The following is a 144179-nucleotide window of genomic DNA, read 5'->3' on the forward strand; positions in this document are numbered from 1 at the left end:
CCCAGAAGAGAGGCCTCTCTTTTACTTTTCCCCGGGGCTGAGCTGACTCCATCTGCAGAACCCATGGGTCTCCAGGACTGAGGACCCCCGGGGAAAGAGATGAGCAGAATAAATAAAAGAAGAGAAGTAACAAAGCGAAACAGAGGCACGGATCGAGCACAGTGGGAAATGTGGGTGGATGGATGGCAGATGCAGATCTGAGAGTGGCAGAGGTGGAGGGGATTTGAATGTTTTAGAGAGACGGGGAGAATTAGGGATGGGCGGGAGTGGCAGATAATGATTAGACCCAGGCCTCCATCTTAGCTTTTGCACCACCGAAACACATTACATGAGATTCTCAGACATATCAACATTGTGTTGAGTTAATGTTGACTAATGTTGATATGAATATTCTTGTTATTTATGATTTTTGTTAAATCCTCTATCACCAACATACGGATCGGCTCCCCTGAATAAACAGATACACTATGTGAGACATAGAAACCCATATCAACAGCACTCAATAACACTAACTCGTAACTTTAAGGGCTTTTCTACAAACACCTTCACAGTTGCTGCAGTGACCCAGTTTCTATACAGAAATCATTAAAGTTTCATGTGAATTCAGCGTACCGGGAATAAATACATAGCAATACTTTAGATTTTAACAGCGCATCAGTGGACCTAGAATAAAACATATTCTCGGTCCACGAGGGAAGTGAATCACAGAGGCCGGAGCATGTGTTAGTTTGTGTGTGTGTTGTATGACGGAGAGCTAAATTAGGATGTACTAACGAATATAATATAGTATCAAACGTGTATAAACATACGTGTATGACGAAATACTCAAACATTTTATGTTCCTAATGTAAAATCATATTTTCTTTTCATTTAAACATGTCATAGAAATAAGCTGGTGACGTTTTATTATTTTGTTGTCAGAAAATTCAACATGTCAGTCTGTCTCTCAATAAATCCCGACTTCTCTTTCTTCAACGTGTCCGTTTCTTTCATCATCAAGCCCCTTGGTTCCCTCTGAAGACTGAAATCTTTAAAAACAGCAGGCAAATGTATAGTTTTATTTTTTTCAAACGAGTATATCATGTATTTGTTGGGGACTATTTTCAGCTGCGGATTAATACACAAGTGGTGCTCCACTTAATATTTACGGCAGCAGGGATTGATTGAAATAAAATACAGTGTCCTTGTTCGTGGTAATGAAGAAACAAGGATGGCTCATTGAAGTATTTTTAATACTTTTCGGACAACAATGGATCTTTATGCTACACAGAGAATTTAATACTTGTTGTTGACAGTTGTTGTTTTTTTATTCTCAATGCACCAACTGTATGTTTGATATCATCTCCATTTCTCCTTGGTTCTATGTTAATTATGCAGTAACAGATGACACATGAGATGGTTTCGCTTGGCTCAGTTGCCTTTTGATTTATTGTTCCACCTCTCACCTCAGTGGCTGCTGGCACTGCTGGGAGTAAAGGTAAATGCTCAGAGCTACTGTATAGTCTTTGGACCTCGATACCTTTGTCAAGAGTGACATTCCAGTTAAACAGCCTCTGAATAAAGAAAACTTTATTACTCCTTTCAGCCTTGACAAGGGCAGCACAGACCCGATCCATGCCATCTGTTCTTACCTTTCAAAATAAAAGCCCTAAACATATAATATTCACAGGCAAGTATATCGCATTTTCGTGTTGCTATTAGTGGCGCTCGGTGAGGCCTCACAAACAGATACTCTTGCACACACACAAGGTCAGGCAATTTATTAAGGATTGCTCATAAACTAGCCATAAAAAGTGCAAGTTAAAAACATCAGAACTGACTTTCATGAGATCACAGCACGGCATCCTGTCTATCCAAGCTTGCAAATGTACATTAATAATTCAGCTGCAGTTTTGTTCAGTTGCTTGCTGTATGGTTCATCTGGCTTGAAGTCTTGTCTTCTACTTGCAACCATCTGAGGCATTTATTTCCGGTGCAGGAGCTAACTTTGGAGTATGTACTTGATAAAGTCATATAGATCAGTGTAACTTGAACATTTACAAGATACTGAATACCGAATGAAATCGCCCTTATGCGTATTTTATTTTCACCTATTTTAGTACCTCACTTCATTGAACGCTGAACACTTCAATTCCTAATAACAATCCCATTTAACCAAATCCAAAATAGATTAAAGGAGCAGTGTGTATGATTTAGTGGCATCTGGTGGTGATGTTGCTGATTGCATCCAAAATCCATGCTCTCGCCCCTCCCTTTCCAAGCGCGTGGGAGAACTACAGTGGCCTTGAGATAACTTAAAAACTCAAAAGGCTCTCTGTAGAGCCAGTGTGAAGTTTGTCCGTTCTGGGCTACTGTAGAAACATGGTGGTTAAACATGGCAGGTATAAAAGGCTCATTCTAAGTTAACCAATATTATAACTATTCTTAGTTACAGTTATACACATACACATACATACACTAATGAAAACAGTTATGAATATTATATTCCATCATTCTGGCCTTTATACTGGAACACAATTATCTTTTATGTGCAAAGTGAACATTTGCAGGAAACGGGTGGATGGAAACACTTGACTGCAGGTCAATACAACAAATAAAAAGCATCACTTTTTCCCTGCCAAAAGTTTGATGTCAACCAAATGTCCTGTTTCTCCATCAAGATCATTTCAATCCACATGATATTGTTTGTTGCTTTCTAACAGGGAACTGGTTAAGTTATCTCAAAAACTCAAATGCTCAGATTGATGATGACTTGAATGTATCCGACTCATTTCTTTTCAATTAACTCGGCTTGTAGTGACAACAATCTTTTGGAAGTGTTTTGTTATTGAAAATCCTGCTACCTGTAGTTTACAATAGCTGCTCCCGCTTTTATTCAGAGTGCAGACTTCCATTACAAGTTTTTCAATCGTTGAGTTTCCTCAGGAGAGCCAGAACACCACTAAACAAATTGCTCTTTTCAAACAAATGCATTTTCAGCCTTTGCCTCGCTGAGGATTAAACTATATGCTTCCTGGAAGTGTGGCTGTCGACGACCACACAAAACCTCGGCACATGGCCTAAGTCCAGATTCAGCAGCATTCTGTCAACCAAAATGAATGGGCCATTAGCTCAGTGCAACTTCTTCACCTCCCATGCGCTGCCACCACAGCAAAGTCTCAGGATACAAATCCCAAATCACCTCAGGTACATGGGCCTCTAGGCATGCCAAGAAACTCTAAGCCTTTCTCAGCTGAGGGTAGTGCTCTACTTCTAGTCCCCAAAGATGAGGATCGCATCAGAGATCGCACAGTGGGTAGCACAACTGTGAGAAGTAATACCCTGCATTCACAGAGAATACAGCAGAAAATACCGACAACAAAAACAGCTTGTTGTCTTCTCTGATATTTGTCGACTATCACAAGTCAGATCAAATAGTCGGTTGTCTTGTCCTAAACCTCCTTTTCAGAGAAGATTGTCATTTTATTCATATTACAGTAAGACACTTTTGGCAATATGAACAATGAATAATGTTTTAAAAGCTATGATGTCATTAACAGCCTGTATCTATCAATAGACTAATAAGTTATTCAAGACAGATACTAAACCTTGGAATGAAAAAGGATGCGCAAACATTTGAATCCTAACAGCAGGGCTATAATTTGGCACCATGTGATGATATTTGTCTGAGGATTTGTTTTGATTTATTTGTCTTATTATGAAATGTGTTTTGTTTGTGGTAGAGGCTCTTACTGTGGTGTTGTGTGGAACTTAGCATCGTGAAATTTGAAATTAAGTCCTCCCCTTGTATATCTTTTAGAGGAGATATTAAAGCTTTAGTAAACAGTTCTTTCGACTGCCTGGGTTAAGAAAGTACATTAAGTTTAGATATGTCGACTTATCAAGTTGTTAGGGCTACCATATAAGCAAACACAAAACACAAAACACATCCATGAATTGAATCACTGTGGTGTTGCATGGTGCCCTTTTTAAAGTTTCCTATTCCATCTTTTTTTTTAGTCGCACTTGTTGCTCTAGGGATGGCAATGTCAGGCGTTGCACCACTTTGATCCAGACTGAAATGTGTAAACCAGAACAAGATTACGCCATGACATTTTGTAAAGACCTTCATGTACTGAGTTTGGTAATCCTTTGGGTTTTTTTGCAGCGTCACCAGCAAGTTTTATTTATTTATATTGAAATACGTTTCCATATCTGATATATTGGCACCACGTTGTGTGCAGACATTCACGGTTCCCAGATGATGAACCTGATGAATGTGGTGTTTTCCTGACTTTTACTTTAGCACCACCATCAGGTTGATTTGTGTTGTTTATTAAAATAACTTAACCATTGAGGATTTACATTGATGTCCCCCTTAGAATATATTGTAATATTGGGGATCTAGTACCATCATCAAGTTGGAATTTTAATTTGTCTAATACTTGACTATGACTGTGACAAACTAACTTAAAAAAACTTCCGCCACAGCTGTAGGCCTACTGTGTTTAGTGCTAATAAGCAAATGTTAGCATGCTAACATTCTTCACTGAGATGGTGAAAAAAGTAACCAATACACCTCCTCGCATCAACATCAGCATTTCTGCGTTGTCATTGTGAGCATACTAGCATGCTCATGTTAGCGTTAAGCTCCAAGCACTGCTGTACCTAAATACAGCCGCACAGCTGCCAGCATGGCTGTAGGAGATGTGTTTTGTTACAGTTTGCATTCAGGTATAGTACGCATGAAAATGGTTTGCACCTTGTGGTAACTGGGATTACTTACAACTGAACTTTAAGAGTTTTAAAAGACTCGTGTTCGTTATAAATGTGCTCTTGTCTCAGTAAAATGAACCAAACTCCCTCTTCTCGTGCACTGTAGCCGCAGGCATGTCTGTTTTTTCCCCCCTTCAACTGAGATAGACGGCAGTCGGCAGATATAGGTAGGTGAGAGTTATTCTTCAAAGGAAATGACAGCCGACAGCAAAGAAAGGAACGTATTCCAATATTCAGGGCTATAGCAACATTTTAGAGGTAAATGGCTGCCTGGAATTTTCTCTTCTTTTCTTTCTTGTGTTGACACTAACTCTTACCACCAGTGAAGCTAGAAAGCTGTTACAACCAGGACACATCCAACCAATATTGCCATTTAGGAAGGTTGACTGCTGGAAAATGCCACATCTGATGGATAAAACATAAGGGATCGATCAGCAGTGTTGAAGTTAAAAGATGATGGATTGGGACAAGACGGGATGGTTTGTCATAAGCGTGATATGAATCTAGACCTCCATTTTTCTCCAAAAACTATTACTGGTCAATGTATTTTTTTATCAGATCAAATGACTAAATATACAGCTTGACAACTGTACTCGCTATACTATAGGAATATACCCAGTACCAGGATCATTGGTCTTTATAACCCTGGCTGTGCTTGTGTGCACACTCTGTTCCTCATTCAGTCCAGATTGTCAGACTCAAAAGCTGATATAAAACCAGATAATTACAGTGCTGGTTCACTCTGGGTCCTCGTTCCAGGCATGTTTGTCAGTTTGCAGAGCTGATATTAAATTGTACATCTGACGGTTCACACTGCATCTTTCTTCCAGGCATCTTTATTTTCTGAGGCTGGATAAACACTGGAAATGGGCTACCATGAACAAGGGCAGCATGGCATTGCCTTTGATGTATGTGTTGTGGGGGAAAACATGCATATGAAGAAGGTTTTATTTCTGCACAAGGCACATTAAATTATACCATTACTATGCAGCCATGCTTGTTAGCTGTCTGAAGTCAAAGAATGACTCCTAGCAATCAGGAAAGCGTCAAGTAAAAGACTTTACTGCTCCAATACATCATACTCAAGAATATATTTTTCAAGAGATCATGACCAAACGACATGTTCTTATGCATCCCATCATGGTTATATGCAGAGATGGTGTTGTCCATATTCTCTACTAGATGATGGTGTTCTCCATATTCTCTACTACATGATGGTGTTGTCCATTACCGTCTACTACATTAAACTTTAACCGACCAATCTGTAATTTAAACATACCAATTATTCATTATTTGCTTAAACCTTAAGCAAGGGGGGTTTCATGAGCACAAAAAGGCCTCCTGGGTAATGCCACTTTGTTCGAATTGGTGTTTGGAATGGGTCCTCTCCAATACACTGCCTGGCTTGTTTCCACACTTATGCTGTGGGAGCGTATAGTTTGAGTGGATAGACGGAAAATTGAAACATAACGAGCAGAAAGGCAAGGGGGAAAAGAACAATAAAGTTGCCAATGAATGAGTGCCAACAGGATATAGACCTTTACTGCCCCCCACTGGTGGAGATATACAAGTAATTTACAATCAAACACCGACAGACAGAAAGATAAACTTGGAAGATTTATTTTTTTAATCCCTGGATATGATCAAACAGTTTATGTAATCGTTATGTTCTCCAGTGTGGTTTCTAATCTTTCTGTTGCCATACCCCAAAAAGTTTCTGTTTAGACGACTGTAACGCTTTAATCCTTTAGTTGAACAATGTTTTTGCAACACATGCTTCAGTAGCGCACACCTGTGATAAACATCCTCACATGTTGGCAACGTTATCCCTTTGACTGGTTTATCGAAAATCCCTCCATCTTTGCAAACACATCTTTCTCACACTTCAGCTGAAAGAGTAGGGCACTGGAACATTACGCCATCTCTGAACACCTTTAGGCACCACGGTGTTGTCTCCTAGCAACCAACAAAAAGGGTTGGCAGTGCAGCGAGAGGTGACTTTATCCCAAACCCCACCATCCAGTGATCCCATCTGTATGGTGGAGTGCTTGCATGTCTGCTTTTTTATTAAAAGGAACATTAGGCCGAGGCCCACAGGGGCAGCCTTTTTTCTTTTTTTTTGTGTAACTGCAAGATCTGGCCAAAACAAAACAAAAAAACATCTTTCCAATCTGCTGCAGGGCTTTTATTTCTCAACTGTGATGCCAAAACAAATGTTGATAAACAGCTAGATTTAATGTTTGTTCCACCTGAACCCGACGGTGCATAATAGCTGATGTAATAAGCTTTTGTCATCTGAAGATAACGATTATAAATAGATGTCTCCTTTCAGTGGGATTGTATTTTCTCCTTCAATACCCAGAACGCAAAGAAGATAAACTGTTGGATGCTTTTATCCTGAAGCCGCACCAGATAATGTACATGGCCTGACATAGAAGCAGGGAAGGAGCACTCAGGAACAAATATTTTGTTACCTGCTACAGCAGCTGAATTTATATTTCATGCCAGCTGCATTGCTTTCTGTTTTGCCTTGTGTGAGGGTTGGAAACAATGGAGGGCAGCGTAACTCAGCTCCTGGGGGCTTCTGACTGCCAGGTGCTTCTCATCCAGGAACTCCAGCAAAGAGAGTCCAACGAGAGTTCGGTTTCCAGAGCCGCAGTTCTCTGTAGAGGTGAAGTTAAATGTGTATCACTCAGCGTCCTGCATTAGCTCTGAGGGGATATCCTATGTCCCGTCAGTCAGTTTCAATCCGGGGATCAATCAGTCGAGGCCCCACCTTCTCCTGTCATCTAATGCACTGGGCTCCTTCTTGAGGGTCACGAGTTCATGTTCATAGCTGGTGCCCTTGAACACAGAGCTCTCTGGGTCATGGAGGCAGCAGAGCCATTCACGATATTGTAGCACTTAGCACAGTATTTATGCACATTATCTGTATATATCAAAATGTAACTGTAAAGTCCATTTGACATTAAAGCTGTAATTTGGTTGACTTTCACCGCTCTCCAAGCTGCTGTTTTCAGCAAGTTAGCAAGTAGCTGTTGAACATAGGGGGACATTTTCAAACCCCCCAAAACCAGGAGCACAGGTATGAACTTATGCATGCACGATATGCAGTTTCATCAGGATGGGGGACAATTATTTCGGGGCATGTTTGACTGTCCCGATCTTTTATATCGGCATTTACGGCGTGCGAAAACGTAAATTTACTCTTGCATTTTATGCAGAAAAAAAGTAAGGCGTTAGCGTCGGCTACTGACAGAAAAAGAGCCACGAGCTTTGAAGCAGCAGCCTTGAGAACATATTATTTTACCTTTTTATTTTTATTGTGGTGAAAACCAGGACTATTTGGTAGCGAGTGTTGAAGTGACCAGGACACTTTACTGTTTTACAGATAATAGTTGGGACCACCCAGCTTGAAACAGGACAGCGGGACAGCAGACAGACCAGGGTGTCTAGTAGAGACGTATAGAGCCAGATACATCCCTCAGGGGTTGTTGGAGACCAAAACTAGAGCTCAAAGGAAAGTGATGGGGATTGGAATATTTATCAGGTCGCCAGAAACGCAACTCCAAATGAATGCTAATGATGCTATGTGTCTGCTGAATATCTAAATGAGCAACGGTTGGCTAAAAACGTTTTCCTAGTCCAATCAACTAAAAGGGAAAAAATTACTTTATATGGAAAAATATGTGTTGTGATTACAGACTGTTCTGCTGTCCCCATGAGTACAAATAGGTCTTAGCAGTTATTGCTTTAAATATGCATTGAAATTCACAGTCATGATTCAAGATCATTGTTAGGAAACATCATATAATTTACCATAAAAGCCAAACAGAAGGGAACTAAGAACTAGCTCTAAATAATGCAAAGTAAAGAAGCTGCAGTTGCTGCCTGGTTGAAAGAGACTTGGGGGCTTTTACATTCTGTTGTTTTGTAGTCGAAATGATATTGGAGGTTTGCATTTTCTTTTGAATTATGGTTATATTATGCAAAGAGCCACAGCATAAATCTACTCGCAGAATGTGAGTGTATTTTAAACTACACCTCCACACCTCTCCGGCTCTCAAGTAATCCCTGAGCACAGACACACACAGAGAGAAAAAAACACGAAAACACACACACACACTCACACTTACTCCACCACTAGCCCCCAGTGTGACATGCATATTTTATAGACAACCTTTCACTCCAATCCCAGTCGTGAACCCGGGGGAGCATTCTGGTTAAAAGTCACATCGACTAGGCAAACATTTACTTGCCGGTTGCCAAGAACTCAGCAGGACGTGTGATAACTTCCACCAGTGTTAATCTTGATGTCTCATTGGATCATACAGGATCTATGGAAGTGTTTCAGGCAATATTTTCACTCACATTGACAGTATGTTATAATAGAACAGTGTTAAAGCATCTGAGTTCTAATATAAGAGGTTAAGTCTGTGTATTGTCTATATTATGTTTAGTGATATTTCTATATTCTTTTACATCTTTATAATCTTTCAATGTAAATATAATTGTAGATTTTTCAATTTTAGGTTCATGTATATCTTTGAGTGATGACCAAATTAGCATCCTTCATTTAAATGATTCATTTAATTTGCGGATATGAAGACTCAACATAGCTTGCCAGCTTTGAGTTACACAATGGAGTCTTTCCATCAAAAGAGATGTGCATAGTGTGGCTATATGTGTTTATCAGGGATCCTAGCAGCACTGTTCCACGCTGGGCCTTCAGGGACAGAGCAAGGATTGCACATGATGTCATCCTTACTTATAATGAGGTTGGATGTGGTTATAAAAGCCCCAGAGGAGAGGTTACCAGAGAACACACAGGGATACCATCCCTTTAGGAGATGCATTGTTACAGTTTGAAATTCAAAAACACTCCCAAAGACACTAAAGGTGTCAACTGCTAAAAGCCCAGATGATCTAAAACTCAATTTTCACTTCAGGAACAAATACCCTTTCTGAGTAAAAAAGGTGAATGACTCTTATTTCCAACAACTAATGGTTTCTCATGTGACACCAGTTATATTACACACAATTATATCCCTTTGCTTCCGCGGCAAAAACAAAACAGTCCTCTCGATCTTGTCTGCCTGAATATAATGGCATTTTAATTTGACACTGATGAGTAGCCATGCCAACATATTGGTGTTGCAGAGGTTTTAAGAGTGGAGGTCCAGTTCTTTTGAATCCGTCAACTCCATTGTAACGAGTTGACAATTCCAGCTGATATCGGGTAAATAATGGAGCAGAGCCGAGACGTCGGGCAATACGGATGAGGCATGTGTTCTATGACTCACAAACCCCTAATGTTGATTGGATAATTGTCAGTCCCTCCCCGCTCATATGCTCGATAGTTTTTTGACAGAGAAAGCACTGTATCATCTCACGATGCCAGACGAATCAGGCAACCCTAACTCAATAGAGTGGGCAGATTCAAAGCTCCGGACCCGGGCAACTTTTAGTATTTGGACGCAACCGACTTTGCCTCAAGATACATCACTTGAGGCAATTCATCAGACCTCACAAAGCTCCTTCTGCAGCCACAAATAGCTTTATACAACATTTTAAACATGTGCGCTAGCACTCCCAAGACCTGTAAACAGACAATGACAAGGACATTTTATACACTCCCACTTTACAGTAAGAGATGCATCTTTCTCCACTCATTTATTTGGGGTTTTCCTTTTGATTTGTCACCCGTCTGTAAATGCATATAAAGATGCCAATAGATATGTCTATTTTAACACTCTAAATAATGTATTGATAACACGACACTGACTTTAATGCATACACATTTATATTTTTACTTTGTTACTACAAACACCAGGCGCCTGCTTTCTTGGGTAAAATGCAAAAGTATGCATTTCATTCTTTCTGCATGGAAAACACCTCGACAGGAGAGAGAGGATGCCATTGCATATTGTGGAAATGAATACCATTGCCTTTTGTACTTTTCTTTGATGCAACGTTTTGTTTGAGCTTTTGAAGTCATTGTGCAGAGGAGAAACTCTTCTAGCTCAATGCAGATGATCTACTATAAGCGCCATCCAACACCAAATATTAATCATATTCATATGACAGAATGAATGAGTCGTGGAAAAACTCCCAAGTGCATTACTGCCATGTGAATTCCATGACAGGAAGTCATCAAATCAGCATTCCCTATGAGTGGAGGTGTTGAAGGCACACATCTACTCTCTCTCTGTCTCTCTGTCTCTCTCGCTCTCTGTATCTCTATGTCTCTCTCTCTCTCTGTATCTCTATGTCTCTCTCTGTGTGTGTGTGTGTGTGTGTGTGTGTGTGTGTGTGTGTGTGTGTGTGTGTGTGTGTGTGTGTGTGTGTGTGTGTGTGTGTGTGTGTGTGTGTGTGTGTGTGTGTGTGTGTGTGTGTGTGTGTGTGTGTGTGTGTGTGTGTGTGGAATATTCTATTAAGCAGAGAAAAAGGGGTTGAAGGACAGCTGGGCTCAGCCAACCTGCTGAGAAAAATTGAATGTACTTTCTACACCAATCAATACCCCACTGTGTGGAGATGATAGAGAGTGGTTGGGGTTAGAAGAAGAGTGTTTATGTGGCATGGCATTGTCCTCACAGCTCTGAGGGTCATCCCGCACTCCGCATGTGCAAATTTTAGATATAAAGCATTAAATGTTTGGTAAATTAGCCTTTATCTTTTCATTCTCTGGGTGACCGACAACAAAGTATATCATTTATGAATCCTTAATATGATTATAAGCAGCCAAAAAATAGACTGAAAATGAAGTCTGATCCAAAAAGAGACAATGTAAACAAGTTTTTAAAAGGCTAATTGTGAGGAAAACACCAGTTTTGTTGCATAAAGACAAAGGCTGCCTCCAAGGTTGAGAGTGAAAAGTGGTTATGCAACATGGCCTCTGTGCGACATTGCAGAGCATCAGAATGCGCCAGCCAGCAAGGACGTAAACTTGAAATAATGAATAATCAGTGAAAGCAGGAAAGCCAAATACAACAGGACAACTGCTCATGTTCTCTTGTTGGTCAATAGCAAACATGGTGACAAACACTATTCCCCCTAAGTAGGATAGAACAAATTAAACACGGCACAAAACTCAGAGCTGAATTAAGCAGATTTCTCTCCATGATTATGTTGGCATTTTTACAAAGTCATTTGCAGAATGTCGCAAAATACTAACTGTGAATTTTACAAGTGCAAGTTTAATTTCCTGAGGTGACAGTAAGCCCCGACTCTGCCATCGGGTTCAAGTCTGCGCTGTGCATGTTCAGAAGCATTCACGTGAAGAGGATGTCAGAGATCAGTGAATCACTGAACCATCCTTACATGTCAGACCTGACAGGCAAAAGCATTGTTCACTTCACATTCGCTCTAAGAATAGAACACCAGGGGATAGAATAAGAGCTGCCAGGATGTAAATCACTCAGTAAACATCATTATGGGTTATGATTGACGCTTCGGGGAACTGCAAAAAGAGAATCTATATGGTCTTTAGGTATCTTTAATATGTATTAATGCGCCTGCATAAATTATAATTTTGGCCACCAGGCTATCAAAGTATTCTGCTTGAATATGTATTATGTTGGCTATTGAAATGCAACATACGCTCACAGGGTGTCACACATCTGCCAGTTAGCTGGAGAAGCCTGACTATCATCATCTCTGCTTGTTACAATGTTAGCTTTCTCAGTCGAGATATGGTGGCTAATTCTGGATATAATGCAAATGATTGTGATCGAGTTTGATGCCTCTGCTGTTTACACATGCGATATATGGTAAGAAGTACTCCTGGTGTATCTGCTTCGGCTTAAATATGCAGCTATTTCTTTACTTATTTAAACATAAACCATTGCTGGCCCACTGTGTTTGTGTGTGTGGGTGGACCTGCATATGTGCATACATATGTGCTGAGTGGGAGCAGGGGCACAGCTAGGGTCTTGGCTTTCTCTCTGAACACCATCTTCAAGCCTTTTCACATCTCATTGTGAAACCTCCGCTTTCCTTCTCTCTGCAGCATCGGGCTCAAGCATGATAAGTCCTTTTTTCCCTGTCCCCTTACTATTGTATACTGTATGTTGTTCGTGTCAGCAGATGTTCCCTCCCTCTCCCTCTGCCTTCTCTATTACTATTGCCTTTGGTATTGGCTCGGCCCAGCCCCATGAAGGAAACAGCATAAAATGACAGGTCTACTAACAAGCTCGAGCAGGTACCCGCACCCTCGTCTGAACGGTTCACCTTGCATAGAATGCCTGTCTGCCTGCATTTGAACTTGCAGAGTCTTCCTTTCCCAGACCACCAGCTCTGAATCCACACGCATGGCACCAAGATGTGTGCACTTTTGGTTATCCGACAGGCACATTAAGAAAAATAATGGCCCAGCGGATTGGCATTTCGAGCTGTGGATCAGTTTAATTGCGGTTAATAAACATCAGCCATCATATCAGGTTGTGAAGCTCCTCTGAGGAGATGATGCAGGATGAGAGCAGACAAATTAAGATTGAACTTTGTGTTGTAATTAAGCCTGTTACTTTACTACCTTTCTCCCATTAGAACACCACAAATACTGCCACGAAAGAAAAGCTGAAGCACCACAGTGGGCCTCTGCTGCCCCCTGTAGGAGCAACGCTAACATGTCTCTGAATGTCCCCCTTGAGAAATCCAACTTCATGTTTTTAAAGAAAACACTGAAGATGGGAATGTCTTTATGTAATAAAGAAACATTCTAATGACTACAGATGCTCTGATCAACTCTGTAGAACATGAAGAGCATACTGCTTTTTAGGTTTGGGGTACCAATGTGTTTTTATGCTCCTGCTCAGCCCAATGCATTATGACTGGCAAGAAGATGCAAAATCAAATGTTGTTGCTCAAAGAAGAATATAAAAATGAAATGTGAAGCATAGAAAAAGAAGACCCTTTTTTTTAAATAGGTATACGTTCACCAGCGCCCAGACTTATAGATATGTGACTCTAATCAATGAGTTATTCTTTGCTTTTGTAAGTAAGATTATTGTTTTGCATTTTGTATTTATGTTTTATTTGTTTCTGTCCATTTTATTTGACCTTTCCTCTTGCTGCCCACTGTGCTTATTCTCTGTGGCTGTGTAAAAACAACTAATATATAGAGGAAGTACATTGTTTTTGTTTTTGCAGGACTACACCGCCATCTGGTGGTATACATTGCAGGAACATGATGTAGTTATACTGTATTTGGTATGGATGGATGTCAACTTGAATTGCTTTATTATTTGATCGGGACCCAAATTTGGAAGACCTACAGAGTGGATGAGAAAACCTACTAATCAAACCTGTGTGTTTATGTAGAGAACTTAATGCAGACTGCGTCAGGTGTTTCTTAAGGTATTTCCCTGTTTTACTTTGTATAACATGGGAATTGGTACAGTTTTTACTCCTGAAATTACACAAAATGATGGCCTTAATTTGATCAAGCTTTTATGAGCACTCCCATGAGCCTCACTTGCTAATGAGCACACCGAGAGGTGGTCAGATTGATGTAGTTTAACTTTTGTGACGATTCCCCACTCAAGACTGAACTAATCTAATTATAATGTCAGTGTTAGAGCAGTTTGAACTATTCTAGTGTAATTGCTAACATTGCTTTTAATGTATGGTCCATCCAGGAAATCATCCAGGTTCTTGATTTTTTGACAGTTCCACCGTTTATTCATTAGATCAATATTAAACAGATTTCCAGCAGCAGTTGCCCCAACATATTTGCGAGGTGTTACGGATAGAAAAAAAAGTCTTCTGGTGGTAAAAGTTGAATTTAACAACTATGGTTGAATGTTAAATGTTCTCATATTCTTCCACTTCGATGCCGGTGTGAGCAGGGCTGCTGTCCATGGTGCTGAACCTCACTTTTCCCTTTGGTAACTTTTGTGCCTGCATGGCCGAGCTCCCGCAGCAGACGGCAAGTTTTTTGGAAAAGGAGCGGCAGGAGAGACATAGAGAGGCTGCTTTGTATTTCCATCATGCCTTCTGTTTTATTAGCAAATGAATGATGTCGGTCTGAGACCTAACGTGTGCCTCTGACGTCTCCTCAATTAAATGACACCAAGTACCAAGATCTGCAGCCCATCACCTCCTCGTTTGCATGCAAATGAAACACCAAAGGAACAAGGCAAAGGGCATTTCAAGGTCCTGAACATACCAGTGTGTTGTAGTGCTGCTTGTGTCAGTCTTTTCACCGCCATGAAAATGGAACCAATTTGTTCACATTTCCATCAGGGCAACTCAAATCACCTCATTTCTTGCAGTGAAACGGAACAGAGGATCCCACACAGTATGCATTTAGAACGGTGTAGTTACGCTATACTGCCTCCGTGTCCTCAATACTTTCTTATGGTCCCACAAATGTGTCTGAAGGGACAGACTGGTCAAAACACAATCTGAGCCGCATATTGAAATCCCTAAATGCCTCTAATATATTTATTTTTCCATGTCACATGTTGAAAGATTATAGGGAATAGTCGGAATTCTATTTTTCTATACTGAAACGCAACATCAATTTTGACGAAAAGTCCCATCCATTGATATCTCTAATGATGAAAACCACTAACCGAATATTGCACCTCACACAGGCCTCTTCTTTCAGTGATCTGTGACAGACTTTTAGTGTCCGTCCTCATCCATGTTTCCACCTGGCTGATTCTGCAGGAAGGTAAAAGAACCACCTGTGAAAAATTAACAAGTAAAAAAGATAAACCCCAGCTGTTACCTAGCTCTCACCTGAATGTCCACAGACAGCTTTTCACACTATTGTCAATATAATCTGAAATTCAGACGACATTAAAGTGACTAAGTCACTAAGTGGCTTTGTAAATTGAATATGGTAACTCTGAATGAAGTCTGATCATAATGAACCGGCACAGAGTCACACATTGGCAGCGTGTAGCACACCTGTTTAGTTGTTTCAGTATAATAAACTAAATTGTAAATGTCTGTTTTTTATTATATCATAACATCAGATCCAGGGAATTAATAAATGACATGTATTCCATTATTGACCTATCAGGTGTTTTTTTTAATCTCATTTCACCAGCTCTTAACTTTAGGAAAATAGATTCATATATTTGTGAAAGTGACAGAAAAAGAATGCATGAGCCGAGTCAGAAGTCAAGACACAGGATGAGGATGAGCAGAGAATGTTTAAACTGATGGATAGCAAAAAGTTGAAATCCATCCTGGAGAAGTGCAGTGAGATGTCAAAAGGTGAACTGAGACAGTTTAGAGCTGAGAATTGGGAGGATCGTTGCACAGCATGACAAGAGTCACAGTGGGAGTGTCACTCTGTTACTAGCTTGCTGTAGTTGATTCCTATACTGACGCAATCTACAGTTTTAGTAACAGGTGTCATTAACAGTAAATGAGCCAAGGACTGTATATTTTGTATATTCAAGTGTTTATAAAAGTGTATACTCTTGTAGCCTAGGTATTCATCATATTTGTCAAAATGAAGAGATGGGCAGAATTTGACAATACCTGCAGGTACTTTAAAACATGTAATGTTGACAAATCCTCTAGAGCTACAATTAATCTCCAACCAAATCGATAAACGGTCAATTCAGTAATGTTTCCAAGCAAAAATAGTAAAAAAAATCCCAAACATTCTCCGGTTTCTGTCTATCAAATGAGAGGATTTGCTGCTTTTTATTGTCAAAATGTATTCAAAACTGAGTGTTTTTAGATTTTGGACTTTTGTTCAAACAAAACAATACATTTGAAGACGTTACCTTTAGTTCTGAGAAGTTGTAATAGCTATTGTTTCACTGTTGTTTGACAGTTTATAGGTAATACGGTTAATCAGTTATTCAAATGAATCGATAATAAAAAACAACAGTTTGTTGAATTTGAATCAAAATATTAAGTACACTCCGCTGTATGACTAACAGCAAACAGAGGAGGCTTACAAACAGAAGGCAAACAGCCAGACACTTTGATGGATAAACAGCCTCTCGAGACACAGTGCTGCTTTTTAGGATCAGACGAACATCCCCGGAAAGAAACAAATCAAACTGTGGCACACTCTACACACTATGGCAACAGTCCCAAATCACAGATACATCATGAAAGTATAAAGTGAAGTACATCATGTCTGTTCTGTATTCTGAATCAACAATATTTAATACTGTCGCCCTTTTGTTGACTTCCTATTCTTTTTTCAATGATACACACTGTGTACAATACAATGGACAATACACTAAACAAAATCTGAAATGCATCCTGAATTTTATTCCCATATCCCAATATAGCATGTTTCAAAAGATTTCCAAAGCCTCTGACAAAGATCTAAAATATTTTTCCAATAAACAGGGTTACAAGTTAAGATATTGCACACAATGCAGTGCTTTAAATTGTAGTATTAGCTTCCATTCATTCAGGGTTAATGAGAAAAGACAGCGAGATGAGTCTCAATATGTTAGATGCAAGAAGTTGACATGTCCAACAGCACACAGGTGCTTAACCCCAATATGTAGAGCAACCTTCAGAAAAGAGTTGCATTGAGTTATGTGACTGACTCATGCGTCCTATCAGACACAACTCTTGAGGATTAATATTCCATAAAGTCAAAGTTACAAGAGAAACTTTTTTTTAAATACGCCTTTTAATTAAATATATTTGAACGACTAACAGACATGTGACTTAAATTTTCTCTAAGTTTAAGCTATATAGTCTGCTTTTATAAACCGTGCATAGATCACCAGTATCCATTTAGATTAAGTCACAGGGGCCGAACCCTAACTGAATGACAACACGATCTATTTTTCTGGATCTTGAATGATATTTCAATGTCTGCATGTCTGCAATTAAATAAAAAATTAGATTTACTCTCTTTGTTGAGTTGTTTGGATGGAACGCATTGGCACATCTGGCCTGTTTTAGAAGTATAATACAGATATTAAAGAAAAAACTTTTAATATACATTTATCAAGTAAATACTACTGAATAATGGTAGTAGTGGGATTGTATTCCAAAATAGTTGATATCTGTTATTGGGAGTTGTGTCAAACCACTCCCATATTGGATATAAAACTTCCTAATGATAAGACTTATCCAATCTTTAATTGTATAATCGTTCTGTCTCTGGGATACTATAAAACAAGTATTTTTAAGGTTTATTTGACACTTAATTGTTCTTGGAAAAACCTGTTTTCATTTATTAACGCAGCACTAACTTTTCTAATTTACATACATCGTTGTGTTTTTTTTATGTAAAACATGAAAATGTAAAGCGTGCATTTAAAAAATGCCGATGTCATATTTGAATGGCTCCATGCTTGGCTGGACCGAAGGGTTGGACTTTGGGTATAAGGAAGCTGCTGGCCCGCCCGGCAGTCGGAGCGGAGGGGGACTCGACGGCGAGGGCTGCAGGCGGTGTGTGTGAGCTGGCGACGGACACCGAAATATCTCCACGACGGCTTTCCTAACATCTCATATCAACGCAGCAATGAACCCACTATTTCTGTAGAGGTGGTTTTTGTCTCAGATATGGGTGAGTTAAACTTGTGCACTTGTGTTCTGTGGCTGTAGCGGTGTGGAAAAATAGCCGAGGGTAAGCTGTGGCTCAATACAAAGGCTTTCTTTGCCGGAGAAAATGCCGGGGCTGCAGCAGCCGAGAGGCCCGCCTGTGTCTTTCAAGTCACCGACTGCTAGCCACGGTTATCCCCCCGATGCTCCACACTACCTCATCCATTTCCACCACAAATGTAACCATATTGTTTTACGTACGAGTGTTTACGGACATTATTGACGTTCAGCGGTGTTAGCGACCGAATATCGAGGTTTTTTTGTTTTGACAACCATGGCCGGAACGGAGAAACATGGTTGCTCTGCGGAGTCTCCTAACGCTGCACGCCGGGCATCGATGCAGTCCGTGCCGCTAGAGGGTTACGAGGACAGCCGGGGTTTCAATCATGCGACCAGGAAAGCGTCCGGGGAGGGAAAATACGCGCAATTACACAGTTTGCTTATGTAATACAGAAAATGCCACACACTAATTTTGGCATGTGTGGTGAAACTTTCTTCGTACATATGATATGTCAAACAAAGTTGGCATACGACTACGTTATGCTACATTTGTAGCTCGGTTTATGCGCCTCTCGGCGGTTTTTTTTTCAGATGGGCGTCTCTTCGTGACCTCTCCTAGTTTCCTGCAGTTAGTCGCACTTTTATACCAGGTTTATCAGGGTTTAATCACTGAGGGGGACAATGATTAAGAGTTGGACATATTGTCTGTTGCTGTCTGTAGCCGGGTTGTCCATTCCCCTGCAGGGTGCATGTGGACCTGGAAGGGAGGATTTACGTTACATTTGGGGGTAGGTAGGCTAAGCAAAGGCTGTTGCATGGCGACTTTTCAACGGGTTTAATGTCCGACAGCATGGTTGTTCGTGGAGGTACTAACACCGGCTGTTAACACCGTTCATCTCTGGACAAGTATCGCTGTAGTATTAGGTTCAGGTGCGACATTAACATCCGATGTCGTCTGAGCCTGGCAGGTACCCGTAGTTTTCGATTTGGGCGCAACAGAAACTGCTTAACCAGTATAGATCTGGTTTTAAAAGACACAACGTGAAATCTATCCACCTATCTGTCCAAAAGCAAGATATATTAACCCCAGTGGTGGAAAGTATTACATTACACTTAGTCAAGTATCATAGAATTACAGTTTAAGATACTTTAAGTATTTATCTAAGTTTGGTGTTACCAGTTACTTTGCAGATTGATTAAAAAAATATATATATACATCTTGGATATGAAATACGTTAGATTGTTCCAAAAAATATACACATATAGGTTGGACGAGTATTTTTACTTTTTATGGTTGAAGTACAGTTTGCTGATGATACTTTCTTTAACACAATTTTCATATTGCAGCTATATTTGCATAAAGTATTTGAATACTTTTTCTTTTTTTTTCACAACCAGTGACTGTAGTCCAGCAGCCCAGCCTGCTCATGAAGTGACACCATTCCATATTTGTTCTGTATTGCATATTCATATCCGATGTTCTCAAATCAACACACAGGTCTGGGGATCTATAGGGGCTTTCTGGTGGGTTCCATGGAGCCCCCAGGGAAAAAGTGGTTTATTTAGCCACCTAAAAGTTAACATAAGGAGAGCATGTAAAATGCCTTTTATTTTTTTAGTTATTTGGATATGAATTGAGTTTGAAAGCAAATCTCAGTCACTGCAAGATTATTAAGTAAGCTGTACCAGAGTAGTCTGCTTTAAGCACTCACTATTACTGCCACAGTCAAATCATGAAATAGGAAAACAGAAAAACCACGCCCAAGTGTATACTGTGATTGTGTGTGCAAAGTCCTCACATATGAGGGAGGAATGGAATACCGTTTTATTTTTTGTATTATATGTGCTTTATTGAATGCATTTAACACTCCAATCACAGCTTGAGGACAGCCACAAGGCTGGATTACTAACTGGACAAATTGGGACAATTGCTGAAAGACCTGAGGTTATATCAGAGCCGTGATGATGGAGTCCATTCTTTCCCTCAGTGGGACAGAATGTACCTGAACACGTTCTTCAGCGATTTCACAGTCCTTTCACTTTTATTAGATTCCTAGTCTTGATCCTGTTCCATTTCGGTGAGAAATTACTTTTATGCACTTGACTTAGCCTACAGTTACTGACTTAGCAATTACGTGAGCTTTTTGATCAAGGGACCGAAACAGGACTAAGAGACTGACTAAAGCCAGCCACTTGAAGGCTTAAACTGTGAGGAAGCTGCAGACATCGTACATACTGTACACACAGCCATCTCTAGTCTCCCAAATATTCCTCAAATAACACACAAATACGCACTAAGTCAGATCTCCCAGAACCATGCAGCACCATTGCATTTAACATGATAACAACGTGCAGCCTTCAATAAAGTACTGCAGAATGGTCACATCGAGTTCCTCCACAGGATGGCAGCAGAGCACTTAAGCTGCTGATTCTGCTGCATATTCAGGATATGTAGCTGTGGATATGTATTGTGAGTGGGTGTCTCCATCAGTGTTGTCTACTCTGATAGGGTAAGTAAAGGAGAGGAAATTAAATCAACGGATAGTCATAGGTTTAGTGGAAGCTGACTATATTCATAAGTTTACTTATATATACTTGCATATAAAGTACTATAACTTGAAGTTATCATATGGGCATTTTTTTTCTGACATTTTACAAGTAATCAGTGACTGTAAGTGTAAACTGCAGCGTATTTCCTCTAAATGTGTGTTGGTGGTTGTGAGTAGTAGTTGTCAGCTCCCTGAAATGTCGCTAAAAATCTCTTGAAACATAAATCAATTGAAGATTTCTGTCAACAATTTGACAAAATGGAAATCTGGATGTCTTAGACACTTTACTTTTGTTGGCTCAGTTTACAATACTCCAGTGGCATAACCGACTTAATTCACAGCTCTTACAAAAGGATCCGACATGTGGACACAGTGAATAATAATGTTTTGTCATCCGAATAGTTTGATACATGATTCCCACACATTGGTCGTGGGACTTGCCTGTCACTGATTCTCTGTTTCTGTTTTCTTCTCAGATTGAACAATGTGAGTGTGATCGGAGGCAGCTGCACTCCAATGGTCGAGGACCTCACCTCACTTCATTAGAATGTACTTGATGAATGTACCTCCTGTCGCAGCGACGCCCACAAAATGGAGAACATGTGGCCCACCTGGAGGCTATAGCCTTCCAATCTGCTTCAATGACTCTGACACCGAGCTGTCCACCAGAGGCACACCTATCTCAGATAAGGTCCAGATGATCATAGAGAGCCTTAGGAGCACCCAGTCCTCACTCGAGATGGGCGACGAGATCGAGGAAAATGTGCCACCAGGACACGACGGTCATCCCCAACTCTGCAAGGTTGCAATGGGTTCTTATGTGGGCCAAAAGTCCAAAACTACAGGTTCCACCGAAAACCAACAGGCAGATGTTACCTCCCCAATCAACCATGAGAGCAGTGACTCTGACAGCGATGCTTCTGTGGACAGAGGAATTGAGGAGGCTATACTGGAATACCTGAAGGAAAAGGATGATCACAAACGCAAGGCGGAACCATGCTTAGCCTTTCTCCAATCATCCAAGATTCCCAGGACAAGCCCTCCTGTTCCTGAGGATTCCAACCAGATCTCTGACAGCAATACCTTTTTGATTGCCAGTAGCCAGTTTCCAAAAAGTATGGAAGCTGAGACTTCCACAGCACCAGCTGTTATACCTATAAAAAAGTATATCAAAAACAGGGACCTCCTAAATGACAACGTAGTTGAGAAATTGGATTCAAGTACAACTAATACAAGTCTAGTCTTGCCCAAAGAGCAGACAAAGCGGCTCTCTAAAACAATCGGCCTTTTCGACAAAGTAAAGTGCCCGGTCACACTTAAGGTAGACGAAGTGTCAAATGACTCCAGTAGTGACGACGGCATTGAGGAAGCCATTCAAAGATACCAGCTGGAGAAAAAAGAGCAGCAGAACAAAACGGAAACTTTCTCTCCGCCTGCATTCAGAGAAGAGTCTGACTCCACCAGTGATGATGGGATTGAGGAAGCTATTCGTTCCTACCAGCTTGAGCAACTCAGGGAGAAGAGTGTCCTGAAGCCATTCTTACACGAGCAGAAACCCTTTACCAAGTCATTGATGCATGCTGTTGGAAGTACAAGCACGGAAAACATGAAGAAACACAGACTGAGAAAGAAAAGGACCAGAGCAGAGAAAGAAGCCAAATCTGTTCAACTTCCTCCTCCTCCTGTTTTCATACCCAAGAGTACACTTTTAGAGCGCTCGAATGGTAAAGGAAATGGATTGCTTTTGTTTCAAGAAGATGGTTTTAAGGAGCAACCTAGCCCTGCCCCTCCAAAGGTTAATACAACTGTGGAGCTCATGTGTGCTGAGGCAATACTGGACATTTCAAAAACTGTCATGCCCGAGGCCTTCCATCCCAGTGTTGGCCTCAGCAGTAGCACTCCTACCGAATCTTCCTTGCAATCGTCACCCCCTGACAACTGCCCAGATGAAGACAGCGATGGCACTTCCATTGATAGTGAAGATGGGATAGAGCAAGAAATCAGGACATTTCTTGAGCAGAAGGCCCAAATGCACAAACAGCTGCCCGCTGCTGCGACTCAAGAGCCTCAGCGTAGAAATCAACCGGAGAAAGTGAAAGTTGCAACCCAAAAGAAACCTTCAAGATTGTCTTTGACACAGAGAAGAAAACAGAAAGAGGGAAGCTGTAGCATTTCCATCACGTCAGGGACAGATAACAACGTCAAAGAAACGTCCCCGAGACCTTCACCTGTGCATGGGCAAAAATCCCAGAGAAGTCAAACACACCCAATGGCTGGATTATGTAAGACGGAGCAGAGTGGAGACAAAAGCAGCTCACTTGACAGCGATGAGGACCTAGACAGCGCTATTAAAGACCTGCTCAAGACAAAAAAGAAGTCAAATAAAAAGACAAGAGACTTGAAGCGGAAACCAAGGCTGTGCCCCAACGATGAAGAACCACAGCTTGGAAATGCTTTTGAGACCAAAAAGTTGAAACCTGATCCTTTTTCCAAGCGCAGTCTTTTGAAAAACCTAGAAAAGAGTAAGAATGACATGAAAGACAAGGCTGGACTGAGTAAACAGAGCGTTTCACAACATACACTTCCTAATAAGAGTCAAGAGCACGATGATATATATGACGGTGAACCAGCATTTGGGGGTCAAGACACCCCGTTGCCGCACAATACTCAGACTACTCGTGAGGTAAAGGAAGACAGCAGTTCAGTAGACAGCGACGATGGCATTGAGCTAGAGATCCAAAGGTTTCTTGCTGAAAAGGCCAAAGTCTCCACCGCAGAGAAAAGTAAAGATGGAGATGTATCGAGGAATGGTACTGTCGAGGTTTGTACAACACTTCGAGGTGAAGACATCAAACAGGAAAATCAGCTGGCTGAGATTCCAATCATCAGTCCTCTCTCTGGACAATCTCCTCTGAGGAGTCGTCCTCTTCCAACGCCGCAAAGTTCGCCACCGGCGGACGTCTCCGCTGATGTTGCACAGTCACGCCTGCCATCGGTCCAGTCCTGCAGCCCCATCCTTTTGGAACCAGCGGACGGGGCGGGAGCCGCTAGAACCGAGCAATGGCGGCCTCTCTCTGGGAGAGGGGACGGCCAGGATGTCACCCCACAGATCGAGAGGGTTCGGCCCGGTGTGAGTTCGAACATTGCGGAGTCGATCAAGTGGCGCCAGAGCCTTGGACTCCCAGCGACTGACCCTAGGACTACCAGTCGAACTGCGTTCCATATCACTTCATCTAAAATCAGCGAGACTGCATCAGGAAGTTCATATCACAGCGGGGGGCACAAATCACAGACTGCAGTCCCTTTTTGGTCCTCCGCAAGAACCAGCAGAGCACCTTTCCCATGCTCTACAGAGACAAATGTGAATACCAAGTTCAGGTCCCCTGTTTTGAATCATTTGTCTACGGCCAGGCAGCATCCAAGGACGCCCTTTGCACGGAGCCCTGCGCCCGGCCACAGATCCCAGTGCCCTATAGAAGGAGAGACGGAGAGTATGGTGCACATGTCTAAGGACAAGAGTGTGTTTGTCGAACTGGAGTCTAATAGGACCAACCATGTCCAGGTTCGGAGCAGGGAAAGGAGCGAGGGAAAGGAGAAAGCAGACTTGCTAAGTGAGATAAAAAGAGAAGACGAGAGCGTGAAGATAGACGATAAACGAGTGCATCTAGAAAGATCACAGGAAGAGTTTATAGATGAGGCAGATTGTGAGTCAGGCAGCAGCAGAAATCCAGAGAAGAAGCAGGGCTTTCCCACATTGTAAGTATTTTCTTTGGCCTCTGTGTCCCATAGCATCATAAGCCAATTTTCTACGAGTTAATTTCTTGATTGCTGATATATATAATGTAGGTTATGATCAAGCTCATTCATTTATAGGCTGGAAGGGAATGTTTGTTTATACGATAAAACAGGCATTTTTTTAATGTGTTTGTACATTTATACGGCAATGTAACACAATAGCACCACCATGACAACAGTTTTGTGCTCTAAAGGTTCATTTATATCACCATCAAACCTTTGAAAAGCAATACAGCGACACAAGAGGCAGACTGCATGAGTAGTACCACCATCAACATGCAGAATATTTATTTGCAGAAAACGATATCGTCTTAAATATCTTTCAGATTTTATGTAAAAAAGAAGTGACCACGAGAAATAACCTCAATATGACAAAATAAAGATTCAAGGTTCAAACCAAATGCTCAAAATTTCGATGTATTGCTTGAATTTATCAACACAAATTAGCAATATTTATCAGAAACATACATGGTGTTATGACATATCTTACCTAATTTACCTGTGATATGTAGGTTCTTTATGTGCAAAGGTTAAAAAGTTGTTGTTGTTAAATGTGTCCATAACTGCCTTCATTAGGGCTATCTGAATAAAAGCCAGAAAACCAAATGTATAGTATATGATTTAGATCCTCTCATGTCCTGGTGTACATCGAATCTAAATGCTCGCAGAATGCAGCAATATGGCTAAAATGTTCTAATTACATTTTACATAACTTGCAATTACACATATCAAAATCTATGCCGATTCTCCTAAATGCTTATTAGTTGGATTTATAATTTTAAAAAAAGACCAGTCAGATGCTAACTCATCTAGCATAATACATATTACCATGACTTTACCTGGCTTCTGCCATGTATTAAAACATGTCTCTTCACTTCCCACCCTAACCTATGTCTTTATGTCATTGCCCCCACACTGCTAAAGCTCTACATCTGAGTTCCTCTCATGATGATAGTTCCAGAAAACAACAGGTTGAGGGAGTCCTTTCTAACTTCTTCACATAAAGAGAAAAGGCGTGGTACACTTTTCAAACGGATTATACCCTCGACCCTGAAAAGGCATCATTTTTAGAGCAGCTTCAGAACACCATTCGGTACGGGAACATATCCTTTCTAGACTACCGTGGAGATATCGTATCATTCTTCCCAACATTTGTTTTTCAAACACAGTGCTCTTGGTTTAAACTCGCAGATGGGAAGTTAAAGCTCCGTTGTTGACGAAAGCCACCACAACAATCTTGGACTTATTACTTCTATAACTCGAGTGCTCTAGATTCCACAGAAACCACATAGTTACTCCTCTCTGTCTCGATACGCTTGATATTTAGTGTGTTCATTTCTCTGTCATGTTGAAGTTTTCTTGAATTTCCTATGTGAAAAAAAAGCTATTTATTTTTTGTTTATCAAAAAAAAAAAGTTACCAAACATGCTGTGCATTGCCAGGTTTTGTAAATATTTTGTAAGAAGTGTTTCTTTTTTCTTTTACTCTTTCAGAAAAAAACAAAAAACTTTTGCTGTGTCTTTTAAGTGCATCTGTGTAATAAAGAGTGGAATCCAAGAGACAATGGGTCTCCCTCATCCTCATTAATGATGTATAATAAGAATGCTAATGGGATCGCAGTAACGCTCCCGGCTGATGGAACACCTCCCGTTTTTCATTTACAAGCTGCGTTCACTGGCTTTAAGACGGACTTTGGGATGAGTTAGTAGAGCACTAAGTCACCGCTCTGATGTGTGTCCTGCTTTGCCTTGCCCAGGTCTTTGTCCAGTGCCATTGACCCTGGCATCATCTTCAGACCTTGCATAGCTCTTACCACAGAGGACAGAAGCAGGATGTTCACCAGGAGTTACCAGGCTGCGAAATGCAAGAAGGTACAACTAGAGACGAGTTTCTGGTGCAGTTTACTCTGCTCCATTATTTGTATCCCTTTATGGTGAAACTAGATATTCAGTAGAAACCTCTTCAGCTCCACCAATGGCAAGGAACTTGTTCTGTTCCTCGCCATCTGGCTGTTTGTAAAAAGTTGTCCATTTCCAGAGAGTGTGAAACCTGTACTACACAATACTTGCAGGCGCTTCCTTCTCACGGTAGAGCTCCAGTGAAGAGAAAGGCTCTGCAACGTGTCAAAAGAAAGCTTCAGTTCATTCCAGTGAACAGGTATGTGTGCGTGGTTGGTCTCCACGTTGAGTGATCACAGTCGTATAAAATCCCTCATCCAAGTTCTTCATCTTTTTTTCAGGGAAAAATGAAGCACCCAGCCACCACAGCATAACGGAATAAAACTTAATACTGCATTTGATAGTGTTTGATATTACAGTATGTGGGTTGTTGAGTATTTAATGTAAAATAATAATTTTGCACTTCAAGAGTGTATGTTTATGTCAGGTTTCCCTTTGGATTTGATGTTGCAGGCTAGTGGTGTTGGATTTGCTTTTAGCATTTTGGGTTGGATTTTGAAAAAAGAACATTTCGCCCAGTTTGTAATGTTGCAGGTTCAATATTAAAGACATTCTTTAAAATACGTAACGCTAAATAAAAGTTCACTTGTTAATGTAGCAAATGAAGGGCATTTATTCTTTACATTTTTCATGCTGCTACTGAATAATTAGAGTTCACTGGTGGACGGGTATTAGTTAGTTGCTGTTTTATAAATATCATTGGGTTGTCCTGGTACAGATGCGGTGAATTCTTATATTCTCATGTTACAGCATTCATTTTTGTTAAGTGTCATTCGTTTCAAACACTTGTTCCATATCAGGAGTATCTATATAACTAAATAACACGAGAGTGTTGTGTATTTGTTTTTCAATAAAGTTGTGAAGTTAAAAAATAATGATCTGGCGTCATGGGTATTGTAGTCTATTATGCCAAACTGTCACGACAGAACCACAACTTTACGGCAGTCCCTGAACTACACACGCGCAGTCGCAGTGAGCTGACCTTCTGTGGTGCTCCTGAAGCAAGCATGGCTGCCCGGGCGCTAACGAAAGGTATCTGCACATAAGTATTTCTAATTGTCCGAATGTCACACAGTATTATATCTCTAGATTCAGTTGTGGTATTGTTCTGGTTGATGCTTATAATCCTGACAGTTCGGTTAGCAATATATTTGACAGCTAACGTGTGTAGCTAGCAGCTAGCAGTTACTGACTCGCTTGTTACAAGTTAATGTCCGATGTCTTGACTGCTGCCACTTTGTGTCTCATGTTCAGGGCTTTGGGGACTACGACCCTCTGGTGTGTACCCGTGTGCTGGACACCAGTACGCCACTGCAGCATCCATCAAACCGACCCAAGTCAAAGCTGACGATGTTTCAGGTGAGCTCACAACAAGCAGGCGTGTGTCATGTTGTTTTTAAACCAGACTTTTAGTAATGTTGCGTCTCCCTACACACAGACAAAGTGATAAGCCAGCCACTGGAGAAGCCGGACTTCTTCCGTGTGTCGGAGCTCTTCTCGTTGAAAGACCTGTTCGACGCCCGAGTGCATCTCGGCCATAAGAAAGGTTGCAGACACAGGTCGGTGTACATTTATACTCCAATTCAAAATGCATGATGTTGAAGCAATTCCATTGATTCGTTCCATTTGAGGGACATGGCTGCAAGAAAAGGTTATTTTCATTATCGAGAAATCTTTTCTCAAATAATAGATTCTTGTTTTAGTCTCTAAAATGTAAAAAAATACTGAAAGAATATATATTTTTATATCAACATTTCTGAAAGTGTGTTTTCAAGTTCTTTATTTCTCATATGCATAACAATTCCAGTCATGTTTTGCTCTTAGGCTTCCATCTATAAATCTATCTATAAAGAACTCGTTTTGTCCGACCAGCAGTCCAAAACCCAAAGATATTCAATTCAAGTCAATTTATTTTTGTATCGCCCAAAATCACAAATGTGCCTCAGGGGGCTTTACAATCTGTACACACATCCTCTGTCCCGGGACCCTCGCAACGGAACAGGAAGAACTCTCCCAAAAAAACCCTTTAACAGGGAGAAAAGAGGGAGAGACCTGTGGGAGAGCAACAGAGGAGGGATCCTCTACCAGGATGGACAGAAGTGTGTACAGAATGTACAACATAACAGTTACAACACAATTTACTATCGCATAAAAACTTATGTAAAGCAGCAAATCCACCAATAAAGTGTGGCATTTGTTGCTGGTTAATATTCTGTTGCACAACTAATCAATAAGTCAACAAATAGTTTCGGCTCTAGTGAAGGAAATGAAGATCTACCCGATAACACACACAGCAGTCTGTAATTGTTTGGACGTGACCTTCTGTTTTGATTCTGTGCTCCAACACATTGATTTTAAATGAAATCAATTACCTGACGCAATGCAGAGCAGTAAAGCTGTGAGTAATTCCAGTCTGCCAGACAGAGACACTAGAAACAGTGTTAATATCGGGCTACATAATGTCCCCATTACAGTACATTTATGACAACTGTGCTGTTTTAATGTGTAACCAGTGTTAACATTTTATTTATTTTTTTGTTTACGATCCAAAATGTCGCCGCTAAACTAAAAGGAAATGCGGTTGTTGCTGCAGTACCAGGACATAAATAAATAATAGGAGGTAGATAAAGTATTAATGGAATAAAATTAGAACTTCTACACGAGCATTTGGAGATTAATTATAAAGTTATGTGAGGTGTGCTGATAAAGAGACAGTGGTGGGATTCATAGCAGAGTCAAAAAGTCTGTTATACACTAAGGTAGTATCTGATATGATTGGTTCTCTTCCATTAAAGCACATAGAATACATCTTGAGTTGGTATTAATACTAGCTCTGTGTGGAACCACATCAGAGAAACAAAGCCGAACAGAAAATGGTTCGATAGAGTTGACCGCAGACAAATCAATCAGTCAATATTAAACTCGAGGGAGAGCTGTGACCCTGAAAATGGAAGCACAGTTGGCTGCAGTGACCTCTCTATTTTTAAACCTAAATCGAATTCTCTTTTTTTTTCCTAGGCTTATGGAGCCGTACCTCTATGGCTGCCGTTTGGACCAAGATATAATTGACCTCGACCAGACCGTGGAGCACCTCCAGCAAGCCCTGAACTTCACCGCCCACGTCGCGTACCGCGGCGGCGTCATACTGTTCGTCTCCCGCCAGCGTCAGTTCGTCCACCTGGTGGAGAGCGCCGCTGAGAGTTGCGGAGAGTACGCCCACACGCGGTACTGGCAGGGCGGCCTCCTCACCAACGCCCCCATCCAGTACGGCACGGGAGTCCGCTTACCGGACCTCATCATCTTCCTCTCCACGCTCAACAATGTGTTCCAGCCGCACGTAGGGATCAGAGACGCGGCCAAGATGAACATCCCCACGGTCGGCGTGGTGGACTCGAACTGCAACCCCAGCCTGGTGACCTACCCGGTGCCCGGGAACGACGACACTCCGGCTGCTGTGGAGACGTACTGTCGCTTATTCAAGATGACCATCAACCGCGCCAAGGATAAGAGGAGGCGGCTGGAGCTGCTGCACGGCCTGTCGGCACCGGCCACGCCAAACTCGTGACATGATATATTGTTAAATAAGAGACATTAAAAAAAGTACAAATCGTCTGCTGCTCCATTTCATCATGCCTCTGCATTTGGAAGAATAAATGTGATGCTCGTGTTCAGGGCTGACATGTTGTCTTGTGTTGAGACTGAGCTTCCGTGTATCTTACACTTTAATGAATCTAGTTTCTGTGACACGGTCGTCTTCTGGTTCTCATTTCATTTGTTTTATACCTCCATGCCGGTGACAGCCTTGGCCTGAGGCGTTGTGTTTCCGGTCTGTCTGTCCGTCCGTACGGTTCCTATGAAAGATATGTCTCGGGACACCCGGAGGGAACTTCACATCCATTTGTACTCGATAATGAACTGATTAGTATTTGGTGGTCAAGGTCTCTGGCCGCACAAAACAGGCCGCAAATCAAGAATTCATATGCTAATCATGACAATGTCACAGATATTTAATAGGCTAGACACCCGGGACTGATACCAATCGAACCGCAATGACCGCTTTAGTGGGGGTAGAGCCCACTCCCAAGGCTCTAGGACCTTCCTATCACCCTAACCCTTATTCTGTGCTTGGCCACGCCCACAGCCCAAAGCATTGGGAGTCTATGACCGCTATACCAAAGGAACAAGCTACAACCACCAAACTTGAAACAGAGGTGCTATGGAGTGCTAGTAATACACACAACATTTCAGGAGTCTAGCGCAAACCTTTAAAAAGTTCAAAATCAATTGTTTAGACCAACTAACGTTTATTTATGGTTTAAAAGTTAATTCAAGTTTAACATCTGATCATTTACAACTCTGTGCGGGTCGATTTGAATACATTAATGATATCAGATCAATACCAGGAGGGATATTTCGGTGCTACCGTATACACACATTACTCTATCCGTTATTTGTGTCTTACATGGAGATTCATTTACACACGGAACAAGAAAACTCCACCAATATTTACAGTTGTACAAAAATCGCACCGTGTCAAATTTGACATTCTGCCTCAATAGGGAAAGACAAGAGTTTAAAAACTAAAATGACTCAGATTATTTTACAGGTAAAGTTATAGGCAGTGCCCTGAGAACATTATGTCCAAACAGATAAATGTGCTTCTCAAAATAACGCATTAGAAAACAAAAGACAAAAAATAAAAGTCTTGTTCTTCAGCTGTTTCATATTGTATAATCAGTATTTCACAGTTTCCTGTTATTCACAGTCAATGTAGAGTTCAAAAATACACCAATAATCACCAGCCTCTAAAACATTTGGCAAAGCTTTGTGTCCATGTCATAGTTCACTCATTCTGTAGATGTACAGGTTCGGATAATCTCAACCGGTTTTCAAGAGTACTGTGTGTTTGAAATTTTCTTCCACAGTAACGTCTTGAGGTTGTTAAGGACTAGTGAGTGGTGCACCTCCATCTGGCTTGCCAGACCGCTGAGTGTCACACAGGTGCGCAGCTGCTTCTCCAGATCCCCACGGAGGTCTGAAGGTGCCCCAAAGAGCAGAAAGTCCTGCAAAAGCACACACACCTTTGCCAGATTGGGCTGCACAACCTCCGTGTTACACTGCTTCACCAGTCGATCACAGGTGGCCGTGCAGTCCCGGCCGAAGGTGCAGTCCGCGTTGGTCTCACACCGCCGACCTCTCAGATGTCCCCGCACAACTGTCTCAGATGCCACACTGCGCAGGTTGGCCATTTTGCAGTCATACTTTGCATTGTAGCCCACGTGGCGAGGACTGGCGTCGCATATTAGGAAGCTGCCGTAGGACCCGTGGAAGACCTCCTCCACAAACTCCAGCAGGCCGATGGTGATGCGAGCCCTTCGGGGCCAGGCCGGTGCGAGCCAGTGGTTCAGGCTGGAGCTCAGGGCCTCCGGGACCAGAGCCTCCAGGTAATGAGGCACCTCGAGCCTGTAGAGGGAGCTGTGGCCCACGTGTTCCGTCACGTACAAGTCTCCACAGAAGCCTAGCAGCTTGGGGGTGTGCTCCTTCTCCTGCAGCGCCACCATCAGAAGGAACTCGTTGATCTGGAGAAGAGCCCAGATAGACTTGGCCTCTGCTAGAGACACTTTGCCATCCTGGTTGACGTCAGCAAGGGTAATGACCCTGTCCACCAAGGTGCTCAGAGAGGGCTGCTCACCAAGGTTAGCCTGCAAAAAGGAGGTATTATGTGGTGACATATATTATTATTATATTAAAATGTGTAATTGCTGAAAAAAAAGACCTTGAGGAAACTGTGCAGCATTTCTTTGAATTCGTCCATTGAGGTTCCACGAGTGGGTTTGTCAAATAAGCTCATCTCCCGCCGCAGCACAGAGTCCGGAGCCCCGTCAATCTTCTCCGGATCCTCAATCCCACACTTGATCACAACGGCTCTCTCCTTCCACAGTCCGCCGTACACCTGCCAGTAAAATAAATAAGAGACGAAAGAATTATGTCTGTAATTTGATGTCATATTTTTCTGTTACTTTTGTGAATGCTTCAGTTGTGTTTGCATACAAAGTGTGCCTGGTTTGTAAGTGTTTTACTTATTCTGTGGGTGTGTCGACAGTGTGTGTTTATGTCACCTGGTGTGTAGAGGAAGTGGACCTGCAGTGCTGCAGAGTCAGAGTTCTCTGATCGCACAACGCCTTGCAGGACGAGCCTGATATTATGCCCCTTCTGTAGTGATCACACTGCAAAAGGAAACAGAAAGTTCACTACATAAAACACAGGAAATAGTTGGGTCGGCGCTAGATTCGTGAGTGCTTAAAATTCAAATTCTGTATTAGGTATAAGTCTATTAAAGGAGACATATCGTGCTCCTTTTCAGATTCATACTTGCATTCTGAGTTTCTACTAGAACATGTTTATATGCTTTAATGTTTAAAAAGAGGATTTCATTGACATGCACATGCAACAGGAAATAAAGTGGGACACATTTAGAGAGACTGTGAAATGGTCGATATATTGTTTAGTTGTTGCATCACAACTGTACAGACACACTGACGGATCGTTTGAAGGCACAGTTTCTGAATCAGTCCAACAAAGGAATTAATTGACTATACTCCTGTTGACCACAGTGTTGGAAAATGTCTCTCAAAGTGCCATCCTGGTTACAGAAGATCAATACCAGTCTCATGTCTGTGCTGTATGGTGAATAGGAAGGGGGAAACAGCTAGTCTGGCTCCGCCTTAAGATGACAACATCTTTCTACCAACACCTCTAAAGTGCACAATCTAACGTGTAAAAACAAATGTCGGCTTACAGCAGGTTATTTCTGCCGACACCCTCTCACACTCTCCTCCCTGTTCAGAGCGCTCGTGTTAATGACACGTCACCAAAATACAAAGCAGCCACAAGCAAATCAAATCCCATTGTGTTCCCATCAGCACTTATCCGGGCGACACGAAACGTTTCCGTGTAATCACATTAGCCTTTATTTATTACATTTTCTCCATTATTTAACAATGTCAAAACTGAGGCACAGAAACTGTTGTGAAGATCTGATTAGTTGTTATGATGAGGTTACATCATTGATCTTTCATCGCGCATCAATTCCTCTCGAGCAGTTATCCACTTAATCGCCATCGTGTTCCGCGGTGTCTCATCGAATGTCAGCGCCTGTTCTGTTCTCGACGGCCGGAAAGCTCAGAAAACAGCTGGGCACAGCAGGAGAGGAGTTTAGCTATAGGCTGTAACTTTGCTTAGCTTCAAAGGCCATGTATGACGGAGGAGGCCCAACTGTCCCTCCTCTTCCTCAAAAGACCTCCCATCCATTTGTCCTGCCATATTTCCCCTTGTTTTGAGTACTTGCGCGTTCATTTAGGAGTCTAAGCGGTTCACTGCGGCATTATTGTAGCCTGTATTCTTCTGTTTCTGCCTTACAACTATCTGCAGTTCATTTTCCACCCAGTAACTCATGAAACAGAGCCTTGCATCTTCTTTTTCTTGTCTAAAAACAAATCCAATCTCTATTGATTTGTACGTGTGCTTTCATAGCGTTACCCCATCTTGAATCTGTTGGAAAACGTTTATCTGCCGCTGCATCTACAACAACATTTTACAAACATCATATCTGTACTGCTTTGTGCAGCAAAATGTGAGTGTGTGTGTGTTGCTTCCCCGTAGCATCCGGACCACCATCACACTGATGAAGTTATGAACAGTGGCTGTCACTGCATTGAGAGATTAAACTTACAATGACCATATGGCAGACATGCCCGCGGCAGAGTTCAGAGTATGAGGCATACTGCATGTAGATGACCCAGCTGGCAATGAGGATGCCCAGCCATGCCAGGAGAAGGTACTTCACCTTAATGGCTGGGAGACGACTCTGTGGAGGGAGGAGAAAGGGAGGAAAGGATGGATTGGAAGGAGAAGAGAAACACAGTTAACCTGAGAAGACATGACAACTGATCATAAAAACAGGTTTACACCACAATGAATGAAAGAACAGCTGGTCACTTGACCTCAGGATAAAACCAACATCTCTGATATGCAGGGGTGACATACATGTTCAGGTCCTCCAGTAAAAGTAGCATCAATATAAGAAAGACTATATTACAAGTCAAAGCCCTCATTTCAAAATCCCACATACGTTAAAGTACAACACAATGTACTTAGAGAAGTAAAAGCACACGTGCTGCAAAAAAAGTACAAGTAGGCTTTACTTGTGTTTAGTAGCCTATCTCAATACATGTAGCCTGGGCTGAGGCCTGCACAACAAGATTCAGAATCAGCTTTATTGGCCATTATGCATAGGCCCCCACACACATCCAGGCAATCGGATTCCAGTTTCCGTGCAGGCTAAATGGATGCTGGCCACTTGATGTTAGAATAAAACAAAGATGATGTGTTGGTCTGCACCCTCTGATTCCCTTCTTTGCATTTTTTCACGACATTGTGTGATGTGCATGTGCACTGGACGCAGAATATATTGCCCTGGTAGTTTGACATGCATGTGGGTAATTTGCTGTTAATAGCAACCCCAAAAAAAAGCAGACCGGCATCATGCTGTCCACACATACCTGCAGACCTTTGGACAGAGGACAGAACAGCACCAGATGGACCAGTCTCCGCAGAGCCCTCGGCATTGTGAGCGACTCTGTTGGGAGGCAGCGCAGCGAGAAACCAGGGATCCCAATCTGATCACATCGTTACTGCAAACCTACGCCGCGCGTCGCAAATAACCAAACCCCGGAGTCTAATCATCATATACCATTATAATTCCTCCCGCTTGTCTTCAACTGCAAAAATGGCACGAGTCTCACACGACGTGGGATTTGACCCGATGGCTTCGTAATCCTATTTCTCAACATAAATCATTAGTCGGAGAAAAAAAAAAGGAGTGCGTCCTTGAAATTGAGCATTTTCACATTTCAGCTCCATATGCATTCCTGCATTAAGGACCTCCTCCTCAGGGTCAAATCAAGGTGAATCCCATTAGTAGCGATACAAATCTTCTTCTACCGTCTCATCAGATTAAAACCAGGACAGAAAGACACATAATGAATAGCCAGTGGGTCTCCCGATCAGGAGCACACGGCCGTTCTTACCCAGCGACTCATCACTGCGCTCATTTAAAGGGAAAGATGCGGGATCTCAGCTGTGAGATGTTTTTTATACCGCCGACATAATTCTCGCCCGTGCTTCCTGTCCGTCTGTGTGTGTGTGTGTGTGTGTGTGTGTGTGTGTGTGTGTGAGTGTGAGTGTGAGAGGGGAAACATGTCAGGGCTATTCAACTTAAATGTAATGTTGTCCAGTTAGCCTACTAAAGTTTTCCCCCAGGAAAGGTCCTTCTTAATATAAGTGTACACCAGTCCACTAACTCTCCTGTTCAAACCAATCACCTTAAATAAATAAAGCTGTGGTTGCATTGTACAATAAAGAAGTGTAATTCATTTGTATTGCTATGGCTGATCAGGCTACATCAGTGGTTTGTTTGTGGATAATTACAAAGTAGACGTTCCTTGATTGTGTTATTTGTTTAAATTATGTGATAGTCATAAAGGAAGGTGCTCTCCGCGCAAGTTGTTCCTGCCAGGATATTGAACTATTGTTGGCTCGAAAGGGGGACACAGCCCCTGATACATGGCATCCCCTTATTGCCTTCACGTGCTATCGGAAAAAATACTATTTCAAAGCAGATACCAATAGAAAGGGTAAATAGTACGGCTTCAGGAGATTATATTACTAATAATCAACCTGTAAAATCAACATATCAATACACACATATTGTTGAAGTCAGCTCTATGTAGTATTGGTTTGGTTTTCTATTTATAGTTAATGTGCGATAAGCATGGAGATGAAGTAATAGAGCCGACATGCCTTCGGAAAGCTGTTGTTTACGAGGGGCTCTAAACGCAGCATCAGCTGCTCTGCAGTCTGCTGCTGCTGAGCGGCTCTGCTGCTTGACAACACAGCGACGGTAACACACACAGAGAGCAGAGGACTGTGGCCGTCATTGCACCGCTGGTCAGCGCTAGGACAGTAGATAACCGTACGCGAAAGGTAAAGTCTGTCATGAGTTAAAGGTAGACCCATATGTCAGCTAACGTCAGGTTTAGCTAGCCTCAAGTAGCTAGGTTAGCTACAAGTGCTGCCACTAGCAGAGCTAGGTTAAGTCAACGCCAGCTTGTTATTGCTGCTTTTAATATAGCCATCTAAGCTAGCAATGCGTTCTGCATTGTTTCAGGATAACGTTAGCTCGGATTATTGCACTCAGTGGCACAACTGTGCCCTGTCCTGCAGCGCACACTCGTAGCGTTCCGCATAATGAGTGATCGTTATGTAAAAGTAGAGATCCAAGTGGAGGAAATGAAATCACTGGGCGAGGATGCAGAGAAGGAGGGTGTGGATGCTGAGCAGCAGGTGCCTGTGTGTTCTCCCCCTGCTTCTGCCTCGCCAGACCCTTCTAGCCTCACTGTAGCCGGCAGAGATGCGTCCAACACCTGCAAATATAGGGTTAAAAATCGAAGCAAGCTGGGAAAGGATGCCAAGAACTCCTGTGGTAAACACACCTCGGATGTGTCGCACGGGTCTGTAGTTTCTGCTCATGTTGGAAAAAACCTGAACAGAGTACTAGGACACGAGCGGACACTTCATGTCAAGGGGACTGGGAAAATACTGCAGGGCAAGTTGGAGACGAATGGGAATTACGCAAACATCCAACCACCCAAAAACAATCAAGAAACACGCCGCGAGGACGGATTTAAAATGGCAAAGAAGAGAAGACCAGTGACGGTGGACATCTCCAAAGCCAAAACTTCATTGGAGGCCCTCAAGTTAAGCGTGAAGCAGCTGAAGTGGAAAGAGGTGTGCTACATGCGTTTCTTTCTCCTTGTTTAATGTTGTTCGATGTTCTTTACAGGTTTTATTCCTATGGAACAAGGTGCTGGTTTAACTGGTGCAGCGCGCGGCTTGATCCGGAGATGATCTCTGACATCAGCTGCATTAGTGTTTCATTTGGATGACAACCAGCTTAGGCTTCGGTCACGAACGTGCACGGATGGACACCTCTGTCGTACTGCTCTCCAACTATGTGCCATTGAGAAGTAAATGTCTGCAGAGACGGGTCACGGGGATGCGATGAGCAAAGTGTCTCTGTGGGAAGAACTAGAAGAAAAGGCCAACAATGCACATTTCTTTTATCAATCTGCACAGCACATAACACGAGGCAACCTTTACTGGGCTTTAAACAGTTAGAGACAATAGAATCTTAGGTTAGGGTTAAAAGAGGCAGTGTCTCTGACAAAAAATACAAAGGGACTGAAATTTGAGTCTGTGCAGGAGGAATGTTATTTTTGCAAGAACGTTTGGCCCACTTTAACTTAACTTACCTAGTTATTTAATGCAAAATGTGCACTTGTGTGTGAAATTAAATAATGCAATCAAAGAAAACGGGTTATATATACTTTATTTTTTTTATCCGCAGTACTTTATGCACAGCTTTCCAGCTTTTAAACGTTTTCATGTACTTGTCATAAAATATATACACGAGTACACTACTGAAGGTGGCCAAACTGATCTGTCAGAAGGAGATTTGAAGAGGATAGGGTGAGGGAGTGTTGATGAACCTGTCCATCCATTGAAATAGTATGGACAGCTGACACTGGGCATTGGATCAGTGTGGTCACAGCTGTTTTTAGACGGAGTCTCGTCATATCTATTTTTGTTATTTCGATCTCGCACTCTAATCTCTGACACCAGATAAGTTAGTTTTTGGCCGATCATGTGGCAGGCTAAAAGTCAAGCTAATCACTGGCTAGGAAATTGTAAATGGAGTGATCTATTGAGAAAATAATCTTTAAATTATGGTTGCAGCTCTAATTCAGAGTATGACGACAGTATTTATTTCCTGTATCAATGATTGAAGAAGTTCTTAATGAACGGCGTTAAAACATTTATGAGACGGCTAATTCATCCAGTTCTTCTTTTCTCCGAGCCACAAACACCACCTGGTCCATTTGAATGAGATGCAGGTAATACCTGCTATCGGCTATCGTTAACATGGGCTCTATTATGCATGAGGAGTAAAGAAGGGCATCGCGGTGAAGTAAAGACTCTACGTATCACCCTTGACCAGGCAGTGACACTTAAACCCTTCCAGGTCCGGTATCGCTATCGGTAGACAGAAGGCCGATGCATTACCACGACAAAGTCAGGGGCGCTATGGATCCTGTGCTGCTTTTGAAAGTACCTGTCGACGTCTTTGAAGGGGTTGAAACTCCAGCAGCCCTGTCCGTCAATTATGAAATGGACACTGATTGGGAGGAATCCAAGTTGTAACTCAAAGCACTGATGTGGGATTATAAAATAGAATGCTGGATACAGTTCTGGAGATTTTATTAAGACACGTTAGTGACTGATAAGTTGCTCATTTGCATTTACATCCAAATGACTACGTCTCTACATCTGCAGTGTTTTCAGCTGTCAACTGACTTTCAACATATCCGGCCTACTCTCACACGGTGGAAAATGATTAGCCTTAAGCGCCCTCTAATCCAATAGACTTCCAGGCCTCCTCGAGGCAGAGAGAGAACGGCCGGCCTGAGGGTCTGAGTGACAACTTCAGAAAATGAGACCAATAACTGTGCCTCCGGTCGCTGGGCTCGGCATTTCCATTATTATTCTACAGACTGAGCGGACATTATAAAAGGCCTGCCACCTGGAGGCTCCCATATTTAGGACATAATAACCAACTGAGATTATGATGATATAATAAAACGGACCGGCCCACTCGTGAGTGTGTCCACAACAATGGGTGGAAAGCGTTCCTCTGTCTGTCTCTCCATACATAGTGAAGATGGCTGCTTTGGGCCCTGATTCGTAGAAGCTACTCGGGTTAATTGGACTTCCTTCTCTGATGCGATGACACAGTTATACGTTGGCATCTGCGTGGCAGTATTTATAGCAGGTGCTGGCTGTGGAGCAGGGTTTCCCTGTTGTCACACACTCTCACGCTAACTCGTTAGAGGCTCTGTCAGAGAGCGTTTGAGTGTAGAATCTAGTGGTGACCTTCCGATACAACTTGATATAGATTCATACCTTTAAAGACAGACTCCACGACTAAACTCGTCCCAGCTCAATTTTGAATGTTTTGAAGCTCAGACGTGAGCTGTGTCAAGTTCTGATAAATAATGAGCTGGCAGAAATCGTTTATTGTATTTCAATAGAATCCTGTGTGTGTGTGTAAATGCAGAATCAAGCCAGTTTGTTAAAAAAGCTGACACTTTAAATGGACATTTGTCAGAACTCTGGTAATAAAAGCACCCAGTAACAGACCTCAACAGCTGATCACTTTTGTATGAACGTGTTTAAAGGAATAAAGAGCGGATTGTGCGTTGATGCATAGGAGTGAGATGTAATAGTAGACGCTGTCTTAACAGGTGTTCATGCACAGGTCAGTCAGGGGTCCAAACACTTGCAGTGTGTGAGTGTGGAGCCAGAGCAGAGGCGTGGAGGAGAAACGCTGTGCCTTCTGCCAGCAGGATTTCCTCGCTCTCTAAACCCTTTTTACAGTATCGCCTCGTCTTCTTTCCCCAGCTCATCACAACAGAGCACGCACTAGTCCCATCTTTAGGCAAGATTATCCCTGCACTCTGGGATGACCAAGAGGAACCCCCCCCCCCCCCCCCCCCCTTTCTCTCATTTACAGATGCAAAAAGTGTTTTTTATTGTCTAAATAGATCTTTTATTCCCCCACTGTTCCTGTCCTCTCTCTCCCTGTCTTCAGTTTCCTCTGGGAAGACGAGCACCCTGTGACATCTACTGGCACGGCGTTTCCTTCCACGACAATGAAAACATCGTCTCGGGGCAGGTGAACAAGTTCCCAGGTATTCCGCCGCTCTCGTCTTCTTTTAACCTTTCCTATTGATTTAATTTAAGGCCACAGCGAGGCTTGTTGAACCGTAGGTGGAGAAGACGGCTTCATTTCATCTCGCAGTGCATTCAGCATTCTGTAACCACAGCGGGAGGGATTTAGTTAAACCCTCACTCATCCTCATTGCTCCAGCGCTAACCTTTTCATGCCGCTGCAATAATCATTACTTGAGAGACTCTGGAGATTATTGTATTAGTAACAGATGCACGTCACTTGAGTCTCCTGGCTTGCATTTATCTTGCACTATCAGTGCATTATATGATACTTGTGTCATATTGAGTTATATCTCCTTACAAGGTCATGTCTGTTGGCCTTCCTTCTAGTCCTTCTGCAGATTGTATTTGCTTTCCCGTAGCAGTATAACTTCCTTTGACGGCTGTCTCCCAAATGCGTTTTTTTATTGATGTCAGCCTCTTCCATTTATTGTATCTGAAACGGTGCGGTGTGCGTTGCAGGAATGATGGAAATGCTGAGGAAGATCAACCTGAGTCGGGCGGTGAGGACGATGCAGGAGTTGTTCCCAGAAGAGTACGACTTCTATCCCCGCTCCTGGATCCTGCCCGAGGAGTGCCAGCAGTTTTCCACCCAGGTATATCTGCACAACCAAAGCGTTCTGATAGTGGGCACGATACGTGGAGCTTTTCTTTGGATTAATCTCTGTATTTCTGTGCACCGTGCATACGACATTGGGTACCGTATGCTGTCCGAGTAGAAATGAAGCTGCTGCGTTGACTGTAGGTCATAAGAATAAGATGACAAAAGATTAGAATGGCCTTGAAAAAGGCCATTTAAAAAAAAAAAAGGGATAACAACATAAATGGTTTTAACCTTTATTTAACATGATAAAATGAGGTTGGATATCTCTTTCGCGAGGGACACTTGGCCAAGGCGGCAGCATATAAAGGTGCAGACAAAATAACACATAAATCATGCAACGGATAAAACAATACTACAAATAAAGATAAGAAGACACAGCAGCGTAAGACCAGGTGTTACTAATAACATTAACGAGGGCTACATTCCATTGAAGTGCCCCAATAGGCCATGCTAGTAAGTCAACATGCATTACCCAGATAAGGCTTTTTAAATACAAGACGCCTCTAAAAAGTAAAGCCAGGGTTTCTGTTTGCCATCTTGCTTCCTCTTAATTTTCAACACTTGGCACATTTTAGCAATAACTAATGCGTGTACTGTTATCTTTACAGTACCGGTGCTTCTGGTCTCTCTCTCTCTATAAATACTCACCATGCTACGCCGAGCAGTAGTGTTTTAAATGGTGTACTGTAACTTGTTATTCCTGTGACGTGTGCTCGCTTCATTGCTCACTCTCCTTGAGGGGGAAAAACAGACTGTACCGTATTCATGAATATTACCCTTCATGGTCATCTAACACTCCTTAACACATGGCTGAATCTAGTGGGATTATTCTGTAGAGAAACGAAACCATTGAGTGCAGAATAGTCTGCTGGGGAAGTAGAGCCGTGAAGAGACGAGGGGAAGAATTAGCTTCCCTCGTTGAAAGCACGTTACAGTCGGTTACCAAATGTGCCATTCACCACCAAGTCCTAAATGAACTGAGAATACACTAATCTGGATAAATGCTCTGTCAATCAATTAAGGAGGAAAGTTGATCTGACACTGTTTAAAATATTTGTTATTAATTTTGGCCGGGAGACAAATATTTCCCGTTTGTCATTGTCTTTTATTTGGAAAATGAAATCAACTCTTTGATGCAATGGAAAGGGCAGATGGTCAAAAATGTATATTTAAGTAAATCATATATGGCAACAATACATTCTGTCCAGCAGGGGGCACCAGAACATCACTGTTAACCCTCCGATCTAGTTCACAGCACACACAACTTCTGTATCGCAGTGTGAAGGAAAAGGCATTCGAACACAGATGAGTGTTACATCAAAGAAAATCTCAGTGAAACAGAATAATAAAGCTGTGATTTAACTTTGCATGTATAATATATGGTGTTGATTTGGTACACTTGACTCAAAGGTTTAGTTGAATGATGGATGACACATATTTTTAAGGACCTGTGATGATTTTTTTTAAAAGCTGGACTTGGCACTTTATTTGAGAAGCTTTTCTTTTTTTTTCTCACATTTGTTAAAATTCTCTTTGCATCCTGACGGCGATCAATAAATCGAATGCTGGCAGGCCTGTAATCATCCCGTCCAATCATTTCATTCAGCCCTCGTGAAATGATGGAATGGCCTTCCTGCCCGCGTTGTCATTGTGCGTGACCGGAGTCTATGAGGACTAACAACAGCCATGTTTGTTGTTTACAATCATGATAATGTTATTTTTTTTAGTGTATTTTTTTTAGGTTGGATATTTTCAAAATGCTGCTGGTTTCTCTAAAGTTGCGTGCCCCGGCTTTAACCTCTTTCAAAGCTCCATCAAACAGACTTCCCTCAAACTCGGGGATCTTTGTTTTGAAGGTTTGGCACAGTGTGTGAAACCTGTGGGATTCCAGTGTTCCCACAAGGCCTTTTTTGTTAACCTCGTCCTTTCTCGCTCCCACCCCCGCTGTAGATCCGCATGGTGAAGGAGAGCGATGCAACATTGAACCCCACCTTCATCGTCAAGCCGGATGGGGGCTCTCAGGGGGACGGCATCTACCTCATTCGTGACCCTAGTGACCTAAAGCTCATGGTGGGTACGCAGGCCAAACAGGCTGTAGTCCAGGAGTACATCCAGAAGCCGCTACTCATCGACAAGCTCAAGTTCGATATCCGCCTCTATGTGCTGTTAAAGTCTCTGGAGCCGTTGGAGATCTACATTGCCAAGGAAGGCCTGACGCGTTTTTGCACCGAGCCCTACCAGGTAGCTGTGACGATGCTGTCAATACTTTACTTTGAAGTAGTTTATTCACTTTGATACATATATTTAAGGCCACTCTTATTCTGACTGTGTAAAGGAACCAAGCCAGAAGAATCTGAGCCACGTCTTCATGCACCTGACAAACTACTCCCTCAACGTCCACAGTGGCAACTTTGTCCACTCGGACAGCCAGAGCACAGGCAGCAAGCGCACTCTCTCCAGCGTGCTGTACAGGCTGGCGGCTAAAGGCGTAGACATCAAGAAGGTGTGGTCGGACATCATCGCTCTGGTGATCAAGACCGCCATCGCCGTGGTGCCTGAACTCAGAGTCTACTATCAGTCCGATATACCGCCCGGAAAACCGGGACCCACTTGCTTCCAGGTGGGTGGCGGTGGGTAACGTTGTGTTAGGACTAGCATGTGTACAGTAGGATCAATATTCAGACATGCAGTGAGGTCCCTCCTAAATATCCTCTCATTTGTTTTCACCATTTGTTGCTCAATGCGTGAATCAAGCCTCACTGATCTTCCTGGCGCTGTGCGTGACTCGACAGTAGATGGGAATCTGATGAGTTGAAGTTAGGGACTGTCCCAAAAGTGCAGCCAATTGGGCCAAGTGAGCTTCTCTCAACAGCATTCTCTTTTTGTTTTCATGGTTATTTTTCATCTGGAGCTCCTCCTTCTGCATGTACAACCCCGTTTTTAAAAGAACAGCGTGTAGCATTCAGGGGGATCTATTGGCAGAAATGGAATATAATATCAATAACTATATTTTATTTTGTGTATAATCACCTGCAAATAAGAATCGTTGTGTCGCATTTCAGACTGCATTGATAAAACCAACCAGACCATTAACAGTTAAATGTATATTTATGTTAATAAATGAATGTCAAGAGAAAACAACTTAATGCAGAAAATAAAGCCGACTAGACGACCACTTTCTGCAGAAATCCGATTATACAATTATACAGATACAGATAATAGCTTGTTGTTACACAGTTACAGTCTGCTTTATCCTAAAATATAAATACAAATGATGTACTAAGGATGTGTTTGTGTCTTAGATATTAGGTTTTGACATCCTGCTGATGAAAAACCTGAAGCCAGTATTACTGGAGGTCAACTCCAACCCCAGTATGAGAATCGAACACGAACAAGAAGTAAGAGTGAACGTCAACATCAGTATCGTCATAGTATTATTATCGTTATCGTTCGCTGCTGAACTCTATATTTGTGTTTGTCTCAGGTGACACCAGGAGTTTTTGAATATGTTCCCAGTCCGGTCGACGAAGAGGTCAAAGTGGGCGTGATCAGGGACACTCTGCGCCTCATGGACCCGGGCCGCAAGAAACCTTCAATGTAAATACTCCCACTTTCTCACACACACACACACACACACACACACGTGCACTAAACACACCGTTTGAAGTTCTTCCGTCGTCCTCTCTTTGTCTGCTGGCCTTAAGAGTCCACTTTTAAGGACATGATACCTCACTCTGCCCATCCCCACTCAGAGCCCATCTTCTGCACCACTCAACAGCTCTCCATAAGCCTGTTAAATGGAAAAATTTAATTCAGCCGAGCCGAAGTGGAAATTCACACATTACTGTACGAGTCCGGTGGCTCGCTCTCTCTGGCCGACCGGCCCTGCGTGGTGCCTGACAATAAATCTCCTCTACCATTAGGGTTTGTGGGTTTTTTTTTTCCCCTTCTTAATCTGTTTTTCTTCTATGACAAGAGGATTTACTGTTTCTATTCCACCACCATCTCAATGCTTTCCTCCTCCCCCCCCCCTTTCCTCTCCTTCCCTCACTTCTTTCCTCTCCAGATTATCTTCTGTATCAGATATTTGATCTGCTTTGTTCTGCAAGTGACGGGGATATCTTCTCCGGGATAATACCCACTTAACTGTTTCATTCATGACCAGTAACACGTCGCTATAATGCGCCTATGATACCTTTAATCCCCGTCCCTCCCGCATTGCTATATTTTCATCCAGCTAGAATCAGCAGAACCACATCTTGTATTTGTCTGGGGATGAAATACAATACTGTATAATGTAGTGTGCACATTTAGAATTTTGAACACTAATTCCTACGTATGTGCTGTTAGAGATCCTTAATCCTTTAATCTAATGTCCCTCATACTTTTTATGTTTTATGTTTATGTTAGAACTCCGGGGATCACTGAAAGCCTTTATGCCTCAATATTTACATCACTGTGTTAGAGCTTGAACAATTAGTCGATTGACAGAACGGTAAGTTGCAAATGTTTTTTATAAATAGTTAACCAATTAGTCATTAGAGTCATTTTTCAATCACTCCAAAAAAATATACTGCTGCTGGGACAAAATATACTATTTTGAAGGTTTGTCAAAATTTGTGACGGGCATTTTTCAATAAAGATTACTGCTAGGACAATAAATCACCGTTGGCAATATTAGGATATTCCAGATATATAGGTATTAATGATATGTTGGCTTATAAATAACAAAAAAATCCAAACGATATGTTGAAACCGTGTCTCCATTAAAGAGATTGTTTCCAGAAAGCACGTAAAAGTACATTTTCAGTTCTTAAAGTCACATTTCTTTTACAAACATAATCAAAGGATCCTTTGTGTTATTGTATGGCCCGATTAATCATTTTCAATATCTATGTTTAGGCACAAAAATCCAGTATTAGTTGAGCTACAATGAAGTAACCGTTGGTTGTAGCCCGACACAATTTATATTATTTTAAGACCTATTTCATGTGATTTCTGAGCAGCATGTTATTCATTTAAGGAAGCAATGTTTGTGAAACATGTAGCTTTTAGTTAATTAGCTATTAGTCTTAACATTTCATATAGGAAGTTGTATTTATATACAATGATCTTTCAATGATGTATAACATGAAATCAGATTTTCCATATCATCTGCCATATTTCACTGCGTATTCATACCTCCATTTATTTCACTGTTCCTTCAAGACACACAGTCACACAATTTTAAAGCCTCCTAAAGTCAATTATGAAGTAGTGAAAGAATATCTTTACACCATATCTGTGTGACAGAGTATTTGCAATCAGCAGTCACGTGGTGAAAAGAGGCTGAAGTCCAGACACTCAGTCATCTTTAATGTGATGTAATTCAGTGTGTCTATAAGAGAACAGCACTGCTCATAATTATGATGTGACAATAATGTTTTGAATTAATTATTTAGTAAACAATAATAACCACAATTAGTGATAAGTGACATTATAATGAGATAGCACCAATAGTCTTGCAGGTGTGGTTAGAGATGCTGATGATAAGACTCTAATTAGGCGACTATTAAATAATATAAATCACTGATTAGTGAATGTTACTGCTAATCAATGACTGCAGATGGAAAGTCGACCCAGATTAGGCGTGAAACTAAATCAGCGGCTGTCTGATGAACTTCCTGGAGTACTTATCTTATCACAAATTAGTCCTGTAATATTGGAAAACAAACTAATTGGCCTCAGCATTTCAATACATTATCTTTGTACATGATAGAATCAAACTATGTGCCATATCCAAAATATGTGCAACCCCCACGCAAAGGTTTGGTATTCATGTCGGCTTGTGATTGAAAGAAGGAGTGCTGTCAGCGTTGAGACAGTGACCGAGTTCTGTGGTTTAGGGTCCCAACTAGCTAGTGCTAATATTGATTGAATTAGCCATTCGATTGGATACGCTCCAAAAAATCGAATCATCACTGACGCCACCGACGCTGGCACGGAATGAGATCTCGTTAATCATTCGGTCCCACAGTGTGTTCTCTGTCTGTTTACACGGGCACATTGTACATTCATGTTTGTCTGGTAGAAAGCACATTTTTGATTCACTCAATGCTATGTTGACTCCGATCCATTTTAAATCAAGCCATTTGTGTGTAACGATGTGGCACCAACACCGCAGTGTAATCATACTCCATTACAAGTCAAAGTCCTGCTGGGTAAATAAATCTTATATACTATTATTTATGACATTGTTAGATCAATTCTGATGATTCAAATTTCAGTAGATGAGTAAAAAATACAATATTTCCCTCTATGCAGTGGAGTAAAAGCACAAAGTCCCACAGAAATTGTAAAACTCAAGTACAAGTACAACAAACTGTACCTCCGTGTAGTACTTGTGTAAATGTACTCGGTTTCTTGCACAGCTAAGTCGAAGCTAAAAGTTTCAGCATCCAAGATCCTCGTAAAAATGTACAAAGTGAACAAAGCTCCGATTAACGCAAGCTTCTCCGAAAATATGCTTGCTGCTGAAAAAACAAACTCCAGCGGCTGATTAATGGAAATAAGCAAAGGAGACACAAACCAGGTCAGCATTTAGCATTAGAACCAGACGGAACCGGATCGGTTCCGTCTGGAGAACAGTTTGCTCCACTACTATACATCTCAGGGATTCATATGCATAGATTCACATTCAGGTCAGTTATATTTGAATGGGGACGGACTGATTCGACTTCCTGTTTCGTCAGAAAACCTTCACAATCATTAACAAGTAGTCGTTGGGAGCACAAACAAAATGTTCCCAACATGCTTACGGGAGGTTAAGTAATGAGTTTACTGAACAGATGGTGCAGCCGTAGGTAAATACACTTGTGTTGTGGTCTCTGACAGCTGCTCTGCAGCGGGATGGATGGATGGATGGATGGATGGATGGATGGATGGATGGATGGGATTCAGTCATTCAGAACACAAAAGTTTAAACTGAAGTCACCCGTGTGTGAATTTGACTTGTCAAGATAAAGTGAAGTGACCAGGCACACAACACAAAGGTGCCGTCGAGAAAGAAAAAAAGACGGAGTGAGAACTTATACAAGAGAGATAAGTAAAAACAAAATGGCAGAACACAATGGGGGGAAAAAGTGTCATTTTGGAGAACAGGGGGGGGGGGGGGGGGTAGAGGTAAATGAGGAACTGTGAGGAGGAGGAGGGTGTGATGTGAGGGACTCTCAGGCATGTACTCCTCACACCCAGCTCATTAATCCCGTGCATGAGGCCTCTGCGGGTGATTTATGAGCCATTATGAGAGGTGTGTGGGTGAGAACAAAAAGACGATACTCGTAGGCAACCGTTTCTTAAAAATAAGGTGCGAGGGAAACGATTACTAAAGCATCGTCTCCATAAAGACAATGATATATATGCTGAGGAGGATGAATTATGTGTCCAACATGTTAGTTTGTGTCACTGTGGAAGCTTTGATTAACACTCTTCAGGGCAGTAAATCAGTGACATGTCGCTATCTGCGCAAAGTGTTCTGACTCTTGTGGTTGCAAACAAGGGAGAAAAGGTGTAATGTTAGCTGTGGGAGACTCATTTGTTCTGTGTGTTTAGGTATGACTCTCGCTCGGGCACTAAATTCAGATTTCTGAAATGGAGATACGTGTGCAGACACATTTGATTTATTTTCATTGACACATCTGGCACCTCTTTAAGCCTTTCCGCGGTGCGTAAAAGCTTGGAAGATGTGTTCACCAGGAGGACAGAAATTGCATTTACGCCGAGTAATGACAGCTAAATTAGGCCTAACCCTCCTCACGTACGCTCAACTAACATTTGGCACCGGGCCTCTGTATGTCTTTTTAATAACCTGCCATTCTTCACCTTTTACCCCCTCGCCTCGCCAGCCATCATTCTCTTCTCTCTCCGTCTGCTGGGAATGTTTGTCGACGTTCCCCTTCGCTGTCGGCCTGGCTGTCAGCTGTCCGTTTTCAGCCTGAGCCGTTCCTGTCTAAATACATGTGGGTGGTGTCCTGCTGGCTGCTGGGGGATGATTGATTCTATTAAACATTCAGAAGTGCTCTCTCTCTCTCTCGCTCTCTCTCTCGGTGCCATTCACACCGCTTACTAATTCATGGAGAAAGAAGCTGCCTCATGAAAGTCTGCAGCACTGTATCCCCTCGACTTGACTTGGATGTACCGTTGTGTTTCTCTTTGTCATGCGTTGACCATGGGAGTCCCACACCGTTGTTTTCACTTACTCTCGCTGATGAGACTCTCTGCTCAGGTCGCTGTGCTGGGAATTATTTGAGGTCGCAGCACTCGGGGAAGTAATAGAAATGATAAAGGTGTAATTGGCACTGCCCTACAGTGTGTATTAAAGCTAGCAGGAGAGGGAGGGAGATGTCAGTCAAACACAGTGTGCACACGCCCACACAATCCTCAGGTTAAAAACACGCCTCCTCTTCATTTTCTTTTAAGTCTTTGAGACGTCTTAAAGGCACCCGTGTGTCTTTTGACCACCATGAAGCAGAGTGGCTCACTGTTTAGTTTGTATCTTGTGCACGAGGACACATGAGTACGAGTGTGGTGGTGGTGTCATATTCATTCCTACCAATGGTTTTACACTATTTCAGTCGTCGTCAGGTGGCGGTAACGAAGGCAAGACACGGAGCAATATGCCGGAAGAAGATGGCAAGTTAACAAAACGTGCATGTAAACAATGAGTTTCAAGTTGTTGTTTCTATTGTCTTTGCAAATATTTTATGAAGACTGAAACTCCTCGGGGTACCTCTTTAATATCTACTGACTGATTCAAATTCAGAAATTACAAAAAGTCACCTCAGGGTGTTTGCAATGCTCAGAAACTGTGTCATGGAAATATATTCATGTTTTTACAGCTGTTCCTTTTGTAACGATTGTGAATGAGGTAAAAGTACTTTTGTTCACATGTTTGACTATCTGCTACACCAGAACCGCCCACAGTCCAGCCCTGTCCCTGGGGGCGTGCTGTGCCTTTGCTTTGAATATAATGAAAGTTGAACTTTCATCTCTTGACCACCTTTGTGCCACAGGAGAGCGATGGCCTGAATTTATGGTCAATGGATTATTTTTATTTTTTTGGGCCAATTTAAGTACCTGATATAAGTGCTTTAATATTTCTGCCTCATCAGCATTCAAAGCATCAAACGTGAAGTCCATAATTAACCTCTAAAAGCACCATTTGTCCTCCATCAGCAGTTGCAATCAAATTTGCAACATTGGTCTTTTTTCCAAGTGCAGACTAATGTCCCATACAGAGTAAAACCCTCTGCAGAGATCTGCAGCATCTCCTGGATAGACAGTGTTTCATGAGTCACAGTGCTGCTCCAATTAAAAGTCCACTTCCTTTCTGGGCTTTGTTCTACTGTAAGATCTGGTCGGTAAGATCTCGGTGGATCTATTGGAAGAAACGGAATATCATATTAATAAGTATGTTTTCCTTAGTCTATAATACCCTGAAAATAAGAATTTTCTCCCCTTTTAGAATGAGACGTTTTGACGAGATAGACGAACCAAACACTGGCTCGAGAGAGGGCCATTTGTATTTTTGCTCACACGGGAGAAGTTTCAGTTGGTTGCAGTCTACAATCTCACCTCTAGATGCCAATAAATCCTAAACTCTGGACATTTAGTACATTTAGTATCTAAACTTGGTGAGAAGAATCAACTTTCTCTTCATAAGAATTTAAAACTGACATCTAAATTGTAAATTCAAAACCCACACCATGTAGCTCCATCATCCTACTAATGCATTTCATGATGTGGACGTAATGACAGACTGTAACAAGGCCGTGCGGAGGCTGTGGGAGGAGAGAGTGCAAAGAGAGTTATTTATCCTTCATACACCATTATTCTTCCACTTTCCCCTGCCAAGCCAGGCTGGAAGTGAAAATCCTGCTGCATTTATCCAGCCCGGGTGATCTGTGACTCAGCTGACGGCTGAGTCACAGATTTCAGCTTTCTGGGTTGGCCTTGTGTTCTTGTGCTTCAGTCCTGCAGGGCTTGAAGGCAGTCCGTCTGGAGTCTTTATACCTCCACCATCTGTCAACCTGCTCGTCATTTTAAAATGCCTGTCATTTAAATACAATGCAGTTCATAGTATGTTTGTTTGTTTTCTGTTATTATCTCTGTCCTATCATTTCACGGCCATAGTTCCCAACTGAGGCCCGGCGGGCTTGAACACGGAGAGGAGATTCCCATGGAGGCGGAGCCACAAGAGAGGAGCCCGGACGAAGGAGCTCTGCCGTCGCTGTGTCTGAAGCAGGTCTACCCCAAGTACACCAAGCAGTTCAACTACCTGCGGCTGGTGGAGCGAATCGCAGCTCTGTTCATACGCTTCCTCGGGGTCAAGGCCAACATGCGCATGGGCCCCACCGCCTTCCGCACCTTCATCAGGTACACATGATTTCATTATGTCCAAATATCTTTTATATACATGTAACAGACAATCACAGTTATGGAAAGTTAAAGTTACATTTCCTTCTAACAACTCCCGACATTCCTCCTCTACGTACAATTCCCGAGCCTCCGCTTCTACAACTTCACTCAGAGCAGCTGTCAATCACAGCTGTCAGTCATGACGTCTCATCCTCCTTTCACAGCGCCAAACAATGTATCGAAACCAGACTTATCAGAAGAATACATCCTTGTGATAACTACCTAAGATGAGAGGAACCATCTTTTGGGGAAATTGACTTGACATGTACTTTGATTTATTACTTCTGTGATGTTTTGGCTTTACTTTCGGGGAGCTGTCATGTGTAGTCTAAGGTTACAACATAGATATCTTCTCTGTGAATCACTTGGCCTGTGTTCTCCCTTGAGAAAAAAATCAAAAACCAAAATGGAGGAATTTATTTTTTATTTCCCGATGACGCCCCATATCTTTAATTTGACCAAATGCTCTCAACTTTTTTCCATACAGCCAATCAAATCTTTGCATAAGGCAATTCTAATGTTGCCCTAAAGACCTTTTCCTTCCTTTTGAGTAATAAAAATACAATAAAGAATCCTTAATACTTAAAAAACATGTTGACATTATTGTTGTTGACTGCAGTGGCGGATGACTGACATGATTTCCTGGTTGCTTTTAGGACCTGTAAGCTGAGCAACAGTATCTTCTCCATGGCTTCAGTGGACATCCTCTACATAGACATCACACGTCGTTGGGCAGGAACAATGCCCGATTCTAGAGAAGCAGGTAACACACACACACACACACACAGAAACTACATGTGGAGGACAGAGAGCCGGGTATCCTTGAGACTCGGAGCAAATGATGTGCTCGGAGATAATTGCTTGTCATTCTTTGTCAGATTCCCTCTGACACTGCGCCGCCGTAATTGAAATGAGCCGAGATCACAATGTGGCAGAGAAGGGACTATCCGACATGAATTATTCAGACCGCTGCACCTTGCAAGGAATGTTTGCGAGGTAAAGCGGATGGATGGAGATCACATGGACCGGGATGGAAGGGTCTGTGCAGAGGGAGATTGTGGGCTGAATTCAGAATGAGCTCATACGTATTCAGGGAGACTCTGGGAGAAGTGTCATGGTCTGTTATTTCTGTGTGTGTGCTTTGGAGGATTTGTGGGGACACAAGATGGGGAATAAAAGTTATCGTTCGTACTTACAAATCAGTTTTTATGGGCGGGAAGGCAACAAAGTTTTAAAAGGACACATGAGGCAATTTACGGAAATGCTTTCTTGCAACAGACTAACAATTTTGATAAGAGAAGATCGACTTTATTGTCCGTCACAATGCAACAGAATTCTTGTGAGGGCACAACATCAAACAAACCATGTATGTTTGAAACACACACACACACACACACACACACACACGTAGAAAAGGACTAACACTGTTAAACCTATGGTTGACAATTACAATACATTTGATAATAAGTCCATTATGAATTGGCATCTTTCTCCGTCTGTCTCTAGTTTTCATTATTCACTCTTTTTTCACTTATTTCACTCTTTGACCTTCAGTCACTCTGACCTTAGCCCCCTGTAGGCAAGATCTGAAAGTTATGAAATGAAGATAATAAAATGATGAAATCCTCTCATTCCCTCTTCTCTACTCTTCTATAGCAGCAGCAGTTCAATCGTTTAACGAGGTGTTTTCTCTGGAGGACACTGTTCTTCTCTTAGTGGCAAAAACATGCAGTTGATTCATATGTATATTTGCATATTAATATCTGAATTACCAATCTTCAAATGTTAATGTACAGCATCCCAAATGTGCTTTCAAGGACTAATGATGTTCAATTTACATTTCAGGCGAGACTCTGCTGCTTATGTATTTAAAGTTGTTTAGAAAACCACTGGAGCAACACCTAAAACGTGGTCATTATGGTAATGTGTGATAATAATGTTATTACAATGTCACACCACTACCACTATAGCACCATCCCGCAGTTAGCGCTGCCGCTTCACAGCATGAAGCGAGAGGGAGTTGGGTTCAAACCCTTCGGCCAGCTCGGGCCCTTCTTAGTGGAGTTTGTGTTTGTTCTCATGTTCTCCCTTTGTCACTGCTTCCTCTGGCTTCCTCCCACAGTTGGGTTCATTGGGGACATTGAGTTACCCGTAGATGTGAATGGGAGCATGAATGGTTGTCTGTCTCAATGTGTCAGCCCAGTGATTCACTGGCTACCAGTCCGGGGTGTACACCGCCTCTCGCCCAATGTCATCTGGGACCCCTGAGAACTTGTTTAGGAATAGCGGTTACAGATGGATGGAGGGATGGATAATGAGTGAGATGAGAATATCCATACCACTCTTATATTTGTCTGCTAAGTATAAGGCGACATCAGCAACCAGTTAGCCTGTTGTTTGACAAACTATTGTCGTTTAAATGTCCTTTTAACATTCCCTCTTTCGTGCTTCTCTGGCCTCACCTTAAACACGCTCTCTGTTTTTGAAGGTATGGGACTGCAAGCATTTGTGGAAGCCTTTTTCCATCTGGCAGGTCGCAGGTTCAAATCCCTGCCGCTGAGGGAGCAGGTAGCGTCCCTGCTGGAGCTGTGCGAGGCTCAGCTCGAGTCCCAGACGGGCGGCGAAGAGAGGCGCTCCGTGAGCTGCAGCAGGGCGATGCCGCGAGCCGTCAAGTCTCAGACGCTGGGCCACGCCAACCCTCTGCTCGACTCTCCGGCTCCCCTGCGAAGGGCGTCCAGCCAGGACTACCGGCTGCATCAAAGACTCAAGCCTCGCACGCTCAGGGCCAACGTGGAGAACTGACGAGAAAGGGCTCCAACTAGGCATCCAACACCCAAACACTGCCTTTAGCCTTCTCTACAGGAGCCGGGGGAATCAGATGTCCCTTTGCTCCTTTGCAGCTTCCACAACAGGAGGAAAATGGGAGAGAAGGAGGCGCTTGACCCCTGCTGGCTGACTTGCAGGAGGACTGTTCTCGGCCTGATTGCTTTTTCTTTAGAGGAGGAAGATGTCCACGGGGGGAGGGAGGGTTTGGGGAATAAATAGAACATGAACTATCAGGAGGTTGGTGTATTTCCTCCCCTCCTGGTGTGGTCTTATACGAACAGCGTGGTCCAGTCAGGAGGAAGATATGGCTGCTTTACTATACTTACTGATTCTTCAGGGCAGCTACTTGCTTCTCTTCACCTTTCTCTTCTCGGCGACACACTGAAACCCAACTTTCTTTTTTTCAGGAATAACACAAGAAGCCATCCGGCTTCCCATTCAATGCAGTTACACGCATCACGCATACATAATTGAGTGCAAGGGAGTGTCCTCAGTGTGTGTGTGTATTATATTCTTGAATTTGCACAACTCTTGGAACTATTGCACAGAAATGGATGTGAGGGTGACTGAGCGTTGTGTGGGGGCGTATCGTGTATGTCTGAGTGCGTGTGTACCGTACTGTATTTATTTGTGTTAAGCTCAATGGTGAAAGCCTATTTATAGCCAGCGGCTCAGCTGTGCGTCCCAGCTCCGTGAGCCTATTAGTGATGAGTTAAGTGAATAAGTATTCAAAGGGAAAAGGCCACTCGCACTCTTTCAGTTCAGTCAGGTTGCCACTCAGAACCTCCAGCTGTCACATTTTAGGACGATTACTTTGTAGCTACACAATTGTTGTTTTTAGATATTTACACTGCAGCTACTCGCTGAACGATGACTTTTACATTGTGTTGTTTGTTTCCTTTACACCAAGATTATTAAACTAATTTGTCACATGCAGACCAATAATCAAGTGCGGTGTGTGACACAAAAAAACAATCAAACTTATTACTTAACTGCAATGCAGCTCCATAACACTGAACTTATTAACATGTCGAAGATTTCTGCGATACGCACTGTCGGACTAGCTCAGTATGCGTTTGTTAACATGAAGTAGATTTACGAGGTTGTTAAGCTCGATCGTACATATGAATGAAATGTATTGACAGCACTGCAAAAAATAAAAGTCCTCTTTGAACTGAAGGTGTGTGTTGATGTGGTCACTGCTGTTGTGATATTGACCAGCAATTTTTTCAAATACGTTTAACTTTGGCTTTCTTCTTTTTTCATACACACGATATCTTCTTTAGTGTTCTCATTCACCAAATATATTTGAGCAAAGCCGCAAAGGCTGGATGAGCTTGTTGCTGTACAACCTGTGTGCACACTATTATTGTGCTACCTCTGAGTGAGATCCCCAATGGACTCATTAAAGGACACCATTTGTCACATCATTAGTGGAGTGTATGCTATAATGGCAGCTTGTGCTATTTCCATCTCTGTGTTGAACGAGGCAGACCGATGAGCGTTTTATTTTTCTGCATGTTGGTAGATTTTAGATAATGTTTCACAGCACAAACATCTGCCCACGTTTCCTCGACCTTCCGTTGCGGAGGCTGACGATGCCAGTTGATGCTGCACCTCTGGTTGGTTTTAGTCTTCATAGTTTTGTTGTTGTTGTTGTTGCCCTCTGGTTCAACAGCTGAGGTGTCCATCACCTGTCGGAAAGATTTATTTTACCTTTTAGCTTCCATTGAAATGTTGTGCCGGTTTGCACATCGGATACGAATTGAGCACCAAAAAACATTTAGTTTGGCGATGAACACTAAAAAGACAGTCAATAGTAGTGTAACGGATCTTTTTTGACATGCTATACTATGACTTTTTTTTCGACATGCTATACTATGACTTTTTTTTGACATGCTATACTATGACTTTTTTACGACATGCTATACTATGACTTTTTTACGACATGCTATACTATGACTTTTTTACGACATGCTATACTATGACTTTTTTACGACATGCTATACTATGACTTTTTTACGAGATGCTATACTATGACTTTTTTACGAGATGCTATACTATGACTTTTTTACGACATGCTATACTATGACTTTTTTACGACATGCTATACTATGACTTTTTTACGACATGCTATACTATGACTTTTTTACGACATGCTATACTATGACTTTTTTACGACATGCTATACTATGACTTTTTTACGACATGCTATACTATGACTTTTTTACGACATGCTATACTATGACTTTTTTACGACATGCTATACTATGACTTTTTTACGACATGCTATACTATGACTTTTTTACGACATGCTATACTATGACTTTTTTACGACATGCTATACTATGACTTTTTTACGACATGCTATACTATGACTTTTTTACGACATGCTATACTATGACTTTTTTACGACATGCTATACTATGACTTTTTTACGACATGCTATACTATGACTTTTTTACGAGATGCTATACTATGACTTTTTTACGAGATGCTATACTATGACTTTTTTACGACATGCTATACTATGACTTTTTTACGACATGCTATACTATGACTTTTTTACGACATGCTATACTATGACTTTTTTACGACATGCTATACTATGACTTTTTTCGACTGAAACATTCAAATCTCATTCCCATACCGGGAGTCGAATCCGGGCCGCCTGGGTGAAAACCTTTTCCCATTTGATCAAACTGTTTAATAATATAAGACTTTAATAAAGCATTTTTCCTGGCTTTGAGCTATATTTAAAAACAAAGTGTGAACATTTTTATATAACAATCAGCTCAATACAGCTATGTGAGAGAGACATTTTGCAACAGCCCCCCCCCCAGCCCATTTTCAGGCTTTCTCCTATACCCACTGTCGGGAATAACAATCAAGCAGTATGTAGGTCAGGCTCACTGAGGAGTAGGCACTGCTCAAACCGGTCTGTCACATCCCTCCATCACACCCTCCACTCTGCCTTTGGACCTGGAGTCTGAGCATATGGTGTCTCTAGCTGCTCGTCATCTATCTAGGCCTGTTGAGTATATAATGAACATGTGATTCATCTCGCACGCACTCAAATTAAGCTTCATTTACATTTGATAACAAAATGTCACGGAGAACAATGCGAGCGAGCCGACGAGAGACAGACAGGAGACGACAAGATTTTAAAATAGCTAAATAAAACTTTAATAGGTCTAGTTGCAAATGTACATAAATTGCACAGCCACATTTTGTCAACACAAATTCCTCTGTACATTATTGTTTTGTCACTGTCGTCAAAGGAAGCAGAATCCAGCAAATACTTTATACTTTCAACATACTTACAAAAGTATTTTCTACAAGATAATAGAAAACATACAACATCTTTTACTTTATTTATAGCTTTATATTTTTGACTGATCTTTTGTCTGACTGGCTTAACTGTTTGGAAAGTGAGCTCACGGTTTTCAGACTTGTAAAAAACGGAGGTGGGAACATGGATGGGATAAACCGACTGGGGGAGCCTCTTCCTCTTTACGTGTTGTCGGCCCTAGATGTGCACATACGCGACAGCCTCATCAGGTAACTTGTATCATTGTAGACTGCAGTTTAAAAGTAAGACGATGAAACTTTTGATGAATAACCGCCCATTGCTAAATGTTAAAACTGACAACAGTAGTTCACAAGAGCACAATAGCAAACAATAGCTTGGTAAAAGCTATTCTATTTAAAGAAATTAATGTATTATTTCTCTGTCAAAAGTTACATTGTCTCACTTGAATCCCTGCAGTTATACAATATTGTTTAAGGACCGGTATGATGAGGAGGAAAGTCCTACATCTCTCTTTTCTTTCTGCAACACGATTCTCCAGTCTGAGGCAGAGACCGTAGACAGTCTGTGGTCTGAGGCTATTCCTATCTATTCAAGCAGGAACAAGTTAAACAGTTCTGTTTATCCGACACAACCATTTGTGAAAGAGCAATACCAAAAGTCCCTTTCTTCGGTTTCGAACTTTGCCACATTTTTAAACACCTGAAACAGGTGCTGTGCTGAAAAGAAGAAGCTCATTATGAACACCAACCACTGAACGTAAAAGTGCAAAGAGCTAGACTGAAGGGAAACGCGGGGTTGTGTGGCCTCCTCCACAACTTCCCAACTCCTACTTAATCAGTTTTTTTTTGGCTCGTGATATTACACTCTAAACACAAAAACAATAGCGTTAACCGGGAGAACACTGAAAGGTTAATTTAATTGTATAGTTCTACCCAATGAGGACAGATGACTGACTGAGCTATTCTGTATTTACAATATCCATAATGATACAGCAGAGGTTGAGCACAAGATACATTTACAAAAAGCTCTGTTAACATTAGGTAAAAATAGTGTGAGCATTTTTATTTACACGTTCCCAGGCCGTCCAGCCTCTTGATGCACTCGGTTATCATATATTTACTGTATATGTCTGCAGCAAAGCATTCGTCATCGTCATCATCACCTTGGAATCGGAAACTAAAGAAAACAAATGGTGTTTAAAGACACGACCGTTGGGTCTAGAGGGAGGATGAAGCATGCAGAGCCTCACACTGGATGTGTACAGTCTGTTACAGGTAAGAAAAAAATGAATACAAAAATATACAAAATACAGATGCTGAGATGGTATGAGAGCAATGAGAGCGATGAGAGGGGAGAGTAGACGGACCAAACCCCATGTTAAGACCAACTGTGAGTCAGCAGCTTCACATTCGGGAAGAACGAGGGATGAAGGTGAGGAAAAGAAAAGAGAGGAGAGAGATGATGCCACTAGGATTAATAGAGTCACAGTTTGGATGCAGCATACTTCATTACCACTGACAAACAAAGCAGTTAAGAGAGAAAGTGTTGTAACGAAGGAGGCCATCTTTACAACGGCTCACCAGTCCAGTGTACAGGATGAGTGAGCGTGTCTGAACACATGTCTCTCAATAACTATTGTGCTACTAGAGTGAGAAGGTCACACACACACACACACACACACACACACACGACTCAAACTATAATTGTAAATCTGGGTTTGACTGATCTGTGTCTTTCGGGAGCAATGATAAGCACCAGAAGAAGAAGTGATCACTGTGCAAGCTATGCCGCAGCTGTTAGAACTACTGTACAGACATTTTCTCTCTAATGTAGTGCATACTGCATGTAAAGGGTTAAGCATGGTGGAGATTTGAAATGGGTGACTGAGGCGCTGGTGCTGATCACTGCTCGGTGCGATCGACTCCTCCAGGGCTCTAAAGCAAGCTACACACCACAGTCTTTCATCACGAGAGAAGAAAAATAAAACTAGATCTCACTCCTAAATAAAGGGCTGCTTTTATATTTGAGATTATCAAATATAGATATGTGTGTGTATACTCTATCGAAGAAAAGAAATGCATACATCTATATTAAATTTCATCAATATAGTATCACGTAGAATTCATTTACTTTAGTGTTCATAATACATTTATGTGTGTATAATTTTATGTTCGTATCCTTTACAAATCCACAGTTTAAGTTGTGCCTTTTTTATTTTTTTTTTGCAGAAATAGGGGAGCTGTGGGATAAAGTCGAGGTGTGTTCCTTACTTAAGGCGTTTCATGTACCAATAGCGTCTCACAAAGTGCACTACATAGGGGGGAGGGGGGGGGGGGGGGGGAGCTCATCGGGAACACACCCAAGGAGTCAAAAGGGACATAAAGATAATTTGGGACAAAAAATATCTATATTCTTTAGCTCCTATTTGGTTCTTTATAAACTATGACTTTGAAATAAAGCAAAGTAATCCTCTCAAGACCACTAGCCTGGTAATCCTCAATGCGCGTGATTGTTGTTTAAGTGGGTCCGCTTGGTCGTCGAGAGGGAGAAGAATAAAGTGAGAGAGGAGGAGAGGAGGGTTGCTAGAGTGACCGTGTCTGCCGGTCGTCACTGTGTGTGGTTATATAGTGGTTTGTCCCAGGCGTGGGCGGGGTCTTCAATTGTCCCAGCGACTGCATACATACACGGGCAAAGAGTATGACTGATGGACAGCTTTAAGTCTCATATGTACAAGCTCTGCCCCGCCTCCTCTGGCCGTCTCCCTTGCAACGAAGGCCGTCTGGTGATCTTGCTCTCTTGGGGGTGTTTCTGTCTGTCACGCTTAAGTCCCGCCTCTTCCGGTTGGCCCGCTCACTCCCGCACTGGTGTCCAAAAAGGTTGAAATGTCTTCCAAAAGTACTATGTTCGCTTTTTAAAAAGCGCACGCGCACCCTCGCGGTCTCTCAAACAGGCATGCAGCCGTGCATGCACGTGAACGTCCTCTCTCTGAATAACTGTACACACGCAGGCACTCAATCACTCGGGGGGGGGGGGGGGGGGGGCAGAGTAGCCGGTCCGTCTAACAATTGCTGCTGTTTCTGAACTCCCCGTTTTCGGTTATCTGCAGTTTGGTGGGGTTGGTGGGTGAGATGCCGTTGCGGGTCTGCATGCTGTAGCGCTCCTTCAGCTGGGTCAGAGCGCTCATCAGACGGGCGTTGGCTGCATCCAAAGATGCTATGCGCTTCTCCTGCACACACACACACACACACACATGAATACAGTCAGAGAAACGTAGTGCAGAATCTATATTTAGACGAGCCACAGTGATCTGTTTCTCTTCATCATGCAAGACCATATTTGTATTCTTATCCTAAAACCTCTCTTACTTTTTTTCAGTGAGGCTTGTTTGTACAAGTTGGATTTACAAAAAACATTTTAACTGCAAAAACTTGTTTTAAATTGCTTTTTTTCAACCTGAATTCCTCACCTGTTCTTGAGGAGAGGACTTAGCATTTCCATTAACATTGTCAACCCCCCGAATTACCATGTAAGGCTACGTGACATCATTCAAAAAAATGTTACCAAGAAGTAAAAAGAAGCATATCGCACCGCATAGCTTCAAGTCCTGCTGTCGGAAATCAGCAGATTAAACGGTACGAATTTATCAGTGTCGCTTTCCTGTTAAGGAACCCGCAAAATGAGAAAATATTATGCGATGACAATAGCGAAAAGGGAATGATTTGACATTAAGTTAGATGCCAAAAAGGTCCTGCGTAAGAAAAGACAACCATGATTTGAGTCTATATTATAGTACAATAGGTGACGTTATGTGTTCCTTGGACAGCAAAACCAAAGAAAAGAAAAAACCCCGATGCTGCTGGAAGACTAAGAAATGTCTATATAATACGTTTTCACACAAAAATACCAGTGGCAAAATATAGGAGATAAAAATTGCATGATGAAGAAAATCACACTGAAATTATGAACATTATTTTATTATTTCAATTAAACCTGGAACAGATTTACTATCCCTATTAACTCAGATGATTTTAATTCATAAGTCAAATAAGTGTTTTACGAAAGTCACCCGTACATGACTCGGCTGCTCCTAAATTTCCGTTCCAAAGAGAACATTCAAAGTGCGAGAAGTTGCAAGAAATTAACGGGCCATTTGAAATCTGTTTGTATGAATGCTTCTTGCACGAGGCTCACTGTGTTAATTATATAATGTTGGCAGCGCTGAGCAGCACAGAAGCAAACCTCCCTCCCCGTCTTCATAATGAGATTTCTGGTTTTTTCATTCTCTCTGCCTGTTTACTGAAAGCGACGAAGTATTGCCTGACTGTGGCGTGTTTGTTTGCAGATGCAAAGCCTCATTAATTAAGGCATGAGGGAGATTAATCACCTATGCATGTACATGCCTGGGTTTGTGCAAATGTCATGTTGCAGCATAGCTGTGTCCCCCCCCCCCCCCCCCCAATTCTGTTGTAAAATCACTTTGACATTAATCTCCAAAGACGCACACGGCGTCATTGTGTGTTCATCGTATGCATATAATGTACACTTTCTCCAGGCTATAGAAGAAATGGTATCCACAAATACTCACACACTCATTCTTTGCTTAATTTATAATTATTCTCAACATTCAGAATTCCTTGCAGGCGAGCCCTCTAAAGCAACAACTCTTTTCTTTTCTGAGACGGATTTTAAACAGTTTTATATGAAGAAGAACCACATGGATTATAGAAGAGCTGCATGTCAACAGAAAACTAGATAAGACATTTGCAAATGTATGTTTTATAAGAGAAAGAGTGGGAGGGAGCTGGGAAATTCTGCTCAGCCATTCAAGCTTGTCAATGCCAGAGCTGAGACTGCCATGAATTAAACATCTCTTTGACCCTTTGTTTCCTCAAGCAGAGGACGCAAGTGACAGCAAATACAAATTTGAAACGCACAGACAAAGAGCATCTACAGAACCGTACAAAAGGCACAGTGGGCGCTGGATATTTGCTGTAAATGTATTGTAAATGTGACAGAGCAAACTGACCTGTGCGTCAATGATCTTCTGTTTAGAGTCCACCACCGCCTGCATGTCTGAGTGATCCTTCTTAAGCTCCTCTTCCACCGACATCAACCTGCAAACAGGACCACTTTAATCAAAATCTGAAGAACAAGAGCACAAAGCTGACGTAACGGTTTCTTCTCCTTCCCCCTACCTGCTGATGATGCCCTTCATCTGGAGGTCCTTGTCGTCCTGCTGTCTGCGCAGGCGCTCCTCCGACTCCTCCAGCCTGGCCTGGTACTCCATCAGCACCTTCTGGGCCTGATCGTCCTGACCCTTCAGACGGCCCTCGTACTCTTCCAGCTTCTGCACCGACGACCGCAGCTTCTCCTGCAGCATTGCGATCTCCTGCTGATACTGAACAGGGAAGCAGAGAGATGAGGAGATTCTCATCGTCGCCGTTGTCGTTATCATCATGAACATCATAATCATCAACCCTATCAGCAGGGTCCCCTTCTTCATTACCGTCCCTGACAAGAACAGAAAAGAAATCTCTCAATCAGGCCTGAGATTAGGTCCTGTTGTTCCTGAGAGAGAATCATCTCGGTCTAGAATATAGAAGGGAATCACACGGTTCATTTACAAGCCATTTTCATCATTGCGCTTTCATACTAGACCTGTATAGCTGCCCTAAAAATAACATAATTTTTCTTTCCAATCAAACATTTCTACTAACAAGGTGAAGCTTTCATCAACACTAGCAACGCTTTCATTGCAAATCATGAATCGAAAACAGTGTCAGATTCAGATGTTTCCCGTGTCAGACCTCTGGCTTGGTTAAAAAAAAGGTTAAACTGGTAAAAAACAGAGGGAGAAAGAAAAGAGAGGAAGTTTAGAATGAAAGAGGAGGTGAGGAGGGAGGGATGTAACCAGTGAAGTCAGACTCTAATCTGTGAAATAAACCCTGAGAATCTCTCCCTGACCTCTCGCTGGACCGAAGAGAGGCTTTCGCAGGAGTTTTCTTCAGGCGTCGGGGGAAACTAATGTAGTAATCGAATCTCTTCTGGATAGAAAAACACAATTCTTATAGCGGTGAGGGATGCTGTGATCAGTCAGCGTGTCACTAGAAGACCATTGAGAACAGGAGCCTGCAGCCATGCTAGCAGCTCTGTGTGGCTGTGCTAAAGCAGAGTGGTGCTTTGTGCTAAATGCTAACAATCAGCATGCTCACAACGACAATGTTAACAATGTTCAGCACATTTTTGTTTCGTGTGAGCATGCTGATTAACACCAAATACAAAGTGCAGCTGAGTGTAATGCCGTTAGTTTTGCAGGACACAAAGTGTAGCATCAATTTGACCTGATGATGGCGCTTTTGAGAATGGCCAAAATCTCAAGGGGACGTCAATGGCTGTACTGACTTTCATGACATCACGCTGCTAGCATGACTAACAGGTGTAAACAGATCATTATCTTGTCTTCTCATTGTGCTTCATCCTGACTGATGTTTGTTGGTCTTTCTGGCTGATAATATCTAGTGGACCCTGTCAACAGCCTCCTTTATCAAAGCCCTAACACAAAGTATCAATCAGTAGTATTCACGTAACATTTTAGACCTAAGAATTACAGCCTAAATAAAAACAACAACAACAATAAATGAGCAGTTTATCTGTGTGATAAATCTGAACTGGGTCCAGCTTATTGTTCAGTGATGACTGATGGAGAACCCTGTGAAAGACAAACTATCAGAGCACCCCGAGTTATCAGATTCAATCACACACACAGCGAGGATGCTGCTGGGTTCATCCATCTTTCATTGTCACTCTCCTGCTCACCACGAGGACATTTTCCCCATCAGCCCGCTCTTCCCAGGAGGAATGGTGACCTCAAATAAATGTATTATCGGTTCTTCTACCCTTTTTCTTAACTCCTCTCTCCATCTCTAATAACGCCTCTTCTCTTGTCACTAGATCCCTGGAGAATTAAAGGACATCTAGTGTGTTCGGAACAGCCTTTGTCCTGCACCGCTTTCTCACAAACGCACAATACTGCTCTGTAACCCTGATATGTCTTTCCCTGTGCCAGATGGCGGCCTGCAGGACAAAAGTCGGCCCTCCAACATTCATAGTTCATATTAAAAACGATTCACTGTAGATCATTTAAATACAAGTCTAATTCAAAACCCCAACCCCAATGGCAGAACCCTGCTCTTTGTATACATTTGCAATAAAGAATGAAAAAAAAAAAAATCTCACATCCTTCCAGAAGAATGACATTAATAATCCTTGACTGGATGCAGAGTCAGACATCAAGATAAAAAATAAATAAATGCACGCCCCAACAATTTTGCCTTCCTGTGTTTCACATTCACTATGCAATGAAACACTTGCTCTGATTCATTCAGTGGCATCCAACTGGAAAATAACAAATAGGGTTTCTTGTTTTTATTCTCGTAAATGCAAATAGTATGATATATTATTGCACTTGTGTTCATCTAAATGAGCAAACAATTGGAATTTCGATTTAGCTTTCTGCTCCTCCTGCAAGACAAATGCCCTAGCATTTGAACATGGCTACAGATCACTGGATATATACAGTGTATGTAAATGGATGTGAAAGCTTAAAATGGCTACCGTATGGCCTGTGTTGGTAAGACTGTATGGACCATTAGCTGCAGCCTGTGTCTGAGCTGCTGTGCGAGATGTACTGTTTTCCAATCCTTCTCTTGTTGCTGCTCGGCTATTTTAGGGCGGCTGCTGGCTTCTTTGTTAAGACTGAAGTTATTGCCTTCTTTGGTTGCTCTCCCTGCCTGGGCTGCTGGCTTCCATAAAGTATGAGCTATGTTAGGATGACAGGTTTGTATTCATTATGGATGGGGAAAAAAAAAATATGGGGGAAGCATGTGGCAGCCAATCAAAGCATGGAAGCGAAGCTGAGGGTGAACGGTTGTAAAGGAGAAAAGAAGCAGGAACACAGGCAGAGGAAGCAGCAGAAGGAACTCTCTCTGTCTCCATCTCTCACATAGATGCAAGCGCACACAAGCTCCAACATGTCTGTGTGAATGTACTGCATGCGCATACACACACATACACACACCTGCTTTGGTCTTCAGGTTCATTCCAAAGATGGTAAGAAAGACGAGGGAACGTTGTGAGGGTTGAGAGTTGTTATTCAAGGCCCAGGGACATTTTTATATGAAGTAAAGAGGTTAAAGCTGGTCTCACTAAACTAAGTCTCACTGCGCACTATATTACCAGAGCTTGTGCTCTCATGTAGGAGAAAAGTGACAATACAGGAAGTGTATCGTTTGCTAAGTCGTGCATATGTAATGATTAGTGGATTAATTGATAGAGAGCTGCAATTATCGATATTTTTCATGTAAAAACATTCCAGCTCACGTGAGAATTGGATGCTTTTCATGTGATTTATGATACTACTTGGGGAAATAATGATGGGTATATATCGCAATGTTTCGGACATTCTATAGACCAATAGTTACCAAGAAAATAATCAGCAGATTAATCAATGATGAAAATGATCCTCGTCCTGATATTCAATATCGGCACCTGCTTACACCCACACTGGTATTCTTGCCAACTGTATGTATTCAGCAGTTATTTGAACTGTAATAGCTACTTTCTGCCATTATTGCTGTTGCTGTGACTTTGATGCAGTTGATAGCCACGACCGGGTTCACTGCAGGCTGTGAAAATGGCAAAAAAAAAATACACATCCTAGAAAAAAATAGCCTGAACATCACGGGAAAGCCAATTTCAGGAAAATTGATTGAGGCATTATGGGGTCACATGCAGAGCCAGACGGATGCACAATATATCCTATTTACCTCAATTTATGTTATAAATGTGGATATTATGACTTTAAGTGACAATTTGGGTATGTCTAAGGGACCTCGGGCTTAGAGGAAAGGCAGAGTGGGAATAAATCCAGCAGACAATTAAGTGTAGGAGGGGTGTTTGACGGAGGGAGGTGTATGCGGGAACCAGTGATGGGTAGAGAGAGGAAGGATAGTTAAGTGGGAGTATCAGGGCTGAAGGTTGAGGTGGATTGTGAAAGGAGGTGTTGGTAAAGGTCAGAGGTTGGATGAAGAGGCAGGTTACCTTCTCCACCTGAGTCAGATCCTCTCTGTTTCTCAGTGACTCGGGCTCCATCCCCTCATGGTCTAAATACTGCACATTCATATTCAATAGCCAGGCTGCTGTGCGGTCCAGCGCACTGGGGTTCACTGGGGAGGGGGCCTAGTGAACACAACACACACACACACACACACACAAACAAACACAAACACACACACACACACATGAGCCGAGTGCAAGTGGCAGGGAGGGGAAGGGGGGCAGGTTGCAATAACAGCACAGAAACAACAGAAATAAGCTTGAAATGCACCAAATCATCTGGACTGAAAGCAGCAGGTGGAATGGATACACACCCCTGTGTCTTCAAGCTCACACAGACACAGCAGAGCACACACCTCAAAGCACTGATTTAAACACGTGCGAGTGTGTACACCTACAGTGTCGCACTAGCACCACGGAAGGTAATTACGGTAAGATTGAATGGGAGGAATTGAAATTGGCCTGGAGGCACTTAAGGTGTGTGTGTGTGTGTGTGTGTGTGTATATGTGTGTGTGTGTGTGTTTCTATCTGCCAGTTATCTGATGGACAGATGAGTAGAGAGGGTGGCCGTGGGCTGTTACAGTACATGAGAGGAAATGTAGGACGCTTTTATAGTCCAGCACACTCATGAGCATTGAGGGCTTTTGGAAATCGCTGAAATATCAGAACATGAATATTTAAAAATAGAAAAAGTAAAAACATTTTGTGTCAGCCGACAGATGAGATGTATCAGAACTTGACTACGTTGTTGGCTTCATTGAATCCAGGCAGATTGAATGAAGATCTAACTCTACATTCACTTTTACTCAGTATCAATTATTTAATATTCTGTATATGTCACACATGAAGGAAATTCAACTTAAAGCCACTATGCAGGATTGAAAAATGTCAGACTTCTGGCATACTCCAGTTTAGCATGTAGCATGCTAAAATGAGCTAATTATCATTATATATATAATACACTGATGGGAATGTCCTTTTTGCAGGTATTTGGTCATGAATCAAAGTATTGGAGAAATTTACAAATTGACCCGATGATCTCGCTTGACCACCAGAGTTAAGAAATTTCACCACCGGGAACACAAATGTCTGTACAAGATTTCATGGCAATCCATTCATCAGCTGTCGAAACAAAACCACAGATTTCAACCTCACGGTGGCACAAGAGGCAAAGTCAGGGGATCACCAGAGTCAGCAGGATTCATCATCTGGAAACCATGAACGTTACCCAATCCATGTAGTACATGTCGACACATTTGACCTGCTGATGGTGCTGATGGGGAAGAAGTCACTGGATCACAAAAACTGTTTGGATGCATGTTGTGGGGACCATTCATGTGTAAAATCTCATGGCAATCCATTTAATAGTTTCATTTTGACCGACATTACCATCCAAAAGAATCATTTTAAAGATGAATCTACACATAGTGGCTTTAAGGTCCTGGAGGTTTGCTGCTTCAACCGCTGAAAATAAATGCGTGTGCCGAGTTCCCCCTAACAAGCAAATTAAATTAAGCTTTGGTTCTATCAGTAAGCCAGTCGATCTAAAAGCATTCCTGTAATATTCCACAGAGAGGAGAGCAAAGCATTGTGGTTAATATGCAGATATCCTGCCCTTCAGCCAGTTACCAAGGGCAACCATTCACCGGTGTTTTTAATCACAGCCTATATTCCTCACCTGCCAATGTTGAACATAGACTTACCAGCGAAGGCATTGAAGAAGTGGAAACTTCCCACTGTGACGACACGCTAACCGAGCAGTATACTGTATCTGTTTGTACCCGTGAGGTCTGAGTGTGATGTTTGTGTGAGCACAGACATCGCTAGTTAATAGGATGCTAATTGTGCCTCCACCACCCTCCTCCTCAGCCCATTAAACCTGACCAGTAAAACAGTGGTGAAGTGATCTGCTGCCTGTATGCAAATTGCTGTTATTACACGCACAGTGACTGTAGTTCATTAGGGCACAATGTGCCGGGTGTCAGTGCTGAGGCCACCCACAGCCTTTCTCAACATATGGGCGTTTTGTACAATGGCCTAATGAATATCATCCTCATTTATTCTACTGTGGGTTGAAAATGTGTACACTACAGAGTGAGTCCCGTACCTGTTTGTGCTGAGCCCTCTGCTTGGTCTCAGGACTGTCCCCTTTGGAGGAAGAGGACTGCTGTCGTAACCGCGCGCCGCTGCCAGGCCAGTCGGGTGACGATGTCATCATGTTGCCAGAGGAGGGTCGGGGGTAGGGTCCGCTGTTGAGCAGATTTGGGGGTGTGCGGCCCCGGGTAATGCTCTGAGGCGGAGGTTGGTCTATCCTCCGCTGGGGGCCGGCACTGTTCTGTCTGGGGACGGTGGGCTGGTGCTGTGTTTCTGTGAGGGACAGCTGCCGGCGGTTGAACTCCCCCGAACGCCTGGTGTACTCGTCCCCGCTGCTCCCGCCACCTCCGCCTCCGCCTCCTCCTCCTCCTCCTCCTCCGCCTCCTCCTCCTCCTCCGCCGTGGTTCAAGAAGGCATGCTTCCCTCCTGCTGGTCCATCCTCGTTGTTGCTATGGGAACTGACAGAACTGTGGCACTCCGAGCCTGAGTCGGTCATTCCGCGAGGGGACACGGGCAGGCAGGCCGCCATCTGGTAGACTGGGTTTTGGAAGGACAGGGGGGCTAGTAGCTGGGCGGGTCGGCCCGGGGTGCTGTCTGTGGTCAGGGTCGGAGGGGTCTGGCCTGGCCTCCTCAGAGTAGGACCTCCAGGGATGTTGCCCTGTGGGACTCTGGCTGACCACCCTCCCCCAAGGATTGGGCCTTCACCCAGGGTGTCTGAGGAGCTTGGACCCGGGCCACCTTCCAGACTGCGGGGGTCCTGGAGGTCCACCATGGACAGACTCTTGCTGCCATTGGCCATGCCCAGGTCAGGTTCATTGGTCTCAGAGTAACTTGAACTGCGTGCTGGGGAAGGCTGGATCCCTGAGCTCCTTGTCACAAAGAATAGGTCCTTATTTTCCGGGGTAGGGGAGGGCAACCTGGTGAAGTCAACTAACCTGAAAGAGACGGAACAAAAAATACGGTGAATCTGGCGTTCATTTTAAAACCTCAGCCAATTGAGATCAGTCACAATTGATAACTTTGAGCTGTGGACCCACAACAAGTGTTTTTCTGTAGATTATTACAGCTGCCGGTGGCATAACACATAACTATTTATTACTCTTGTTTTTTTGCCATTGTTTTGGAAAGGTGGTGGATTTCTTTTTTTTTTACAATCAGTAGTGGGTTTTGAGTTACAAAAGGTTGAGAACATCTACTTTAAACAGCACAACTGACTGTCAGCTAAACATTAGCCACCGTAAGCTACTGGTCACAACAGACCTTGTGATGCTGTATAGCAGCAAAACCTTAAGTTTAGCATTTAGCTCAAAGGCTAAGTTATTGCAACAGTAGCACAAGTGGATTACAGTCATCTGGCCGGTTTTTGAAGATGTGTGGCTTCTGCACTCGTTTGCTTTGTCCCTCGCCCCCTTACCTTCCCCTTCTTCCCTCCCTTCAGCCGGCAGATGGAGGCTTTATTGCCAGAAGACGATTACCTTGACAGACGTGATTTATCTTCCAATAATCTCTAACATTCACATCACGCTCATCTCCTCCCTCTTTCTGTGTCCTTCTCCCTTTGTTCCACTACCCTTCCTTCCCAACTTCGCCTTTTTTTTTTTTTTTTTTTCTGCTCAATTCCCTCTCTCTCATCCTTGGCACCGTCTCCTTTTCTTTCTCCTACTTTTCGTGTCACCGGTTGGTGGATGAGAAGCACTTAGGTGAGAACCGTGAGCTCATTCAAATGCTGTTACAGTCGCACAGTTTGCTGACGAGGGGCCACCACAGAAGCACATAAGTTAATACGTGAGCAAACAGTTACTGTGATAAAGTAGAGGGTAGGCTTTAACATCAGGTCATATAGGGACATCACTTCATTAGTTCTATTGATCCTTGGACCCTAATTACCATAATGATACCAGCTGTCTGACTCTCATCCTGTTCTGTATGATCTCATCTGCTCTGTTGTTGTGTTTGCTGGTGTTTGTGTCTGGCTATTACTCAAATATCTCTCCTCCTGTGGGTCCCTGTGCCTTCATGTTAATCTCTGTGAGTGTCACCTTGCCATTGTTGTGCCAGGGAGTAAGAGGACAGGAGATAAGCGCGATAAGGCGCAGTCAGAGTGTGTATTCATAGTAAACGAGGCTTCATCTGGCTGATATAAACAAGCAGGGGTGACACTCTCACCGTGTCACGGCCTCAGCTGCCAAACATTAACACTCAGACGAACTGGTAGTTTGAGAACACAATCTATTGTGGGGGGGCATGTTTTCACTTGGCACTGGGATTTATTGGTAACTGACCTTCTAAAAACTGGTGAGCCTGTTCCAAAGGTTGCAAGTTCATTAACTTTCGAAGAATAGCTGCCCTTTTTTTCATTTATTTGTTCAGGTATAGAAGCACTGCTGAATGCTTTTTCAAGTGCTTTGGTATAAATAAGGACTGCTTTCTGTTTGTACAAGGAGTCATTTATATCTATTGCACTTCAAAGACTTAAATGAGGCTTTATATATATATATATATATGTGCAGAGGAGGAGCAGAACCACAGAGTTTAAATATATTAATCCTCCTATATTTAGGGTTTGCGCAATTATGGCTTGATATCCATGCCAGCAGCTGCAGCACCAATATAAAATAGCTGTCAGTTGCCTTTTCTGTGCTACTCACCTTACTTTCCAATATAGATAAATAGAAAATAGTCAGCTCAATCTTTGACACCCCCAGAAAAGTTTCAATGTGGTCCTAGATGTTTATTAAAGGGGTCTAATTATTATCTTGGAATCTTCCGATTCCGAGATCTTGACCATCTCTTACCCTGATAGCTCATTGTCTATGACCATCTTCTGCAGGCCGGTGGAGATGCTGCAGCCCGCCTCAGCGGGAGGCGAGGCCATGTGCTCCGAGGACTGTCCGGGTGACATCGTGACGCAGGACGGGTTAGACAGAGCCGTGTTCACCTCCCGCAGGATCCTGGGCAGAGGACCCAGCTTGGAGGCTGCACTCTGCGAGGAAAAGAGACACAATTATGTTTTTAAGCCAAATCAAATGTTACTCTGGACCACTTCAGTCGGGGGCATTAATTGGAATGGTTTTGCAGAATTTGATATTTGCATATTTGTTAGACCTAGTTATTTTCCCTACGCCATGCAATCAACTCTCTTATTCAGACAACATGCTGAATAATGGATTAGGCCGGCCAGTCTGATGGACTCAACCAGACTCACTGTGATTCCTGAATTATTGAAAGACAAGGTTTCAGAGAACTGGATGCTCCTCAAATCTGCCCTTTATCTAATTATTACCAGCTTCCCATCTGCTACCAGAGCTAATGTAAACGTCCTTGTGAATCCATTAATATGCCTCACCCAGCCTCCGACTTCTCAGAGTTCTCCCCTTGTGCTCTATTTATGTAATGCAATCATGAATTATTGATTGATGTACGATAAACATCCTAATGTAGTCTAAGCATGATTCAAGTCCTCAAGCTTGTGATAGTGTATTGAAGACCTTTGGAACTTCTGTAAATTGAATCCAATAATTTATTTATGCAGAATATCTATATATCTCTATTTATTTAGAAACTAATGCATTATAATTTCCAGTATAATAATACGGAATGTGGAATAGTGTATCCTGCAAACCCTGGTGATGGCTTTGCTTTGTGCTGAAATGATAGAATAGTATTTTGCCATCTTCAGTACCTGGTCCATCTGGGACACCACCTCAGAGAGGAGGGAGTGCAGGGTGGAGAGTTCCCTGCCGAGGTCGATGTACCCCTCGAAGCCTGCCGTGTTGGAGATCGTCTCCGGGTTCGAGATTTCGAGCAGGAAGCGCTGCATATTGGTCCACTCGTGCTCCAGGAACTGGTTCATGAAGGACATGTACTCTTCCTTGTTACCAAATCTGACGGCAAACAGGGACAGGAAAGGGAAACCGGGACAAAGAGCAATGCGGAAATGTTATTTTAGTAAATTCCACAATCTTTCTGCTAAAAAGCTGGGCATATGTTCATGGTTCCTTCATCCAAACAAACTCCTTACAACACACACACACACACACACTCACTTGGTGAAGTTTGCCAGGTTCTGCGTGACTTTAGCGATGAGCGTGAGCGTGCGTGCCGTGCGGTCGTCTGGATACTCCTGCATCAAGTTGAAAAGCGAGGGGGACATGATGGCCGGACAGAGAAAGCGCAGGAACAAGGACGCGCTGATCAAACGCTCGCTGATGTCCGGTCGACCCCGGTTGCTGCATTCCTGCCGCCATGACGCAAAGACCTCTTTCAGTTCTCGTGGAAAGACGCTGTAGAGAAAGAGAGACAGAAGTCACGTTTAAAGAGCGGACTAAAAGTGATCTTTACTTCCACATGAATGAGTAGAAATCTAAGGTTCTTTAACAACGAGTAGAGAAAGGTGGGTCGTATTAATCAGTTTTTGGCACATTTCCTGTTCTCCTGTTTCACTTTCAGTCCTACTTCGAGACGTAAGAATAAAATTAATTCATCAAATTTTGCACGACTTAAAAAGGCTGTTAATTTCAGAGCGCTCAAGAGCTCTCCTCAGTTGGTTCAGGATATATCCTGGAGGACTGCAGTGCAGAAATAGAGATGCTGCTGTACCTTCTGAGTGAAGCTTTGAGAGTGATTGTAAAAAGACTGGTCATGATGAATAACATCACTCGCTGAAGCCATCAGCGTTTAGCATATTATTTGCATCTGATTTGAACATTTGATAGGACTTTTCTCTCTCTCTCTCTTGTTTTTTGTATTCGTCATGGGTGAGAACAGAACAACAAGAAGGAAGCTGTTACTGATTTGATTGCAATCACTTTCCATCCATCATGTGGCACTAAATTATCATTGTGCTGAATTTGTTTGCAACTCCTGTTTGGTTTCTTTTGTTTCCATTTCAGCATCATGTATCCCCATATATACACAAAACTGGAGATATTGAAGATTTTTAAACAAATGGAAGGAACTTCTTGACATTAAATCCTGGTCTCAGATTGGAGCGAACATGTGATCCCCTGAGAGCTGCTCTGAAAGGTTACTCCTACACTTTGCTGTAAGTAGGAGGAAGCTGCTGGATAAATGTGTCTTTTGTTTGACTTTTAGTGAAGTTTTACTGCAAAGTTGGCTCCGTAGAGCATATCTCACATATCCAAGTTTTGAACAACAGATGTCTTTGAAAACTGACAACTGCTGCGAACTGCCACGCAACCTGATGAAAGACCCCTTCGATGGCATTGTTTTATTGTTATCAAGTCTGTTTACAAGAGACAATTCATGGGATAAGGGATTTCTAAAATTAAACATGTAATAAAGCAGAATGCACATTCAATATGGTGAAGTATGGATATTGTTAAGAGGTACAGTGTGTGCCATTAGACACTCCTTGTCTTGAATAGTACGTGCTCCGGTATTCACCAGTACGAGTTGATGATTTTGCAGAAGGCCAGCTCACAGCACATCTTCAGGTTGCTCTGGTGTTCGTGCAGGTCACCTGAGGAGCACCTGGACGGATCCACCTCACAGTTCTCATCTGACTCGTACAGAGCCTTAATGAACTCACCTGAAATAAAAAATGAAAACACTTCAGGAAATGAAGGAACAAAGGGCTTCTGTAGACGTCTGTTATAGAGCTGCTGTGGGAGTAACTTGTCTTGTTTGCGCTGGTGATTTGAAGTGCTTTTTTTAGTACTGCTGAGCTGAGCAACAGGAGGAAGAATATGACGTCGAAGCTACAGGGAACAGAGTTTGGTATCGTCCTTGAGATTTTAGTAAGCTGAGCCATGAACTAAAACAATTAAGACAAAGACCGACAGACCTTGAAGAGTCATATAAGCCAAACAAGGTTACACTCACAAAAAAGAGGAATGAAAACATGTCCTTTTTGCTACCTCCTTTGGGATAAAAGACCATTAATGCTACGATCTTAATGAGTCAGCAGCTGTAAAAGAGAGCTCACGGGTGTACTTGTGTTATCCCAGTCTCAGTTTCAGGGATTTCATATGTTAAACAAAAAAAACTCTTTTCAAAAACAGTGATGCATAAGTTACCAGAACCCCAATATCTATCTGACTCAATCGACAGAGACATGCACGAGAACAGGCAGCATCCCTTGTTCCAAAGACATAAACACACACGTTGAGCATGAATATTAGCAGCATACAGGGAAAGATGTGACGAGTGGCAGGAAGGATGTGTGCCGGTTGTAGATTAAACTGCCAATGTGTACATATCGGAATCAGGGAGGGAGAAGAGCACACAGTGCATACAGAGTGCTTATTGTTGGTCTGCAGGCGGACAAACACACTTGATCTAACCTTGGACTGACATTGTAGAGAGACAAAATAATCACCCCATAATAATTTTTCCACTAAGCGGATCTTGTGAGTGGTTAAGAATTCCAAAAGCGTCTGTCAGAGGCAGACGCAGAAATGTTTCCTGTCACAGTCTGTATTGTGTGACGTCCAAGACGAGCTTCTGAAGCAACAAACTGAAACGCTTCAGCTGTCAAAAGGATTCGTGGGAGGAGAGGACCAACGCGTTCAATCTCTAAATGTCACTTTTGCTTCATTCTATTGTTCATTTAATTTTCTGACGCTCAACATCTCTGAGTTTAAGAGGTGGATGTGAAGACAAGAGACGATCAGGAACATGCAGCAGAAGAAACAGACAAACAGATGAAAACAGAACTACATGACGAGAACAGCTTTTCTTTTTGCTCTCAGAACTATTTCAGCCCTTTTCTCAGAGGAACGGCAGCAGATCACATCACTCTGCCTCCGCCCCCTTCCAGATCACTGCTCCACTCACCCAGGGCGTCCTGCAGGTACTTCTGCCCCACCAGTTTGAGGTATTCCTCGATGGCCTTCGTCGCCAGCGTGTTCTCTCTGAAGATGAGGTGCTCGTTCTCCCCGCAACGATCCACCTCTGACATCATCAGGTCTGTGAGGAAGTCCTGCAGGACAAAACAAGACAAGCAGAGGGTTAATGACTGCAAGTCATACAATCCTATGTGATTATCCACACTTAAAGTCCCCCTCCTTCGTTCCTACGGTTGGATGTTTGAGCCTCACTGCAGAATGACGTGCAGAGTTTGACACTAGAAGTCTTTGTTTCACGTCCGTGCGGGTGAAAGTTTTATTGTATTGCATTGAAAAATCAGTATCAGACACACGAAGAAGACTTTCTTGTACTCTTCCGCCATTTCAGACACTGTTATCGCTCCTGTTCAGCGGTCCTCTGTGTGCTTCCTGCCTGAACCAGTCACCTGACTAGTCTCCCGCTGGTGATCACTAATTAACCACAGCATGCACACACTCCCCATCCACTACCTGTTTACCAGATTGTCTTTAGTTGCCATGACTCTGCAAGCCTTCTCTTCTGTCTCGCCTGCAGCAGTTGTGTTTGTTGGTCCTTATGTGCCAGTTTATGTGTTCACAGTGGGGTGGTAGAGAATGGAAGCAATTAAATAACTGTAAAGCATATATAAATAACAGTGTGGATGAAAATAATGCACATGTGCACTGCTTAGTCTTCAACTATTTCCGCGACTATCTTCGTAAAAGGTTAGCAGTGTTGCTCACAAACTCCCCTTCATTAACCTGTGCTATCATTCGCACCTGTGTGCAAACGCTGTCTCTTAATTTACTACAGTGCAATGATTCAACAGGTTTTCAAATTACATTTTTATGACCAGTGAATGTGGAAAAAAAGCATAATCGTGTCATTATAATAAATGGAGGGGAAACAAAACGTCTTTGAATTTGACATATCCAGAGCTGAAACTTAGTATGCAGAAAGAAACACTATGTTTACCAGCTGATGAAACATAGTGACAGGACTCATATTTGTATATAATGGCAGCAAACATTTTCTTCACTTCCACTTAAATGCTCCGAGAGTGATTTTGACACCCGTAATGCTGTGCAATGAGTGAACGAAGACAGAAATAAATGCTCGTCTCTGTTTCCCAGGATGTGCATTATAGCCAGGGAGCAGCACGACCCAAGTTTCTACCAAAGTTATATATATATATATATGTAGAAGAGTATAAGTTATCTCCATAAAGGACTATATGGTATTCATCGGGTGAAGATAGAGGCATTAAAAGCTTCCAAAATTCAAAGTCTGAAAGGGAGAGAGGGAAATGGAGCCATCTGGGGATGAATCATCCTCTTGTTTAGATCCCTTCAACACATTTCTGGGTGTACTCTCATGTAAGTCCCCTGGCAGCTTGTTAAACCAGGGGAACCAGCGTGGCGGCGAGGGAGAAGAGAGGCAAGTGACAGATGTACAGAGGGAAATAGAGAAGGAGAGGAAGAAGAGACAGAGCGGCGTTCTTTAAAGAACAGAGGAGGAGGCGGAAAGAACGCGACGGAGCCTCTCAGACGGTTTCTATAGCTGCTGCAGAAAGCCTGTTATCCGGCTAATCAGAGGAACACCACAGGGAGCCAATCATCCACTGATGTGCAGCGAGAGGAGACTTTTTGGTTAATGTCATTCGCATATTCCACACATGCACCATACACATATATAATACACACACACACACACACACACACACACACACCTACTAAATCTCAACTTTTAATAAATGCGCATTCATTGTAACACAACATTACAATAATGTCTACAAAGCAATCTAAATAAAGTACAAATGTGTCTGCATTAGTATTTAAAGTACAAATACTAGTAGATACTAGTTAGTATCGTGGCGAAACCTTCACCATGGAGATTTGAGGGGCACTCAGAGCAACGGAAAAAAGGTAAATCAAAGTCAGGGTATGATACACTAAAGTCACTAAACATCTCTTTGAGTTCGGTTAAATGACGAGAATAAGAAATGGAAAGAGCTTTAAAAGAGTGACTGTGAGAAAGGCCAGGAAAAGGAAGCGAACTATGACGACTCTGAAGGAGTTCCAAGCTTCAGAGGCGGAGATTGGAGAGACGGCACATACAACAACACTTGGCCGGGCAGTTGACCAGACACGGCTTTATGAGGGGGAAGAGGAGAGAGAGGCCGTCCTAAACCAGGAAAAACCTCACATGACATCTCGGCTACAGTTTGCCAGAAGCCACGTGGGAGAGTCTACGGTCTGAGGACACCAACATTTAACGCTTTGGCCATTAGACTAACTACCATGTTGGATTACACATCATCATAAACACATTCCCCCCCCCCCCCCCCCCACAGTGAAGCACAGCGGTGGCAGCTTCCTGCTGTGGGGCTGCTTTTCTGCAACAAGCCCCAGAAAAATTCTGAGGGTAGAGGGCGAAATGAATTCAGGAATATAAAGGGAAATCCTGGGGGAAAAAATAATAATTATGCAGTTTGCAAGAAACATGCAACTTGGGAGGAGATTTGCTTTCCAGAAAGACAATGAAGCCAAAGCTACAGCGGCTTGAAGACAATATCTGTCCTGGAGAGGCTCAAGGATGTAATTGCTTCCAAAGGTGCGTCTAATAAAGCAAAGAGTCTCTGTCTGCCTGTCTGTCTGTCTGCCTGCCTGTCTGTCTGTCTGCCTGTCTGTCTGTCTGCCTGTCTGTCTGTCTGCCTGTCTGTCTGTCTGTCTGCCTGTCTGTCTGTCTGCCTGTCTGTCCTAGAACAGCTCAACTGATATACTTCACACTTGGCGGCTGTATCGCACTGGACCACTGGAGCGCTTTGTCTACTTTGGTGAAATTTTGACACTTTGAGTATTAATACATTTTGAATAAATGTCCTCAACAGGCAGACCTGCTCTACTTTATAAGCAGGGGTGATGTCAACGAAAGCTACTAGCGCGCCGATTTGGAAATGAACTCCACTGAGTGTATCTCATCAATGTTTCTGGCTGCGAGTAAGCTCAACTTGGGTGTGTTTGGTGTCTTTTTCATGGATTTGGTGATTTGGTGAAAAAGCCTGCTTGATTAACTTTTCACCCTCTCTCTTACTGGGAATGTTGTTTTTGGCAGTGTTAGCAGAACTAGGCCTACTAAAAACTTATATTCTGATGTCAAACTATTAACTATTAGTAAAACTATTAATACTGTCCAATAAAAGTCCCGTGAAGAGCGAAAGAGAGACATCAGCTAATAAAATAAATATAAAATACTTCATTTCTATAACAGTTTGATCACTTTGTAGAGAACCATTTCATGTTGACATGAAACTGTCTTTTTTTTCCTGTTGATTAGTCTCAAAAAAGCCAGATTAAAAATACTCTGATTCAAGGTTGTAAGACAAAACATGAACTTTAATCACTGAAAATCATCCCTACACTCCTGTTTCTAATGATATCTTCTAGTCCAGGAATCTCATTTATGCCGACAGCATTACAAATTAGGTTACACTTTATAGGAAGAAAATGTCATCCCAATTATGATCTTTCCTCTAACCTAGTCACCCCTCTTTGGCTCTCTCCCTCCCTCCTCTCTGCTCTCTGCCGAGGCGAGGCAAATGCAGGCCTGATTAGAGAGGACGGTTATATGAAATAGAGGAGGAGAGAGACTGAGACTGAAAAATGAAACTGAGAGAGAGAGAGAGAGATCACAAGAGAGACAGAATTATTCCTGCTAGCAGCCTAAAACAAAAATGAGATCCATCCACCGCTGATAATCTCTTACAGGGACATGCTACAAACACATTGTTGAGCCCAACACTGTAGAGGTGGAGGACACAGTTCAGCTGCGTCACAGTTAATCAAAACACATGGATACAACGCAAGCACAGGGACCATAACGGTGGATTTGCACACTATCTCGTCTCTGCATGAAGTACAAACTGCATACATAATGTCAGTGCATACCATATGTTCTTAAGATTGATTTTGGCACCTTGGCCATTTCATTGATTTATTTTGCAACAGCATGGTAATGCAAACTGTGACCACCATCCCTAATTTGAAAGTCTGCTGCATTGACATGCTTTTATGTAGGGAATTCAAACCAGGAAGATGTGAATTTGTGTTTAAAAAGTCACGTCAAGTTTATTCATACAGCCCAATGCAACAAGACCAAAAGTCTAACATCATGCTCGCGGCTCTGTGAGGCTGTACATAGCACTGCTTTGAGTTAAATGCTGATATCGGTATGCTAACCAGCTGATATTGGCGGTTTCCCAACACCAGGGACACCGACAAAACACAAGTTACACTTGAGACGAACTGCGAATGTCATAGTTTTGCAGGTATTTGGTCATAAACCAAGTACTGACCAAACAAAGATGTTGCCTAATCACACCAGGGGATCACCAAAGTCAGCAGGATTCATGCTCTGGGGACCATGAATGTCTGTAGCCTATAACATTTCATGCCAATGCCAAAACTTTGTTCACTAAAATGATTTACCTCCGATTGTTTATAATTTTCAAGTCTCTTCAAGTGGTATTTATACATTTTATCATTTTAATCTGTGGAAACCGATGTTAGCACAGTAATGTATGTCGGCAGTAATGTATTTATTATATATATATATATATATATATATATATATATATATATATATACACACCACCACCGTGTTATGAAAGTCTGAAATCACGCCCTAAAAAGAGACGGGAGCTCCGTTCTTTTCCCTCCCGTCATCCCTCAGCCTTTTCTCTGATGATGTCCTCAATCCTGCAGCCCCCCCCCCCCTTCCTTTCCCTCTGCCTCAGTGCTAATAAGGAGAAGTAGAACGCTCTCTGTATCGCTGCCACATCTCATCAGCCGAACCATGCCTCAAAGAGAAATCAACACACAGTGCACAGAGACAGGAGGGTGAAATGAAGATAGGGTCGGAGTGAAGGGTAGACGGCGGAGCCCGGCTGATCAGATCTAATAAATAGTCGGGAACAGGGTCCTGTTGGAAGAGATGAGAAGCTCCCTGTGGATGTAGATGGGTTTACTTGCCAGTAAAAACTCATAAAGTCTTGCGCTGATGTACACACAACGATGTAATCACCACTAGGCACAGCCCTGTGTGTGTGTGTGTGTGTGCACTGCTTACATCTCTTTTCGGCAATATTCCACTGCACAATTTGCAGGCAGCAAGTTTTGAAGCTGAAATATTGATTCACAGGCCTCGACTGAAGAGACAACACAGTCTGCAAGATCGTGGCCAAGACTCTCGCACAGACAAACCTGAACACAGAACACAGCGGTGTTTTAAATGACGTGCTTTGTAATTACCGCACCGTGCATAGCAAAGAACATCGAGGTTGGGAAAGAATAAAGAGAGAAAACGTTGACAAAAAGAGGGTCGGGTTTATACTTTGAACGCGCTCAGATGTTTAAAAAAAACGTGTTTCGATGGTAATACAAGAGTGAGAGCAATAAAAGGCCTTACAAGGAAAATACTGGAGCAGGAACAAGCCTGAGGTTAAGTTACAGAACATTGCCTTCTTAATTCAGCCTCTTTAAAACGGTCTGAACCTGAAGAGCATGCGAGCGTCTCACCCGAGTTCAAATATCACACACTGCTCACTTTACCCAGCTGTGTCACGTGAATGGGAATCAATGCAAACGGCTAAACGATGACGAGCTCATGTGATTTAAATGTATCTATAGCACCGCTTGCTTATTTTCAGGGTTTCCTGCTGTCGAACGAGTGTCTTAATGAAAGAAAAGCTTTTTTTTTGTGGCTGTATTCAATCCCGACGATGTCGAACGGAGCATAAATAGAGCGTAAAAGATTTCCATTTGGCATAGTGCTTATGCTTTGTTCATGTATTGTTTCTATCTTGTGAATGGATAAACAAACATCATTAATGGAGAAGTCATGGTTTGCGAAACGAATGGGATTCATTAGAAAAACAAAATGGAAATAACCTGTTGATGCTTCGAGAGCTGCTATTCAGGTAAGTGTGTTTATACACCAAAAGGCACAAATACAATTTTTTAGATAATTTGAAATGGGTTGAATCATTTCGGAAAAAAGAGTTGAATGTGAGGAGGAAATAGAAACCCAATAACATAAGCAATTTGACTGATCGATGGGTTCAGTTGTCCAGCCTGGGGGAAAGGGCTGATGAAACACCCAGGGGGAGAAAAACAGGAACCACTCCAGCCTCTCCATCCTTTCGCTCTCCTCATCTTTCCATCTCTTTCTGCCTCCCCTGGTTTCCCTCCCTGGAGACTGGTGGCTAGTATTACGGAGTCATAGCCTGCAGCTCTTCCTGTGAGGGTCACATTGGGTTGACTGAGAGGACTGGAGGCCGAAGGGAAATGAAAGCAGGTTCTTCCCGAAGGCTCGTTATTCAACACAAACACAGGAAGGGCTGCAGCTCTCCCAATTTAGCTGCTAAGTGCACGTGATCATTATGAAGCTGCGTTAGACTGGAGGGAGTCTTACAGCCAGTGTCATCAGCATACAAACGTCATGTCTGCTGGCTTACTCTGCATATTCTCCGTGTGTTCTACAGTATATGGCTGTCGATCTTGTGTTTCTATTAAGTGTTAAGTGCAATCCACGAAGCCCATACATGCATTTGATTATTAAATAGAAATGTTGCCCTCTATAACATGACATTTAGTCTCGTATTGAGTCTTAAAATCTTATTTAAAAAAATATATTTTTACAAGCGCCAACATTGTGAAACCAGGCAGAAAACGGTGAGACGAAAGTGACATTATCTCTGCTGTTCTTAGACACATCGACGCTTTGAAACAATACAAATATTTTATTTGTACGCCTTGCTGTGCACATGTATGTTTGTCATTTAAAACTACACGAAGGCAGATGAATCTCATAAAAATAGAGTGTCGAGGAGACTGAAAGTGAGAGGAGAGACAGAGTCTCTGTAATGTCAGCGCCGACAGAGACGTCAAGAAGCTTCCACATGTTTCTCTCTGCAGCTGTTTGGCTCCGCATCCATTTACTGCGTTGCTGCAATGCTCTTTCTCCCTCTTTCTCTCCTCCTTGTTGGTGCCTTCACCTTTCTCTGTTTCACCTCTCCTCCATCCCTCCACACTGTTAGGGGGTGATCAATAAAAAACACTCTGAAGATATGATGCATTGCCTTTGTAGTGCAAATTGTACAAAGAGGACTACATGAGGAGAGCAAGTGCATTGATGTGCTCTGTATTTATATCCTGATCTAATTAGAGCCTATACAGCAGATATGGCTCCATGACTAGCTAACATCTCCTGTTCTCAATGAGCCCTCTTTATCTCACTCGAGCACACTTCACAAGCTGTTACTCTGTCTCCTCCAACATCCATGTTAGTTCATCATAAGAGAGTTCACCACCGGCATGTATTGGAGAAGCAACTAAATATGTACAGGTTATTGTCTCAATAAAAAAATGATACTGACAACTTCCCTGGGGAGGGTATTGACAAGCGGCTCGCATGTTACGAAAGCTCGCCGACCCCCTCGGGGGACAGCTGATTCACTCAAAGCTGGTAAAACAAAAACAAAAGCCCAGCGGAAAACAGAAGTACCAGAGCCCTTCATGTCAAGCTACTAAACCATTTGTCACATCATATTATGTGCTTATGACAAACTGTCTCTGTGCGCCACAGCTGTGGTGATGAGCACCACTGCCCACTGTTGACAGCGCTGAATGCATTAAGAAGTGTGCTGAACGTAACTGTGCTGACGACAATTCACCACAGAGGGTGTAGAGAGGAGAGACTCGCATATGTTGCCCTCTTAAAAGCGGGGCTGTTAGTTTACCTTGAGGAGCAGTAAAATAAAAATGGCATAATAACCAGGACACCACCCTCGTCCGGCCAGTTATCATAAGCATAAATCCTCCTTATCGTCGCTTCCAACAGTCGGCACGGCCGAGAGGAGCGGCAACAAAATTAGAACATAATCTTCCCGAAGGGGGCGAGGCGTCGAGAAGACTAGATCAATAACGCTGAGGATTCGTGCCAGAAGTGGAGATATCTCCAGATGAAAGAAAGGTGAACGTCTCCGGGCAGTTCCGACACAGCAGAGGGTTGTGACCTTACAGCGCAGGCTCATTTTGATTGTGGCTGGGTTTAATAAAAATCTGTTTAAAGAGAAAGCAGACTATTCATTAGTGTTCCAACCTACAGCCACGGTGGACACCTCTGACCTTTCCCTATGCTATACAAAGCCACATATATCTTAATACAACTGCAGGCCTATTTGCTCATGCACAAAATTGAATAACTGACCTGCCACCACCTGCTAATGTCTTTGTGATTAATACGTAGGTGTGTGTGCGTATAAAGTTAGCGTCTGTGCCACGACGCAGGGCCTGCTCGTCATGCTCGGCAATGCATCCAGACATCAATACAGCGTCCACAATGACATCCCTCCAGAGAGCCTTGGCCTCAAGATGCAATGAAGCATGAAAGAGAGATGAAGCAAGACAAAGACGGAAAGTAGGGAGAGAACAAGAGGGAAGGAGCGAGTGTGTAACAGAGCACAACATTGGGCGGGGGGGGGGGGGGGGTAATTACCCGGTGATGGGTGATAAAATGACACAGGAAGAAACAGAAGTCTAGAAGGTGTTGCATGCTAATGCTTGTTACATCCTGCAATCTACATCTCGCAACAATGGGCGGCTGCGATTAAAAGCCGTTTTACCACCTGTGCACAGCCGATTAAACACAACTGCACATCAGCAGAACTTCAGAACTACAAAGTTACAGCCGCATTTCCCAAAAAAAAAGAAACGGTCACCTCTGCTGGGTGACAGAAAATGTGCTCGTGGTCGTTTGTCACTGCCTTAATGTGACAACAGTGCAACGATTCTGTCCGAACTACAGAAATCCAGTGTGGTGGTGACAGGATTAGATACTGACTCATGGATTTGACTCGAGTCTGAATAGTTGGAAGACGACACAACGATAAGAATGGGGGATGAATAAGCCAAAGGCTCTATTAAACATTTGCAGGAAAACAATAAAACCCAGCTGAGAGGAGTTTATCCTCGCACAAGAGAATGTGCTCGATTCCTAAATATAACCCACCAATGACAGCAAAGACCGCACCCAAGTTGACAGTAAATGAAAAATAGAACTTAACCGCTGTATTGTGAAGGAGTAAACAGCGCAACATAGGGCCAAGATATGTGTACATCAAGCATCCGTGCCGCAGCAGAGGATGTCCTAATTAGGCCTCAGCAATATTTTAGAATAAGTGGTTTCTTTGTGTGCTCGTTTGGCATCATGACATGGCCGCTTTATCCATCAGGGCTGAAGGGAAATGTACTCGAGTGTATGTGTACTGCCTAATGTCAGACCACTTCACCGCGTCTTGAACGATGAAAGTCTTTTCAGAATGGAAGCTGTCGCTAACAGCACTGACGCTTGACATTTTGAAGCAGCTTTCATTAATTCTTCCTGTTCACGTCAGTCCGAAAGCTTCTGTTTTGCCTGTTCTTCAAAAGGCAACAGCAGCTGTTTTTTCCCCGTCTATTTACAGCCCCGCAAAGATAAAAATGAAAAGGAATGTTTTCCTGTTTGCATTTGGTGAACACAGACTACCCACAGTAGTGCGGGTACATACGTATGTATGCGAGAGTCTCTTTAATGATGAGCAACCTTGAAGTATCTCTAGTGCTGTTTCACAAGCTGCTCATCCACCAGCAAGCAGAAAACCAGCCAAAAGAGAAGGAACGGGAGGTGAGAGAGAAGTAAAAGTGTTAGTGGGGATTAATTAATTGAAGATGATTAAGGATGTGGCTGTCTCTCCGGGGACCAGCAGAGGCCTTCTCTCCCATCCATCAGCGGCTCTCAGTCCCTAAACTGGCAGACTGGCGGTACAGTGTGGATGGACATCGCTTCTTAAGCACTGATCATTCATCACTCCGCTGAGATGCGATAAAGTCAAAGAAAGTTTCAAAGCTCTGCTGATGAGACACTGTCAGGAAAACTTAATTGAGGCGCGCGAGCGAACTGACGAGGCGGTGAAGAAAGCAGCCCGAAGCAACATTCCACTACAAGCAGACATTTATTTCAGACAGAACAACAAGATGCCTATTTCCTGACAATCATTAGAAATGCCTTGGAACGGAATTAGATTCATCAGTATTGTTAAACCTCTTTCATTATTAATGGGCGAATAGTTTTCTCAAATCATCAGTTAATCGTTTGGTCTATGAAGAGAAGGAAACAGTCAAAATAAATGCCTCGTGTGTCTTTTCAGAACACAATTGAATTCATTTAAACGTCTTGCTTTGTCCAGCCAACAGACCAAAACTTCAAAATATTCAACGACTAACTGTCTGCTGATTCAACTCTAAGCTCCTTTGCGTCCTCTTTTCATCAGCAGCCAATGAGATGGCTTTCCCTCCCATGTCTCGCTCTCTGATGTTATGTAGGTGAAAATGCCGACGTTTGTCTCACTGCACTGAAAAGACAAAACACTGTGCTGTCAAAGTAAAGTGAAATACAGACATTCCCGGGATGGATGGGAGATTATCTGAGTCCAACGGCCTGCTGTCATGGGAGACTTAGCTCCCACTGTGGTAGACTAATCTCCCCCGTGCTCGCAGTGCTACAGACAGCGGCGGATATATTGTGCTTCTGTCCTGCATCGGTATGCCGTGAAGCACTGCAGGGGATACATGGAAGGGATTAGCTTGAGTTAAAAATGTAATACAGGCTGGTGCGGCGAGAGGAAATCACCTCTCTGTCTGGTCTTTGTCTGCATCACAGCTGTGGGGGGGGGTCGACAGTTCATAGGAAGAGCAGGCAGCGGAGGTATAGTTAACCTCTGTGCGCTGCATAATGTCTCGTCAGTACCTCATGGCAAGATAATAGTTTGACACTCTGGTTTTGTTATCCATTATGTCTCCGTGGGGTGAGTGCAAACGTGGGGGAAATGGAAATAAATCATCATTACTGTTGGTACTAACCTTGGCCTTGCCGGTGCTCTGTAGAATGTGGACCAGCGCACACGCCATCTCCTCCTTGTTCTTGACGCTAATCCCGGGCTCGAGCACCGAGCAAAGCAGCATGTAGTTGTTGGTGGTGTACTCGGCAAACTCCTTGTACATCTCCATGGGAAGGATGTTCATACTCTGATAGCGTGCCTTGATCCTAATCATGGGCCCGGACATCTTGCCCTTCGGGGGGGTGGGCGTGCTGACGGGATACCACTTCTCCATAAACTGTCGTCCGGTAACCGTCGCGACGGGGATATTGACGAGTCCAATGTAATTGTTTTTATCTTTCTTCTTCTTCTTGTCCGTGTCTTTGTAGAGGTGGGCCGTGACGCTTTTGACAGCGGGCAGGTTGTTGAACTCAAAGTGCTCTCCCCAAAAGACATTGTCGGTCTTGAGTTTGCAGGTGGTGCGGGCGTAGAGCGAGTCATCCAGACAAAGCTCGCAGAAGTATTTCTTTTTGGCCGGCAGGTCCTTGGCCTCGATGATCCAGAGCCGCAGCAGGTTCTCCACCCGGCGACTGTTGTCCTGGAGAGGATGATGGGACGTGGTTTAGAAAGGTCAACAACATCCTCACTGGAAACTTTATAAGAACAAAATATATATACAGTAGTTCAAAATGATAGTTTCAGTGGGAAACTTATCTGGTAAACCAACAACCTAAATGAATGAAATGTCTCCAAATAAATGAGATTTAAACGAGAATCTGCCTCAAACCCTGGTTTTGAAGTTTCTCCATTTTAAATGACGTAAACAATTCATTAAGTACTTCAATCATTTCAATTGAAAAGCTTTTCTCTGCTGCGCTTGCGGTAGCTAAGAAACCTCACTCCTACATTATTATCCCACAAAGTGCTAACCCATTCTTATGTCATCATTTGATATTGCCAAGAGTCGGGTGTATTTTTGGCCCTTTTATTCAGATTGCCTTGACAACTACCTCTGAAGATGACAAGAGGAAACGAGGAGCAAATAATTAGATTATTAGAGAGAAGAGCCTCTCACAATCACAAGGAAGCAGTTGAATGTTTGAGATACCGGTAGCTGTGCTGGAGACAGCTCAACAGTGTCTGGATGCCTTTTATACGTAACATAATATAAAATCATTCTTCTGTGTGTGTGTGTATATTTCTGTGGTTCTACATTCATCACACTATCGGGTGTTTCTGAACTCTGAAATGTAATTTTGTCTTTAATGGTGTGTGTGTGTGTGTGTGTGTGTGTGTGTGTGTGGTTCACTTAGTATCTGCATCAAGTGGGAGCAAAATGTCGAGGCGATGTAATCAGTATTAATAACGCGTTGTCAGTTGTGTTATCAATTTTCCAAATTTCCCGCTGTTGGTTGCAACATAACTCCCTCCTCTAAATCAAGGTGCTCAATACCTTTAATTCGAAATTAAACTTTGCATTATGACACACGGAAATGTATTTATCCAGCCCTCAAAGATGATACCTCTGTAAATGGCCTATTATCATAATTACCCACAATTATAACTTCCACACGAGCTGAATTGTGCAGGTTTAGCATTTAGACTACCTCGTTTCATTTACATTGATTGCATATCTGGCAAATAGGCATTGAAAAATCGCTGAAAATATTTTCATTCCCTTTGTTATTTGATATTTCTAATATAATCATCGCCTCCTCCTCCCAAGCACCAGCGACAGAAAACAGAGACTCCAGGGCGAGGTAACAAATACCGACCTGTGAACCACAAAGTCAAACAGGTGGAGCCTTGCGTGTGTTCTGCCCTGTCAGTCTGTGTCCTCTGTCATTGGAGATCATTACAGATGTAATGTTCTCCAGGAGCAAAACATGTTGATCTATTTAACAGAACTCCAAAGACTTCATTATGTAGTTCCAAAGAATCAGGGTATCTCACTCCAGTTTTGATGTTTGCCAAAAAAAACATTGCGCCGCATCTAATCTCTCTAAATTATGGAATAATTAAAAAACGCAGCGCAAAGACGGAGCGAGACAGAAATAACACCTCCCTGCCAAAGAAAGCTGAGGAGAGGGAGGACTCCAACGTTACAAAGGAACTTTCTCTTATCCAAACTTGTAATTAGCGAGTCATTTTCTAAACAATGACAGATGAAGGAGCGATGAAGACGCCGTGAGACGGGGGACTAGTTTCTTGGCTTGGACGTGTTTGCCGCTCTGCCTCTGCCACAGCTGCGTTTTTGTGTTCGAGATTACAGATGGCATCATCGGTGCTCAAGAGAAAAGCACTTTGGGGCTCTTGGCGCTCCTCGCCGCAACCTCCGTGTCCTCTGTATCCTCTGCGCGGGACGGTGCACTGCCGGATGTGAACACGTCAGGTTGCATTTTGTTTGCGTGAAATTGCGACATAAATGTCAACACCATGTAGCTCAGCTGTCTTCATCATAATCAATGTTGCACAGTGTGGTTTGGAATTGTGACACTTGTACACAAGCGCCGATTGCTGCACACAGTCTCGTCCCACCTACTGCGTGTTTACCTTGTTGGGTTGTACCGCTCTCCTCAGATTCTCCATCCATTTGTCTCTCTCGGCTGACGAGCGGCACGAAAAACATTTGCTTCCTGTGGAGGTGGTGACCTACAGCCGCCACACAGAGGGAGAAGGAAACCGAAACGCTTTAAACATCAAACTCCGTGCATAACAATGACAGGGAATGAGCCGAACAGAATGTTTTGCTAAACTTAGTTCTAAAGTACCCTTTTGTGTCCGACAGCAAAGAAGCTTAGCAAACAATACAACACAAGGATATGAGGAGACTGAGGATGACTTGGCAGTGTGGAAGAATGACTGAGCGGTGAGAATGGACAGAGGAGAGAGAGAGATGGCTGCCCGGCAGGCTGGATGATGACTGGATAATTCAAAAATGCACAGTGGGAGAGAGAGAACAGAGAGAACAGAGAGAACAGAGACAAAGAAACAGAATGATGTAATGAGCAGGATAATAAAAAATGATTAGTGGAGTTTTTTGGTCTCTACGGTAAACAGTGGAGGATTGAGCAGTACGTTTCTGTCACCCTGAGTCTCCCTAGCTACAGCTACTAGCTACAGCTACTAGCTACAGCTACATGTATGCAAGTACGTGTTTGTGCACATTTGGCAATTTGTTGGAAATGACTCCAGTCCGGTGATGATCGTGCCTGAAACAAATTACCGCTGTGCTTCCGTTCCATTTTCTACAACCAGAGAAATATAACCACTATCGCTCGCTCCTGTGTTTCTTTAACACAGAACTGCAGTCTGCATCTGAACCTCTGGTTATAATTGGCCATCAGCAGCTAATCAAGAACAGGACTGTCAATAGAGATGTGAAGTGAGAGGAGCAGCTGGATCCGGATTGTTCCCAGCTGTTACTTCTTTTTATTATTGAAATGGTAATTCTGCACTATTTTATGACATTACATGCAGGAAATGAACAGAACTTTTACTTACGGATTGCCTGAAATAACTCCACACAGTAGCAACACCAGATCTATGGCTGTGCAGGGCCAGTAGTGGGAACGTTCTGGAGCATTTGTGTGTGTTTGTGCACTGTATGCGCGCATGTGTGCCTCCTCACCTCAAAGCAGTAGTCCTGCCCGAGGATGCTGCTGTGAACAGGCTTGATGACAACCTCGTCCTCCATACTTAGGTCCAGGGCTTCCACAGCGCTACTGGGGCTGAGCAATGACTCATGGGAGCGAGACTCCTTCAGCCTTGGCATCAGATGAGATCTAAAGAGTGTCAAAGGAGAGAAAGAGAGAGAGAGGAAAAGGGTGAGATCTGAGTCACCCTGCAGAGCCCGAGTAGAGGCAGTGAGAGAGCGGCAGCATATGCACGGCGTGTATTAGCGAGCGCTCATGGTGAGTGTGAAGGAAGAGAGTGAGAGAGATGATGAAGAGAGGATGCTCCACTTGCCTCAAAGTCAGCGAGTCCTCGGCGTGACGAGCTCTCGCACACGGTATCAACACATGTTCGTGCACCCACTTCTACGCTGACTCCCTGATGGATGCTTTGCGCCTTCTCATTTTCAACTTGAAACATGGATGAATGAAAAAAACGCCTGAAAGATTTGAGTCAAGCTGCGCTGCCAACCAATCGCAGACTGGAACCTGCTTTAAATAGGAGGCAATTCCTGCCATTGATTATCGTTAATGGTCGCGCTGTGAAAGTTTCCGTGATGTGATAATGCTTCACAGTGATGAACCGCTTGCTATCTCTTTTGTGGAGCCTCGTTTAACAACCACTCGCCAACTCACAACCCTGTCAACTCTTCTCCGTTGCACATTGACAGGAGCTCAGAGTGCACTTTTGCAAAGTGTTCAATATTCTGACAGAGACGACCCCGAAGCCTTATTCTTGGCAATTTTTTATAGCCAGGGAGGATTAGGAGACAAACATAAGAGCTTTCCACTGTTTGCTGTCGCCCTACTTTCTGTGTTTTCATAAGAGTTAGTTAGTGAATGGCTGTCACCGGGAAAGAGCAAACGTGTGTCTCCATGCGGTGTGTATATTTGCCCATTACCGCATTTGATCCACATTATTGAGCTTCATATTGAGCCCTCACGTTGAGCTCTTATTCAATAATAACCAATTATGTTGAAGTATGTTATTCTGCAACATGTCATGAAGTCAAGTAACCGTAAGAAATCATTAGAAACATACTTATGATGCGTTATAATATGCTTACACAATATTTCGGAGTGCTACAGCTCTTGGTGCTGTTGCGTTTCTACCAACCAGTCAGGCTCACAGTGAATAAAGCTAAATATGCTAGCGAGGGCTGTAAGCAGCGACACAAACATCAGCCCCTGAAACTGGCAGGACGAGGAAGACAGAGGGTCAATTGCTCGCGTAATGAGAGCGAACATTCTGTTAGTAGTGCCCTCTATGGACGGCTTACACACTAATCCCATGCATGTGAGTAGGCCAGTGTGTGTACTGTACATCTCTTCTGTTGCAGCCCTTTGTACAGTCAGCCAGCTTTGTTGTCGAATCCACTGTCCAGTGCGAAGTGGATAATGATCTGGACTCTCTCTCTCTCGCTCTCCTTTTTATCTCTATCATAACACACACATTTCATCATCTGAAATAAATGAGAAAAAAAATACACGTGCAAACGCCTCAAGGATAGCTTTGCATGTGAGAATCTAGTTTTTCAGGAGCTCCGAGCCTTTTCCAAAGCACAGCTGCAGAGGAAGTGTGTTTTGCACCTAGCCCTGCTTTGTGATTGGCTGACTGGGTACCGGGCAGAACACAGAGCGAGTCAAGTGAGCGGAGAGGAGGGGAAACAGAGGTTTTCTACGTGGGATGTGCTGTTAAGAGACAGGTAGACACAGTCCCTGAACCTGGCACGATGATGCTTCTATGACTCACAAAGAGACTCACTGAAAGGAGAAAAAAATGAATCTGGCAATGCTACACACACGGTCAAACATTTTAATGAACTGGTAGCATATATGTTTTCTATATTTAGAATATAAGGAGGCATGCCAGTGTTCTTCATGTGAAAATCAACTTGAACGTGCAGTCAGTGCAGCTCGCCAAAAGCAACATCCTCTGGAGTAATGTTCTACATGATCTGAAGATAAATTGCGGCTGAGAGAGGAATGCATCTTCTAAAAAAGGAATATACTTTGCTCCGCTATTATGGTTTTCTTTTTTCTCTCGGCATATCATATTAGCCCATTAGTGTCAGTGGGAATGGTGGGAGACTGTGAAAGTATGAATTGATGTATAATAACGCTGCCTGTCATCTGTACGGCGCTGTATTAAATTGTACTGTAACGTGTAATTTACAGCGTATTGTCAGCCACTTTGTATTAATGACAACGAAAAAAACTGTCTTGTCGTGTGAAATCTGCTCATAACTTCTACATCCCCCAGTTTGGCACACTGTTCATGTCGGTCGCTGCAAATAACAGCTGGTATTAAAAGCAGAGCATGCTGTCGTCGTCTCCTCGTCTCCTCACTTCTCCTCTCTTTTGGTTACCTTCCCCCAACGTCGTCTATTCTCAGCAAACGTCCTTCTACGTCCTTGATAATCCTCCATTACTCTGCCTCCATTTTTTATCCTGTCTGCCTCTCATTCAGAGTGTTTACCTGATGTGTGTGTGTGTGTGTGTGTGGGGGGGGGGGGGGGGGGGGGAGTATAGTTTATGTTTGGAGGATTCTTTCCCACCCTCTGGTACACATCGTTCCATCGCACTCTGTTCTTATTTCACTGTGATTATCTGCCTTCCCCTCTGTTGGCCACCAATCAATCTATCTCTTCCTCTTCTGGATGTCATGCTGGGCCACCTAAATATTTCAGAAACTATATCCAGGAGATACTCAAGGCTCTAATAGACCAGACACTTCCAGACACACAGACTCAACCACACAAAGCCCTGTAGTAAAATACATAATTGAACTTGCCTGATACGCCAACTGTTCCAGCTCAGCCGAGTTTAGAAACATTTCAGCAGAAATAATAGGATTTTCTGGCATTCACCCAAACGTTTTTATGCATAACTTTTAGTCCGAAACGAGAAGGCATGACCAATGACCTTGCATGAGTTAGTGTTGCCAAGTTACCGGTTACATTTAGATTTTTTTTATCACTCGAACGCCTTCTCTGGCTGGTGATGTAGGTATACGTTCAGTATTTACGAATTTATGTGCCTGCATCAGTCCAAATCCTATCATGCACTGTGCCCTGCTGGGGTTCAATGGAAACTCAGTTTGGAGTAACAGAGTAGGAGTAGAGCGGAGTAATGGATTGTGAGTGAGTCCGGGCTGCACCCAGCGCGCTCCGTCCCTGCATCCTGTAAAGAGAGTTGATCTGATAGCCTGTCTGGGATCTGAAACCTCGGGCCCATGTAGGCATCAGAGCACTTAGACTCCTAACACACTGACTTGATGGCGAGCCGGCTAAACCACAAGGGACTATATTTGTACTGATAGCTCAAGATAGGCTGGATTAATGTACTGCAAGTCCAAACAACGGCGCTTTGAAAAGTCCACACCTACTGGGTTCCTGCAAGCGTATGCATCATTTCACTACAATTACATGACACAACAGTTGGAGTGCACGTGAAGTGGTGTTAATCTTCACAGAAACATAATAACCTCTTTAAGTTTGTGCTTCCACTCATGTTACTAGAACAACCAACATGCAAAATTACCTTAAATGGCCAAATCTTAAGCTTCTGACATAACCAAAACAACAAATACTCCAGTTAATGCTATAGCATTAGGCAGCCTGATGTTAAGTCTCCTTGCTAATAGTGTTTTCTGTGGTAACTGCCCTGCACAGTGTTTACACAGCATTCTGCGGTGCTGCTAGACCAGCATTTAAACCAATCGATACGCCTTCCGCTGGCAGACTGGCACGGCAATTACTTGTTAATAATGCTCTCTACCAAACAAACACATGACCACTGTGTGCAAATAGGCATGCAGATCAACAAGCAGAGCCGGGCAAAGACATACAGGCAGGCAACTAATTGCACTCGCAAATTTGTCTCGTTCCTGCCGAGTAGGGGGTGTGTATTGATACACACGAGCGTCACGATGTCATGTTTTGTGATGCTGTATTGATTCTCAAAAACAATATGGATTTTTAATGAACAGGTTTCGTGCAAAGATTCGGGGCAGACAGCGGGAAGGATGAACTTATTGTAAGTGGCTTTAGTGTGAGCGCTCACTGAATGGTTTGAGTATGTAAATGAATATTTAGCACCAGTTTGTGCCTCTCGTGTATTACCACAAATATAAATGTAAAATAAATAACATGAGTACGGACACATGAAGTAGAACTGACAACGCTTGGCAACCCGACGAGGTTTGATAAGACCTGTAGCACAGCGGTTAGGCAAGTGGTTTTGCAATCGTGTGCTCGAGATGAGGTTGCAATACATTCGATACGTTTTCATCATATTCGTATCCCTGTAGAGTCTCAAAATTCATTAACTCCTCACAGCTGGCTTGGTTTGTAGATGGGGCTCAAATAAAAAAAAAGCTCTCGCAAGCCAGCAACACCAACCGCTCTGCAAGCACCTGGGCCCCTGAACTCAGACATCAAAGCAGGAAAAAAAAAAATCACAGTTAACAACGAAACATGTACCGCTCGCACACATCACACAGCGGTTGGCCGACCTCGATTATGAACCGCGTGCACTGCAGAGACAGGAAACCGGACAAATAAGCCATTATTCATGCGTCAAGCATCACGAAATACAGTGTCCATTATAGCTTTGGCGCTGAGTCAGAGGGAAGGACCACAGACTGCGATGAAACAACGGCGTGTCTGTCACACTGCAGAACACTCTGTCACGGGTCTGATCGCTCATTTGATCCAAGCAGATGTGGTAAGTCTTTCTCAGTGCTTGATGGGAATAATGAGCCACTGTCACCACAATCAGCGAGTGAATGTTCCTGCCGATTCATGTCTCTATTTCGCATTTTTATTCAGGCAATACGACGGCATTAGAGTTTTTGGGTAACACCGTGAAAATCGATGTTTCTGTGCATCAACCTGCCATCTGACGGTTGTCATCTGCACTGGAGTGAACAGTAGCGTGATGGGTAGCGGCAGAATATAGACAACCAAACAAACATCTGGCCCACAGCGAGAGGCAGAAAGAGGAGGGATCCTGTCAGACGCTGCCGGTGCAGAACGGCGAATGTGAGAGCTGAACCACTGACATGTGGCTACAGGCCTTGCAGCCCGAAAACACCAATCAGGGAGGCCAGAAGATCCAGTCAACACAACAGCAGAGAAAAAATGTCATTCACTGTCGAAGGCAGACAGAGAAAGAATGATCTCTGGGGGGATGAAGGCAGACGTTGAGGTTTGCGAGTGAGTGAAGTGAGCTTGGAGACGCAGCCGCTAATGTGACAGCTTTTAAGTTAAATTCCAATAACCCCTAAAGGGAAAATTGCCACACATCACACTCAGACACTCTGAATAAAAAAAATCCCCTCTCTGCTCATCCAAGCGCGACCTCTTTGAGTCCTGATTGGCTGCGTCGTACGGCCATGAAAGCGCTAACAATGAGAGCGAAAGGGAAAACATAAAAAAAAAAGTGCATTTAAAACAGATGGGTAATGTAGATGAGTGGGCGCAGTCTAGTCCACGTTGGTCCACATCCAGTGCATTAGTGCTTTGCGGCACCTGTGCTGGTCGACAGCGTCGGCTCTTTAGGCTTAGGCTCTTACAGTGCCAGCGGTCTAATGCACACAAGACAAAAGAGAGATTATGCTGGGAAGAGCGAAGAGGGAGACTGCCCCAGGCATCGCTGCACCAAACAAGGTGAAGCTATGGTGTGACCACCTTTGTGAAGAGAAACAAGAACCAGTTAGTGCCATAGATGGGAGCACACATTGGCCAAAAGTACAGGAGGACAAAGAGGGCCTTTCATTTACAGGGAGGAAGGAAGCTTTTAAAAGGCAAGAATGGGACACATGCAAACACACCCTTTTCACTAAACAAACACATAGGAAAGGAGGGTGTTAGCGTTAGCATCTCCTAAATGATCGGATCCTCTGGGAGTCTAGTTTTAGGAGTCTGAAGGGATGCCTGACTCAGAGCACTGGCAGACACACTAGATTGTGGGGAAGTTTGGCTGCTAACTGAGATCAGGTGGTTGGAGAACAACTGTTGGGAGAGCCAACGCAGCCACTGAGCCAGGCTGCAACGCGAACACGCAGATGCAACGGCTTGATTACAGCGAGAGTCCCCGCTAGGCTGGGAGGGTAATTCAGTGTAACATCTGCTAGGACACTCACTGCAGGAGACCAACACGGAGCGCAGAGGAGCTGCTCTGGAGCGGGACCGGCGTCGGCTCTGAAGTCATGTGCCGAGTGAAAAGAGAGCGGAACAGCTGGCCGCGAATACAACCACTGGACAGGGGAGATCACAGTAGCAGCTGCAGCACACAGCATGCCAATTACCTGTGATCATCTGCGAGGACTTTTTTTTTTACATTTGTGGTGATTTCCTGGCTGTGTTGGATTGGATACATGTAGTATATCCTTCTTATTCATATTTATTTCCCTTATCCCAGATGAGTTGAAAGAGCCAAAAGTGAAAAAAGGGTCATTAGAGGATATTGTGTAGCTTCTCCAGAACAATGGACTTCGTTTCGCCGAGAGCAATGTGTGTGGGTGAGTCCACAGCTCTACTCACTGTCACATCGGGGGGGTGAGTCGATCCAAATAGGATAGCCAGAACATCGCAGTGTAAAGAGAATGTATAATGAGGTCAAAGGTCGAACTAATGAGTAACTCCTTAAGTAGCAACTATGGTGAGACGGCAAAGGTCAACCGTCATGCTAATGACGGACGGCCATCTGGGACCTCACCAATGCAGTAGTATTGATATATTGATTTAATCAATGCCCTTTATGGGACACAAAGGGGGGGGGGGGGGGGGAGTCATCATGATCGAATATGACTGTACTGGAATACACACACATTTGTTCTTCAGTCAAGCGGCCTGGTGGAATACTCCGTCTCATGACTTCATGTCCCTGGCCTAGAGTGACTAGTCGCCCACACACATTCACACGCGAGTGGTATCCCCCCCCCCCCCCCCCCCCCCCCAAGCAGTAACCAACACTCGCCCACACAGAAGACGCTGCCGCAACTGAAACAGGGGAGTGAAATATGATCGTGGCAACAATGTCTTCTTTTAAAATGCCTTTGCCTTTCGTACAGAAATGCCTCACATGACGGATTCATAATCGGTTGCACTGAAATGTCATATACTGTGAGGTACTTGTGGGACAAAATATATTATTAATTTATCGCATTCTACTTTTGTTGACTTTTGCTGATCCATTATTTTTCTTTTACTCCGTCTCACATAATTCACTACAATTCACTTTTTCCCTCATTTGGACCAGTCCGTCAGCGCTCTATATATGTGTCGTATATTTTCAACAGACCAACAGCGCCAGAGTTTGGACAAAGTACAAAGCAACAGCACCATAAATGTTTTCGTTTAACTTACACGATCAATAGTATGAGGTCTGGTGAAGTCATGGGCTTGGAATTGATTATTTCCAAAACCAAGCAAAGCGAAATTAACTACAAGCAATATCATATATTACACTATTGATTTTTGCTTATGACTAGATATATTCTGTATTATTTATCATTAAAAGGTGTGCCACAAACTGCACTTCAGACTGCGCAGGAACAAAATGAATGCTGCACAAGATTTGAAAATAGGAATAATTAACTGTGAACAAATGTTGTTGTAGTCACGCCTGACTGTTATAACCGTTATAACAGTTATAACACCGTTATAACTCTGTAAAATCACAACATCTTTCATACTTTTCGCTTTGTAATTCAAATTACCTCTGACCACCATTTCCGCTCAGCACACTCATTAATTCTGCACTAAAATACCACAGCAGAGAGGAGATCAGGGCAGTGGTAGAAGACGGAGGCAGAGATAATAAAGTTATCATCATAAGACAGTGAAAACGCCAGCCTAATTGAGCCGATGTCTGCCCAATTAACGGACTTATCGTCTGGCTTCGGGCCAGCGAGCCTTAATGTTAAACCCTGTGGGCAGCGAGGTGTCAGGCTGTCCTTCGACAAGAGAATACGACTTGACTAGAGAAGAGAAACCATGATTTCCTGAATCAGAGACGCTGTTATACTCTAGATGTCATATTAATGATCCCCTCCCATAGCACGCACGCACACACACACACACATACAGACAAATACATGTTTTGCACTCAAGAGTCTAACATTTCCTATTTTTTTATTCCATCATTGATTTGTCATTTAATCGGAGCAATATAGGTATGCCTTAATCCCAAAGCTTCACAGCGACAATAATAGACGTTTAGAGGCAAGACAGCGGGTATGACTCAGCTGTGAGATTACTCAAGGCCCGCCAGGGTCACGGAGAGTGTGTGCATCTGTGATCATGTGTATATAGGCCAGACGAGAAGGATTGTAATTCTACTTTTTAGCACAAACTGAAGAAAATATAAATTAGTTACAAGCAAGAAAGCTTTTTTTTCCTCTTGAACTCTTGCATAACTGTTAAGTGCTTGGGGAACTGATAACAACATGGGCAAAGCAGTAGAAGAGATGAGGAAGTGTGCTTTTCACTCCTGACCCTGAATATTCAGACGCCCCTGTGGCATTGGACAAAGAACGCGGCAAACACTTAAGTTCACGCAGAGAAAGAGGGCAGAGACTTTTTTCCCACACAAAACATGGAAAAACAACATCAAAGCTGATCTCATGCAAACACTACTCTTCTTAAAATAGAATACACGTTTAGTCGTTACATTTTTATTATCACCAGATTTAGCCAGGTGAAATATCTTTAGCACATAATTGGTTCTAAATTGAGAAGCGTACTGTCAATACCGGGATCATAGTTGCGCACTAAGCCGTAGATTCACCTCTGGCACTGAATAGTTTTCATGTTCAAGTCTAAACGTGTCCTTGTTTTTCCCTCTGCGCCGTTCCTCTCCAACTATTCAGATGTACTTTGTCCTTTCTGCTTTTTAATCAGCTATCCTGACCTTTCTTTACAATCCTAATTCATACAGAAAAGTACTGTACGCCATTTGTGTGGCAAAGAAAAATAGTTAGATGAAGCCACAATGAACAGCCCTGAGTGAACCGTGGGTCGATGCAGAGACAGAGGAAAAACCACAGCGTGCAGCTGTGACCATCCACGGTGAATGAGGAATTTTAAAGAAAAAGACACTTACGATCTACTGAATATGTGAAACATGGTCCAGCAGCACCTCTCCAAGCTGGATTCCCCAAAACGCACAACTCCACTTCGGGTTGCATTCCTCACCGGCGGCTGGTCTCAGTGTTTTTTCCAGACTATTTTTGAGTCTCTGGGAACGTGGCTGGAGCCTCTGCCCTCTGAGCTAAACCACACCGCTCCCAAAGGATGTCTGTTGCTACTAACACACCCCTCTCCACATCCCATTTAAAAAGACAGCGCCGTTTTTTAAGGACAAGCCTGCCCATAGTCCAGAGGAACGTGACACAGTGAGGACGTTATGCATAAACACTATGCTCATGACATGGACTTATGAAGGTAAGAGTCAAGGGGCTGGATATGGAGCTTCAAAATAAAATACTTTATCAAATTCAAATAATACTACAATGTAAAGTCGACAAATTATCCTACAGAATATATCCTATAGCAAATAAGTGCTCAAATGTGCATTTATGGCACTAATGGTACTTTTTGGAAGGGCTTTTTTTTAACCTCCTTTGTCACCACGCTACTTTTATCTTCATGATTGTACATGACGCTTATAGTTTTGCTGTCGTATTTGTACAACAATGATCACAAAGTCATTTCCAGAGGAAAACATTGCAAAAACAAATGCTCACGACACATCTAATGTACAGTAAAGGACAGTGCTGACTCCTACTGTCTCCGTTCTTAGTAGGACAACAAAGAATTAGGCCAAAACAGCTGACAGCCTGATATGAAGTTATTTAGGTGCAACTGTCTGAGAAATATAGCAAATTCTATATTTTTTTTTTAGCTGAAGTCAGTCCCTAGGATGCGCAGCTCTTCTGTCATCATCAGATCTGTCTCCCCTGCTTTTTCTCACACTGACATAGACCCCGAGTTGGCAGCCAGGAAGTCAGCCTGCCTCCTCCTCCCACCATGTGTCCCCGTAGAGCAGGAAACAAAGGCTCAGCCTTCAGCACCGCACTCTGTGGGAAAATGCTGGGTCCTTGGCCGGAGAGATGGACTCCAGGAAAAGAAAAGGAAAAAAAAAGAAAAACCAGGGGAGGAGGGCACAAAAAAAACGGAAAAGAGGGAGCAAGAGAGAGAGAGGGAGAAAATGTGGCCGGCCATGGTTTAAGGAGGGAGCGCACTGCCAGATGTATTGTACGGTTGTTTTCGCATAGCTGGCGAAACAGTGAGTGAAGACTGATGTCACAGCTAAGACATGCTGTCAACAAACGCTTCCAAACTGATGTTTGAGCTGGTCACAGCTGGGCACGGAGCAGCTTCAGTACTTCCTATTAAAATGCTTTCTGAACGACAGGAGAATATTTCAGCTCAATCATTCACCAGAAATTGCATAGACGTCACAATGTGTATAAAGACTCAAGTGAAACTCTACAGGAGCCAGTGGACAATGGATTTCATTGTGCGCTATACAGTGGAGAGGTCTTTGCACCCCATTATAGACGGAGGGTTTTCTCCAGCTCCAAAACAATTTTAGTATCATTTGGGGAGGTGAAACCGGAGGAGGTTTAATGTACTTGTTCCCCCCCCCGATGCAGTGGATTAGAGTTGCTTGCTCTTATCACAAGTAAACAGACCTGCGTGCCTTGCTGTTCTGGAGAATGGCTGGGTAAAGGTTAACTACAAAGCCAAGGCCTGGAGACTAAACACTCAGGGGGGATTTCCTCATTCCTCTGGTCTGGGTCATGATAATATCATACCTCATAGGCTTGTTTGGAGTGCAACTGCGCCAAAATATAATGTAGGTGCACGCAAGGCTAATCTTTCTATGGGAGTTTATTTGTAATCACTGTGGCAGGAGAGGATAACAGAAAACTATCTCAATGTTTTCGTTTCCTGTGAATAACGAACAATAGCCTTCTGTACCGAATCACGTGGCAGCACGACTTTTACATCTCGCATGTGCATGTGAGCATTAGTTTGTGCAGATACGGTTTCCGTGCATGCGCACACGCACTCAAACAGAAAGTGTATTGGTAGAACGATGGGAATTTGTGAGAAAAAATCCATGTCAGGTGCGTACCAAGGTGTGTGTGTGTGTGTGGGCGGGGTATGCGCAAGATCATGAGCCAAGTGTACAGCAGACAGACAGCGTGGGTCATGAGAGAAGGTGGGAGAGACGGTCCCTGGAAGGCCTCGCCACTGAAAAGTTATTCCCCTGCCTATCCGCTCACCCGTTTAGAGGAGCACCACCTGCCTGCACCGAGGCACCGAGTGGGAGGAAGAGAGGGAGGGACGCGGAGGGAAATAGTCGGTGGATTTGGGCCGTTCCCGGCAGGCTTCAACAAGTCTGCATCGCAGAGTGGCAGGTGGCGAAATGGAGAGAGGGTGACACACGTTGGACAAGTAGGTGTTGATAGAGGGCCGGCAAGAACAGAGGGCAGAGGGAGAGGAAGATGAAGAGACTGACGGGATGGAGAGAAGAGCAAATTGAACTCGCATCAACGTTCCAGTGACTCAAGTAGAGAGGATATGGATATTACTGCAATCAGGAGGACGGCAAGATCGAGAATAATTTCTGTTACTGCAGTGAACGTGGGCTGTACGTGATAGTTTAATGAGATACTTCTGCTGTTAAATATGAAAGGTGATCCCTCCCATGAAGTGTATGGGCAATATGATGACATATACCGGTTTTGTCAAACGTCTATCCCTTTAAGATGTCTGGTTGTCTGAATCTAAAGACAGCGTCGCTCTGTCTCGAAGTGTAGGCACAGGAAGTGAAGTGAGAGGAAATGATACGCAAAGAGAAGCATTAGAGATCTTTCCCTCCATCACTCCATCCCTCCATCCCTCTATAGCCGGCCCTCCATTTCATTTTCGTAAAGCAGCTTACTGTAGAGAGACAGGCACGCAGATAAAACAGAGAGACGGGGCAGTGGCGTCAGCTCTTCTGCATGTTTGTGTAAAAGAAATATAAATATATATATAGACAGAGATAAAAGAGTACTGTATGAGAGCAGAAGGACAGAAAGAGACCTTTAGGACTGATGCTTGAGAGCTCTCCTCTCTTGTTGCTCCTATAGACTCTGCACTACGGCCTTCAGGGCAGGAAAGAGCGAGTGAGTGATTAAATTATTGACAACGTGCAACGCTGCCCTATCATGAGCATATGCTCGTCTTTCACCCGCTACCAGGCAGAGTTGAGGAGATCCAGAGCAACGTTGCTGAATGTCTTTGACGCAGCCTACTTACGACCGTCTTTCATTCACAACGGCGAGCTGGATTGAAGTCGATATTCTAACCTTCAATTTTGTCGACGGGCGCCACAACTTTCAAAGAATTAAAACTCACTGAATGCAAGGCCTTGGATATCGAGGCCCGTCCGTCTCTCTTCCTTTCATGCTGCAACTTCTTTTCAGATCGATCACTTTGACGAAAAAAAGTGCAGACGCTCAAATCAAGCATTTAAAGTGTGCTAAAAAAAATCACCAAATTTGGAGATACCTGGTATTCAGGACGGCAACAATACATTTGAAAATGTGCAAATTGCCTCAAAATAGATAACTATTTATAGACAACAAACAAGCAATGGTCCTGAACAAACACCCCTGCTTGCTTGGATGTTTGTATTTGTGTGGTCGTGAGTGAGTGTTGCTGATCGAGTGTTCCGACTGTGGCTGTTTCTCCGTCCCGTCCCCCCCCCTGTATGAACCCGCCAACGGTTCAGACCTATTGTCCCACGGTGGAGTGGCCCATGGGTGCGGCACTGACCCGCTCCTCCCTCCCTCCCCCCGTACGTGTGTCTGATCAAATGCTCTGCTCCACTTCACCAGCTCTCAGTAAATCAATGGACCTCACGGAGATGATCTATGACAGAGTAATTACACAGAGACGGAACAATGGAGAGACGGGGAGGAAGTAGCAGAAATATACTGTACAAAGCTCTGCATTGATTCTGGCCCTTCCCTGCAACACGGATATATCATGAATATTATAACACTATATTTCATGTCTTTATACATCAGTGTTGAATTTCATGAATTCAATTTTGTCCAGTGCATTACATAAGAACAGTCCAACAGCAGGATTTAAGGGCAAAGTCCTGGAAAAGGGAATAAATTCTGCATAAGAGGTTTAGTCCCCCAGAATAAACTAGTACACTAAATATTGGAAAATGACCAAGAGCAGACTGTCGGTCCCTTTTCGTTTCAGTCATCTTATGTGCTTTTCCCTTTCTCACAATGTTTGTCATCTCTCCATCTCACATTGGCTCTACCCATCTCCCCATCTTGTCCATGTTTAAGGCTGTGAAAATGACTAACGGCTCTATTTCTCGCTCTGCCATCCTTTCGTTCAGGCTTCTGGGATTGGAACATACTAAAACACGCGCTCGGGAACATATGCACATATCTGCATACAGCATGTGCACATGTACTAATGTGTGCAAAAACATTTGTTTGTACATGCAAACATATACAGAACCCCAGGCTGGGAGGTGGGGGGGGGCAGGAATCACACTGTTACTGCATATAAATACAGGCTGGCACAAATGCTTGGAGCGTAATATGTAGAAGTCAAGCTCGGTTTTTGTTCTTGAGGGCTCGACAGCACGCTACAATCAGGAGGACCACCGGCTGAGCTCTCACACTGAACCAGTTCTGCACACTGCAGTGAACAAGCTGCACAAAGCCATCAGACTGTCATCGATGTGTCTGCTAAACCAAAGATGGCTTTCTCCCGTGAAGCCATCACCGAGGAAAATACACGTTAGTGGGAATGCCGTTCTCCGGCAGAAACTGTTTAACTAAACTCTGCCTCCATTATGTGGCAGGGAGGTACGACTGCACCGAGCAGTTTGCTGAACGCCTCAGTGTTTCATCCGTTCTCTTAATGAGACACATTAAAAAACGGAATAACTCAACGAACTGGAATAACTTCATTATACTCGATGTGCGGTTGCTGACGAATTTCATGCATGTAAGTAGCATGTATAGTGAGATTCAAGTGTGAAACTGGGTACGGTGCGTTAACTGGGCCGCGGATGTTTGTGGGATAATCTAATCAGCGTCAGGAAATACATCGGAATAATCCATGCGTAAAGATGAAAATAACTCGCATGATAATGTGTACTGACTGACTTAATAGCGTCCCGTAAGATCACTTTGAATCTGAAATATAAACTCCCCGAGGCCTGGACGAAATGATGACTAACCGGCAAGATTATCCCGGAGACATTACAATGTATCGACGATGGAATGAGCTGTTGCTCTCCCAAACTCTCTATCCTCGAGACACACGGCTCTCTTTCTCTTTAGCCGCTGATAATTGCCTCCAACATACGGACCTCCACTGAGAATGACAGCCAAAAATCAGCCGGCTGACCTCAAAGCTTGGCCCAGTCATCTGATTTGTGTTAGCTGGCTGCCCTCCGTCACACAGGCCAGCTTTGTGTGATGTTGCTACATGTAGGTTATGGTCACCACTCGGAATCAAAACCCCATCTCTGTATTATCATCTCTGATGTTATATGTATAAACCCGATGTTATATATACACATCTATGTGTGTGTAATATATGCACCGCTCTGAATGAAAGCCCTTTGGGAGTTAAAAGCAATTATATAATAATGACTGAGTAACCTGGATGTACGCAGGGTGTAGTAGAGTGTGTGTGTGTGTGTGTGTGTGTGTGTGTGTGTGTGTGTGTGTGCGTTCAGGAGAGCAGTCTCCTTTACGTTGTCACTGATTGAGAGAAGCAAAGGAGGAGGACGGCACAGCTGAACAGCACACAGAGGCAGAGGAGCGTAAACAGCCTCAATGAAGCATCCTCTCGTCCACATTGCTATTCGCCGCCGCATGTAAGAACAGAAAAATATATACGACCTCCCGCCGCCTGAACCCAAGCAAAACCAACACACAAAGGACGGCGAGTGACATGTGAAAAGCAGCGTAACACTCACCAGGCATTGTCAGAATTCCACAGAACAATCAAAGGCAAGCGGAGAGAGAAACCGAGGCTGAGCCGGAATAAGAGAGGAGAAAAAAAGAAAAGAAAAAAAAGAGGCAGGGATGGATGAGGGCAGAGGCGATTTCAAAGCTCCATTTTTTTTTTTCCCCCCCTGCTGCCGATGCAGACCGCTGCTTCGCCTCTTTGCTTCCTTACTTGTGGTTCTCTTCCTCCTTCTCTCTCCTCCTGCTGCTGCTTTAAGACAAGGGGTGGAGAGTAAGCGCTACAATGCTCTCCCTCTCTTGCTGCTCCCTTTCCTCCTTTCGTTCTCCCACCCTCTCTTGGTCACCCAGTGCAGAGCGTGCCCTACTTCCTGTGTTGTCTCTGGAATGGGACACACTCTCTCCTCTCCGTTTTCTTTCATTCGGCATGAATGAATTTAAGGGTTCCCCGACACTCGACTCTTGATTTGGGAATGATGAAGATTGTTTCCCTTTTCTCCTCTGCTGTCTCTCCCCCCCCCCCCTCACACAAACTCCAGTTTATCCCACTCCCTTTCACTATCAGTGTTTGACTGCACCTCCCATCTCTGTCTCCTTGCGCAGGGAGGAGCCTGCATATGTTGTGCGAGGGTGTGTGTGTGTGTGTGTGGGGGGGGGATTACATGTTTGGGTGTGTGGCGCAGCCTAGCTTGGCCCTGCCCCCCTTCTTGTGTTGCTCCAGTGGGAGTGTGTGTGCTCTTTGTCCTGTCAACTCTTGTGCGAGGTGTGCTGCTTTCCCTGTCAGCCACTACTGCTGCTGCTGCTGCCGTCACCGCCTCCGCTTGGGACCGGGGGGGTTGCATGTGCTCTGAGCATGGACTCGGTTCAGCTGGGACACAAGGACTCATGCTGGGGGGCTCAGAAAGAAAATAAAACCCAAACAAAACAAAAAAACAGTGTACATATGAGGCTGGAGCTCAGCTTTGGCAAAGTGACTTGGCTGATGGGGCCAGCCAAAGGGTCGGTGGTGGTGGTGGTGGCTCCCATGTGTGTGGGAGGGTTTTGCCACGCTCAATTTGAGCCGTGATTGGTAGACTGGCAGAGCAGATATGGGATAGTTCGAGGCTATTTCTGGAGCTTACACCCTGATGGAGCTGGCACGAGGGGATAAAGGGCCGGGGCGGGCCGCACCGATAAGGGCAGGGCAGCTGTGGAGAGCTGTTTCAGAAGAGCCACGGCCACTAATCTGCACTCCCTGCACGTCTGCAGTGATGTCATCCAACATGACATCACCCTTAGCCCTTACTCTCCCAGACACATGACACAAACACACACACACACACACACACTTGTGCGCGTGTAAACCAAAAGGATCACACAATGGGATGTGGAGGAGGGTGAGCTCTGAGTTCACTCCATGCTTAACAAAAGGTCACACGCACATTGTTAGGTTCATAATGAGCAAATCATGGTACGTACTTCAGTAGCTTTCTGCTGGCCACCTGTTTCCTCCTGAAGCTGACCAAATAGTTTCGCCTAAAACCATTTCTAGTGGCTTCACTCTATTCAAGTCAGAATCTGTGAGGTTTATCTTCCCATTTTATGAGCCTAAAACAGGCTGTTCTTATACAGGGTGTGTAGCTATACCTACGAAAATGAATGCGCCTTAAATTGTAGATATCAAACAAAGTCAATTTGTATGGAATCCATGTAATTATGTACCAGGAAGTATAAAGAAGTCAACATTGATTTATTTGTGACGGAAGTAACGCCACTTTCGTAGTTATTTTAATCCAAATCAACATCTTTTCCTAAACCTACGCGAGTAATTGTGTAGTTTAAACCTGACTATGTTGTTTCCTTTGAAGAAGGAAGCGTATTGTTGAAGGATTGTATGCTATAACGATACAAATTGACACGTGTTGCTGGACTTTCCAAGTAAAACGCACGAAAAATGAGGAAAGTTACTTTTTGTAAGATATCATACGAACTGTTGTATAAGGAACTACTGTCTAAAACACTGAATATATGTATACAGTAAGAATGTGAAGAATACAGCATCATACAGTATATAAACCATGATTACAGGTTCATTAAAACCTGTAACCTGACATTACTTCAATCTCAGCATGACATGTTGTGAATTAAAGATTAATTATCTATTCTTACTGTGAGAGCACTGTCCGGTGCAATCCAGTGCAATTGCTCTGCGATAACTGGGGGGTGATAAAACAACATGGTACATTTTGATTGCAAACTGTATTGCAATTTAAAAAGGTTTTTCTTTGGTTAGTTTACTCCTTACCTGAACAGATAATTATTATATTATAGATACAAACCTGTCATGCAAAACACAGACGGGCTAGCTCAAAATAGCTGTTGCTAATAATGCATTTACCAGCTTGTATCAGCATGAAATGCAGCACAAAAAAAATTTGTATTTTCCCAACATCTTTGAAGGTAAAATGACTAAATTAAAGCCAGTCTAACGACACACTACTCTACTGCACAAGTGAAATTATTAATATGAAAGCATTCTTTGCACAAGCCGTGCAGTACTGTAAAGTGCATGAAATACATAAACAACGACGTGCTCAGAACTCTGTGACTGTATCATGCGTAAAGCACGCTGTGTTTTCTGATAGAAGGGGCACGAGTGCAGCCTGAGTGCAGCGAGCTATTCGAGAGGGTTTGTAAATGCACAATGAAAAGCTGAACGTCTGACCCAGACATAATCCAGCTAACAATGACAGCACTCAAAGAATACACTCATAGCGCTTTTTTTAAAAAGGGATACTGAGGTCTGTCCAGCTCCGTCTCATCTCTCCTTCACTTCAGTGCTTGTCCCTATATTTACAATTCTCTGTGTGGTGAGCATGCAATGCGGTGCGATGACAGCCATCAGTACAGAGTGCAACAGTGGGCGTCTAGACTCCAGCAATCAGTCAAATAGATTCTGACGAATTCCAGCGTGTTGCAAAAACAATGCTTTTTCACAAAGGCTGTTTTGTCGGTGTAAATGGGAACGACGGGAGAGCATCCTGTGGAATGTAATGTTCCTTTGGAGTTAGTGGCAGCCCATCCTTGGGCAAAACGGAGGAGACGGAGAGGAGAGGTAAACAGGCAGCTCGGCACCTTGGATCTTAAATGTTTGTTTCTAACTAGGTCAGACCGCAGCAGCGGCGCTGGGCTGCTGTTACGCCACATCTGCCAGTCTCTCTCTTCTCTTCTTCAGCTCGATTCAGTTCGAGCTATACCAGATAAATATTTGCCAGAAATACTATTTTATTAACAGAGCATACATACATACATTCATCAAAAAGAATGATACATTACAGCAACCACACTATTAAATGTTTATCTAATATATAGAGCCGCGATGTTGGCATCAATGCGCGGAGAAGAGGTTAAAGATTGGGCAACACTCGACCTGGCAATGATGACACTTATTCATGTTCAAACTTTTACATTTACAGCTCACTGTGGAATGAACTACTGATTTGAGGGAGCAGTGAATGAGTGAACGAGGGAGTCATTTTGGACACAGTTTAGTTGCTGGCGTTGCGAGCCAGCTGTAATGTGAATCAGTCCATGCAAAGTCAGAAGGACCAATCAACGTTTGGACGGAAGGCCAGCTCGACAGATCCCTGCTGGCTTGTATCACAAACAGCAACAGAAGTGAGAGCGATGCTGATCAGTCTGCAGAAACTTGAAAAGATGTTGCTTTCTGCAAATGATCGAAGCATACTGGATAGGCAGATGGTCACTGGCAGTGTAAAAACATTCAGGACATTAGGATGCAGCGCGTATTTCGCCTTTCTCGGGCTCCTCGTATCACGTGTTACCACATGCGCATGTCATCACACTACGTGGTTGTCAACACTCAGACCAGAGTACAAGTGAAGCTATACGTCTCCTATAGGCCGCCGCTGTAATATCTCCGTGAAGCGTCTGACCTCTTTTACGCATGCATGTGTGTGTGTGTGCGTTAACACTCAATATTATTATTATGCTTTTACATTTTCTTATTTTGTACATAGATTATTTCCGTTGAAAAGTGGAGGTTGAGGAGTCTGACACGCCAAACAAACAGACTAGAGAAATGACTTCCCTCATCGGATGTTATAGCTCCTGTATTCAATCCTGCTCTACAGAAAACTCTCGAGGTTTGGTACATTAATACATTATCGAGCTGGTGAAAAACACTGGTGTGTGACTCTTTACTCTTTTACCATACACTCTTCCTCTATTCCGTAAGTTATAGTAAAGTAAAAACATGTATTCCTTAAATGTAAACACTGTCAATGATGCTTCAAAAAGGCAAAACAATATATTCATAATATGAGTGCGTGACAAATCACTGATAAGCCTGTGTAACCGGGGTAGATTAAAGAGAGCCATGAATGAGTAAATGAGTGTTTGCATGCGTACTGAGCAGTCCTTTAAAAGGGATGCGCAGGGAGCCGCTTTGATGGGGCCCTCTGTATTCCTGTCACGCCCAAGGCCCTATCCATTACAGCTCATTACCCGGGGAGAGAATGAAAGAGAGGAGACCCTTGGCCACGCTCGCCCGGGCTCACAGAAGGCCCAGCAGGGTTAAACATCAACCCAGCCACCGAAACCTACCAGCTGGGCAGGTGTCAACACCGCTAGGATCGCTGAGGGGATGATGCTGCAACAAACTATGGAGAAAGTAAAGTGATCACAGAAGTAATATACAGCACAGCTCCCTGGAATATATTGAACGTAATTTGGTGCGATGTAAATCACGCACATTCTGTCGATTTGCTATCGGGATGAGGGAAAGGAAGTACGTAACAAGCGAAAGGTTTTCAAGCCGCGCCGAGCTGAGAAATAGAACGAACCGAGACCATTTGAAATCTAATTGCACATTAGCACATCATAATGGATCCTTCAATCGCGACGCTTTCTTCTTGTTTCAGGGACTGCACTTAATAGGTGTAAGCTGCATCTGAAAAGATCAGTATGTCTGTTGGAGGGCACAAATTGTGCATCACTTAATTTGTTCATTCTACAAATAGGACTGACTGAAGGTGTCAGCTTTTAAGTCACTGAATTCAATCTTTTTTTCACGGAACGAACACACTCAGTTTGGTTCTGGGATTGTAATTAAAAAGAAAGAAAACATACTCGGATGCTTGTACTGACATTTCCATGTGAACAACAAAACAGATTCAGTAATTGGGCGCTGGTGTTCTCTGTCTGTGAGAGTGTTTGGACATCCAACACCAGCAGTAAGAGAAACCCGTCTCATTCAGGGGAGCTTATCTTAGTTCATGTACTTAAGCTACTCCGGGGACTCTGAGTAACAGACGATACAACCTTGAAAATCTATAAAAAGTTATTTTGCCTGAATCTGGCGGAACATTGGAACAAAATATATAAATAAATCACACACTAAGCCGGGGCGCTGGAACTTCAAAACTGAATAGCCATCTCTGTCCTTGTTGCAAATGAAGAGCCCTCTGTTTATGAAAGCAGGTCAAATTAACCTTTTCAAAACACCCACCTCTGTCTAAGCGCCTAAACAACTACGCATTACTCTTGAATTAATAATGTGCTCGTTACAATCTCGGATCGAGAGGGGATAATGCCTTGAAGCCTTGAAAATCATCACCGAATTAAAGCCATTATGTTTTTAGATGCTTTTGCTCTCCTAGTCTGCATGGGGATGGAGCATAATAATGCACGGCGGTAGGGCAAACCTGCTCTGTACAACACATTATTACCCTGAGAGCTCCGTTTCATCTACGCCGAACCATGCTGATGCATTGCAAATGAGATGGCGAGAGGGGAAGGATGCCAAAGAGAGAAGGAGAACGATGCAGTCTTCCTCTGCCTAATTATCCTGCTGCAATGAACAGAATGAAAACACTGCTGTTGTTTTTCTTCTTATTGGCGGAAAAAAAATAAAAAAATCTGTAACCGGGCATTTGATTGTTGTCGCTACTTCGAGCATTACTTCAATGGACAGTGTCCACGCCCACATCCTTACTGTGTGTGCACGCCAGTAATCACCCCCTACAAATACTGAATCAACATCTGAGAAGACCGTGCAGTGAATGAAGAATAAGTGAATGAATGAATACGCTGATGCCAGGATGAATTTATAACAACATGGATCACTTATCTGACTGTAAGAAAAGGAGACAGTGTGTGTGTGTGTGTGTGTGTGTGTGTGTGTGTGTGTGTGTGTGTGTGTTGCTGTTGTGCACATGAGATCAACAAGCATGTGACCTTCAGCAACAGGGAAGTGGGATTGATGGAATGACTGGAGGGAAGAAGGAGGATGACGAGCTGGTAAAGGAGACATTTCCCCTACAATGAGGAGAGACAACAGGGTGGGGAGTATGCAAATGATGACAAATATGAACAAGAGGAGAGGCGAGGAGAGGAGAACATTGGTGCAGTGGCACGAAATGAGGACGAAGAGGGCAGAGAGAGAGGAGAGAAGAGGATCCGGGGACAAGTCTGTGAGCGCTGGATTGGGTTTAATGGAGCGGAAATCCACCAGCGAGCCGCGGCTCCGAACGCAGCTATTAGCATGAACGGAGCAAATAAGATGGGAGCAAAGTGACAAATGATAGCGAAGCAGGAATGGACACGGGAGACGGAAGAAATTAACACATGAGCGGGGGAGGCTCATAACATGAAGGGTTAACAGACGATGCTGGCAGAGCAAAAAAAGTGAATGTCAGTAAGTGAGTGAGATGTGGAGTGAGATGGGGAGAGGAAGAAGGAAGGGAGCAATAGAAAAGGTTGGATATTACAGTGGAACCACCTGGGGAATGTTTACAGAATTTAATAACTCTAAATGGCATCACTTTATTGGATTTATGGATGGATGTGTCTCTCACTCCCTCACTGCGCTGCTATGTTCTCACAGACACGCTCCCAACACCCCCACCTGCAACAATTACCGCGGTACCCCATTGGTGCAGCTTTATGAAAAATGACAGGGGGGGGGGGGGTGTTTGTATCGAGGGCTCTCGAATCCCGTTCAGAGCTTCGGGCTAAAGCTTCTTACAACACGGGTGCTGACACCACTGTTTCACTACCTTATATGGTCGGTGGAACTGTGACATCGTGCCTGTCATTTCAAAATAAGAGATATATATTAAGCCCAATATGTTTTTCTAAATCTGTTCACGATTCACAAGCACTCAATTCAACAAAAGTGGGTATGAGAAGAGTCTCCTTTCATCTCAAAAAGCCATTTAAATACTGTTTCAGGATAATCAGAATTGAGGTAAGACTAGCCGTTCAATTGTCAAGCGGATTTCAAGTGAACTTGTGAAATGTGGCTAAAAAGAGATGCAAGTTTAGACAAAGTCATGTTTATCTACTCATCTATACCTATTTGTCTTGATCAGGAGTCTCTCCCAGCATGCATCTCTATATGGTCGCTCAGTATACAGTATAGTATGCAATGCAAACAGAATTAAAGCATAAGCTGAGCAGATTGCCTGAGACGAGCGAGACGGGGAGAGACAGACAAAACAGGAAGAGAAAAACGAATGTAAAGAATTGCTTTGGCCATTTTCTCCATCTGCTAATATTCAGAGTCTGTGAGTGACGGCAAAAATAAGCTTCCCCGCTGTGTTAGAGACGCAGCGTTTCCATAAAAACACATGAGTCACACTGGTGCCCACAGTGCTGAGAACTTCAGCTCCCCAAACACACGCACCCATTAGATACGCATCTAATTACAGACACACAGTCACAACCATCCACAGACTGTAGGAACTATTTTCTCCCACGGAGAGATGGTAAACATCTCTAGGGCCGATATCGGCAAAACCTCGGCAACTCACACAAAAACAATGAGGATTGATAGACAGCACTACAGGTAGAGGATAGATATGTATTTGGGGTGAACTGTCCCTTCAAAAAGAAACGATTTCAGGTAGCTCCAACGTGTTTACATACATGAATAAAACTATGTCCTCCACATAAAGTGCAATATATGTAGATAAGACTAGCTTGCTGCACTGATGAATAATTATTGAAAAGTTCATATATGCGCGACGGTTCAACCAAAGCACTCTAGCTGCTGCCAAAGAATCTAAAAACCGACATGTTGCACCCACTGCGGTATTCATCAGTGTGTCCACGGAGTCCGGGAAAGGTTGGTGTGGATCAGACGAGGGCGCAGGAGCTAGTGAGGGTCAGAACATCTCTGATGCAAGTAAAACGTGCAGAGCGCAACAAGTGACACGGAGGGTACGGCAGCATCAGGTCAGCGCACAAAACCATCACAGACCATCGCATGGAGACGCTTGATTAGAAACAGCATATGGCAGAGCATAAAAACATGATTAGAGAAATATTGTGGTATTCAGTTAAACTCAAGTAAGTAGTCATGCCACAAAACACATAAAATATATATATATATATATAAATATTAAATTGCTTCCCTAAAAGTTTTGGAATTGCTTCCTTCTTTCTGTAGTGCCTTCTGTTCTATCAGTGCAGTTAAAGTTACTTCCATAATAATTACCTCGACTAAATCGTGCACCGTCTGTCACGGTGTCCAGATGATACATGACATGGGAAGAACCTGAAAAGAACAGCCTGTCTATATGCTGAAGAGTGTACTTCAGTATAAATAGATGTACTTCCTTAATCCAGTAATTAGCGTGTGCGTGTGTGTGTGTGTGTGTGTGAGTTTGCACAGGGCAGTCGTGATCGTCCACACATCGCTGTGTTTCTGCTTTAGCCAACGATAGGAGACTTCTGTGTCCAGCCTCTCATTAACACCGATTAATATTTCATTTTAGAAGTCCAGCTGCTCCTCATCTGCAGGTCGCTCTCCTGAGACCGACTCGGGCAACACGGCCTAACGATGTCGTCACAGCTGACACACACTCTGCAAATGTGTGTGTGTGTGTGTGTGTGTGTGTGTGTCTGCTCTCACGACACAATCTTAACAGAAATTCACGCAAATATGTGGCTGTGAAATGTAATAGGAGAATATACATTTTGATTACTGTTAAGTTAAGTAATCAAACTCGTATAAATGACTGAATTGTAGGTAGTTGTCTGGTGGTATGACGTTTGAGATGTACAGTGGATACTAAATGTTCCCCGCACGCGCCGCATCCCTCACATTCGAGGCTGCACATCTGCACACCAGGGAGTTTGCCAGGCTATAGGATTCCCTCCCTCCACCCTCCATCTCTCCTCCGTCTCATCATCTCTCTTCTGCCTTCTTCCGCAGTGTTTTCTGCCCTCGGGCTGCTCCCGTCAGTCTCCTTCCACTACACGAGGACATGTTTAGAGAGAGCTATCATTATATAGGAGTCAATGTGTGCATTTGCAAGAGTGATGCACGGGGCGTGCGCGCGCACGTGTTTCTGCGTTAAGTCAGGTGAGATAAGATACCTCCTGAACGTTCCAATTTCCCGTCCGATATTTGCTTTCTTCGCCGGGGCGCTTTATCATAAATGCTGATAGGCTAGGAAATCTCACTACTGTTTGAAGGGGGGGGGGGGGGGAGCGAGGATGAAATTGGAGAGTGATGAGTTTGAAATGGAGAGAAGGGAGCGAGGTTCGAAAAATAGACGGCATAACAGAATGAGTAGGAGTGGGAAAGAAAATGAGAAAACAGCGGGACAAAGGAAGGGTACATATACGAGCTCATTTCGTCCGACTGCACCGGGGGAACAGTTCACCATGTTCCACACTGAACAATTGCTAGTGTTCCCTTGTGATAGTTTGACAGTGATGTTAATGCCTCATTAAAAGTACGAAGAGAGGCAGCAGCTCGGCACAGAGTTTTTTCGAAACCGAGAGCTGTGGAACATCTCTTCAAAAGCAGCACCTCCGTTAATTAATCTCCACAGATGGACACCTTGGCTGCTTTCCAGACGCAGCAAACATAGGTGCTGGGAATTATAGCTAGTTACTTGTGCACGCGTGGAAAGGCCATCAAACGATCCGGAGCGCGATCGCAGGACAACACGGCCCCGTCCGGAATGGTTGTTGACGTCATTGGGGTCGGGGCACTTGTTTGCCAAGTGGCTGAACTCCTGAGGAAGTCAGAAACTGGCAATTATCACAGCCTGAAGCAAAACACCATAGCACGGGGTGGCACTGTGGACGGAAGGCTGTACATAGATCTGTAGAGTTTAGACTCTGACGCCAGAGATGGACTGATATAAACGGTATGCGGGGCAGCTTGGGTTAGCGAGGCGGGGAAATACAGCAAAAACATCTCAGTCGATACCAACATATAAATGAAGTCGCTAGTTCTGACGTGACATATTTTCTAAAGCTTAAAATTCCCTTGCAGTAGATACAGAACATGAAAAATCACAGTTGCTTGGGCTGTGAAGAAATAGCCACAGCATGTGTGACGTGTTTTTTTAACAGGGGGGGGAAAGCAATTACTGTTTGTGCTGCCGCACTCGCACTCTGCATGCACTACTAGATGGCGAGGCGATAATATTCCCTATTCCCGTCTCTGTTGGCACAGCTTTTAGACTTGGTTGACGGTTGACACTGCATATTTACTTGCCTCTCCATTTTCTATTGCGAGGCAAAGCAAAATTAATCGTATTTCATTTTACATACAACCTTTTTGCGAAGACATGAGTTGAATGCCATTGATGATCGTCGAAAATGATCATCGAAAATGATCGTGCTCTGGCACGACATGGCGGAGGATCACCGTGTAAGACAGAGCCGCATTAGAAGTGACAGACTTGGAGAGTCAGGATTCACTTCCTCTCACGATACACCGACAACACAACACGCAAATGTCAACAGTGACCTGAATAACCAGCCATCAGGTATAGAGGGAGAGGCACCAGAATAGAACAGACATGTGAACATATCCAGCGCACGCAAAACGCGCACCGGTACCGGCGCGACAGGCAAACACCCACCTGTCATTGTCGACGCTCCTGAAGCCGGGGAGGATGTGCCTGAAGCTGGAGTTGCGGTCCAGTTTGGGTTGACTCTTGGTGCGCTTTATGGAACCCTTCAGCCGGCGACTTAGAAAGCCCTGACGGAGAGAGAGAGAGAGGGAGAGACAGACAATGAGACGGTGTCTCTGCCACTTTGTGAGGGAAGTCTCCGAGATCGTCGAGCTCAAACTCGGCAGCAGGACGGAACACATTAACACAGACACTTGCGCTCCACGTCCTAAATTCGGGGTGTCGTGTGCAGTTAATGCGTAATACATGAGTGTAGATCTTCATGTCAGAGTGAGAGTGACGTTCACAGTGGAAAGAAGGGAGGACAAGGTCAAAGACAAAATGTTCCCTGAATGCAAAGGGACAAACACGGTCACGTACAGGACCTTGACAAAAGATTCTCAAAGAGCATAGATGTAATAATAACGGCGGTAGATAATATGTATGCAGAAATTACAGACTGATTCCCACAGCAGGAATTACGTCAGTGCTTGCGGAAATTAATTAGACGGATACACCCCTTTATTAGTGTTCTCGTTCCTCTCTTTGTCTGAGTCTGTGTGTTTACTTCTTCTAACATCTGCAATCGCACTCGCGCCCCCCCCCCCCCCCCCCCCAAGCACCTCGCTGTCTCCATGGCAACTGTTGAGGCTGGCATTAAGAGCGAGAGAAAATGAACAATGAGATGTGGTGCAGGAACGACAGGCTGTTGCAAGTTTTGAGAAACAAAACACAAATATTTTTTCAGCTTTTTTTTTTAATTCACTGCTGGGAAGAAGATCAGAATGAAGAAGAGGTTTAAAAATAAAGGACTTTGAATAAAGAGTATTTATAGGAGAGTAGATGACGAAGAAGACGGAACTTAAGCAAGCCGGCGTGGTGCCGGGGAAAGCGTTAAACCAGGTCGCGTTCAGGCTCAGGTGTAGCTTTTTATTCCAATCGAAACGACACAGTTCACATGCTAAACAATAGGCCAAACACCTTCAAGAGCCACAGTGTGGTGAGGAGACAAGAGACAGGAGACACACCGCTCAACGACCTCCCTCAGTCCCAGTCAGGCCATTAACACACCTGTATAATTACCACCTACAGCGTGAATAGGTCGCCCCGGGCAGCAATGGAAGAGGGATAATTAGAGAGTGACTTCCAGACAGCCTGCCAGCTGATCACAGAGGAGCCACTGCATCCTGATGAACAACACCTGTCATCTGTAAAACCCTGTGGGCTCGGAACAAAGACTCGCTAATGTCAGTGTGTTCCTGCTCACACGGGAGCGTCTCTGTTCCGTCGGCGTGTGACCCAAAATAATAGCTGTCCAACTTCAACGCTGCGTACCTATTTTTAGGAGTTTCTTAAAAGTGTGTTCACACACCGCCAAAATGATAAGATGGCAGTCAGTATTCACAGAGTGTGCTGTTGATGCACGGTGCCGTCTCGCAACGCAATGCTCAAGAGGATAACGGAGGAGCTGCTGAACGTTGAAAAACAAATTGCGCACAGTGGTGAGAAAGCTGGAGGAAAATCTTGAAAACAAGTAGTATTAAAAGGACTCTCCGCCAATTCCTACACATGAAGTTCAGGAGTACTATTCAGCCGGCGAAAAACAGTTGTTCTCCTGTGGCTCTGGAGGGAGCTTCGGAAAATAACTGTGTGAGTGTGAGCTCGGAGGCTACAGATTTATAACAGAAGGCCTGCATTAGAAACTTGGATATGGACTTTGAATAAGGAGGGAACTTCCCAGACAGGGGAAATCTAAAGAGAGATGCTACTGAGGGTACAGCACACTGATTTATTGTACTGCAAAAACCAGTGTACACCACATCCTGTGTGCAATTAGTAGATGTTGAAGTATGAAAATGGGACCGCGTAGTGCTGCTACTGCAAAGGTTGCGGGAGGATCATTTTAATTCCTATCGTCACTTGAAACATTACAAAAAGAAATCAGCTGTTTTGTCATTCATCGTGATCGGGAATGAGTTACTTTGTGCTCATGATAGTAAGTCGGATCTGACATATGAAGGCTTACTGTTGCTACCTGTTCAGGGGCTTTTAGCTGAAAATGAGCAGGGCTGAGTCACTGCTGTCGGTAACGAAACTGCCACATGACGCTCTCTCCCTCTTCCCTTCCCTCCCTTAGCCGTCGCTCACTCCATATGTGTATGCGAAGCGTGTGGGCATGTGGTTAGATTAGCATTAGGCACCGTTCTGAACAAAGACAAACATGAGTCAGACTGTGCAGTGGGAATTTGGACGTCTTCGACTGCATTTCGCAACCCCCCCCCCCCCCTCCAGATCAGCTCCTCCAGAACACACAAGGAGAGGACTCGAGGAGAGGCAGAGGATTTTTTTGACTTTCTGATGGCAATGATGGCGCTGCAGCAGAAAACACCCACGCGCTCTGTATGCGCAAACAGTGACACACACACACCTTTCCTCATTTCTGGATATCATTCACAATCACCTCCGGATTTATAGTAATTCCACGCCTCTTCCCTGTAGGCCCTGGAGAGAGGATCTGTGCCTGCCGCTGTTGGTATATTCACAGCTGACAAATTAAAACGCTTCTCTTTTTTTTTTCTCCTCCATCCGCGGAAATAAGTCAGCGAAGAGAAACCTGTCCCTGTAGGTGAGGCAGATTGATTAGTGGCTGCTTGTTCTGTTTTTACTTCTCTGCTTGCCCTGATGGATGGACTCTGGAGGACGGAGGGAGAAAGGGAAACAGAAAGGAGAGGAAGAGAGAGAGAGAGAGAGAGACGTCAGGAAGATACACCAACCTATGATTGCTCTGATAATTTCGCATTCCTCGCTCTCCCTTTCAGCCACTCCAGTGCATGCGGACGGCGATGCGACATTATACAACGCTGCTCTCTAAGTCTGTCAGCCTGTCAAAGCCCTTGCAGAGCTATTGCACAGGTTAAAAGGTCAGCAGATATTAACGGCCTGCTTCCTCACTTACAATCAGTCAGCAAGGAAGACTGATGCCTATATTAACACCGGATTAAACCCCACAGGAGACACTGGAAGCACCGCAAAAATTGTTAGCATTTAATTTGCCTCGACCGCAAGCTCATATAAGATGATTGAGAGAGCGAGAGAAAGAAATATATATATATGCTGGACGAGAGGAAAAAAAAGATAGAGACATATGGTGAAATGGAGGAGAGGACAGATGTGGAGGTGAGAATAGTCGCACAAAAAAAAAATAAAAAATGGAGAAAAAATGACAGTGATTGCTTGCCAGAGAGGGATAAGCTCTAGGAGCGGGACAAATGGAAAAAGTGCAGCACAATGTGTGGGTGGCAGAGCGTGAGCTGAGAGAAAAAGCAATAGAATGAGACTAAATGGGGTGGGGGGGGGGGGGGGAGTGAGGAGAAAAGTGCAGCAAATGAGCGACAAGGTCGCCGGTGGATCAGGGCTCAGCGTCGGCCGCGAAGAGGAGCCGGCGAGAGCTGAAACAAAAGACGGTCAACAGTAGAATGAGTTCGGTTCCTCCCTGTGGTTCACATTCTGATCAGTCACACGCCTCAGCATGTGTGTTTTCATGTGACATCAGTTGTTACGTGTCAAGGAACTGATGGCTGACATTTCCTGACAACTAAAAAAAACAAACGTTGTAAACAAGCTCGACCTCTCTCCAGTATGTCTTACTGCATGTGATCAGTTCTCAAAGGGGACACGTCATGAAAAACACCCTTTTTTTCAGTGCTTGTGCACATATATTTTGGACATCTGGATCGCTAACCGACCCGCAAACTGTGAAATTTGACAACCCAGTCAGTTTTTTTTTTGTGGGCTGCTTGGAACAGAAAACACGGTATTCAACAAGCCATTAAGATTTGGTTTAAGGCGGCACGATCTATCATTTCAGCTTCTATATTGCGATGTGCGCATGAGCAATAGTCACATCGCAGAGCTGACTGTCCCGTCTTGTTAACCACGCTTCGTCGACGGGACGTTTTTCTTTGCGATGACATAACCATTCACATCTATACAACCAATGTGTATATGTTTACGTTTTTTTAATAGAGCACAAACGTGGTTATCTTGCCTCTTCATTTTGCTCTCCAAATGCACTGGATTACTGCATTTAAGTATGAGGAAAGTAACGTGTTTGTCAACGTTAAGGCATTAAAGGTGTTCCAGTAGAAGCCTGAAATACCCTTACGAGGAGGAAAATAAAGCTGACGTGGCCAGAGACTACAATGAAAACTGACACCTAATGAGATTTCATGCATCGCATCATTGTTCTATTGTGTGGTAAAGAAACTGGTAAATTGACTTATGGGAATACAATTTCCCCGTGAGCTTGGTTAATAATGCCTATAAATATCAATGCATGAATGAAAAGAAATTCAATACGGGACATAAATACTGTTGAGATCCCTCCGTTAATTAATTTCTGTTTGGATATCATTGGTCCGCTGTAACGTCTGAACCTTTTACGTCTCATTTTGCAAACACACACACTTACGCACAGAAACACGATAAGGCCATTACAGCCGGTGCAACCTGACAGGGGGCATTACAGTGTCACATGTCAGCGTGCATTTCAATGAGCTCTTTAATTATTCCGCATTTCTACGGCTGACAGCTAATTAGCGGAAGGAGGGGATGGATTAATCTGACTCAACATGCGTCCTCGAAGGGGAGGAGACTCCTCCAGCCCCGGCGTATTGTCCTCGCTCCAAAGGGTCTTTGACGGCTGTAGAAAGAATACGTTTGTCCATATTTGCCATGTCACCTTGTTTACAGTGCAGAATGTGTGTTAGCGTTCCTCTGCGCATGCCCGTGTGTGTCTGAGAGTGCAACAGGCCTGCATACTTGATTGTAATCTCAGCCTGTCCAAGCCCATTAAATCACCACTAAAGAGGACAGCTCAATTTTATCGCTGGGCTTTTTTTAGTTGTTGTGTTTTTTTTTCATGAAATTAAAGCAAATGCTTGCAACAAGTTAATTCTATTCCCTTGGCTTGGCAATTCCAGGCTCCCCTAATGGGGGGCTGATAGAATCAGTGCCTGGACAATCAGCAGGGTGTTCCCTGCTTCCACATCCACCTCTCTTGTCCTCCTCAAGCACAACCTGATGAAAACAAGAGACATACCTGTCCAATTAGACCCCCTGCTATTATCTGAGAGGAGAGGGGAGGCAGGAGGGGGAGAGATTGGATAAGGAGCTAAGTCACAATTGAGAATCAATCCAGCCAGCTGGTGCAATCAGCGGGACGTGGACGTGACAGACTTAGATAAGGTTTGTTTGTCTGCTCTTTAAACAAGTACTGAATAAGAGAAACCACCAAGTTGCAACTTTTGCATTTAACGTATGCAATCTTTGAGTATTTCTGAATTGGCTGTGGAAGATTAGGCTTTGGAGAGATTTTAGTTTTCTTGCATGCCTACTGGGGAGAAATTGTTTTTGAGAAGTGCTGGAGGATGTGCTTACGAGTGTGTGTGTGTGTGTGTGTGTGTGTGTGTGTGTGTGTGTGTGTGTGTGCGCAGCATCCATTTGTGTGTGCAGACAGTGAACCCAGTCTCTGCAAAAGAACATGAGAGAAAAACATTTTGACCGATTTAGCTCAAGGCCTAGGAGGGATACTTTAGATGTCACCACAACTCTTTTCACTGGAGGGAGAACAGTGAGGGGTGGTTTGTCATTGCTGAAAGTGGGAGATGCAGGAGAGACGGAGGAGAATACGGCCGCCTGCCTGCAGGTCTTCCTGTTTGCATTCCTACATTTGTGTGTGCCATCATGCCGGTATCTAATCCCTCTATCCCCCCATACAATACTGTGTTTTTCTCTACTGTAAGAGCATCAATTTGAACTATCGGCAAATATGTGATGATGATCAACACAATTTTAGTGAAATCTGATTTGTTTACTTGTTTACATCCAACAAAAGTTGATGGAAAAAAGTTGCTATGGGGAACTTAGTTGACTGTGCTACCCTCAAAGTCCAGAAGGGGGCAGTACGATGAAATAGTGGGTCAAACATTGTCTGGGGCTGCTTTCTTTGCCCAAGAAGTTACTGCTGCTTAGCAATGAGCCCACAGAAGTAGTTAAGTGGTCATGTGATTGAGACAGGATGACTTTGCTGCAGTGCTCCCCCCCCCCTTCTTCCCTGGAGAGTACAAGGAGCAGTGTAACAGACACTTAATCAATATTTAGCCCCTCTATCTGACCCTTCCTGTCTCCTATAAGCTTTTTATTCTCCTTTTATTTTATATATATATATATATATCCACTCATTGATTCCTGGTCACGTCAAAATAACACGACTCAATGACTCAATTCACATTCATGAGACAGAAAAAGACACTCGCACGCGCACACTCACACAAACCTCATTTCCTCTTCTTTATATGAGCAGATGAGAGTTTTGCAATCTCTAGCTTATCAGGCTGTGGTGATTTCATCAACTCCTCAGTGAAGTTAAAACTGTTTCATGAGACACTTTATTCTCACTCTGCAGGTGGTCCAACACCAGTGGTTCTAGTTCTTATTTATTTGTATTTACTGTGGGTTTTTGCTCAGCCTTAGAGGCATCCAAATTTGTCTCTTTTAGAGATAGACACTACATGATGGTGAAACTTTGAGTGCTGAAGATGTCTGATATAGATCCTAACAGCCTAACATCCACTGTTTACAGTTCACCTCCAGGTTGTCATCTCCCCGCTCATTACTTATTAAATGCCAATATGCACTGCTAATTGCTAATTAGCGTGAAATTGATGACTCATAGCGAAATTTTTTGCTTCATTAACTGGCTGTTTATCTATTGAATTAAACATGGCAGAAAGCGTACCGGATTCGAATTAGAGAAAGATGACAAAGAACTGTACTGTGTGTGTGTGTGTGTGTGTGTGTGTGTGTGTGTGCGTGTGTTTCAAGAGGAAGAGAGACAGTTTGCTTATGAGCGAGCGAGTGACTGTGGGAGGTGTGGGAGCGTGCGTGTCGGCTCACATGAAGCATGTTGAAATTATTCAGTGTGAGATGCAATGAAAAATCTAACAGGATGTAAAAAAAAAAAAAAAAGGCAGTGGAGGATGGTGTGCTGAACATAAAACCCATGATGTGGAGACGTGTGAGGTGTAGACGCCCAACATCAAAGGCCCCATTCCAACATTTGAAGTAAATGAGTTTCAGATTGGCATGGGTCCATCTGGACACCAGACACATCTCCTGACATATATACACAGCTGAGAGCCTCCTAAGGCAAACTAAGGTGGAGACGGAGACAACACGGACATAGACCACAGAGACGATACATAAAAACAAACTCACAGTACTCACGGTGACTCTGAAAGGTGTGGCAGCCGTGGACGTAGCCTCCATAGTCGGTGTGTTCTTGTCTGAGGAGCTGCCTGGCATGCTGCGTCGGCGTCCTGTCCTCTCTGGAGGAGACTCTGCAGAACACAGACAGATCTTTAAGCTTTCTTTTTCTCACTTTGTGCAGCTCGACATTTTGGGAAATGCAATTGTTCCCTTTCTTGTCGAGAGTTACAGGAGAAGATTGATACCACTCAAGACAATTAGCTTAGCTTAGCCTAGCTTAGCTTAGCGTAAAGACTGTAAGCAAGGGGAAACAGCTAGCTAGGCTCTCAAAAGTAAAAACAGAACCAAAGACAGAGTGTTGAGTGAGGGTGTGGAGTTTGGGTTGCCCGATGGACTCAGAGTGCTTCAAGAGAAAGTTTAGATATGACATAAAGAATTCAACGTGTGCCGCGTGCACTTTGGATAAAAGGCAAATGTTGTATGAGAATATGCAAAAATACATGTTAGACTGTGCATCACTGGACCGTGTGTAGGCCTATTCCTCCCTAAATGAGTCCATTCAGGGAGTAGGCTGTTGCTTTCCATTCCGGATTTTCCCATCATTTCCCTGTTTACTGATAACTTATCTGTTATCTTTTTTTTTATCTTGAATCTGTCAATCTAATGCTTTCCCTTTACTTGGAAACACACAGAGCAGCATGGTATCAGATCAGTATGAAAGAGTTGTTCTGGAGTCACTGACTGCGAGCAGCAAATCTGGACACGTCCTAAAGGAATGTTGAGCATGCATGTATCCACAGACTTAACTGTGAAGCTCATATGTGAAGAGCAAACTATCACCATGTTAGTCATTTGGTAAACTTTTATAACCCCATAAAAGCAACAAAGTTCAGGGCATGAACTGCAGGATGAAATTATGAAGCAACTCCTCCTCCCCTTCTCTCGCTCTCTCACACACACATACACACTACACTGTAGTATATATAATGGATAAGGAGTGTTATATACATATATATATATACATATATATATATATATATATGTATATACAAGGTTTCTGTAACCAGTGAACACTTAGTATCCTCACAAAGCTTGGTCGTAAGTCCACATATTGTAAAATCAAAATGCGATAAGACTTGAGAATATGCCACTAAACAAAGGAAAGATGCATGAATTTACATATGCTGGTTTAAATACTGGCTTCAGCTAAATGAGGACTGTAGTCGTCCGATATTACTAAATATTGGATGTACCGAATGTTGTGCCAAAGTCACATTACATTTGCATATGGAGCATCTCTAATAGGCCACACACACTTGGAGTGTGGCGTGTCTGTCGAGCTGAGCTGTGCTAAATTATCTGTCTGCTGTTCAAAAGGCTGGTTGTCTGACTTAGCGCACACTGTAATTGAAGAATGAATGGTGGAAAAGCACTTCCTGCTGTGCAGAGCACAAGCCGGCATCCCAACCCCCCATAATTCTCAGCTTTACATAAACATAAACGCAGTCCGCAACAACAAACAGCAGACGGACACAACGTGCTCCGACACGGAGCAGACGTCCTCCGTCGCAAAATCAAATCTCTATAATTGAAAAGCGGAGCCATCTGGATCCTCTGAGCAGCGATCCAATGCTCTGTGGAGGTGAGGAAGACTTTAAACTAGCTCGGTCTTTGTGTCACAGAGACATGGTACGACTCAGGACGTGACTGACAGTGAGAAGTGGTCCAAGTCAAGTATCAAGTACTTGAAGGAGAGTCCATGTCCAGTTAGTCTCCATAAACAAATTACAAGTCTTACGAGTCTCTGAATCCTGATCTTTAAAATCATTTCAACATTTTCTTTTGAAAGCTGTGTTAAGCCCTACTTGGAACGGTCACATTTATTTATATTTGCAGACTTAAGCCTGACTTAAGTCCAAGGCTGCGATCAAATAGTTGTTTTTTTGTTTTTTTCGCAGAAGGTTCCTAACAGAGTGAAATGATCTGGATGTATCTTAAGTGGCAGCCATGATAAGACAGCTAAGAGCTAAGGAAAGGAGCTTCAGTGCTTCTCTTCTTATCTCCTTTTACACATGTTACACTGGACCATTCTCTTTAAAAGGAGAAAATTACACAATTCCTTGCGGCAGCCACATTTAAAGCAATGCACCATTCGGCCCTCGATAACATCCACCATGGCTGTTTAATCGTACACCGTGGATAGATTGAAAACATTCTTCTTGGGATGTGTGATTCTGATTCCGACAGGAGTCTTTGCCTTGAATTGTGCAGCGCTGAATTTCTCACTGTAGCCTACTCAAACAAACACATCCTTCCGCCCGCCGTCACGGGAGGGCAGTTGGCATCTCTAAGCACTGCGGTTATCTTATAAATTCTCCTCGACAGCTCTCCTTGACCTCGTGTACTTTTCCATCGAGGTCAAGGAAACCTGGTTAGCAAAACACATAGGATGCCATTTTTTTTTTTTTTTTACTATTTGATCGCAGCCCAAGTCTACAACTGTTACTGTCAGTCCGAAAAGGCCACGACCACATGTCCTATGTACAGTGTCTTCATTTGTAGCAGGGTGATAAGCTGGTCCTGTCACATCCTGGAGAACGGATACCATTATCATGGTACAATATTTAATAAAAACTGGTATACTAACAGACCACTTAAAACACTGTGTCTCACTTCCTTATTATAATAAAGAAATATGGTGGTATTGAAATGTCTGCTGCCAGGACTGATGAGGTAATCATGAACATTGCCTGAATTAAGTCAGCAGCGTGAATTTCTCTTTTCTCTCGTCAAAAACTATTTCTGCGCTCAACCCTCCAGTCTTCTTAATTCCTTAACGGAAATCTCCCCCCCGCCCCCGCTCGTACACAGCTGGCTGCTCCGAGCTCAGAGGAGAGCTCACACAGACACACAAACACACATCATTTAGTTGTGAACTAATTGCTGTGTGAAATTGCAGCGTGCGCTTCCACATGTTGTCACCATCTGGGTGTAATGCATCTTTACAAATGCATGGAAAATGTCCCTTGCCACAACTCGCTCATGTGACTCTGACTCCAAACTCCCTCCCCGACAGCAAACGGTAAACATGCACTCGCGCCCAATAAAACTTCCATTAGAAACACGACTTCCGAAAAACCGAAGTAAATCATCAAAGAGCCGTTTACCACGGCATGTGGTGGCTGGTTTCAGATTGTTAACACTTTCTAAATGGTTCTGAACACCGTTCAGAAGGGGCCGTCTAACTGCTGTTGATTAAGCTATTCTATCTGAAGTGGTATGAGGGAGCATCTAGCATACCAAGGCTCTATTTTGTAAGGTCAATCAAAGGGCCAGAGGGCCCACAGACAACGGCTGATGAACTACCAAATCCTATTGTTTCATATCGACCTTATTTCAAATCTATTCCCTGCATATCATTCTCTTAATTTCCTTATCTTCCACCTTCTCTTCCTTATCGTGGCCATATAATTGTCGTTCTCCTTCACAAATCCACTTTCCTTCCTCCGTGTGCACTCAAGATTATCGTTATCTTCAAACCTCCATATCCAAAATGTTCTCACTGTATCATCACAACATCATCTCCTACCTTAAATCAAATTCTCATCCGACCTTACCTCCTCATTGCGCCTCTCTTGCTGCTGTTCTCTACCCTTTCACATTCCCCCAAAAGTCATACCACCGCCTCCTTCTCCTCCATCATCATATACCCACAAATAGAGCCATCACTCTGCCTTGATTCCACTCACCTCTGGGCTTACTCACAGTTGTTTAATGGGACCCTGAAAATGCCAGTGAGAGCCCTGGGGGACATAAAGCTGCACAGAGCGCATAGATAATGGTCACCTGCATTTCTTGTGTGCACAGGAGTGAATGTGTGTCACGGGTCTGGCCCTCAGAGATAGGGGCAGTGTACAGCCTGGGAGTGAAAACATCTCTTTGTGAACAGTCAATAAAATATTAACCAAAATGAATAACTGAGTGTGAAAGGAATAGTTTGACTTTTTGAGAAATTGTCTGTTCTCCTTCCACTTGCCAATCAATCCACCCACCAACCCATCTACCCGTCCATCCATCGTTCTATCTTATCCAGAGCGCTTCCTTCCTCCCAGTAACATTCAGTTATACTTTGACCTTTTGGGAAAATATCTGCTCTCCTGCAGCTTGTCGCTGTACATCCATCCGTCCCCCCATCCATCCATCCATCTATGCGTCCATCCATCCATCCATTCGTCCATCCATCCATCCGTCCCCCCATCCATCCACCCGTCCATCCATCCATTCATTCATCCACCCATCGTTCTATTCTACCCAAAGCTCTTCCTTCCTTCCATTAACATTCAGTCATATAGGTCACTTTTCATATTTCCTTAGTCTTTCCTGGCGAGGCGTGCTCCATCCAGTGACCAGTGCCAGCTAACGTTCCCTTCCTCTCAGAGCTCACCAGCACAGGATATTACAGCTTGCAAAACGAGTAGCCGAACGGTGGGGGAGGAAAGGTTCAAAGCCTCTCCTACTTCTAAAAACAAATCATTTCAAATGTTTTGTGCGTTGCTATCAAGGCGAGACAAACGGGATGACTGTAGTATGGCTGACTGGTGTGCGAGGTGTGCAGGTAAACAGCACGCTGGGCAGTCGGGTACCGGTGGCAATGTGTTACAAAGACTGCTAGAAGGCCGACAGGCACCTGATAGCATCTAGCTCATCATCTGACAAAAAAACAAAACAGGGATGGAGATGAACATTTTGCACAACAACTTATTTTTGCTGTGGCTGTGCTGAAGTGCTGTGCTTATATAATAATAATGGCAGTTGGCCTTTTGAACACGTGTTATTTTGCCTGGATTGACATGCTGTATGATCTTTCATCACTCTACGAGCTGGCTGCGCTAAGTGGCTGATTTCACAAAAGGTAAGCAAGTTGTTGTTGTTGCACGGGGTATTTAATCTGCCCACAAATGATAGCGACTTGAAAAGAAACATTCGGCATCTACACTCTGTACTGCTGGTGTTACACTGGTAAACTGCTGACTCGGAGTTCTTGATTTGTGTGTCAGAAATGTCTACGCCACAGAAAAGATGAGCGATTTGTGATTTAATGTATAATTACATGCACATGTTCATTGCTGCTTCTGTTTATGTGACGTGTTGATGAAATATGTATCGGACACATGAGATACTTTATCCAAATGCTGAAGGTCCTGGTTCAAAAATACGAAGTTTATAAACCTAAATTAAGTGATCTGGGAGAATGTTACTCCTGAGCGACAACTTTCACATGCATGTAGTCATTTGATCGACTATTAATATCAAAATATGATAATAGCCGCTTTAAGATGCATATTGGAACAAGGCGGACGAATATTCAGACCTGTGCTCATCGAGCTAATGAGGGTTTGAGTACAAGTTATCAACAGCAGCGCGTGTCGGCGCTTCAACATCGCTATACAACCCGAGTGCTGAAAAATAGCCTCCAAAGAGAATGCAGAGTTCTTGTGTTGTGACAGGAGGGAACATCACAGGGGAATCCAAAACACACGCGCACACACACACACACACACACACACACACACACACACACACACACACACACACACACACACACACACACACACACACACACACACACACACACACACACACACACACACACACACACACACACACACACACACACACACACACTCTCTGTAGGCCGGTGAAATGTGCAGCAAAAACCACAGGCTGTCAAACTGCGTTTACTGTGTTCTCTCTACCTGGAGGACTATCTTCTCTTGGTCCGCCCCGCCTCTCATCCTCCCTCCCTCACAAATACATCACTTTTCTGTTTTTCTCCCTCAAGTACAAGACAACTAGAACTTGCCTTGACTGGCTGATAGTGCCGCATGAATAAATAAAAAAAAAGCTCCGTCTGTCTCTGGAATATAAACTGTGAATTAATGTCAATCAACGAGCAATCTGTCAGTTTTTTTTCTCATTTATTTTGTCAGAAGGCATCGTCTCATTACTGGTATATCTGACTCTGCTGGTTACGGAGGTCACAGCGGAGGCCCGCAAGGCTTTACAGGCACGGCTTCGAATTGTCAGACTACACGTGTCGGTGTGTGAGATAGAGAGAAAGAGACTAAGAGAGGAGAGAGAGTGTTTCCTTGTGGGTGCACAGAGACTGTAATGTGTTAACACTGAGCTGTGAGGACGGGGGCTGGACTTGTGACCTGTGAGATGTGGTATTTACACAGCGCAGAGATGATGGGGCGATAAAGAGGTGCTGCTCCGTCTCCTTGGGAGCGACTCCGTGGACACGAGGGCGTAAGAGAGAATCATTTCAACCACCGCTAGTTCGGAAACAGTCGACAGTCACTTAACTTTCTGCTAACACTGTGCCCCTCTCTGAGGTCGACTGTGTGGTGATGACATCACAGCGGCCTGAATTTAGACCAGAATTCAGAATAAACACCCCAAAAATGGAATATGGAAAAAAATCTAGAAATGTTTGTGAGACAGACATTCGACACTGTAAAAGTTCAGATATCGGGAGTATCAAGCAACACCACAGCGAATTTGAGCTGGATTCTATATTCGACCCCGTTGGAGCGACATCCAGCGAGAGGGGCTCTGCTTCATGTTTAGTTTGGCACACGAATGCCTTTGTGTGCAGAGTGTTCTGGGAAGGCAGAGGAGAGGGGTGGTGGTGGTGGATGAGGACGAAGAGGAGGAAGAGGAGGAGAAGAGTGGGCTGCAGGAGGAGGAAGTTTGTGTTTGTGCAGAGGGGCGACACAGCAGCAACATTCCTCCGACGGCGGACTGAGATCGCACCAACTTCAATAACATCCACTGCCAGACAGATACGAAACAAACATTATCATCATTATTGAGAACGGAATTCATGGATTGATTTTCAAGACGCATTTCTCACTAGATTTTTCTCTCATTCCTCATTGTTTTGTTGCATATTGTGGTATTAGATCCAGTAATTCCAACCACAATATGAACTGGGCCGCTATCAAATAACTTTGTCAGTATCATGACAGCACACTTCATGTTCCAACCTTGACTGTGCGCGCGCACACACACACACACACACACACACACACGTGATGCATGTGAAAATATCTACGCTTCACTCACACACGCTGTCTGCTGTATGTCGACAGGCTGTTTTCAGGACGAGGGATGGCAATGATCTTCTATAGTTCCACAGCTTTTTACCCCCCGAAAATCATTCCCAGGCTCTGGCTCTTGTAATCTGAGTTGATATATATGGATTACGGGGGGGATTAGCCTGCACCTGTCCTCCTGTTATTGGAGTCTTTTGGGTGCTCAGAAGCGCCGCGTCATCTGGCCCGTCTCCATGATTCACCAGGCTGAGGTGAAAAAGGGGGGGCAGGCAAGGACACAGACCCCAGAGATGAGACTAAAATCAGACGTAATCCCGGGTTAGACATTGCGATGCTGAGGAGAGTTCTGGCGCTCTCACTTCTCTGCTTCACTGCTATATCCACTGTCTCTCTTGTCTCGTCTGTTTCCCATTATATGGTCTCAGAGGAAATGGATCCCATAATACAGACCTGACGAAGTAGATGGGAAGTACTTGTCCTCCGTTTTAACTTTTAACTAATTTCTACAGTTTTATCTCATATATACTCTCCTGCCCCTTGGCCTGACAGTATATGCTGAAAATTAAGGCAACATGATCAAAGAATGAGGTTGCCTATGCTGATTAGCGAAGCCTTTGTTTTACTAAATCGAGACCTTAATCTCAGAGAGGATGCTCGGGCGCAAACTGCAAAAACAGATCAAAGGACTAATCTGTTTGAGAGAAAACAGGAAACGTGATTCCATTGGCCATGAAGTTAAGTTCTGAACTTGGCACTACTTAGCTCTAAATCCCTCTTTTTTTTTTATCTCCTGCATTTTAATATTTAAATCAGATTAACACTTTGGGACACGAATCATTAATTCCACCCTTCCTGTGTATACAAATGTGACTTAGGCAGTGGAAACTGAGTCGTTATGATGTGTCTGTGTTGTCGTGGCCATGTTTCCTATCCAGCCGCCTGATGTCTGTCCTCAGTTCCCATCAGCACACACACACACACACACACACACACACACACACACACACACACACACACACACACACACACACACACACACACACACACACACACACACACACACACACACACACACACACACACACACACACACACACACACACACACACACACACACACACACACACACAAAAGTGTGTCTTGATAATGACCCACTGAGAGTATGATTATGTGCAATAATTGTCAGTGGTAATGCATTATTGAGTTGTTATTGAGGAGTTCAAACACGATCGTGCGAGCTGCTGGCTGTAACTTTCTTCACTGTTGTGATGTTTCACGGTTCCACGCAGTCGGTACTTCGCTTCTTGTTACCGCATGCTGCGTCGTGTATGTTCCGGTGCCCTCACCGTGAACAGCCGCAGAGCTGTCTGAGCCTGTATGTCTGTCGGTGCATGCGTGTGTTCAAAACCTCCTCTTTATTTCTAAAGCCTACCTCTGTGGACATCGTGTGCTGGACTTACCATACCAGTACAGTTGGAAGCGATTTGTATTATTGTTCTGTAATTGTCTTCCTATCATTAAACTTCCTCTGCTAACGTTTTGTTCAGTATTTCCTTCCCTTTCCTGTCATTTTTCCTTTCTTTGGTTTGTTTAGTTCTTCCTTGTGTGAACAGAACACAACCATTGTTGATGTGGACCCATTGAGAGACTGTATGTGATATTGAGCTATACTGAGACTGAGATATGTCTCCCTGACTGCTGCTCGCCTCATCCTCGAACATTTCATTTTGATATAAGACAAACCAATAGTTGAACTCTCACGTCTGTCTGCTCGATCTAAGGCTGGAGCCATGAGGCGGTTAGCTTAGCTTAGCATACAGACTGGTAACAGGGGGAAACAGATAGGCCGTCTCTGTTTAGAGGTAGCAAAATGTGCTTTTGTTTAATCCGCACACAGTGTCGTTGTCATTGTAAGGTCGCCAGAATGAGATTTTCAACAACAAGCGGTCAGAGTGGCCTCTCTGAACTTTTTACCACGACCTATTTGCGCACACTTTGAATTGTGCTTTACAGGTTCATTATTTACCGACTGGGCGACTGTGGCTAAGTGGAGAGCAGGGTCGTCCTTCAATCAGAGGATCGGCGGTTCGATCCCCGACTCCACTAGTCGCATGTCGATGTGTCCTTGAGCAAAACACTTAACCCCAAAATTGCTCCCGTAGCTGTGCCTACGGTGTAGAAATATGATATAATCTGAATTGTAAGTCGCTTTGGATAAAAGCTAAATGACTGTAATGTAATGTACCGAGTCGAATACTTGTGGAGGCAGATCATTGAATAAATTAAATTACAATTACAACAGAAAAACAAAACGCAGTAGACTCTGCCAGTAGCAGACAAACTTCAAAAGGGAATGGATGTTATGTATATGGAGGCCTTCAAAAGTACAGTATGTGAAGCGTCTATTTATCTGTACACAGTTGCCAGCTGGTGGTGAGGTGTTGTCAGCTTTTAAGTGTAAATATGGGTCAGCAAGAATAGAATTAGATCAATGGAAAGGAGGGAGCAACCAGCTGGTTTGGTTGATACTCCTATGGGGGGGGACCCACCCACCGATGGCAGTCTATCTGATACCCTCCAAAACAATATGATGGCAAGCAATAGCGGCTCCACTCAGCCAAGTAAGAGAAAAGAAAGAAGAGACAGACACTTAACTTTGATTCACTTTTCAGAGACCTAATTCTCCCACCAAAGTGTCTCTCTCCGAGGAGATACAAAAGTTTAGTAGAGCCCAGACAACTTCTCTATGGGTTCTGTAAGTCCTTTGCAATTTAAAGATGTTATGTCTCGTACAAAGACTGCAGATAAAAAGAGACAGATTATGAATTCTGTTGCGTAAAATGGCAATATTCCATTTTTTTCACAGGACAATTCAGAACAAAGAGTTTGATTGCATCAAGAGTTTCGTAACGCGGCGGCATAACAAGTCAGAACAGACAATGTGCTCTCTCTTTCTCTGCCGTTCTCCCTTTGAGATAAGCAGTCATTTTCTATGTAAATGTCACAAACCTCTGCGAAAGAAGGGGAAACGGATCCAGAGTGTGGGGAGAGTGAACCGAACTGATACGAGTGTTTTCCATTCGCAGATAATGACGCGCTGACGCACACGCTGGGAAAACAATAAACACATGAGCTCATGCAGCTGCCACCTGATCGGTGCCAGTGACGGTGTGTATACACCAAAGAGGGGCTTTAACTTCCTCACGATAACTCACAGAGCTGCTCCGAGGCTGTGGCGTGAACAAAAACACCCTTTTTATGCAGCGCTGCTGGGCTTCTCGGATGAGACACATTTCAGCGATATCACATCATCTGTAGCTCCAGGCACATAGAAGTGTTTACTTGAGAGAAAAGTCTTATTGCGAGGAGTTAGAGAAAACACACACACATATTGAGAGGTGGGCGGTTTGAATAATACCGTCCAATCGTGTTTATGTAATTCTATATATACGTAAATATTGCAATAGTGGTATAGTGAATTACATACTTGGGTTATAATTCTATGTGGGCTCATCACTACAAGCAACTCCTTTCACATACAAGTAGTCATTTGATACGCTGTGATATAAAAAATATTGATTACAGCGACTTTTAAAAGGTCCAGCGTGTAGGAGAACTACAGTGGCCGACGCGGGAACATTAATGACCCCTTCTAGAGCCAGTGTTTGGTTTTGTCCGTTCTGGGCCACCGTAGCAACATGGCGGTGCAACGTAGTGGACTCCATGAAGAGGACCCGTCCCGTATGTAGATATAAACGTCTCATTCTGAGGTAACGGAAACACAACAATTCTTATTATCAGGTGATGATACACTAAAGAAAACCACTTGTTATTATATTACATTTCTGCCAATAGATCCCGCTAAATGCTACACACTGGACCTTTAAGAAAGCGAAACAAAAGAGGAATAAGTGTCACTTGTTGCATTGAGTATTACTTTTAAATGAAAAATATAACACTGCCTATGATGCGAATCCAAAGACATACGCTCTAACATTTTTTGTAGCTTTAATAATCACTTGCTTCTTATTGATTCAATTACAATAGTCTGATGAATCCTGCCAACTGATCCACATAAAAGCCTCCAGAATGCACTGATGCACGACCACACAAATGCAGTTACAAGTTTCGGGACGTGCAAAGCACGACCACAACTTCTTTCAACTATTCCAACCACAAAAATCAAAGCGTGCATTGCTCTTGACAGTGTTTTTTTCCTTCATCTGGGAACAACCTCCACTCACCCCCTCTGCGTTCATGTGCAGTGTGTAAAAGGTTTTGTGAGGGGAGCTCGCACTTAGCCGCAAAGATCAAGGCGTGGAGTGTGTTGGCGTGTGTGTCTTTGCGCATAAGCTTAAATGCATGTGCGCGTGTGTGTTTTTTTATTTTTTTTTTTGCTCACTGAATGACAGAGGGAAGACTTCAAAGCAGCTCTTTCATCAGATAGAGAAGCAAACAAATCAGGCACCTGCAAACTCTGTTTGTCTCTTTCGCATGGCCATGCCGGTCTTTGTCTGTCTGTGACTATGGAAGACAAACAACGCTTACATAATGGATCTGAAAAAAAATAAAATAAAAATAAAATTCCAAGCAAAGATCAGTTTCAGCGACAGTGAGCCTGGTGTTTTCCTGCCTGAGCCGTTTGCATCATATCCACAGCAACCGAGCAACAGATGCGCAACAGTCTTTTACTTAATATCTTGGCTGGCAAGTTGCAGCAGTTCACTTGGAAAACAAATCAATTGGCGGGAGATTTCAGAGATATTTCTGTTGTGTGCAACTTGAGCCAAGCCTTGGGGGCAGACTTATCGCTATAACCTTGCAGTTCAAACACTGCCTCCAGCAGCGACTAGAACAGTACTGAGAGGCAGAAAAGGCAGCAAAGTGAAAGAAACGGAGCGCTCGAGAACATGGGCCAACGGAAAAAAAAGAAGTTATTCAGTGCAGAAAACTAACTTACTTTTTTTTTTGGGGGGGGGTTACTCGGAACTCCAATGTTCACAGGCAAAGCGCCCTGAACAGGGTGGGACACGGCAAGTTGACACTTAGCTGAGAGCTGTCAAGTGCTGGTGGTGCAATTTCAGAGAAGCATCACCTTGTGAATAGTGACGCCAAACTGTCATCTCACTGTGTTTCTCATGAACACACGAACATGAGCAAAAAAAAAACCCACATCGGCAAGAGTGTGCATGGCTTCAAATAGTAATGTAAATAGTAATGTTACTATAAATGTCAACAATATGGCAGTAAAAAGTGTTGCTTGCACAGTACATCATACAATTCCGAAGAGAAATACCAACACAAATATGAAATTGCTATTCAGAAACACAGGCACTGTCAAAATAAATACGTGAGCCACAGTATCTTCTTAAATTTATCAGCTTCAGTGTTTTGCTGGAACAAAGCTACTACACTGAGTCTTGTGGTGTCTACGAGGCTAAAACTGCTGCATGGGGGAACTTATTTCTTTAGCAGTGGTAGTAGTATTTATTACCCCTGCTGGCAGGCGGCCTGGTGCGGCTGCGGGACCGGCTTCGCTGACGCTGCAGTCGGGACTTGCCCAGGAATCTGTAGTAGTACGAGGGTCTCCCAGACCCCTTCCTAGTGACCCCAGCCATGGTGCTGGTTCCTAACCTGAAGCCCGCCGACAACAAGATATCTCAGCAGCACTCGAAACAAGACCTCTTGATTGTCGTTTCTGGTAACGGTGCAGATAAACTCCAGGCAACGTTCTCCAGGACTGCAACTCTTGTTTTATCACAAACTTCACTCTCAGTCCTCTCGCAGACGATCACAGCTACTCAAGTTAAAGTCCTCATGGATTGTGCAGTGATCAAATCAAATCCAAGCCATTGTGAAACCATTTCCCATTGCAGAGAGAAGATTAAACCATCAAACAACCACAAAGTCTTCCTGGATTGTGTCCTGATCAAATCCACTCCATCGTGAAACTGTTTTCCCTCATTGGAGAGAGAGAGAGAAGATTAAAACATCAAACATCCGCCTCTGTTCAAGGCTAGTGTCCTGTCCCACAAGCTCAGACTTAAGCTCCACCTTTTTGAACACTCCCCTCAATGTTTCCCACAGTGGGACCCCAGAGGCATGATGTCCGGAATACTGTGAGTGTGTGTATCCTGAATGACAGGAAAGCTGTTGCTGTTCCCAGTGTGCCCGAGTGCACCAAAGGAATTTTATAGACAGTCAGAAAAGCCAGTACCTCTTTTTCATGAAGCAGCGAAGGAGTACTCTTGTAACACAATTGTGTGCATCCACAAACCACTATCTCCAACTCCTGTGACTGTGTGTGTAACAGACAGAGAGAGAGTGAGAGTGCGCTTTGTGTTTGAGAACAACAGGAGGAAAGTTTGGGCTGCGTAGAAAACATGCATAGATAAGGGATTCAGTGGATTGGAGTTAACAAGACAGCAGATTACAGAAGGTTGTACTTCCCTCCAACAACCACGCTAATCTGGTACAGACTCACAGATAAGACGGCCTCTGGTGCAGTCGGCAAGTCTGACATAAAACAAAAAAAACTCCCACTATAAGTGACTCCTGATCCGGTGACAGGCCGAGTCATGTTCCTGGTTTTACAACTTAACAACTGTAATTTGCCTCCCTGGGCAAGAAAGGGCATGACAGGGAGGGACGGCCAATCACAAGCAGATGTAAATAGGCTGTTGAACACCGTGGAACAGCCAATCACAGCGTGCTCTGAAGGAGAGGGTCAGGCAGATGGAGTATAGTCCACAACTAGTCATTATCACATGCGCAATTGCAAGGATGCATGTGTGCGTGGTCACAAACAACAGCCTGGGGGAAAAAAACAACTCTTTGTAACCTCTTTGTCTCTCACGGTCCCAAGATAAATTAATTTAAATCTTCATCTCCTGCTCTCTCATACTCTGCATTACCTTTCCTTCCCTCTATGGCTGCTCGGTTGTTCACAATGATGCCGCTTGTTGCTAGTCAGAGCAGGGGGACCATAACGCTTCACGCTGTGTGGAGTTTTTGTCATTACCTCAGCCCATAAACTCACAATGACAGAATGCCGCAGCGCGTGTGTACGTCTCTGTATGTCTCTAACATTGACTTAACTGTTCCCCGGGTCCCACAGAGAGAATTTAACTGGACCATTAGTAGGTACACATCAATCCAGAGCGAGTCAGAGCCTGGTGCCGGGTAGCAGAGGGAATGAAAAGGCCTTCAGGCTTCACTCTGCTGCCGGAGGGCTCGTGAAACCTCGCGAAACCCCCTGAAGACCCCGTTAACGTGTTCTCTCAATCTCACGGAGAAACGAGTGGCATAGAAGTGTGTCTAAGTTCGAACAAATATGGGTCACAACCAAACCAGAAGTGGCTGGTGTGAGGCCAGACTGTGTTTGTAATTACAAATCTGATTGATTCATCTTGCCTGCGTAATAGTCCCTGTGGGAATAGCTACCTACAATGAGCTCCTGTAAGACGGGCCAGCAGCCTACAGACAGGCGGACCGGAGAATCAGGGTCACGCAGAGTTTGCGTGCTGCTGCCGGCCTCCTCTGGGGCTAATAACATGTCAAGAGAAAAGGTAAAGTAAACCACAGGGTTTGGGTTTGTGAATGCCAGTTGTGAACTCCTGCAGTATGGGATAGGTCAGGAGGACCCAAATGTGCACCGTCAATGATTCCCGAAATTGGTCTGTAAAATACTGGCTACATTAGAGGAAGCTAAAGACTCTGCAGATGGAAAATAAGATTAAAAAAAGAATAAATTCTCACAGTTCTGTTTGAAATAGTTATCCGTCTGCCTGTTGCTGGCAGATACAACTGGTTTAAGGAGAAGTTTTGAGATATTATAAAAAACCAACGATCAGTTGATCAACTAAAAGGTATTTTCTTCGCTGCCAAAGCCTAACAAACACATTGTTGCCCTTGAACATCTCCAGTGTACAGTTCCCTCCTCACAATGAACAGGGACATTATAGTGTATTGACTCAATCCCACAAACACTGTTTCGCTGCCATTAAAAATCATTGAAGGACCATATGTGTATTAATCCACTGCTGAAAATAGTCCCCAGCAAAGTACCATTTAGTTTTGTTTGGATAGCATTTGCTAAAAACTATACAGTGCCCAGCTGTTATAGGAAATGATTTAGTTGAGTCTTTTTTTAAACATTAAATGATGTCTGTGACCCAAACCAATGGGCCTGCCTGTGTGTCAAAGACAGCATTAGGATGTACTGACACATTGTTGGTCTTTTTGATGATAATGACAAAAATATTGACCAGCGGCAGCCTAACCCTTTACGTCTGACATGCAGTGCATTTCTATTTGAAGGGGGGTGTAATAAAGATGCTGATTTGCAAGTTTCTTTGATGGTATCACTTAAAAAGCAGGCATTTCCACGAGGTATTTAATACCCCGCTTTCCATCCAGTCAGCATGCTGGATAGTTACAAGGTTTGGAAACAACAAGTCTTGCACGCGAATAGAGACACACTGATGACTTAAACGGAAATATAATATTGAGATGAATGCATTTAGTTCACTGCTGTGATCAGCGCGAGCCGCTAAGTGTGCTGAGTACAGAACCATCGAGCAGGAACCAAGAATTTGAGTGGGATGGTTTGCAAGTGAATTCATGTGCAGCCTACGGGAGGACGACACTTCTTGTTCTTCGTAACACCCGGAAAGAATATGTCTGCCGTGTGAATGGTAGCATGTTTTCATAAAGAGCTGTGCTGCATGAAACAATCTCCTGTATATCTCCTATATATTCCTTGAGCTTCGCTCTATTTTCTTTTGAACTTTTTTAAAGCTCTAAAACACTACTTAGAAATGCTGGTGATGTGTCCAGCCGAGGGGAAAATGAAACTAATTCCACTTTTGGAGCAGAATAAAAAAAATAAATAAATAAAAGACAAAGAGAGATGTATCGCTTCTCAGCACAGCTCACTCTATTGTCTCTAAATGGATCTTCTCGCACAGAGACTGGCACACACTGGCTATTACACCTAAAATATAGCCGGCCATTAGAAGAAAACACCTCAGAATGAGTCACGGAGCAGACCAGCGGGTGATAAGAAACCATAAAGATTCGAGGTTTGAGAGTCCCGGCAGACCTTGTTGGTCTGGAAATGACAACACATATATTGGTATGGATTACAAGCAGCGGGTAAGACACAATTGATAGCTACTGCTGCTTGAATCTCCGTGGGCGGATAGTATTTTACCCTCTAAAAGACAGCTCGACTTTATTATATAAAATAAAGTCACTGCTGCGTTGGTGTAAACAGCAGCAAACATAGATGTCAGGTGACAGAGAGGACACTCGGGAGTCTCTCTCTCTCTCTCTCTCTCTCTCATAGATATAGACTGTGCAAACTATACATAATAGACTTAATACAAGAACAGACTTTGTGTGTGTATATATATTATCTCTCTCTCTCTCTATATATATATATGGATATATATATATATATATATATGGATATATATATATATATATATATATATATATATATATGGATATATATATATATATATATATATATATATACACACACACACACACATGTATGTATGAACTCAGGATGATCCAAACAGCACATCAAAACTGTATTGCTACTGTCCCCTTGTGGAGAACATGGTAATGTACAACTGATGGTCGGATGCTGTTATGACACTGCAAACCGTCCTGTTGCTAGATGGCTTTAACACATGAAATACACTGCAGGAAAAGCTGTGGATCATCACAGAGCCAGTATTTACTGCAACATGCTTCAATGAAAAATGTAAGTCCCTTATGAAATGAGAAAGACTTCAACTGCACTGCACTGGACTCAAACTCAGTTTTCTGGTTGCCGTTGGCTTTGATTACACAGCAACGCAGAAAACAGACAGACACATGGTTTTATTGCGGATGCATCCTCGTGGTCCACTTTGATGCATTACGCTGGCTAACTGCCCACTCTAACTGCCCACTCCGACCCGACGTCTTAATAGTACTGTCCAATCAACTCTGAATTAATCCACAGAAATCTGGCAGAGAGAGGACCAACAGATGGGACAGAGAAATCAACCAACCCTCTCTAATAACAGATAACAGGGGGGCTCGTCTGTTTTCCACCAAGTGTTTTCTTCACAAAGAAAGTGGAGCGTCTGAGTGGATTAAAGGGATGTCCGAAGGGAGATCAAAGCCCGTCTAAAATCTCTGGTTCTCTGAGGCGACCTTTAACGAACACACAGTAAAAGGGAATTCGAAACATCTCTCTCATTTCTCTCTGAACTCAAAAGTTTGACTGTAATAACTTAATACTCCACGGTGCCATGGTGACAGACTGGTGCCATCTATCCATGCCGTCTTTTCTTCCTCCTCTCATTCAGGCTTCCCACTCCCTCGTGGCCCCCAGAGTAAAGGCCAACACTGCAGAATGTACGATCCCAAGCAGGACTCATTAAACAAGACAAGAGAACAGAGGAGTCTGTGTGACACTGTTGGCCGGAGACAAACAGACATGCAATATGGAGGGGGCTGAACTTTTTGTTTTGCTTTTTTAGCAATGATTAAAGAAATAAAGAGCATGAATAAATAGTGAGAGAGGGAGATGAGAGAGGTGTCGCTAATGAAGCGACCCCTTGAGATGAGCACAGACAGAACAAATGTGCCGTTCATGCACCATCGTGCTCAGTCACAGGCAACTTCGTATACAGACTTTGTATATCGTAAAAGAGGCGAAAACGCGAAAACATGAATGTCCCTGCCTTGGTTTGTCTGTTCTGGGCTACTGTAGACCCGCTCCCTACGCAGATATAAACGGCTCATTCTAAAAGGTAGCGAAAAAAAAACAACAATTCTTATTTTCAGATGATAACTTACCAAAGAAGACATACTTATTAATATTATATTCCTTTTCTGCCAATAGAAACCCCGAAATGCTTCACACTGGCTCTTTAACACACAATAAAGAACATAAAAAAGAAAAAGAAATAGCCTGAGCGTGACCGTTTTGTAATATTGAAAAAGACTCTACTTCATAATATGCTACCAACCTGCTAAACACCTCTGAGTTGAGTATCGACGGTTTCCTACTGTGCTTATTGGCAGTCTGGCTGTGCAGATTTAAGCTTCGGCGGTGGCTGTGTAGCTCTGGTCTTATCTCCCTCCTCCACTGGTGGGCTTCAGATCTCACAGACCCCCAGAGACCCAAAACACAATAGTGCTGCTCACACCAGAGGGAGAATCATAAGAGCACGAGGTCGACCAATAGCAGCTCGTATCACACAGCAACCAACAATGCAAACAACACCGAACCTGAAATTATCGACCAACGCTCATAGCTAGAGTGTGTAAAAGCATTTTATTGAATTCTGTCACTGCAATAAGCAAGAAATGGCTACTTTACGACTCAAAGTGCTCCGATTTAATCATAATTAATTTGCAAAATAAATTGTACAGAGAAAGTGCACATGGAAATAGAGATGAATCCATCTAAAAACTTTAACTACTACTTGGAAATTGTGGAAAATGCCGATGGGTAATATCTTCAAATCTCCTCCCGTCTGATCATCAGCGATCAGCCCGCTTGAAAAGCTGGAGCCAAACAATGTTTGGTATTCATTGCGCTTGATTTATGACTTGATTATCACAACAGCTGGCGATTAATTACCTGTTGATCATCTTATTGACTTGTGCCTCCAGCAGTAATCCGACCTCAACACTTTTACCCGGCCTCTCCCTCTCTCTCTCACACACACTGAGCGACACATGTGCACACACAGCAAGGCCATGTGCAGCGCTCGCCAGAGAGACAATGGAAGGATTACAGCGAGAATAGCCCACATTCTGTTGTTGACATTTAAGCGAATGCTTACACGGGGAAATCAATCCCTTGTAGATCAAACAAATAAGCGCCCGGCCTGCAAACTCACTGGGACCAGCAAAACAACACACACACACACACACACACACACACACACAAGGGAAAGGACTATTGACTGCATGGTTAGACACACCAACTCACATCTGGATACTCATCTCTACATAAGACGAACAAATTGAGGCGTCATCGATCCCACTTGTGGGGCACGAGCAGGTTCATACGCGCACATGCGAGAAGAAACGCACGCATGCGGTGAATGCTCTCCACGGGTCTGCGTCCATCTCCTTTCAGTAATCCTGTTTGTTACTTGATCTACGTGGAACTCTTTAAATGTTAGGTCAAACAACTATGTGAGAGGGATGGAAGAACAGAAGCGTAAACAGTTTGCTGCTACATGTCTGAGGCTACAAAACAAAACGCTCTCATCTTGAACAGCACCGCTACCTCAATGAACATGATGTACTAAAAACTGCCGCAGTGAGCTTCAAATCTCTTGGTGTCCGATATGAGGGCAAAACACCGTCAATATTCAGGGACAGAAATAAGATCCACGCGTGTGTGCGATCCTGCTGCACGGCATTTCGCTGGGAGTAACGAGTTTATACAAAGGTGCTGAAATATTGCGGCATAAACTAATCCAAAATCTTATCTGTAATAGTCTTTGCTCCAACAGGACAGGCTATAAAGATGCAGGGAAAAAAAGGAATGAGAGGACAGACAGAGCCAGGAAGCCGGTTTTATAGGTAACGAAACGTGTCATTACAGAAGTGGGACTGTAGTGCTTCAATTATCCTCCTCTTTAGTTCATTCCTAAGCTTTTTATTGCTGCTCTTTATAACACCCCCCTCTCTCTTTGTACGAGTGAGGAAGAAACCCCATTCCTCGTTCTCTCCTGTAATTGCTCACTTTCTTTTCTTTGCTCACTCGGGTTCCCATTTTCACTTGTGTGCTACACAAACAATGCGCCGCAACAAAGCAAATGTGGGACAAAACAAACCCGTGTCGATATGTAGACGTGGCATTTAATGGAGCGGGTAACTTAAATATACAGACCTCATAATATCTGATCCTGTTTCCCGTTGTATTCTGTAACGCTGGAATTTATGGAATTCAGTCACAGCCCACATAAGGGTCACTACTTCTCATTTAGACACAGAGACTCCATTGTCATATGAACAATAGCCATAACTTGTTAAACGGCCATGTGAAATGTAAGTGGCTCACAGAGTGAGACTACGGAGGGGTGACTGGGGATTTGGCAGCGATACAGGCAATACTGAAGCTGGCAAGTAATGGTACTGTAAAAACTTCTCCATCTGTCAACCGCTGACCTCTGATCTGTGCAAATGTGCCGACTGTTAATCAAGCTCTCACCTGCGTGTACATAGTTTGGCACACGAGCACCCGCTTTTATCTTTCTAATTGTAGTCAATGTGCTGCAGGATTTAATATGCATGAACGCACAAATGAACAAACACGCAGAGCCTGGATCTCATGGAGCTGGTCCCCTCGAAACAAATGCAAACATACACTCGTGTCATGCGATACAATACAATGAACATGGGGATGTGAGGCTGGGTGGTGGTTGGGTGCGGGTGGGGGCAGGGCGGTTTCCATGGACCACACTGTCGACAGTAGAAAAGTAGTTCCAAAAACTGCC

The 144179-nt window shown here is 43.5% G+C and overlaps 5 protein-coding genes across 9 annotated transcripts; 3 read left to right on the forward strand and 2 right to left on the reverse strand.

Moving 5' to 3' along the window:
* Nucleotides 1–18076: 18076 nt before the first annotated feature.
* On the forward strand, nt 18077–27474 carry ppp1r26 (protein phosphatase 1, regulatory subunit 26). Of its 2 annotated transcripts, none has more exons than XM_076085617.1 (5): nt 18077–18262; nt 21323–24602; nt 26398–26512; nt 26733–26798; nt 26881–27474. In XM_076085617.1, exons 2-5 carry the CDS (start codon nt 21394–21396, stop codon nt 26911–26913), a joined length of 3423 nt encoding a protein of 1140 aa, XP_075941732.1. In that variant the 5' UTR covers nt 18077–18262; nt 21323–21393; the 3' UTR covers nt 26914–27474. The 2 variants fall into 2 exon arrangements, with proteins under 2 accessions (XP_075941732.1, XP_075941752.1); XM_076085637.1 differs by having other exon boundaries at nt 18078–18262; nt 26713–26798.
* A 71-nt stretch (nt 27475–27545) lies between these two features.
* Nucleotides 27546–30343, forward strand: mrps2 (mitochondrial ribosomal protein S2). Its single transcript, XM_076085714.1, has 4 exons — nt 27546–27631; nt 27854–27958; nt 28038–28158; nt 29618–30343. Exons 1-4 carry the CDS (start codon nt 27607–27609, stop codon nt 30162–30164), a joined length of 798 nt encoding a protein of 265 aa, XP_075941829.1. The 5' UTR covers nt 27546–27606; the 3' UTR covers nt 30165–30343.
* A 549-nt stretch (nt 30344–30892) lies between these two features.
* dipk1b (divergent protein kinase domain 1B) lies at nt 30893–35705 on the reverse strand. Its single transcript, XM_076085675.1, has 5 exons — nt 35161–35705; nt 34332–34466; nt 32719–32826; nt 32376–32552; nt 30893–32301 (listed from the first exon to the last, which is right to left on the reverse strand). Exons 1-5 carry the CDS (start codon nt 35224–35226, stop codon nt 31489–31491), a joined length of 1299 nt encoding a protein of 432 aa, XP_075941790.1. The 5' UTR covers nt 35227–35705; the 3' UTR covers nt 30893–31488.
* Nucleotides 35706–36570: 865 nt separating this feature from the next.
* Nucleotides 36571–55571, forward strand: ttll11 (tubulin tyrosine ligase-like family, member 11). Its single transcript, XM_076085727.1, has 10 exons — nt 36571–37447; nt 40368–40467; nt 40970–41103; nt 43062–43352; nt 43447–43731; nt 44414–44509; nt 44596–44708; nt 51282–51524; nt 52223–52329; nt 54055–55571. Exons 1-10 carry the CDS (start codon nt 36908–36910, stop codon nt 54366–54368), a joined length of 2223 nt encoding a protein of 740 aa, XP_075941842.1. The 5' UTR covers nt 36571–36907; the 3' UTR covers nt 54369–55571.
* Nucleotides 55572–57554: 1983 nt separating this feature from the next.
* dab2ipb (DAB2 interacting protein b) lies at nt 57555–105864 on the reverse strand. 4 transcript variants are annotated; one of them, XM_076085749.1, is made up of 14 exons: nt 105565–105864; nt 90289–90442; nt 89211–89309; nt 86701–87255; nt 75713–75857; nt 74321–74465; nt 72961–73197; nt 72597–72798; nt 71710–71897; nt 68928–69849; nt 66805–66942; nt 62901–63103; nt 62732–62819; nt 57555–60931 (listed from the first exon to the last, which is right to left on the reverse strand). In XM_076085749.1, the coding sequence occupies exons 2-14, from the start codon at nt 90430–90432 to the stop codon at nt 60764–60766; spliced, it is 3234 nt and encodes a 1077-aa protein (XP_075941864.1). In that variant the 5' UTR covers nt 90433–90442; nt 105565–105864; the 3' UTR covers nt 57555–60763. The 4 variants fall into 4 exon arrangements, with proteins under 4 accessions (XP_075941864.1, XP_075941872.1, XP_075941855.1 ...); XM_076085757.1 differs by lacking the exon at nt 105565–105864 and adding an exon at nt 105362–105538; XM_076085740.1 differs by lacking the exon at nt 105565–105864 and adding an exon at nt 99443–100952.
* Between the last annotated feature and the right edge of the window lie 38315 nt (nt 105865–144179).

This window comes from Anarhichas minor, unplaced genomic scaffold (assembly GCF_050575085.1).
Source record: "Anarhichas minor isolate MPS153535 unplaced genomic scaffold, ASM5057508v1 ptg000002l, whole genome shotgun sequence".
Classification (NCBI taxonomy): Eukaryota; Metazoa; Chordata; class Actinopteri; order Perciformes; family Anarhichadidae; genus Anarhichas; species Anarhichas minor.

Coding starts and splice junctions, on each gene's coding strand:
- dipk1b (XM_076085675.1), bottom strand. CDS start 35,226: ATGCCGAGGGCTCTGCGGAGACTGGTCCATCTGGTGCTGTTCTGTCCT. Junction 34,467..35,160: donor CTCTGTCCAAAGGTCTGCAG/GTATGTGTGGAC, acceptor CTCCCTCCACAG/AGTCGTCTCCCAGCCATTAA. Junction 32,827..34,331: donor ATGTCTGCCATATGGTCATT/GTAAGTTTAATC, acceptor TTCCTTTTGCAG/TGTGATCACTACAGAAGGGG.
- mrps2 (XM_076085714.1), top strand. CDS start 27,607: ATGGCTGCCCGGGCGCTAACGAAAG. Junction 27,959..28,037: donor CAAAGCTGACGATGTTTCAG/GTGAGCTCACAA, acceptor CCCTACACACAG/ACAAAGTGATAAGCCAGCCA. Junction 28,159..29,617: donor AAGAAAGGTTGCAGACACAG/GTCGGTGTACAT, acceptor TTTTTTTCCTAG/GCTTATGGAGCCGTACCTCT.
- ppp1r26 (XM_076085617.1), top strand. CDS start 21,394: ATGTACTTGATGAATGTACCTCCTGTCGCAGCGACGCCCACAAAATGG. Junction 24,603..26,397: donor AAGCAGGGCTTTCCCACATT/GTAAGTATTTTC, acceptor TGCCTTGCCCAG/GTCTTTGTCCAGTGCCATTG. Junction 26,799..26,880: donor CAGTTCATTCCAGTGAACAG/GTATGTGTGCGT, acceptor TCTTTTTTTCAG/GGAAAAATGAAGCACCCAGC.
- dab2ipb (XM_076085740.1), bottom strand. CDS start 99,465: ATGTTTCACATATTCAGTAGATC. Junction 89,310..90,288: donor GGCAGGACTACTGCTTTGAG/GTGAGGAGGCAC, acceptor TGGCGGCTGTAG/GTCACCACCTCCACAGGAAG. Junction 87,256..89,210: donor GAGCGGTACAACCCAACAAG/GTAAACACGCAG, acceptor CATCCTCTCCAG/GACAACAGTCGCCGGGTGGA.
- ttll11 (XM_076085727.1), top strand. CDS start 36,908: ATGAGTGATCGTTATGTAAAAGTAGAGATCCAAGTGGAGGAAATGAAA. Junction 43,353..43,446: donor TTTGCACCGAGCCCTACCAG/GTAGCTGTGACG, acceptor GACTGTGTAAAG/GAACCAAGCCAGAAGAATCT. Junction 44,709..51,281: donor GGCCGCAAGAAACCTTCAAT/GTAAATACTCCC, acceptor TCACGGCCATAG/TTCCCAACTGAGGCCCGGCG.